This window comes from Nelumbo lutea, chromosome 1 (assembly GCF_056320005.1).
Source record: "Nelumbo lutea isolate HS-2025 chromosome 1, American lotus-T2T, whole genome shotgun sequence".
Taxonomy (NCBI): Eukaryota; Viridiplantae; Streptophyta; class Magnoliopsida; order Proteales; family Nelumbonaceae; genus Nelumbo; species Nelumbo lutea.
The window spans coordinates 135,721,598-135,843,493 of NC_142684.1; the positions used below are offsets into that span (position 1 = coordinate 135,721,598).

General features: G+C 39.4%; 4 protein-coding genes, 1 long non-coding RNA gene and 1 pseudogene across 5 annotated transcripts; 2 read left to right on the plus strand and 4 right to left on the minus strand.

Annotated features, from left to right (window-relative positions):
• The first annotated feature begins 8,907 nt into the window (after positions 1–8,907).
• On the plus strand, positions 8,908–10,946 carry LOC148877769 (uncharacterized). The gene is made up of 2 exons (XR_016099016.1): positions 8,908–9,949; positions 10,400–10,946. It is a non-coding gene; the product is annotated as an uncharacterized LOC148877769 (long non-coding RNA).
• Positions 10,947–14,817: 3,871 nt separating this feature from the next.
• Positions 14,818–16,114, plus strand: LOC148877770 (uncharacterized). The gene has a single exon (XM_088943692.1). The coding sequence runs from the start codon at positions 15,316–15,318 to the stop codon at positions 15,871–15,873; it is 558 nt and encodes a 185-aa protein (XP_088799818.1). The 5' UTR covers positions 14,818–15,315; the 3' UTR covers positions 15,874–16,114.
• A 36,076-nt stretch (positions 16,115–52,190) lies between these two features.
• On the minus strand, positions 52,191–63,065 carry LOC148877771 (putative ubiquitin-conjugating enzyme E2 24). The gene is made up of 9 exons (XM_088943705.1): positions 62,516–63,065; positions 60,645–61,566; positions 58,421–59,907; positions 57,156–57,302; positions 56,557–57,048; positions 56,407–56,470; positions 54,159–54,298; positions 52,829–53,140; positions 52,191–52,718 (listed from the first exon to the last, which is right to left on the minus strand). Exons 3-9 carry the CDS (start codon positions 59,894–59,896, stop codon positions 52,461–52,463), a joined length of 2,889 nt encoding a protein of 962 aa, XP_088799831.1. The 5' UTR covers positions 59,897–59,907; positions 60,645–61,566; positions 62,516–63,065; the 3' UTR covers positions 52,191–52,460.
• Positions 63,066–68,131: 5,066 nt separating this feature from the next.
• LOC148877772 (uncharacterized) lies at positions 68,132–68,527 on the minus strand. The gene has a single exon (XM_088970444.1). It carries the CDS (start codon positions 68,525–68,527, stop codon positions 68,132–68,134), a length of 396 nt encoding a protein of 131 aa, XP_088826570.1.
• Positions 68,528–82,811: 14,284 nt separating this feature from the next.
• Positions 82,812–104,733, minus strand: NFD1 (Ribosomal protein L21). Its single transcript, XM_088943812.1, has 5 exons — positions 104,109–104,733; positions 103,867–103,947; positions 84,667–84,768; positions 83,378–83,452; positions 82,812–83,283 (listed from the first exon to the last, which is right to left on the minus strand). The coding sequence occupies exons 1-5, from the start codon at positions 104,622–104,624 to the stop codon at positions 83,188–83,190; spliced, it is 870 nt and encodes a 289-aa protein (XP_088799938.1). The 5' UTR covers positions 104,625–104,733; the 3' UTR covers positions 82,812–83,187.
• Positions 104,734–109,501: 4,768 nt separating this feature from the next.
• On the minus strand, positions 109,502–114,463 carry LOC148877774 (E3 ubiquitin-protein ligase RGLG1-like; annotated as a pseudogene).
• Positions 114,464–121,896: the final 7,433 nt, after the last annotated feature.

A 121,896-nucleotide genomic window follows, 5' to 3' on the forward strand; every position in this document is an offset into this window, starting at 1 on the left:
CCCCGTTCTGGTGAAAAAAGCTAACGGTAAATGGTGCATGTGCATCGACTACACCGACCTGAACCGAGCTTGCCCAAAGGACTGCTTCTCACTTCCCAGGATCGACCGTTTGGTGGACGCGACCTCGGGGCATGAGTTGCTGAGCTTTCTAGACACCTAGTCGGGCTACAACCAAATCAGGATGGACTCGGCAGATGAAGAAAATACTGCCTTCATAGCCGAGCTTGGCCTGTACTGCTACAAGGTCATGCCTTTTAAGCTAAAAAATGTCAGGGCAACCTTTCAAAGACTTGTAAATAAACTGTTTGAGCCATTGATTGGCCAAAAAGTAGAATGTTATGTAGACGACATGGTCGTCAAAACCCAGTTTTCATGCGACTTAATACAAGACTTGCATTTAGTCTTTGAAATTCTGCTTAGATTTAATATGAAGTTGAACCCGAATAAGTGTGTCTTTGGCATCACCTCGGGTAAATTGCTGGGATACATTGTTAACCAGCGCGGCATTGAGGCCAACCCGGACAAAATAAAGGCCATCCTAGATATGAGACCACCCCGAAAAATGAAGGAAGTTCAGAGGTTGAATGGTAGAATAGCTGCTTTGAGCCGCTTCATGTCCAAGTCGACAGACCGTTGCCTACCCTTCTTTAAGGCAATTAAAAGCAAAGGGATTGAATGGACCCAAGATTGCCAGTTCGCGTTTGACGAGCTCAAAAAGTACCTCGTTAGCCTACCGGTTTGAACCTGACCTGAAGAGGGCAATGTTTTAGAGTTGTACCTCTCGGCAAGTGACGAAGTGGTCAGCTTGGTACTAATAAAAGAAGTAGATCAGGTCCAACGACCTATATACTATGTTAGTAAAGTGTTGCAGGGAGCAGAGACAAGATATCCGAAGATAGAAAAACTGGCCTATGCACTGGTTATTGCAGCCCGAAAGCTCCATCCGTACTTTCAAGCTCATACTGTTATCGCCCTCACCAACAAACCTCTGAGGCAAGTCCTACTCAAACCCGAGGTCTCTGGTCGACTGATGAAGTGGGTCATTGAGCTCAATGAGTACGACCTCTAATACAAGCCACGAACTGCTATTAAAGGCCCAAGCCTTAGTAGACTTCATCGTAGAGTGCACTTTCAGCTCTGAAGTCTCCAGGCCGGTTGAACACTAGGTCTCCAGTTCGGGCGAGCCCAGAGCTCCCGGGCCGGTTGAGTCCGGGCACCGTGAGATAGCAGCCAGTGCGGCATCTCTCCTAATTAGGCCAAGTGCGAACTGGGATGAGGAGCCCTGGATCCTTCGCGTAGATGGCTCCTCGAACCAGCAGGGCAACAGAGCCAGAATAGTTCTGCACGACCCAAGTGGCACAAAACTGGAGTACGCATTGCGCTTCGAGTTCACGGCATCCAACAATGAAGCGGAGTACGAAGCATTGATAGCCGGGCTAGCTCTAGCCAAAGAAATGAAAGGCAAGCACATTATCATCTACAGCGATTCCCAGCTCGTGGTTAATCAGGTCACAGGAGAATACGAAGCTCACGAACCGACTATGGTTGTCTACTTAGCCAAAGTAAGAGAGGCTCTGCTCAACTTTCAGTCACACTTCATCAAGCAAGTCCCGAGGTCGGAGAATGCTGAGGCTGATGCCTTGTCCCGGTTAGCCAACACCAGTGATAACACCATGAGAACCATGTACATAGAGAACCTGCCTCAGCCTAGCATTCTCGAGGGGGGGGGCAGAGGAGCTCGTTCCTGTCAATCAAGCAGAGCCAAGCTGGATTGACCCGCTTGCGAGCTTCCTGCTACACGGGACCTTCCCTTCGGATCGCAATGCCGCCAGAAGGGTAGAGCATCAGGCGGCCAAATACGTCATGATAGACGAACGACTGTACCGAAGATCCTACACGCTCCCCTACCTGCACTGCTTGCGACCTTTCGAAGCCGAGCTCGTAATCCGTGATACTCATGAGGGCCTGTGCGATGAACACTTGGGGGGTAGGGCCCTCACCCAAAAAACGCTACGACAGGGGTACTACTGGCCAACAATGAAAGCAGATGCTATTGAGCTCGTTAGAAAGTGTGACATGTGCCAGAAGCATGCCAATATCCATCATCAGCCCGTTGTCGACCTCAAGTATCTCACCAACCCATGGCCTTTCGCACAATGGGGCATCGATATACTCGAACCGTTTCCACCAGCGTCAGGCCAAAGGAAGTTCCTAGTGGTAGCGGTGGATTATTTCACCAAGTGGGTAGAAGCTGAACCTTTCGTGACGATAAAAGCTCGAAACGTTCAGAACTTCTTTTGGAAGAACATAGTGTGCCGCTTCGGGTTACCTCGGGTACTGATTTCTAATAACGGTAAGTAGTTTGAGGACATTAAATTCCAGAACTGGTGCCAAGACATGGGGATCCAACAGAACTTCACTTCAGTCGCACACCCTCAAGAAAACGGTCAAGCAGAGGTGACAAATAGAACTATCCTCCACGGACTGAAGGCCCGGTTAGACCGAGCCAAAGGACTATGGGCAGACAAGCTACCCAGTGTTCTATGGGCTTACCGAACCACAGAGAAGACCACCACAGGAGAGACTCCCTTCAACCTCACCCACGACACTGAAGCAGTCATCCCAGCTGAGATCGAGGTTCCCTCGCTACGACTGGAAGTGTATGACGACAAGGCAAATGAAGATGAGCTACGTACCAAACTCGACTTACTCGACGAAGTAAGGGACCTATCAAGACCGCAACTTACCAGCAAAGAGTAGCTCGGTACTATAACGCTAGGGTCAAGAAGCGGAACCTCTGCATTGGCAACCTAGTCCTTTGTAAAGTTATGGTACCCAAGCCTGGCATTGGCAAAGCTCGAACCAAATTGGGAAGGACCCTACCGAGTGAAACGGGTGCTCGGGGAAGGAACATACGGGCTCGAAACCATTGAAGGGAAACAAGTACCTCGGACATGGAACATCGTCAACTTAAGGCAGTATTATCCGTAACTACTAAGCGGACCATGAGTCATTCCCAGAGCCTAAGGGCCAAAATGTCGAGCTAACACAACCTTGGCACAATAAGACCCAGTCGCATCTATGGCACGGGCGAACTACTGAGTAGACCACAAGTCACTCTCAAAGCCTAAGGGCCAAAATTCCGAGCTAACACGACTTCGGTGCAATGAGACCCAGTCGCCTCCATGGCATGTGCGAACTCCAAGAGTGGACTATAAGTCACTCCCTCAGCCTAAGGACTAAAACACCGGGCTAACTAAGACCTCGGTGCGATGGAAGACTTAGCTGCTTCACCGAAGTATTAAGTATTAGAGGCATAGGCAGCTCGGGTCTGAACCCTATGAAGCATAGCCCGTCTCAGTATATTGGTTGAACTTGACGAAAATACAGTTCGAGCATACATGGTAATTACTTCGGGGTATACCATAAAAATACCTCAACTAGTAAGGGATAGATCGGGGTAATAATTACCGAAAAATCCTATTTCGGGTATGAAGCTCTAATAATTCGAGTGATGAGATCGCTTTGGCAAAAAATAAAAGAGCACACCATACTTAGCAGAAAAAGGAAAATTTTCATTACTATTTCATAAATAAAAATCGAGCTAAAAAGCTCAGGAAAGTTCAGCAAGAAGTAAAAAAGGGCACAACTTCCTAAGAAGAAGAGTTTTGAAAACTGGGTTCTGGCACCAGGGAACCACCAGAAGTCAATCAGAAGAATAGAAAAACAGAAGAGCCGCTAGCCTCAAGGGTCCACCTCCTCCACCTCGTCCTCGTCCTCCGGGGAGTCAGGCTCCTCCTCCTCCACCTGGTCCGTCGTCTCGGGAGCCAGGCCCTTCATTGTGATGCCGTCGAGGTTGAGCCCAGAGAACTTCTTTCGGACCAACCAGCGGCAGAGCTTGAATCTGGAGTAGTACGAGCTCGAGCCATACTCCACTTGGAGGTCGTGATACTCCTGGGAGTCCTTGAAGTCCCAGACTGCCTTAGCCCGCTCGGCCTCCACCATGGTGTCGAAGTTTCGAGTTCGGTCCAGAAGTGTAGACTCCAAGTCTCAAACCTGCTGGCGAAGGAGATCCCTCTCCGCTGCCACCCTCGACTCCTCCTCCCTATAGCGCGTGCTCTCCTCAGAAATCCTGGCGATCTGTGCCTCCTAGTCACGGGCGAGCAGCTCCTGGGCCTCGCTCGCCTTGCGAGCCTGAAGGATCTCACCTCGAGCTTGGTCGAGCTCGCCCTGGAGCTTTTGGACATTGGCCCTCTGATTGCAAGCGTCACTGGAGTGGATGTTGGTCTAGAGGGCCATGGCGTGGATGGCGGAGTTCACCTGCCAACAAGAGACTAAGGTCAGAAAACAGGAAAAGAAAGGAAAGAATGAGAAGAAAGAGAAAAGACCACTTACCACCATATAGTGAGAAGCGGCGAGTGCGACAAGCGCCTTGGGCTCCATCTCCCCCCACCTAGCGACCTCCTCGTGGCAGATCACCCTTCGGCTCTTCCGCCTAGCTACGAGGTAATCATTGACACCCTCCCAGTTCCCCACCGGGAACTATGGGTAGGGGAATGGGCGGGAAGGCCCAGGAGGAAACAACCCTTGCCTCGGGAGCTCGCCCTCCTCCACGCCACCTTCTCTGGCAACTCCTTCAGATGGGACCGGTGGAACCTCAGGCGGTGGAGAAACAAAGTCTGGCTCAGCAAACTCAAACTCAGTGCCCCAAGAAGTGGAAGCTCGGTCAGGACGCGACCTCTTCGCCTTACGCTTCTGGTTGCTGGAAAGAAGGTGGCACGTGTCAACACCAGACATGATGGCTGCCAAAAAACCACAAGGTATTAGTCTAGTAAATATATATATATATATGTGTGTGTGTGTGTGTGTGTGTGTGTGTGTGTGTGTGTGTGTGTGTGTGTGTATTTACAAGGCACTACGCGACCTAAAAGGCAATCTACTCGGACTCAAGCCAGCCTACGCAAGCTTTTCCTTGGTCAAGTAGTATGAACAAAGAAGGCCTATTGCTACCCAGGACAACAGTGTTTTCCGAGTTTTATGGTCCAACTCAACCCCAGAATCCTGGATGGCAGCCCTCCAAGAAGTTGGGAAGGGCCACCCTCGGGGTTACGGACTACAAAATAGTCTCGCTTCTAGGTCGGAATCCTATTCGGCAGCTCGTGCAAGAGCTTGAAGCTGCGCCAGGGAGAAAAGTAGTAGGAACGCCTTTCTGGATGCGCTCCGGGAGTAGCATTCCTGATGCAGAGAATGGAAGAAAAGATATCAATATCAAGGGGAAGACAATACTCATAGCAGAGAGAAATAGTCCCAACTACATTTCGGATGGCATTGGGATGGAGCTAGTCAATGGTGACGTTGAAATGATTCAACACCTCCACTATTAGAGGGTGTAGAGGAAGACGCAGGCTAGCCTCGAGCTGTTCCTAGAAAATCACTATGTCATTGGGACCATGCTCCCAGGGAAAGTTACCAGAGGTGAGACTATAGATGGGGTCCCTGGGAAGGTTAAAGTAGTGAACTAGAGATCTAAGTCTCTCCATTGTCATAGAGGAGGGACCGAAGGTGTCGGGCTCTCTGCCCTGAGAAGTAGAAGCCACCTTGACGGAGACCTCCCGAGCCTCCAACACCTGCTCCCAAGCTCTCCCTGAGCTCGAGGGGGTGTCGTCCTGGGGATAAATGTGGTATGAATACCCAAACATGATTGACAGAATGATTAGACTCACCAGAAAAGATGAAACGATGTGAACAGGAGAAGAGCTCGGGCAGATTAGATGGATGCGCAACCTCAGAATTTGAAGACAAAGCAAGTTAGCATGAAAGAAAATGATGCCTAGGGGGCCCTCCTATTTATAGCCACTGTGCCCCCAGATCAAAGGCCCAAATTGAGACAGATATGACTGTTCGCAGTCAAGCTAACCACATGTCTTTTGAAACCGAAGTGTGACTGGCTGCACGTCTCCCATGATTGAGGTAATGACGGATGCCCGACATCCAGAGTTAAGAGTCGCTCGACGTGTTTCTCGGCATTCAAAAAATCAGAAATCCCCTGGCTTCTGCGCGCACATTTAATACGAGTAGTCAATCAAGTTTGAACTTTGATCAAATCCACCCGTCACATTTCATGAACTCCTCACGCTAAGGTGGCACTCTTAGCCCGAGGAGTGAGGGGCAATTGATGGAGGGTGATTTGACCAGACCCCTTGAGACAATGACACATGGACATGACTCAGCACGAACAATAGCTCAACACCACAACCTAACTGCGGCTAAGTAACAAGCCCGCAGGGTAGCTCGCTACGCGACAGGATAGCTCGCTACAACGGGAGCTCGAGGACCTCTAATCTACTGAAAGGGAATACTTCAAGTCTATCCCAGCTCGCGAGCTAGGGTAATCAGCTCGCTCAAACACTTAGGCAGAAAAACTGCCCCAAAGGCAACCTTGAGCGGGGTCACCTCGAAGCACCCCTAGGAGTTCGCTATAAAGTAGCTCACGACAGGGTAGCTCGCTATGCAATAGGATAGCAACGCGATGCTTTCAGGAAGCTTCTATCTAACAAGATCGTACCCGTCAGACTACGCCATGTCTCCTGGCTAACGACGTAGTCCCTACCAATTCAACAGACTACACCCACGTCTCTTGACAGATGGTGGCATGCCTGTCCTCCCAGGACGTGTCACTCTCCCGATTGGGTAGTACCCTGCAACGGTTACCTGCGCAGCCCTGGCAGATAACGGCTGCGACAGAAGCGCAGTGGCGGTATGCCCGATTTGACAAGAACGCCCATATAAGAGCCCCTTAGTCGAAGGGGCGGGGATCTGATCTAATTTTGGATCTTGAATCATCTTACCTTACTCAAACTTGCTCTCGAGCTGATCTGGAGCACTTAGTGATCTAGCACGACCTACACTCTTAGCCTCTTTACACTCTTTACTATTTTCCCCAGCATTCTAACTTAAGCATCAGAGTATTCCCACCAGGCAAGTCCCCCGGGAATTCTTCACCGTCTTCTTCTCAGGTGCCATTCGCTGCCAGTTAGGAGCCAATCAGCAGCCAGTTAGGAGTCCCCGGATTGTGCAACATCACTTACCACATGACACTCTTTTATTCATTGAGGAGAGTGATGTGGCAAGAAGTGAGTATATTTCTTTGTTACTAGACTCATCTAGAAAATATAGGTGTTCATTGGATGGTCTAGATCGTTAAACAGACCAAAACAAAATGAAATTGGCAGTTTGGTCTGGTTTGGACTTAAAACCGATCTAGTTCAATTTGGGATGATTTCAAATTTTGGTTTGAAGTTTTGGTTTAGTTTTTTGAATTTAAAAGTTAATCAAATTGCAAACCATAATATATATTAATATTAGGGGTGGCCTCGAGCTCGGCTCGTGAAAAACTCTGTTCGACTTGGTTTCAATTGAGTTTTGAGTCGAGTTTGAGTCTAATTTATAGGCTCATTTAATAATCAAGTCGAGCTTGAATAGCTACATATATAATAATAATAATAATAATAATAATAATTTATATATATATATAATAATAACTAATTATTATAATTTTTATTTTTATAAAACATTTTTCTCAAGTCGAGCTCGAGCTCAAGCCTTATACTATTCGGCTTGGCTCAACTCGAATCCACCCCTAATTAATATATAAGGTTCGATTATTATATGTAAAATATATGATATAAGAAAAATGTCTCACCAATCAACTGAAATCATAAATGAGGTAGTGAATCAGGTGTTATTTATCAAAATTCATGGGTAGGTTTTGATTGGTCAAAACACTTTTGATACCATGTCTTTCCCACATCATAGATTTTCCCTTTTAACATAATAACCTTATATAATATATTATATTTTATATTATATATATGTTTGATAAATTGTAAATGTAATTTATATGAATAATAGATGGCACTCATTAACAATTTAACATTTTAATTTGATATTTGAATTATATTTATTATTTGTGTAAGTATGCATGTTACTTAGGCTTTCTAGTTGAGATAAAAGTCCCAAATTGAATTAAAAATCGAACCAAATTGAGTTAGAAATGATTTGGTTTGATTTAATTTATACTAAATAATTAGATTTGGTCTAAGAATTTTTGGTATAATAATTTATTGATTTGGTTGGGGATCTCTCAAAAGCGAACCATCAGGCAGCCAAACACTGAAAAAGCTTCTAGATTTCTCTGAAACCAGTGGCTATTCATTGTTTCTTTAGCGTTTGGAAATGATGCAAATAAGTGTGAATGCAAATATGTAGGGTGTAAATCAGTCCATATAAATTGCAAAGTTGTGTTAGTTTTGCACCAACAAATTTACATTCTTACCAAACAACTGTAATGGATGCAAGCACGAATTCCAGTAAAGCATATGGCTTTTTTTATCAAAAGTCCACTTAAATGCAAATTTATTTATTTTATTATCAATATAAATATACATTAAAAAATGTATTTTCTATAATTTATTAATGCATAAATGTAATATTACCAAACGTAGACGAAAGTGAATCATATTGCAAATTTATCCTAAACTGGGATTTATACTCCATTTGCATCATTTCCAAATAGAGCCTTAGCAAATGCAAGGCAACAGAGATAACAGATTTTCCATGTAAAAATTAGGATTTTTACTATCCACTCCACCTTAGAATTCATAATTTGATCATACAGTTTGGATAAGTTTAAGGGGGAAAGATTTCCGATTCAGGAAGAGATACTGTTTATAGGGGAGCTGGGAATAAATAGTTAAATAGATTTGGGAAAATAATTTCCCAATTCTGAGATGGAGTAGACTGTAAAAAGCCTAAAAAAAAATGTAAATAATTAAACTAGTAATTAATATTAAATGATCCCTGACCCTGAGCAACTCTCGACTCTTCGCCAATAGGGGAAGAGCACGTTTCTGTGTCTTATTCGTAGGGTTATAACCTTTGTTTTTTATTATGTAACGGCCATGGTTATTGCTTCTTCCTTCCTACATATCTCTCTCTCTCTCTCTCTCTCTCTCTCTCTCTCTCTCTGGGTTTGGAATCGATGGGATCACCGGGTTTCTTTGTGATATGTCTTCTATGGATCTCACCTTTGGAGCTTTGATGATGTTTTACAATGACGAGATCTCTGTGTTTCGACACGGGACTGAGACAGCTAGTAAGCTTTTGGGTTCAACGCCTCATGATCAGCTCCTGATTAAGACAACAACAACAGGCCGTTGGGGATATTGTATTGGCACTTTCCTGAGTTTTCTTCCTTGTTTACTCGTGGGGGGAGAAATATGGTTAACTTGATGTGGGGAATCATGGTTTCCTTCTGCTATCGGCACTTCTGCTGAAATGCATTGCTGAACGAAGATAAATCGATTGCTACCTCTGGTGCTTAATCGTGCTGTAGGAGATGGTGAAATTGGAGTTGGAGTCGAAATGGTGTAGAATTACTGGTTTCCTGAAGTGTGGCTCTCGGATTTGCACTGTAAGATATATCTGGTTGGGAGTTGAATCGTATGTTCTTAAACAAATTAGACACTGAGCAGAGTTCGAGTTTGGGTTAGTATGTTTGCCTGAATTCTGTTCAGAGTTTCGATGTGCTTATTTCCTTTCCCCACTTCGAACATATGTGAGAGGCTGTCTATCATTCTTCCTTGTAAATTTCCTTAGAATTAATAATAATGAAATCATCTTACCTCTTCCTCTTAGCTTTAGGTGATATGGTGCTGACTTGTGTTGTCTCTGGTTCGTGTTTATCGGGTTTTGGTGATCAGTCGAATAATTTCAAATGTTAAATGTATCCAAAAGTAAAGTAAAAGCGATCAGTGGGCTAAGAAGAGGGGAAGAGTACTTTGGAGATGCACAAATGCGGCTGTGGACTATTTGGGAAGAAAGGAATGCAAAGATCTTTTTTGAGAAGGAAAGAAGTGTAGAAATAGCGAAAGGGTGTATAGTGGTAAAGGTAATACATGGGTGAAAACCTTGGACTTATTTTCTCAATTTTCCTTTGATGACATATGGAGGAATTTGGGCCAGGTGGCTGCTAGTTCAACCAGAAGGAATATAACTGCTAGTTCAACTGCTCTTGCCAGGAAGCAAATCAAAACCCCTGGCCAGTTTCTAAATTAGAAATTTTAGGTTCCAACAGTTAGCTTCAACTTGAAAAGGATACATGTTGCAACCTGGAGCCAGTGGTCCGAGAAAGTTAAAATGTAGACAATCTAGATACTTCTCTTTCTAATCGGATTAGCCATGTCACTGAAATAGAATAGTTACTCTAAAAACCAAATAAAGTAACCATTTTATGTCTTTTTGCTTTTGTCTGGGCATGCACTCATCATATCCATAAACTTGAAGCAGATTTACTTGTCAAAAGTAAGCACTCATAACTGTTTCTTGGTTGGTCATTCAGAAAGAGGGACATGATAGGAAAAGAACACAGTTATTTTGGAGGTTGAGGCACACACAACACAACCTGTGCATGCACAAAAACATGCCATTGGGTGTATGCGCATGTAGGAGGGAGATATGTAGCTGGAATTTGAGAAGTAGAGAGCTTGCCTTTTGCATGTATCAGCCAATGTTTGAAAATGCAAAGGTGTGAAATGAGGTGTTCCACTTTCCTAAGAGATGAAATGTAAACCAGAATGCAAGAAGAACAATTCTCCTGAATATGGAATTTTTTCCTTGCAAGTTTGCTTGAGGTATTCCACTATCCTTCATGAGTTTGCTTTGTTGTTCCACTATTTAAAGCACAAGTATATAATGCATTCACTTCCTGTACCAAGTGTTTCAGAAGCATACACTTTATACGAAGTATGCTCTTTTTATACTGCCTCTATAATCTATACAGGAGGTATATGCCCCATGTACACCTGTACTTCTCTTTCGTGCTTCCAAGCATTTTAGCATTGCCTTAGGGCTAGGATTGCAAATACTATCTGTTTCTCCAAATTTGAATATGACTCTGATCTGGTTAAGGGTGATTTGAATTCATTCCATTACAGATTTGTTTTGAATGCTGCATGTTTTCTAAAGAGTTATAGGTTCAAGGCTCATAAAACTTATTTTCAATTCATTCTGTTCATGATATACAATATCAATGTCGTAGTTTGGTTTGTTTTATTAATTATATATAATATCTTGATCAGTTTTCGTTTATAATTTATTTATTTTTATCAGTAACAGAGTTTTAGTTTATAATTTAGGGAGAATGACAGTTCAGCCCAGGGTCAGAATTTGTAGGCCCAAAGTACAGTTGGGGTGGGTGCCAGCTCGGAATTGATGCCAATTCACGGGCGGGCAATTGGTGTGTTGGGTGGGGGTTTTTGACATTTTGAATGTTTATAGCTCTGTAGTGAAAATCAGAAATCTGCATTGGGCCTGTCCGTACTTCTCCGTGTAATTTATTAATAGCATTCAGTATCTGAGTACACTCTGAATTCAATCCAGATCCTATCTATATCCAATGGATAAAATTCAATTTAAATCTGAATATTAAGGAATCAAATTGGATCTAGGTTTATCAGATTCATTTCAATTCATTTGCAGTCCTACTTGGACTCTTGGAGGTATACCTTCAGGCACAGGCACCCCAGACTTTTTAAAACATTAGTTGGTGTTACGCAGAAAATCATCATAGATAATCAATGGTGCTCCATGTTTAATGACATCTATTTGTTCTTCATTGATACTGATTTTACATTTACAATAGAAACAAACCATTGAGTTGTAGCACTCACATGCAAAGAAAGCTTCTTCCATTTTCTGAATGTTATGATGGTAATGGCTATAACTAATTACTTTCATATTTTCTCCATTTTGTGGTGGAATCATTGTAGAAAAACATGGTTATTTATATGAATTTTCCTTTCTAGGTTTCTTTCTTATGCGTCTAACCCTGAGGACCTTATAAAATTCAGCTATGCTGCAATTTGGTACTATTTAGCATTTTGGATGTACTAACTTTCCAGTTTCTTACTCCTAGGCAACAAGTTACTTTGAGGAAACTATGCTTGAAAGTGTTTGGAGACGAATATATTAATTTCTAGGGCATAAATACAGTTTCCCTTGTTGCTTTTTTTGGTACAAATTGCTGCTAACTATCTAGTAGTTACATATATGCATAATTTCTTTTGGTGGTTGGATCTGACTAGATTTGTAGATTTTGGGTAGAAAACATTACCAAGAGGAATATTAATTTCATTCTGGAAGGAAAGATAATTAGTTAAAAGCAGTTTTACTTGTGCTGCACAACAATACCAGTAGACCAATAAAAACTGTGTTTGTAACAGGATTAACTGAAATACTTTAGTTTTGTTTTGGAAGGTTTCCAAATTTTGCCTTTTCTGTTCACATACTATACTTGGGAAGTTCACAAATTTGTTATTCCAGGTGACAATTATAGTAATTCCTTATTGCTGCCGGGTATGGTTGAAAAACCTCATCCGAGTACTTTGCAAGCTTGCAACTTTATTACCGAAACTACTCAGGTAGCCCACTTTATTTGGAGAAACAATCAAACAACCAATCATACTCTGAAGTTCAAACGTTTATAACAAATATCCTCTTTGATTGCATTACTTCATTAATTGTACAAGTGGTGATACTGAAAAATAGGGGTGAAACGCAAGTTGGGATAGACTTCCAAGGATTAGAGAGAAAAATTGGTGACAGAAAACAAGTGTGGTGGGGAGTGGACATGTTGCTAAACATTTGCTGGAGACCATCTTAACACTCTACAGTTTCTGGTAAGTTCAAGATCTATGGTAGCAGCTATGGAATAAAATTTTTCAACAAATCTAAGCTATTCCTTTGTCTTAGCCGCTTAGGTAATTAGTATTAGGCTCTTGGCTGCTATTGAAACTACCTTTTCCTTTGATTGCAATTGTACTGAAGACAACAGGTGAAAGGGGTGAAAATAAATTCTATTTCTCCAGGGCTTAAGTTTCAATCCACACATCTTCAATTAGAGGATTGCCAATGCCAACTGACCCACACCATAATTGATGCAGTTAAATAGAGTAGTTGTCGATGGTTTAATTAGGATGGGTGTATTGTCTTGCTGGAATACAAATACAAGGGACAGCAGCATATAGCTATTACCTATTAGAAGCTGGTACTTGGTACTTGCCACTTTTATTGCTGAATTCAACTCGACAACCCAAGTCTGTCCTTGGCCAGCTTTCAGTAGTAAATTTTTCCTCCCATTATCTGCAGACTGCACCGCTCTCCCATAAACTTAAATAAATAAATCTGGCAATCTCTCTCTCTCTCTCTCTCTCTCTCTCTACCAACCTAATAAACCAAAATAGCACTCGTCACACAACGCGAGACGCTTGGATTGATTTTGATTGTTAATTTGTGGACAGGACTCCTCCACAAAACCCAGAATCTACAAAGCATCTCCACAGGCCACAGCTTCATTCATCTTTTGATAACAGCTGAATTGCTTAACTGAATGACTTATTTCACTATAGACAAAACAATAAGTCATTTTGTTCAGATTTGTATTCATAATTCATATTTTACCCAAAAAAAAAAGTATAAATTTATCTTATGCCATTATCACGCCTTTATCCACTGTTAAACGATACCCAATATTTTTTTTGGGGGGAAAATTTCTTATCAGTACCCTGTATTTTGACTTGAATGACAATTCAGTATTCGAAATTTTAAAATATGACAACTCAGTATTCAAACTTTCAAAATGTGACAATTCAATACCTGTCACTAACCAATCCGTTAATCAGCCATTAAGTGACATTTGAAAAGTAAAAAATGCTCTAAAAATGTCTTCTAATTCTCTTTATCAACCATCTAAAAAATTGACACTAAAATGAAGTCCCAAATTTTAGATTCATCTAAACAATCACCAACTTTTTTGAATAGAAGAGGTTAGGATTTGGGATTGTCACATTTTAACGGTTGATTAACAGACTGGTTAGCGGTAGGTATTGGATTGTCACATTTTAAAGTTTGGATACTGAATTGTCACATTTTGAAAGTTCAGGTATTGAATTGTCACATTTTAAAGTTTGGCGGCCAAATTGTCACTCGAGCCAAAGTATAGTATACTAATAGGAAATTTTCCTTTTTTTGGGGAAATTGTCTAAAACTCACCATGAATTTTCAACATTTCTCTTAAACTCACCACAACTTTTCAAAATGTCTAAAACTCACCATGTTACTAAATTGACGTTAAACAGACTAACGGGTGTTAATATATTACCATTTTAATATTTAGACATGAAAAAAGGAAAAAGTTCAAAAAATATTTTCAGATATAAAATACATAAAAAATAGAAATTACAAAAAAAATAAAAAATTATAGAAATTGCAAACAAAATAAAAAATTATTTTCAAATTATAGAAATCATAGAAATTGAAAAACAATTTCAGAAAATAAAAATTGTAGGAAAAACACAAAAAGTTATAGAAAAACACAAAAATTTTAAATAAATAACAAAAATATAGAAAATTTTATGAATTGTAGAAAATAAAAAAATGTAAAAAATAGAAATTATAAAAAACATTGGAAATTATAACAAAACACTAAAAATGAAAAAAAAACAAGAAAAAAGAAAACTGAAAAGACCATTTTCCTCTAATTCACCATTCAAGGGTAATTTGGTCATAAAAATTGTTATTTATGCTGACATAGACACCTCTGTTCAGAAACGTTAACGTGCAGATGAGTTTTGAAAAATAAAATATGGTTAATTTTAAAAAGTTGTGAATTTAAGAGAAATATTAAAAATTCATGGTCATTTTAGACAATTTCCCTCTCTTTTTCTTTTATCGTGGACTGACCGGTGAGAACGGTGACGGCTGACTGCTGGTGTTGGTCCCGTCCCTACTCCCTACGGGATTCCCGATCCTGAACGCCTCTGACACTTTCATGATTCCATTAGAAAAGAGCGCCCAACCGATGAGAACGCTCTCACTGAGAGTGAGAGTCGCTCATCAACATTCCTATCCTGTATTGGCCAGAACCCAGAAGCCAGATAAATGACTTTAGGGTTGTCGAGTGAGAGCGCTCTCATCCCATCACTATCCAAAACAGAGAGGCCGAGACGAATTAACTACCGAGCTGTCATTTCGAACATAGACAGGGATTTCTTAGGGTAAAGGATGTCAGCAACATCTGATCAAAACCAACCAAAGCTCCTCTCATGACCTCCACCCAAAAAGTTCACTGTTCTGTTCCGACTTCTGAGTGGCCTGGCCTGTTTGAAACAGCAGAACCCCAGTCCCCAGGAAATCCAATCCAATCCAAAACCCTTGTCAGAAAAGAAATCAGAATAAACCAAAGAGCAAATCAACGTAATGAACATAAAAAATCAAGCTTCGGTGGCAGAAGACTCCGAAGGAGAAAAGAAGGAAGAGGAAGAAAGGCAAAGTAGCTCCTCAGACTCAGAGACCTGGGTTTTGTTAAGGAGATTGATGAGCAAGAGAAGAACATGGGCGTGTCTGTTGGTGTTGGTGTACGCTCTTCTTCTGTCTTCGTCATGGAACCTCCTCCGTTCCATTCTATCTTGGTACAATTCCAACGTCTCTTCCACTTCTTCTAATGGAGCTGGAGCTGTTGGGTGGCCGGCTCTTTACGCCTCGGTGCTCTTCGGCGCCTTGTTCGGTCTGCTTTCTATTGTGGCAGCGCTGGCCGTTGCCGTCCCTGCAACCGTGGTGACATGGATTACTGTGCTGGTGCTCCTCACTTTCTGCGGAAAGCCTCGCCGGTCTCTGGTGCTAGAAGGAAGGAAGATCACGGCAGATATTACGGGGTTTGCCATCAAAGTTGTGATCAGGGAAGGGAATATCGTGGCTGCCGTGTGTGCGCTTCTTGGGTACTTGGTGCTTGTCAGGAGGGCTGGTGAAGACGACTGATTTACTCCATTCACTGGTTCTTCCTTCTTCCTTCTTTCTCCTTTCCCTTCGTTCCTTTTCTTTTAGTTTTAGAGTTGGTTAATTAATGTAGTTATTCCCTTCAAGTTCTAGTCTGCTACTGATACGATACAACTAATCTTAGAGCTTTTTCTTTTCTCTCTCTCTCTCTCTCAGCTTGTTCTCCAAAATGAGGCATGTTATTTTACAGATTCAAGAGAAGTTTTTTGGTTAGAATGCTTAATGCTTTCGTTTCTTTTCTTGATACAATTGGCCATTACTCATGATTTTGCTTTTTTGAAATCGAAAACAGTTATGTGATATTTGCATTTTTTTTTGAAAAACAAAATCATACATTCCTTAAATTGTTTATGAGCAAGTCCTACCAATTATAGAATTAAACATTTTTGTTGAGGTTTGGTCAACTACTATATCCTAATTGTCTTCATGAATGGATTTGGATGTAAAGCCCCCGAGGCGCGAATTGGGCGGCTTTTCCCGATCTTAAACAGAGATGGAAAATTATTTTTGCTCTGAACCTGGAATGGATGGGATAAAGACGGGATTTGCATATAATTCCTCGAACCAGCGTTTCAGCGAGAAAAACCGAAAAACCAATTTAAACCAAATCGAAAATCTGGTTAATTGAGTTGGGGGGGGGTATATATAGAAAACTGACCAGTATATATATATTTTTATATATTTTATTTATATTATATATATTTTAAATTAATAAATATGCACTATATATATAAATATATAGTTATAATATATAATATATTATTTATTATTTACAATATAATATTTTATATATTGCTAGTTTTTTATTATTTATATATTTTTTATAATATATTGTAAATATAAAAAACCAAAAAATTAATGAACTAAACCAATGGTTAACTGAATCGGTTAATCAATTAATCGGTTGGCTTCGATTCGGTTTCGATTACTGATTTTTCAGAAACTAGTAATACTAGTTCAATTTGAAAAATAGGCCCATGGTTCGATACCGAACCGTGAGCACCCCTACCTCGAACTCGCTCCACCCATAGTAATTATTAAAAATGTGCTTATGTTTCATATTAATTTCTAAAATATCCTTAAAATTTCCCCTAAATTCTTTAAAACCTTTAGTATTCCATAATCCAAGTTTTAAAATTCCCCAAATTCTCATAATTATATTTCTAAAATATTGCATGTATTTTTCGGTAATTGCCTCAAGGCGAGCAAAACTCAAAGATTCCCTATCGGGGATGGGGAGGTGCCCCACCCCGAACCAACCCCACCCACAGGGATGGGGAGGGGTTGCCCCACCTCGAACCCACCCCATTGCCATTCCTAAAATTCACTCACTCTTTACCATTTTCTATTACTGGTAAGTGTGCACATGCTTTGCGCATGACAATTCTAGATGACGATAATGATATTAATAGTATATCCAAAATTTTCTATAAATTTTATGTATTTTTAATTTTCTATTATTATTTTTATTATTAATCAGATGCAAATTGCAAGGTACAAATCTGATTAGATAAATACCTCATCCAAATATGTGGTAATCAAATCTAATTGTGAAGTTTCAAATATTGGCAGGCTTACCTACTCGGCTAGATTCTTCATTTTGTAATGTTTATCTTTCTAATCTATCATTTTTTTTTTTGTTCATTTATCAAAAAATGCAAGATTTAAATAAAGGGAGTTGAGGTGAAAAGTAATAGTTCAATTTACAATTTAAGACCTTACAATTAAATAGGGACTAAATTAGAAAATGAGTATGTATTTTAGTCAAAAGAAAGTTTCACAATCTTATTCATATATTTAATAGTAGTGTAAATATAGAATTATAGATGTGTTGAATTTTTTTTTATATTTTTGTGTGTAAAAATAATTCTAATATACTTTTTGTTTAATATGATATTATACATGTGCTTAAATGCTTTTTTTTTGCAAAGGTTGATATAAAAATATATATTTCATTTTTATATTTTGTTAATTTTTATTATTTATTTATGACATTAAAGGTTAACACATTTAACCCAAAAGTTGAACTATTTATTACTAATTTTTATATTTCATTTTTGGCTACTTCTAAATTATATATTTCATTTTCATTATCAATAAAAATAATTCTTGTTTATTACACTTATTTTTTTATTGATTAATAAAAATATCATAAATGTGTCTGTTATTTTTACATTTTTGTAATTTCTTTGTTCATTTCTATTTTAAATGTTTTATTACCTAAGTATGACTCTATAAGTTGATCAATTTGATTCAGATGGTTGAATTGCTTAGCCACCACTTGGATAAATAATTGTTTTGTTTTTGAGTCAGTTTTAATATATATATATATATATATATATATATATGGGTTTATATTATTACAAATATTGACATAGATCTAATTAGTAGCATTTATTAGTGAAAATAAATTAAATATAGGATTTAATAAGAGAAAATGAGATTCAATACTTTAAGAATAATACTTAATGAGAGGGGATTAAATGAAGTGGAAAGTAATAATTGAAGTTATATTTTCAACCTTTACAATTAGAGATAGACTAAATATACAAATATGGGCATTTAAGTAGCCACTAAAGCTAGCATTCAAGGTATAATAAAATGACTTTTATACATTTTTTCAAACAAAGAAATAGAGGATAATGTTAGTCCAAAAAAAATTCATATACAATATTTTTTCTTATTCTATTACGATCTTACTCTTAAATTATTCTTTTTTAAACTTAATAAATCATGTCCAACAATCGATTTCTTTGTAAATGATGGTTTTATTGTCTACACTTGTCTAGAAAATTCTTGTGAGAGGGCTCAATTTCAAATGGGTGTGTCAACCAAGCCAATTAATTATGATCTCAACAATTCTCAGACCATACCAAATCGTTTTAGTATAGAAATCAAACCAAACTGTTTTCTTACAGTTTAGCCTGGTTTCTAATACAATTCGAGCCATTCTATTGAGGTGGAATGGTTTGGTTCCATTTTTTTGGCACTACTTTCCCATGTTTGAGCTCATTCTGAAATAAGCCATGGCGACATGCATTCGTTTATGGCTGGTTCTGGAACACAAATTCTCATGCCAGCCCAACCACACTAATATCTCTTGTTCTAAAACGTGCCACACCCCTCATCTATGTTATCTCACACCATTCGGTCAGTGTAATGCCCATTCGAACAGCTTTTACAGCCTTACATTGGGAATATCTCCATATTTATGTGCTTTATTTCATGGGTAGAAATTCCCAATGCAAGTTTGCAAGAGGCTGTTCGAACGGTGTGAGCATTGGTATGTTATCTACGTTATCTCACACCATTCATTCAGTGCAATGCTAGTTCGAACAACTTTTACAACCTTGCATTGGGAATATCTCCATACTTATAAATTTTGTTTGATGGGTATATATTACCAATGCATGGTTGCAAGAGAGTGTTCAAACAGTGTGAGCAATATGGGTTTGGTTGACTGAAGCCAAACTCTGTAAACTTTTGTTACTTAAATTTGATTTATCTTTTATTAAATATAATGGAATTATATTTTTATATGCACTAGTAATTAATCATTGTTTTTATTATGTTCAATTAATTATTAAATTATCTTTCATTATGTTTAATTGACTTTTATTAGATTTAATTAACTTATTTTTATTACCTTCAATAGTTATTTTTTGTTACATTTTACTTACATTATTTTTATCATGTTTAATTACTTTATAATTCTTTATTTGTATTAATTAATTTTAAAATTTCTTTTAATCAATTGTAAAATGTGACTCATGTATAACATGCACACCGAAAATCCATGTGTTGATGCTTGACCATTGATATTGATATCAATTTATGTTGTACACTTGTACATGTGCCAAGATATTTAGGCCACATTGCAAAATATATATTATCATTCGTTTGTCACATCCCAAAACACACCACGCTATTTAGGCCATGGTTCTATAAGACACCTAATTTTTTAGATGATTGATTGATTAATTTAAGGCAAAATTTATGGTGCATGATGTGGTGCAATCCGGCTGCTCTCAGCTAGAGGTCATCTGGCTTCAAGTAGACAATAGACTCAGTTGATCTGCAAAAAGCAAATTAGAGAACCCGGGGTTGCTTACCCGGCAAGGTCACTCTGATGCTTAAGTCAGTACTTGGTTGCGAGCTGATAATAGCTGATGATGGCATATTTGGCCCTCCAATGAAATTGTGACACGTGGCACCTCGTGACAACTAGGCGACACCCAGGCAATAATTTACCAAGCTGGTGTCCCACTCGGGCACCGGCCTGGCTGGCCTGGCGTGCGGCCTGCGCACTGCCTGGCACAGCCTGCGCAACTTGGCCGACCTGGATCAGCCTGGCACATGATTCGACCTAGCCGATCTGGATTAGCCCGGCACATGATCTGACCTGGCCGACCTCGTTGACCTGGATCAGCCTAGCACACGACCCGACCTAGCCAACCTGGCAACCCATAAGGCATGCCCATCGAGCTTGGTAGCTCACCAAGGAGCTCGCCAAGGAGCTCGGTAGCTCGCCAAAGAGTTCGCCAAGGAGCTAGGCAACTCTCCAAGGAGCTTGCCAAGGAGCTCGCCACCAAGGAGCTAGGCAGCTCGGCAGAGCTTGCCACAAGCAGCTCGGCATAGCCCAAGGAGCTCGGCATAGCTCCCCCGGGCAGCTTGCCGCTTGTAGGGTAGCTCGGTACAGAAGAGCAGTTTGGCGTATCGCAGGAAGATCTCCTGCCTGACAATCGTACCTGACAGATCTGGAGACCTGCCCCGACGTCTCTCGTCAGGCGGCGCCTTGCCTAGCAGAGTCGTACTCTACAACAGTTGCCTGCACCCGCCGCTTCAGCTCTGACAGCGACGACTGCGGCAGAGAGACAGAGGCGGTTATGCCTGAATTGACAGAGGCGGTCACGCCTGATTTGATAGGACACCGCTATATAAGGACTCCAACCCCCAAAGGCAAGGGGAGAGAAGGAAAAAACGGAGGTAATCCCTACTCTCTAACTCTCTCATTCCTCTAATATCATCTTCAAGCTCTCGACAATCAGATTGCTAACTTAGGCATCAGAGAGTCCCCGTCAGGTAAATACCCCCTATCCCCCTGGTTCAGTTCTCACAGGTTCTTCAGCTCCCGCCACCTACAAAGAGGAGGAAAAGATGGAGTTCTCGCAGGTCTCTCAGCTCCTGCCGCCTACAAAGGAGAGAAGATCACCTCATGCAGAGGGCAGTTGGGTTGCGCTACACTAGGGAGCTCAACCATCCTCTAAGTTACAAGCCGCCTAGGAGCAGGTCAAATGACGAGTCCACCAAGGTAGCTCACCACCAGGGAGCTCAGCATAGCTCTCCCCGAACAGTTCGCCATCAGGGAGATCTGCATAACTCTCCCAACTCGGCATAGCTCTCCCCCAGGCAGTTAGCCATCAGGGAGCTCGTCACCAGGCAACTCACCACCAGGGAGCTCGTTACCAAGTAGCTTGTCACCAGGGAGCTTGTCACTAAGTAGCTCATCGCCAGGCAGCTCACCACCAGGGAGCTCGTCACCAAGCAACTCACCACCAGGGAGCTCGTCACCAAGTAGCTAATCACCAAGTAGCTCACCACCAGGGAGCTCGTCACCAAGTAGTTCGTCACCAGGGAGCTCGTCACCAAGTAGCTCATCACCAGGGAGCTCGTCACCAAGTAGCTTGTCACCAGGGAGCTCGTCACCAAGTAGCTCACCACTAGGGAGTTCGTCACCAAGTAGCTCACCACCAGGAAATTCACCACCAAGGAGCTCCACCATCCTCTCCTGGGAAAAGGTCAAATGACGAGGCACTTAGCCAAAAAAAAAATTGATACATCACAAAAAAATGATACGTGACCAGAAATGGTTATATCAATTGGCATCGTCTGTGGGAACATGCTACAAAAAGCTAAGTTCTCATCCTACAAAAGCTAAGTTCTCATCCTACGAAAACTAGGTCCTCTTCTCCTAGAAAGCTAAGTCCTCACTTTTTAGAAATTGAAGTTATCGCTTTATAGTTTACATTTTTTATGAACTCAAAGAAAGCTAAGTCCTCACTTTCCAAGGCTCCCGTGTGAGTTGGTGTCCTAAAGTTAGTAGTGCTGCCCCCGAAGGTCGAGCTCCTAGTAGCTTCTTGTAGGAGTGGGTGACCGGCATTATGAGGTTGATTCAGCTCGGCACCTGATCAGTTCGGCACCTTACACGTAGCTCGGCACCTTACAGGTAGCTCGACACCTGGTCAGCTCGGCACCTCACTGGTAACTTAGCGCCTGGTCAATTTGACACCTCACAGGCAAAGCCTATGGGCCACATTACTGCTAAAGACCTAGTCACCTCTTCGGCACGGGAAAAGTAAAAAAATAGTGGACTACGAGTCACTCCCAAAGCCTACGGGCCATATTACTACTTAAGACCCAGTCACCTCTTCGGCATGGGCAAAGTCAAGAAGAGTGGACTACGAGTCACTCCCGAGCCTAAGGGCTACACTACTGAACTGGCGGAGACTTCCTCACCTTATAGACAACTTGCTACTTGTAGGTAGCTCGTCACATACAGACGACTCCCAAGGCCTAAGGAATTGGATCGGCATTTACTAGCTCGTCGACTTATAGGCCAAAAGAAAAATACTCCCTCACTAAGTTACTCTCAGTTCGGGAGTGGGGGGCAAATGATGAGGGCAGATTTGGCCCTCCAATGAAATTGTGGCACATGGCACCTCCTGACAACTAGGAGACACCCAGGCAATAACTTACCAAGTTGGTGCCCCACCCAGGCATCGGCCTAGCTAGCCTGGAGCGGCTCGTGCACGGCCTGGCGCGCGGCCTACACGTGGCCTGTGCACTGCCTAGCACTGCCAGTGCGACCTGGCCGACCTGGATCAGCCTGGCACATGATCCGACCTAGCCGACCTGGATTAGCCAGGCACATGATCCAACTTGGCCGACCTAGCCGACCTGGATTAGCCTGGCACACGACCCGACCTAGCCGACCTGGCAACCCATAAGACATGCCCATCAAGCTTGGTAGCTCACCAAGGAGCTCGGTAGCTCACCAAGGAGCTAGGCAGTTCTCCAAGGAGCTTCCCACCAAGGAGCCAGGCAACTCGGCAGAGCTCGCCACAAGCAGCTCGCCACTTGTAGGGTAGCTCGGTATAGAAGAGCAGTTTGGCGTATCGCAAGAAGATCTCCTGCCTGACAACCGTACCTGACAGATCTGGAGACCTGCGCCCACGTCTCTCGCCAAGCAGCGCCTTGCCTGGTAGAGTCATACTTTGCAACAGTCGCTTGCACCCGCCGCCTCAGCTTTGACAGCAACGATTGTGGTAGAGAGACAGAGGCGGTTATGCCTGACTTGACAGAGGCGGTCACGCCTGATTTGACAAGACACCGCTATATAAGGACTCCAACCCCCAAAGGCAAGGGGAGAGAAGGAAAAAATGGAGGTAATCCCTACTCTCTAGCTCTCTCATTCATCTAATGTCAACTTCAAGCTCTCAACAATCAAAGTGCTAACTTAGGCATCGAAGAGTCCCCGTCGGGTAAATACCCCTGGGCCCCCTGGTTCAGTTCTCGCAGGTTCTTTGGCTCCCGCCACCTACAAAAAGGAGGAAAGGATGGAGTTCTAGCAGGTCCCTCAGCTCCCGCTGCCTACAAAGGAGAGGAGATCACCTCATGCAGAGGGCAGTTGGGTTGCGCTACACCAGGGAGCTCCACCATCCTCTGAGTTACAGACCGCCTAGGAGCAGGTCAAATGACGAGTCCACCAAAGTAGCTCACCACCAGGGAGCTCAGCATAGCTCTCCCCAAGCAGTTTGCCATCAGGGAGATTGGCATAGCTCTCCCCAGCTCGGCATAGCTCTCCCCCAAGCAGTTAGCCATTAGGTAGCTCACCACCAGGGAGCTCGTTACCAAGTAGCTTGTCACCAGGGAGCTCGTCACCAGGCAGCTCACCACCAGGGAGCTCGTCACCAAGTAGCTCGTCACCAGGGAGCTCGTCACCAAGTAGCTCACCACCAGGTAGCTCACCACCAGGGAGCTCTTTACCAGGTAGCTCACCACTAGGGAGTTCGTCACCAAGTAGCTCACCACTAGGGAGCTCCACCATCCTCTCCTGGGAGCAGGGTCAAATGACGCGACACTTAGCTAGAAAAAATTGATACATCATAAAAAAATGATATGTGACCAGAAACGGTTACATCAATAGCTTAAAATGCAAGAGAGCTAGATAGCAGAGATTACGTGTCCCTTTCATCCCCGAGGGGGAGTCTTTATATGGTGGAGCCTTCGTGGGTTTTGCAGAGTGGTTCCGATATAGCTCACCACCAGGGAGCTCGTCACCAAGTAGCTCGTCACCAGGCAGCTCACCACCAAGGAGCTCGTCACCAAGTAGCTCGTCACCAGGGAGCTCGTCACCAAGTAGCTCACCACCAGGTAGCTCACCACCAGGGAGCTCTTTACCAGGTAGCTCACCACTAGGGAGTTCGTCACCAAGTAGCTCACCACTAGGGAGCTCCACCATCCTCTCCTGGGAGCAGGGTCAAATGACGCGACACTTAGCTAGAAAAAATTGATACATCATAAAAAAATGATATGTGACCAGAAACGGTTACATCAATAGCTTAAAATGCAAGAGAGCTAGATAGCAGAGATTACGTGTCCCTTTCATCCACCAGATTCCACGTTAATTGGGGATAACACTGCTAACTTATAAGATTCATCACTTCCGCCCGAATCAATCGGGAAGATAATGCTAGCTGTTATGAGGCGTGATCTTGTAAGGCGTGGAATCTGGTGGCGAGATCTTCGAGATTGCCAAGCAGTGGTCGGTCAATACTACTCGAGCTAGTGCCCTTTGGATCCGACCTGATACGAATACCGAAATGCCTTGGGACCGAGGTGGTCCTGATGCAATTGTGCCCCGAGGTGAACTTGTCCCGAGGTGGACTTGTTATCTGAGCTCAATTCGTTGCTGACTTTGTGCGTCGGACTGAGCTGTCATCCTGGTAGTTAGGTCAGGTCCACGTGTCCCCCTATTACTAGATTGAGCCAAATCGCCCTACATCAATTGCTCCCCACTCCCCGAGCCAGGGGGTCCCAACCCGGTGCGGGGAGTTCATGACAAGCCAAGTGGATTTGGTTCGAAATCCAGGCAGCTAGCCAGATGAATCACGAGTCGGATTTGTTCAACTACCCGACTCAACCAAGAAAACCCAGGTCGCGTCTAGCCTATGCACGAACATCACACGATCTATAAATTCCGTGGACGTCAAAAAAGCACTAAACCGATTTTATCCTCGGGGGTCGTGCAACCGGTTTTCCTAGGAGCTGTTGGATTGCTTCGATGATTGTTAGTCTTCGGACATAGCGGCTATAAATAGGGGGTCCATGACTCATTTTTCTTGCCACAAATTCTGTGATTGAGCTCTCCCGAGGTCACATCGGAGGAGTCTTTTAGCTCGCTTTCCCTTTGTTTTTGTGTTTCCCTTCGTTTGTTTCTCCTTTGTTTTTTAATCATGTCTAGCTCTAGCATAGACAGACTTTTAGGTAGCTCTAGTGAGGTTGAGCGTGTCGTGGTGCAATCCGCGGCCCCTACTGGGGAGGTCAGTTTGCCGTTGGGTGACTCCCATATAGAGGAAACTTTCATGCCCGAAGTTGAGCCATCTCGGCTCGGGGAGACCAAGGTTTGGCAAGAGGGTCCATCCTCTAGAATGGAGGCTCCGTCTTCTTCCCATGGTCGGGATCCAGATGACTTCGGTCCTTCTACTCTGACCTCGGATAGGCTAATGTACCTAGTAGCTCGCTATCGTCTTCCCGATAGCTTGGTCTTTAGTCTTCCTTTAAGTCAATATCCTTGGGTTCATGATCACCATGAGCTCACGGTCTTTGAGGAGCAGCTCGTAGTCGAGCTGTGCTTCCCGCTCCACCCTTTCATTATAGAGGTAGTCAAGTTTTTCAACATCACTATCGACCAACTACACCCGAACTCTATCCGGAATATAGTTGGTACTATCTCCTTGTTCCACACATATAATCGGCCTCTATCCCTAGATACCTTTAGCTCGACCTATGCGATCAAGTGAAATTCTACTTGTTTGCGCGGGGACATCAAACAAAGCTATTATATCTCACCTCGACCTGGGTTCAAAATCCCGTTCGACTGCCCGAACAAGGTTCCAGCCTAGAAGATGAGGTACTTCATTGTCCGAAATCCTGAAGGGTGGTCTTTTCCAACTCACTGGAGGGTGGCTATCAAGGATCCCGGGGTGAGCTTAGATGCAGAAACTAGGGAAGTTATCAACTTGTAAAGGGACATCGGCCTCGAGATGAAAGATTTATTGGCCAAGGAGAAGCTTGTGCGAGCTGGTATGAGCCCTCCTAGTAGGTTTCCACCTTGGTTTTTTACTTTGAGGTTCTTTTCAGTTCGCGGCTAACCTTTTTCTCTTGCAGTTACCATGTCGGAGGTCGATGTCGAGAACCTTCTCAAGAGCTCTCAGAGAAGGAAGAAGAGGAAGGCTTCGAAGAAGCTTCGTCGGGAGGCCGGTCCTTCAGCCCTTGCCCCATCCAAAGTCCTGGCCGTGAAGCCGATCTCTGTCGAGCTCCCTGAGGAGGAGGTTCATCCTCAACCCCCCATAGTGGACCTAGATGACGACTAGGAGGACGATGCTCAACCTCATGAACCAGGGAGCACTTTTGTACCCGAGCAGGAAAGTGTCCAACCTCACAGGCCAGAGAGCGCTTCTACATCGAGGCCCAAGTCCTCCAAGGAGAGCATAAGGACTCTTCGGCTCGGAATGCGCAAGAGCAGGGATGTCGTCTTTCCTGACGAGGTTGCGGAGTGGGCTGACATGTCTATAGTCGTGCTCGAAAGCCGAGTTGTTGGTTATTGCATGGTGGTAAGTATCTTACTTTACATTTTATTTCTTTATCAACTCCAAATGTACTTACCTCGGTTTTATTTGTTAGGTGAACTACACCATTCATTCATTGATGTGTCAGCCTGAGATCCGCCTGAAGCAGGCTCGGGATGCTGAGGAAAAGGCGCGGCAGCTTCATCGCGAACTGGACATGGATCGGGGCGAGATACTTCGGGCCAAGAATGGAGCTCGAAGCTAGCAGAAGCTGATCTTGGTCATGACTGAGGAGAAGAAGAAACAACAGGAACCAATCTCTGCACTGACCAAGGAAAAAATGAAGCAACAGGAACAAATCTCAACATTGACCGAGGAGAAGGCAAAGCTTCAACGAGAGATCGAGAATCTTGAAGTGATGATCCAGGAGAGGACTAAGATCTTCGAGACCGCCATCCAAGAGGTGCGAGCTGAAGAGAGAAGCCACGCCATCAAACGCTTCAAGGGATCCTCGGAGTCCCATAATCTCTAGGTCAAATATGGATCGAGCTCCTATCGTTCCGGGTTCAAACTGTGCAGGTACTTAGTGCCTTACCCCCGAGGTGGCAAAGGTGGCAAACGAAGAGCTCAGCTCATCAGAGGATGAAAGTGACAACAAAGTCAAAGACGTGGAAGAGCATATGGAGACCGACCCGGCTGACAGTCCTCATGAGTGATTCTGGCTTTTTCTTCTTTCTGTGTTTTGGATGTACGCTCTAAGGCCACCGAGCTCGGGTTACACTGATATCTTTGTACCTACACTCTTTTTAATAATGAATTACAAACTTTTCTAAGCAATCCTTGTGCAAAAAATATTCTAAGTGTAAATGACTCCCGATCTAGGCAATAAGTGTATAGGTTACCCAAATTGTCGAGCTACCGAGCTGGATGACAAGCAAGGATAACCAAAGTGAAAATTTATCTAAGCGTTTGTTACCCCAAACTGTCTACTTGAACTATTAGTAGGGGCAACTTTACATAATGTACACCGAGGTGAGCGACATTGCAAGGTATATATGATGAGACTAAAAAGTACCATATTTTTATCCCCTGATATTCACTCTTTTACATTTATTTAGCACTTAAATGGACTCATTACTCTTGTATTTCAATTTAGGGCAAGAAATAAGGCAATTGGAAGAAAACAAGGCAATTCAGATGATTTTGCATAGTTTCGGCAACAGTTAGTAATCTGGGCATAACTCTCAATTCTAGACTCCGAATTGGACAATTCAAGAGGCATCAGAAAGATGAAAGAAAGGCCCACAACTTTTTGTTTTGGGTTTTGACAGATTCGGTCCGCATCGAATACAAAATCGGGCCCAAAGTCAGAGCAAGTTCGCAGCCAGGCCCATTTCACAACTGAAGCCCAACTCGCAGAAGTACCTTGAAGCAGCCCAACTTATCAAGCAGCCCAACTCGAATTCAAGAGACAAGAGCCCCAATTTCGAATGTAACCTCCAGAAAGAGAGTCTTATTAGATTTAAATTCTTGAATGTAATCCTATCAAGATAAGAGGAGTGGATTAGATCACTAGATAAGAGATAGGATAGGATTAGTTCAAAGCAGATCAGGACTTTCTAATTTGAGGTTAATCTCTTAAAAGGAGTTGGAGAGAGAGATAGCAATTCGGCCATTGAGAAGCAGAGCATGGAGAATTCGAAGATCATGAGCAGTTAAGATTTTCATTTCTGGTTCAAAGGGGGAGGTTCGATTGTGCCGTTGTGAGGTTCTGTATTTAATTTAAGATCTTGCTTTTTAATTCAAGTATTCATTGATTCTTATGCATATTTCCATTGGATATTAATGTTAATTAGTCTGACAAACTGAATTAATGTTGATTTTCCTACTGCTATCCATAGTTCGGTGATCCGTAATTGTCACAAATAATGGTACAAGTAGCAATTAGGTTAATATCTTTCTAGGTCAATTGTTCGTGACAGTCTTTGACCAATGTATTGACATGTTTTAACCTAAAGGAAATCGATGGAACGGAATTCGATAATTGCAGTTATCTCAATTATTGTTATTATGGTTTAACTGTTTTCACAAAGCTTAATGCTATCCTTAGTGGATATGGAACGCTATTGTACCCAGTCGATTAGTGATAAGTGTTGATCGAATGCTAGGTTTGGTCAGCTGATTTAGGAAAATACAAGGTTTATTATGACTATCCTAATAAATCTAAGGTTAAATGCTTGAATTGCAAGACCACCAAAGTCTACCTAGGATCGATGCCCAATTGACTAAACAGAACCCTTGAACCAGAATTTGGTAAGACTGATTACTTCTTGTTAATTGAATTTGCTATTGCTTTCTTGTTCTTTTAATTTCAGTTATCTAATTTTCCCACTCAGTGATAATATTCATTCGGCTGAGAGATTACTGTTAGCTCCCTGTGGGATTCGACCTAGTACCACTTTTACTACAAATATTTTATTGTGGGACTAGTACTAATTTTGAGGGCTTCAATAGGCCGTCAAAATTTTGGCGCTGCTACTGGAGAGCAACTTTAATTTCTTAGCTATTGCCTTCTTTTGTTAACCTTCTTGTTTTATGACTCGTGCTTCTCAATGAGGTGAACTCGAGTACAACCCCGAAATTGAGAGGACTACCCGTCCTTTAAGGAAGGAGGCAAAGCAAAGGAATGATCGTTCACCTAAAAGGGTGAACTCAGATTTCGATCTACCAATTTGTGATCAACCCATCTTCGAAGAGGAAGAAAAGATGGCTAATAGAAAGAGAACATTAAGGGAGTTGGCTGCACCGATCATGAACCAATAGCCCCTATGCATAACATATCCCACTCTTGAGGTATCTTTCAAACTGAAATCTGGTTTAATACAATTACTGCCTATTTTTCATGGTTTTCCAGGTGAGGACTCCCATAAGCATCTAAAGGAATTCCATGTCGTTTGTTTGAGCATGAATCCCCAAGGTATGACCGAGGACTAGGTAAAACTTATAGCTTTTCCATTTACTTTACGAGATAAAGCAAAGGATTGGTTATATATTCTTCCTCCCGGTTCAATACGCACATGGGATGAGATGAACAAGATATTTTTGGATAAATACTTTCCTGCATCCCGAGCTGCAAACATAAGAAAAGAAATATGTGGAGTTCGGCAATTTGATAGTGAGACGCTATATGAATATTGGGAAAGGTTTAAACAACTTGTTGTTAGCTGTCCACACCACCAAATACCCGAACAACTGTTAATCGAATACTTCTATGAAGGGCTCCAGCCCATGGATAGAAGTATGGTAGATGCAGCCAGTGGAGGAGCTTTAGTGAACAAAACACTCGAAGCGGCCAGGGAATTAATTTCCAACATGGCCAAAAATTCACAGCAGTTCGATGCAAGGAGAAATGGTACCATTAGACATGTAAATGAGGTAAGCCATACTAATTTGGAAAATCAGATTTCAGATTTAACTGCTTTGGTTAGGCAACTCGCTGCAGGACATTTGCAACCAGCCAGGGTGTGTGGTATCTGTTCGATCCCTGGTCATCCTACAGACATGTGTCCATCACTACAGGATGGATCGATGCAACAAGTAAGTGTCGTAGGAGGATTCCCGGGCCAGCCCTAACGAAAATATGATCTCTACTCCAATTACTACAATTCGGGGTGGAGGGATCATCCAAATCTAAGCTACGGGAACCAAGGAGGACAGCAGAAATACCAGCCCCAATTTTTCAGTCAACAACCCCATTTTTCAGCACCTATCACAATGCAAGGCCAACCCCCAAATTTAGGTATGTCATTAGATGATATAGTTAAGGCTCTAGCTACTAATACTCAGCAATTTCAGCAGGAAACAAGAGCCAGCATTCAGAATTTAGGGAACCAAATCATCCAACTTGCCACTTCCATTAGCAAGTTGGAGGCGCAAGCTCCGGGAAACTACCATCACAAACGGTAGTTAACTCAAAGGAGAATGCTAGTGCAGTAGTGTTGAGAAGTGGAAAGGAGTTGCAGCCCCAACCAAGCTCACCATCGAAGGCAGCCAGGGAAGAGGAAAGACAAGGGTTAAACGACAGCCCCATTGAGGTAATATCCAACCCCCCTCTCCCTAAAGTTACTAATGTTGTTGTATCACCTTTTCTTAGCAGGTTGGGAAAGTCCTAAAAAGAGGAATATGAGCAAGAAGTGCTAGAAACCTTCAGGAAGGTGGAGATCAACATCCCTTTGTTGGATGCAATAAAACAAATCCCAAAATATGCATAATTTTTGAAAGAATTATGCACTAACAAAAGAAGGCTGTGAATCGATGAGAATGTAAGAGTTGGAGAGAACATTTCAGCCATGATCAAGAGGACCTTACTAGAAAAGTGTGCTGATCCAGGTATGTTTACCCTACCTTGTGTGATTGGAAAAAAATGAATCGAGCGTGCCATGCTGGACTTAGGTGCATCTATTAATGTCATGCCATACTCGATTTACTGTGCCTTGAGACTATGTCATTTGAAAGAGACTAGAGTTGTTATTCAATTAGCTGATCATTCTAATGCCTACCCAGAAGGGATTGTTGAGGATGTATTGGTGTAGGTTAACGATCTAATTTTTCCAACTGATTTCTACATCCTGAAGATGGAGGAGGACATAGCCACAAGCTCAGCCCCACCTCTATTAGGCAGACCATTCATAAAAACGACCAAAACCAAAATAGATGTGGACGAGGGTACCCTCTCCGTTGAATTCGATGGAGAGATTCTAAAATTTAATATTTTTGAAGCAATGAAATATCCTACTGAATGTCATTCGATCTGCTCTATTGATACCATTGATTCGATTGTGTAGGAAGTCTTTGGAGAGGAGGACATGGATGATGAACTGGAATATAAGGCGCAATCGGACAAGGAAGAAGAGTTCGATGCATCCTATGATACTCCAGAACCGATGCCGGAACAAGAGGTAAGTAATTCTGATATTCCATCGACAGTTTCTCACACAAAATTGATGTCTTCTGTTTTGCAGGCTCTGGAGTTGGAACTGAAGACCTACCTGATCATCTTAAATATGCATACTTGGGCGATAAAGAGACTCTGCCCGTGATCATTGCAAAAGGGTTGACTGAGGAGCAAAAAGAGAGGCTCATCAAAGTCCTAAAAGACCATAAAATGACGATTGGTTGGACCTTATCCGACATAAAGGGGTTAGCCCCTCAATTTGCATGCATATGATCCTTTTGGAAGATGGTGCCAAACCTGTTAGAGAACCACAACGAAAACTCAACCCGGCAATGAAAGAGGTAGTAATGAAGGAAGTTCTTAAACTGTTAGATGAAGGGATAATTATCCAATTTTAGATAGTAAATGGGTAAGTCCTATTCATGTTGTACCTAAAAAAGCTGGGATTACTGTAGTAAAAAATCAAAATAATGAACTAATTCCCATGAAGGTACAAAGTGGCTAGCGAATGGTAATAGATTTTCAAAAACTTAACATGGCCACTCGAAAAGACCACTTTCCCCTACCCTTCATCGATCAGATGTTAGAGAGATTAGCATGTAAGTCCTTCTTTTGTTTTCTCGATGGGTTCTCAGGATATTATCAGATTGTTATTGCGTAGGAGAACCAAGAGAAAACAACCTTCACTTGCCCATTTGGCACCTTTGCTTATAGGCGAATGCCCTTTGGTTTGTGTAACGCTCCAAACACTTTTCAAAGATGCATGATGAGTATATTTTCTGATTTTATTAAGAAATGCATTGAAGTGCTCATGGATGATTTTACTGTTTATGGTGATTCATTTGATAACTGCCTAAATAGTTTAAGTAAAATTCTGAATCGGTGTGTGAAAACAAATCTTGTCTTAAACTATGAAAAATGCCACTTTATGGTGAAGGAATGCATTGTGTTGGGACATGTCATTTCAGCTAGAGGAATAGAGATCAACAAGGCCAAAATTGATTTGATTGTGAGCTTACCCTACCCTACAAATGTTAGGGAGGTTCGTTCCTTTCTTGGACATGCAGGGTTTTATCACAGGTTCATCAAGGATTTTTCAAAAATTGCCCTACCATTGTCCAATTTGCTGCAAAAGGATGTGCCTTTCGATTTTGGTGATGAGTGCAAGGAAACATTTGACAAGCTTAAGAATTTATTAACAATTGCACCCATTATTCAACCACCCGATTGGAACTTGCCCTTTTAGATCATGACCGATGCAAGCAACTATGCGGTAGAGGCTGTTCTAGGTCAACGAATTGATGGGAAGAGCCATGTCATCTACTATGCTTCCAAAACATTGAATGTTGCACAGAGCAACTACACAACTACTGAAAAGGAGCTACTGGCTATTGTGTTTGCTTTAGACAAATTTCGATCATATTTGTTTGGCTCTAAAGTACTTGTATTTTCTGACCATGTAGCTTTGAAATACCTAATAGCGAAAAAGGAGTCAAACTGAGGTTGATAAGGTGGATACTCTTGCTCCAAGAGTCTGATTTAGAAATTAAGGATCGAAAGGGAACTGAAAACTCGGTTGTGGATCATCTAAGTAGGTTGGTGAAAGATGATGACTCCTCACCCATCTATGAGTTGTTTCCTAATGAGCAGTTGTTTCACATGAAAGGTATAGTTCCATGGTATGTTGGTATTGTGAACTACTTGGTCATCGGATTTTTGCCTAATGACCTTAGCAAATCCTGATGCGAATGTGCCCCGAGGTGAACTTGTTATCCGAGCTCGATTCATTGCAGACTTGGTGCATCGGATTGATCTGTCATCCTGGTAGTTAGGTCGTGTCCACGTGTCCCCCTATTAGGTGGGGCCAAATCACCCTACATCAGTGCATTTTATGAAAATTGTTGCAACATAACTCAAAGTGAATGAACCAATTATAAGGTGATACATCTCAATAACATCTTTAATGTGATTTATCCAAATTTTAATGTAACATGCTCTAAATATTTTAAAATGCACTATAGGTACACTTTTCTTATAATTACTTTTTATATAATTTGTTCAAATTATTTAATTAATCTGAATTGTAATGGTTTAAAAGGGGTATGATTTCACAAACAAGAATGATGATTTTGTACCAAAGCCAACAGGTTTTCAACTATTACCAGATTTAAGGTAAAATGGATTATCAACCCCGGCCCAACCCTAAGCATTGAACTTAAGGTCCAAGCAAACCAAGCTCATACCGAGCTTGAGGTCAAACTTGATCTTCATCTTCCCAATTCATGCTCATTTTGAATTGAAATTCAACATAATAGGGTGAATTCGGATCTCCTTCCAACAAAAAAGTCCCAATACATTCCCACATGATATGTGTTTGCATATCTCCCGATATGGTGGTGCTAATCTTATGATGAGATGTGCAAACAGCCAAACACAGATCATGTTGGAAGTATGCTGGGACAATTTCTGTTGGGAGGAGACTCCAATTCTAATAGGGTAGGGCTGCTTAGGCATAGTATATAAAATATATATAGCAAGACAATTCACCTCACCTTGCTTCTCCTTGCTCCATTACCCCAACCATGCTTTCTCCTTGACTCTCTCCTTTCCACCTTCACATCACTCCCAATTTGTCATCTCAGCAACCTCTCTCTTCATTCTTCTTCCTTCCCCGGTTCTCTCACTTTCTATAACAAACTAACTTCTCTCCTTAATTAGCTCAATATATGTTTTATCCTCACCATGATTTATTAAAATATGGTTTAACAAATCAAACAATATTTATATCTATAGACATGATTTCAATGAAAGAGAGGGGAGCAAGGGGAATTCGATGTTTCCTATATATTCATGGCATCTTCCATTATTGTTAAATAATCTATTATTAAATAATAATATATTTTTAAACAATTCATTAGTTATGAAAGTTATTAAAAATTTCTAGAAAATATTCTACCAAAAATTAGGAAATAATTATTTCAGAAACAATCCATCATTTAACAAATATTAAATAATATAATAACCTACCAAAAATTAATAAATAATCCATTATTTAATAATTTATTGTTATTAATAAATGTTCAAAATTTCAATGCTTAGCATAATTTAGATTAATCATTGTAATTAAATAAATTTTTACAATAATAATTTAATGATAAAAGATATTACTAATTAGCATAATTTACTAATTTCTATAAAATCAATAATTATAGTTAAAAATTATCAAATAATTTAGGGAAACTCTTTAACTAATAATACATAATTATTTTTTAAAAAAGTCATTGAAAATTAGGAAATTAATCTATGAAAATATATTCTCAAAAACTATTTAGATAATAATCCACTATTATTATTAAACTAAATAATTATTAAAAAGTTAGGAAATTTGAATTAGAAAATTAATCTATTAGAAATTATTTCATAATTATTTAAATAACATTCCATTATTGTTATTTTAATAAATAATTATTAAATAATTTAAGAAAACTATTAAATCCATCCACACCGATCTAGACCACTTGGTTGACTTCGATCATACATGGTTTTACATTAATTAACAATAAATGGTTTGCTTTTAATTAAAAATAATGTAATTTACCATAATTACATTAGTTTACTATAATTGCATTTACTTTAATTAATAGTAAATAATTTAGGCTTCAAAATAAATAATTTAAATTAATTTATTGTTATTGTAAATAATCAATTTATTATACATTACTAATAATCAATAGCAATTTCAATAATTTTTTGGAAATTATCATAAAATATTGTAATTGATCGTCATTTAATTTACTGTTAGTTAATTAGTAATAGAAAATTATTATAATTATAGGGATGACAAATTTCCATATAAAACTAGAGCCCTACCTTGCCCCACCCCTAACACGGCAAGTTTTCTCAAATCTTAAATAGGGACAGGGAAGAGACAGGGTGGGGACAGGGAAAATATTTTTGCCCCAAATTAGAGATGGGGTTTGCATATAATTCCCCAAACCCAATAGTAAATTAGTAAAATATCTAAAGATTTAATATTCAATTTTAAAAATATCTCTATGTTTTCCTCATACTTATAATCCTAGGATACAATAATTTCATTTATAAAATATCCCCAAATTGTCATTTTCCAATTTCTAAAATACCCCAAAAGTTCTCATAATCCTAGTTGTAAACTTTCCACAAATTAGATTTTTTTAGGCGATTGTCTCAGGGTGGAAAAATTTGGGGATTCCCTATCCCTAACAGGGAATGGGTGCCTTGCCCCAAACTCGCCCCACCACCGGGATCAGGTAGGGATGGAGTAGAATGTCTTGACTTATGGGGCCAAGTAGACATGTTCATGGGCCGAGCTGGGCCAGGTTTGGGCTGCGCTTTGCCTCTTTATCAACAAAAAATGTCTAGGCCCAAGCCCAAGCCCGACCCGACCTTCGGGCCTAGATCTTGAGCCCGAGCCTAAGCCTGAAGCCTGATCTGTAGATTCTGCACATAAAACATCCTATTTTTTGTATAATTTAATAAATTTGATAATAATTTAATAAATTAATTCATATTTCCTTAATAGTAAATTAATATTTGATAATAACTTTATAATTAAATACATAATATAATAAATAATGTATATTTCTATTATATATAATAGTATCGGGCTATGCCAAGCTTATATGAGAAAGCCTGAGCTTGGCCCGAAAAATAGTCGGACCTGGTATTTAAAACCCAAGCCCGAGCCCATGGGTCTCAGAGTTTGTCCAAGCCCAAAAAATATCGAATCAGGCTAGGTTGGCCCATTGGGCTACCCAGCCCATGAATAGATACGAGGAGGGTGCCTCACATGGGCTCCACTAGTAGTATATAAAATAGTTGCATAAGCCTATTCAATATCAATAATTTAAACCTTTAAATAAGAAATATATTTTACACATGCATTCATGTGTATGAATGCACATATCTATATTATTATAAAGCATATGCTTGATTTTTGTGCATGTGATAGAAATTTAAATTTGATTATATAACATTGATTTTATCTTTACCATTTATTTTGTTCACTTGCCATAACACTAAGTTGTCTATACTCTACATTATTATAAAGTATATACTTGGTTTCGGGGTAGGCGATAAAATTTAAATTTGATTATATAATATTGACTTGTATCTTTACCGTTTACTTGTACAAGTACCTTTACACTAGTATGCATATATTTATCCACATGTATGTTATACAAATATATGGTTGAGCTGGGCTTAGATTGGTATAAGGTCAGGCTAAAGCTACCCAAGGGCAAGGCGTAGGCCCAAAAAAAAAAATAGGAAAACTAAGATATTGGGCCAGGTCCAGTTGGGAGGGCCAGGCCAGTTGGGACTAAAAATCAAAGCCCAATTTGTGTAAATTTGCGGGATGGGTCGAGGTGGGATCTGCTCCTCATACAGGGCGCCTCACATCGACCTTATTGGCACATCCCACTATTCATTGGGAAGATCTCCCATAAACATATGGAGATGTTCTCAATGCACAGTGGGGTGTGTCTATGAGGTCAATGTGAGGCACCATGTGTGAGGAGCAGAGAGGAGCAGATCTGGTCTTGGATGGGTCAGGCTCAGCTTGGGTTGGGCCCGCCCGCCCTAATTGGTCAAAATGCTGATTTTGGGGTCATTGCTAGATCGAGAGAGATGTGTTCATTACTGCAGTGTTCATGTTTCCTGCAATTGATGGAGGCCATGGCAATTCGATTACAAAGAATTGGTGACCATTTTGTTTGAGGTTTGAACAAAGGAGCTGGGGGTTGTGGCTAGATAGGCCAAAGATTTGAACTTCATTGGTATATTTGTGGGACTTCAGAATTCAGATCAAATTAGATATCCAGAGAAGGAAAAAGAATTAGATTTCTGACTGATCCAAGTGACCAACGAATTTTTTCAAAGCCCACCTAAAGTTATGAAAAGAAAAGCTTTACTTTGACATTTATTTCATGCTTTTCGATCCTTATCTACTGTAAAAAATGAGCTTTGTGTCTGATCTACAGAGGTCAGAGGGTCCATTTTCTAATCTGGAGTCTATTATGGCAGAAAATGCTCAAACCGGCCAATTCATTTAATCTCATTTACATCAGCCACCCGCTACTTATTCCAGGTATTCAAACTGTTGTCCAGATTATCAGGATTTGCCCGGCTTTGTTAGATAAAGGGATCATTTAGAAATTAGAAGTTTTGACGATTCTATTCAACCATTCACGCGTCATTTGAAATGCAATAAAACAGAAAATGGAAAGATGGAAAAGGAAATAGAAAGTACAAGAAGAACAATCACCTTGTATGATTCAAAAAGTGCTCAACAAATGAGATGGATACGCGAAACCCAACACGAGAATTGAAAGACAGAGAAACATAGGTAGAGAGAGAAACAGAGCGAGCGAGAACGATTTTCTTTTCTTCTCTTTTGTTGTTGTTGTTGTTATTGACCACATAGCTCATTTCTTTCGTGACTCAAACCCCTCGTCATCGTCTTCGTCTTCATCTTCATCACCATCAAAGTCGTCGAAATCACCATCGTCCATATCCTCGTCGTCAAACTCATCGAATTCTTCGTCATCGTCCTCGTCGGATTCGCTGCTGCTCATAACAGGTCGGCCACGAGCGAACCTACGCGACTGATCTACGCTGAAAGGCGACGGCATGGCAGGACCCCAGGAGACAAGATGATAACATACAGGGTTTATCGAAGCAGCGACGATTTGCCGGCAATAGAGAAGAGACGGTCGGGACGAGGCACCAACCAGCCTCAACACCCTCGATGCGATTGCCGCCGATGACCGCAACATCTGGACGACCTTTTCTATTTCTCTGTACTCTGTAGTGAGTTCAGGTGGCGGCGACCGGCGAGCGCCAACGAAAATACGAAAATGGAAGCAGAGAGACTTGCTACTACGACGGTTTCGAGGTTAGGGCTTTGAGTTTCTAATGTCATTTATAGTGAGAATAAACTGAGACGTGTTCCTTCCTGATATGAACACGTGGCATAGGAATGTGCTAGAAACCTTGAAAGGAAGCCTACCGTTAACAGTAGGGCTATTATTTTTACCAGGTTGCTATAACGTTCATAAAGTTTTTTACCCTTGCAATTGCAATTACATCCCTAATCTGACATAGTTACAAGTAGATAGAATGTTCTACCAAGAGGCACAAAATTAATTGAGATTGAATTTTACAAAAAAAGACAATAAACTATATGCGGTCTCCGACAAAAACCCCTGTACTTTATTATGAGAAAAAACCCCTTTCCGTTAGATTTCCATAAAAAATGACCGTTATAATATTTTTTTAATTCCCATATTACCCCTGTAATAAATATTTGAACCAGAAAAATATTATTATTCATTTTCCCCGACTTCACAATGCATAAATAGCAACAGCGATAATCCCCGTATGGGAATGGGATCGTGAGGCTAGTGAAACAGCTCGCTTGAACAAGAATGTTCAAGTTCGCTTGTGTGCTGTTGAAATGTTCAAGCACACGACTCTTTAGTTCATTTCAACAGAGATCTCTGTTGAACATTTCGCTTGGCAGAGATCTTTGGGACGATAAGCCCATTTCAACAGCAGAGATCTCTGGGACGATGTTGAACAATTCGCAATTCGCTTGGCAGAGATCTCTGAGTTGGAAGTTGTAAGAATGGGTAGTACTGGCTTTCACGGCCAATGCTGCCATGTCAGAAGCCATCAGGCAGTAGTGCATCCGGGTGAGGGGGAGGACGAAGTAGAGCTGTCCAGACTGGAGTTGGTGGGCGGGGTGCAAAGGTGGAGTGAGGGAGTCGTAGAAAAGCTTGTTGGAGTTGCAGATGAAGCACGGCGACATGTACTCGCAAAGCTTGCCGTCGACGAAGATGACTTTGACTGTTGGGGAAGCAGAGGAATTGCTAGATTCGGAGGAAAAGCAAGAGCCCATCTTCGAGACGGTTGGCGTTGTCGTCGGTGTCTGACCAATCTGAAAGGTACCCAGAGCGAGGCGGCCAGCTTTCCCATGATCGCGGCATTGTCGGCAATGGCTATACAGACGAGATTGAAGACGGAGAAGAGAAAAAAGGGAAGATGAGAAATGGGTTTACTCAGTCCTTTCATTTGTAAGAGTTGGGAGAGAGAATGAGAGGCGAGGGTGAGGGAGGGGAAAAGAAGAGAAGAAAGGGAAAACAATAGGTTAAATAAGTTTTAAGAGAAAAAGGAAAAAAAAGAAGAAAAAAAGTTTAGTGGGGTATTTTGATAATTTAATGTATTCTGTTATTTGGCTAAGCGGTCAAGGGAGGCTTTTGTCTCAGGGTTATAGTACAGGGGGTCTTTGTAATTTATCCAAAAAAGAATTTAACTTTATCATTTAGCAATTGATACCAAGGGTAAATTTGAAAATAAATCGATTTCAGAAAAGAGATCGGAAGGGTTTAAGGTAGCGGCTCAAAATGAAAAGAAAATTTGGAAAATAAAAACTTTGGTCAAAAGTAACTCTACATGAGTACATGGGTATTTAGTATATTTTCAAACCTATTGTTAGATGATATTAACATAGGGTCTACTTGCAACTAGACCTGTTCATGGGCCGGGTAGCCTGATGGCCCGACCCGCACCCCGATCAGGCTTGGCCATGTAATTAGGCCCATGAGCCTGACCTCGGGCCTAACACAGAAAGCCCAATTGTGTTTCAGGTCGGGCTCAGGGATTTGTCAAAAAAGCCCGACCTCACTCAGCATTATATATTTTATAAAATATATAATATGTATTTTATATATTATATAAAATATATAAATAATATAATATTTATTAAAATATATATTTATAATTTAATATATACATTTTTTATTCTTTTCTTTATAACTCTCTCTCTCTCTCTCTCTCTCTCTCTCTCTCTCTCTCTCTCTCTCTCTCTCTCTCTCTCTCTCTCTCTCTCTCCTATTCAGTCTCTAACAGTATGGGCTAAATTTCGGGCTTTGGGCTTTTTATGAGGGTTAGGCTTGGGCCCAAGTTATAGGCCCGATGGCCGGCCCGAGCCCGGCCCATGAACAGGTCTACTTGGAACCAAGGTTTTTAAAACCAATCCAGAAACAGAATCGTTTTGGGCACCATTTTCCGGTTTAGCGGTTCAACCATCTAGATCTAACGGTTCAACCTATGATGTCATAAATAAATAAATAACAAAAAATATTTATATATAATAAAAAACACCATAAAATTTTAAATAAAATACAAAAAGTATATAGAAAAATACAGGAAAAAACAACATATAAAAAAATAAAAAATGTCTAAATATAAAAATAATAAAATACAAAAAAAAATCCAAAAAATACAAAAAATTTTCCAAAAAATATAGAAAAATTCAAAAAAATACAGAACCCAACTAATGGTGTGCTACCAATATTAATTTTTTTAGAGACATAGACCTGAACCAAAGCTAATACTAGGTCATCCGTCTAAAGTAGACAAAGAGAGTTATTTTATTGATGCAACCCAACTATAGCTATCTATTCTGCAAATCTCTAAAGTCAACAAGTTTCAAAATATCTTTTTGTTAGGAAAATTTTGAGGTGGGGAGGGTGAATGTGGGATTCAATCCCAGGTTAGTATGAAATACATCTTATCACTTTACCAGATGAGCCAGCCGAGTGCCGCTGCAAGCTCACCGTCCACCGTTGCAAGTCGCTGCTGCAAGTGTTGGTCACCATTGGTTGGTGTGTGTCGCCGTCGGATGCCAGAGATGATGACTGTCGTAGGTGATCGGTCAATAAGGTGTGAGGGTTGAGACTTGAGAGAACTAAGGAGGGAACTTGGGAAGGGTTAGAAATTATAAGCCTAAAGCTAAAGGGATTCGAACTGGGTTGAGATATAATAGGTATTTTATTTTTTTTAAACATTAAAAATAAAAATACTAACCTACGAACCATTGCCCGGGTCAAACGGTTTAGCGGTCCGATCGCCCGGGCAAGCAGTTTTCTGACCTTTTCAACATTTTTTTAGCAATTTCATGTTTTTAGTAAAACTGGACCCGATGGATTGACCGGTTTCCAGTTTTTAACAATTTCCTGTTTTTAACAATCCGCTTTTGAAAACCATGCTTGTAACTGTGTTAGAAAATTCAAGGGAGATAACTGCAATTACCAAACTTTAGGATAGTTTCAGCAATTGCCAGCCGCTTCAATGGAGGTTTTATCAATTGACCCAATAAAATATATGAAAGGTAAACTTTAAATAACCCCCAACAGTTTGGGACTTATCACTTTAACTCCAAAACCTTTTTTTGGTCAAATTCCCCCAAAATTTCACTCGTTATATCACATGAATCACTCAATTAGCATTCCATCAAGGAATGGATGTAATATGTGCATATGACTTGTTAGATATTTTAAAAACCTTAAAATGCCCTTATCTTCATTTATTTGTAAGATGGTTTTAGGGTTCGATTACAGTGCATTTTGAATGTATGTGACATGTTAACCCTTATCTTGGATTGGGTTAAGTTTGAGGTCTTGGGCAACTCAACCCGATCTAGACCCAACATGTCTTCAAATATGTGTATGCATCCATCAATGTTTATATCTATTCACAATGAGCCACATCAAGTTTTTGGCGCCGTTGTTGGGGATTTATGAAAGCAATATTAGGAACTATTGGTCATTCTTAATCTGGTTTTAGCATTGCATTCATAACTGGTTTTTAATTTTTCATGTTACATTTCAGCCTTGGATGCAATGACTACATTGGTGGAGCCATGTTTCTTCTCTTGATACTTGATTGTTCCATCCTTTGTTTCAGTTTTAGTGTAGCTGAAGTAGATCTAATTTCTCTTTTTTTGTGATTCTCTTATCTCCAAAAAGAAAAAAAAATCTCTAAATCTCTAAATGAGTTCTGATCTGAATTGCATTCAACAATCAGACCTACACTCATCCAAAAAGATTTTGGTTGCCTTGTTGTTATCTATTTTAGCTTTCTTCCATTCTAAAAAAAAAAAGAAAAAAAATATAGAAAAGGAAAAGAAAAAAATGAATGAAAGAATGGCATGTGAGCTTTCAGATCTGAAACTCAGATTTGAGCTCAGCTGCTTGCAGGTCTGAATGCATCTAGGTTCAGGTCTGAGTTCAGATGAACTCTGAACTCTGACCTAAATCCACTCAATTCTGATGTGAATTCGGGTAGTAACAGCACCAAATTCACAATTTGATGCATCATACTTGCCTCATTAATGAAAGTATAAGCAATGAATGGTAAAATCAAATCTGAAGTGCATGAGAATCTGAGGCAGTATGAGATCTGAAATCTCGGTGGACTGATGTTTTGTTTTAGATCACTTGCACCCAATCTTAAATTTCTAAAGACCGATGCTTTGATTGGTTGGGGCTGATGTTTGTGAGGCCTAAAAGATCCAAAAAAGGCATCATATTTTGGATTGTAACTTACTGGCATCAGAACTGAATTAAGGTTGCTTACAATATAAAATTGCAGACCTGATTTCAAGTTTCTACAATTACTTTAATATATGAGCTACACAAATATGGACTAATATGGACTAATATGGACTAGTATGAGATATGATACAGAGTATGATCTGAAATATCTGTGGACTGAGTTTTGTTTTGTAAAACTGCTAACATCAGTTCTGAATTGCAGCTGCTAACAATATCAGACATTGCAGACCTAATTACAGGTCTTAGAAATTATTTGATATATATGAGTTATACAGGTTTGGACTTTAATTGCAGAGCTTAAAACCCTTAAACCAAGCCTAACTCAGGTCTAGTTACAGTTTATTTCAAGTCCTCTTCATATATTTTAAGATTTCAGCTCAGATCTAATATCGGCCCTATAGTATAACAGATCTGATCCCAGCCCTATAGTATAACAGATCTGATCCCAACCCTAATTGATGTATCCTTGAGTGCAACATTTTTTTCAGATCCACTGTCCTAGCAATTGGAAGTTGTTGTATATGATTGAATAAATAGATGTGTATTTGATTTCAGCTGCTATAAAAATTCACAATAACCATTGATTTCAGTATCAGTGGCTACTGTAATTTCAGATCTAAACTCAGATCCAAAGGTGGTTGTTCTCAGTAGGTAAGTTTGCAAATCTGATTTCAGGTCTATGCAATTAATTAAGGCATACAAGACATATAAGTTGGGACTTGAAAGAGAAGGATTAAGCTCTTGAGACCAGACTTATTTTAGACCTAATTTCAATAGATTTTAGACCTACTTATTGATATTAGGTTTGGAATTTTTGTAAGTGACTATTCTCAAAAGCTAAAAATTCATATCTAATTTTATAAGGTTAGAACCGAAAGAACAGCCTAAAGATCCTAAATTCAACACTGATTTCATATCTGTTTACAGTAAAGTTTAGATATGTTTACTTCTGTTCATTTTAGTTCAGAGTAGTGTGTAATAAACTCCATTGCTGATCTAGCTAGCTCTCTTTTTTATCTACTTCACACTTGAATGCTGGTCTAGTTTCAGTAATAGAGCTATGTTTTTCTAGTTTGCAAATTTATTAGAAAATTAGTGTGGATCGGATCTGTATACATTCACTTACATTGCTGAAATCCTAATGCAGATATGAGCACACAAGAAATATATATATATATATATATATATATAGTTTGTTATTCTAATTTCAATGGGTTGTTGCATTCTTGCATATTTTATAAAAAAAAATCAAATAACTTTGGTAAGGTGCTGATTTCATAACTCTTAGACTGCTAGGCTAGTTTTAATCTTGTAAATCACTTGTGTATCACTTGCATATCAGATTCCAAGAGATGTTTATATTTGGCTTTTGATCTTGTTCTTGAAATTTTTCTTGTTAGATAAAATTCATACTTCTTGGCCTTGTAAATTTCTGTTGTATATCAGTCTTTACCTTATAAATTGCTGCTAGATTAGGATTAAGATTGGTTAAATTATTCACATTATTTTGAATTGTGTATAGTAGTCTTTTTATTGCTTGGCTTAGATTATTATTAGTTAGAATAATGCTTCTGATTTCTCTCAAGTTTGAATTAATTTCTAACAGAAGAGGCTTCCCACCAAAAGATCCATTATACAATTTAATATCCAGGGAGTTCTCTATACACCCTTCTCTTTACTTGTTATAGCTCTTGTTGAACTTTCTATTATTCCCTAACACTAGGAACATTGAGGACAATGTTCATCTTAAGTGTGGGGGAGTTGGCCTGAGACTAGGGTGTGGGGGCTGGACTATGCACCTCATTCACCCCAACACACATATGCAGGCAAAGGCATGACCAAGTAGACTGGAACTCCCCAAGTCATTGCTATTTATTAGGTGAGTTTTAAGAAGGAATACAAAGAGTTGAGGGAGACCAATGTATGTACCAAGATTTTATTCTTGTGAATGATCCAACTTAGTACATGCATGAGGAAAAGGGGGGCTGAATATGTCTTTCATCATGACTAGCCCTAACTACCTCCATGTATATGAAAGCTCTTGATTTCATCATTAATGGTCAGTCGAGCTAAGTCACACCTGAATTGCTAATGCATGAGATTTAACAAATGCATAAGGGACAAAACCCAAATTGACTCCGTTATTCTAAGCTAAATAATAAAACTAGCAACTTAAAACATGAGTCTTGCTATCTGCCTCAAGCATGTGACCAGTGTGAGATGGAGCATAAAATGCACTCACACCAAAAAAAAAAGAGAGAGAAAAGTGTGAGATGGAGCATAAAATGCATTCACACTAAAAGCGGAAGAAAAGGGTGAGATGGACCATAAAACGCACTCACTCCTAAAAAAAAGTGACAAAGAAAATGTGGTGACGACTGAGGTTCAAAGGGGCATAATGAAATTGAATTCTCAATGAGATGTAGTTATAGATATGAAACTCAGTTCAAAGTGATTATAAATTTTGACAATCAAGGAGCTGATCTATATATCGAATGGGAGTGAAAGCTGGAACTTGAAGAAACTCATATTCTCCTTTCCTTGGCTCTTGTACATGTGTTAAATGGTAGTTTACAAGAATAGGAGTTGAACACTTGCAAAAGTTTCCTGACCACTCAATGCATTTCCCTCCTAAAAATTCACCCGGTAAATGGTGAGAATAAAAGGGGGGAATGTTCAGTTTATGGCTGATGTCTTTGCTTGAGGACAAGCAAAAGCTTAAGTGTGGGGGTATTTGATGAACATACAATTTACCTATAATTTATGAGGTCTTTGCATTGAGTTTTATGCCGGTTTAATTAAATTTCGCCCTATTTTAGCTTGATTGCAAGAAATATTTCAAGGGCAACCAACTCAAGGAAAAGAAGGCTAAAAGCAAGAAAAGAAAGCCAAAATTTTATCAAATTCAGCCCATCCCAGCCATGAGAGAAAGGGAGTATCATTCGGCCCAAGTAGTGCAAGCTAACTCTTTGGAAAAACCCAAGGAAAGAAGCCTAACAAGAAGGAAATTTCGACCCAACAAAGAGGATGCCCATTTTCAGCCCAAAGAATAGCCTAGAGTGCAGCCAACATGTGCTCAAAAGCAAGCTAAGTTGTAGTCCAAATAGCAGCCCAAAGGGAGCTAGGGACGGTAACTCCTAGAAGTTTCTTGAAGAGAATGAGGGAGCACTCTAGAAGGTTCAAGAGGGGTGTAATAGACCCAACTCTAGAGGCTTCAAGAAGAGGTAAGAGCTTCCTTGAAAGCCTGTATAAGGAGGCCTCTAGAGGGGGGAGAGGTGCTCATTTGCCCAAGTTCAAGGCTCTCCAATCCTTTGGGGTTCGAATTCCTCAAAGAGAAGAAGAGAGAAGAAGGAGCTAGGCGTAAGAAGGAGAAGGGCTGAAGACATTCAAGCAAAGAAGAAGAGAAGAAGGTGAGTTCGAAATTGGGGAAAATTTGATTGAGAGATCCTTTATTTTATTCCTACTTAGTTTTTATTTTCTTGAGTTCGAATTCAGCTTCTATCTATGTAATTTTCTCTTCCTCTCTTTCATTATTTCTTGTTGTAATCAATGTTGTAAAATTTCAGATTGAGTAATCAAATTTCTTTATCATTCGAGTAGACCAGATCTCTTCTTGTTGTTTCTTGAATAGAGTGTGAATTCTAGATCAGATTGGTCGATTTTATCTCTCACAAACTCAGATCTGAAATCTCATATCTGAGATTTGTAAGATCTGAATTGCTTGAAAAAGAATTCAGATCTTCAATTTTCAGGTTGGCCGATTTGATCTAATGCTTGGGATTTCTAAAGTGCTTGAGAGAGACTCTAGGAATTCAGAGCTATTATTCAATAACTGAATTGCATGCAAGGTTAGAGATAACTTGCACAATTTAGTTGGTAATCAATTCATATTTGAATTGATGCCCTTGATGTGTTTGAATTAATGCATGCATGAATGATTAAATCCTTGATAGAGATATAAGGACCACCATTCATGCATAGGATGAACATGCTCTTGAAAAAGGTTGTTCGTGACCTTGGGGTTTCACCAAACCAAAGCTAAATCATGGCCTATTCGAATGAATTAAGTAGTTTGTTTGCTGAATCATGAAATTGGATTTTCTTGCTTACTCTTTTAACTTGAATTAAAGGTATTTGACCCAATGCTTTTTAGCTAGATTTTAGCTTAGGATTTTAATTTTTCAATAAAGTTATGATGTTTTGTTAATCAGATAAGAATTGGTCAATTTAATATTAGTAGTTGTTTCCTAAATCCTCGTGCGAACAATACTCTATTCACCTCTTTACTATTTGAACGGCTAGTGCACTTGCTAGTGTCACAATGAGTCACATCAAGTTTTTGGCATTGTTCAAGTAGTAAATAGGTGAATAGAGTATCGTTCCCATGAGGATTTAGGAAACAACTTCTAATATTAAATTGACCAATTCTTATCTGATTAACAAAACATCATAACTTTATTCAAAAATTAAAACCCTAAGCTAAAATCTAACTAAAAAGCATTGGTTCAAATACATTCTATTCAAGTTAAAAGAGTAAGCAAGAAAATCCAATTTCATGATTCAACAAACAAACTACTTAACTCATTCGAATAAGCCATGATTTAGCATTGGTTTGGTGAAACCCCAATGTCATGAACAACATTTTTCAAGAGCATGTTCATCCTATGCATGAATGGTGATCCTTATATCTCTATCAAGGATCTAATCATTCATGCATGCATTATTTTAAACACATCAAGGGCATCAATTCAAATATGAATTGATTACCAACTGAATTGTGCAAGTTATCTCTAACCTTGCATGCAATTCAGTTCTTGAATAATAGTTCTGAATTCCTAGAATCTCTCTCAAGCACTTTAGAAATCCCAAGCATTAGATCAAATCGGCCAACCTGAAAATTGAAGATCTGAATTCTTTCTCAAGCAATTTAGATCTTACAAATCTCAGATCTGAGTTTGTGAGAGATAAAATCGGCCAATTTAATCTAGAATTCACACTCTATTCAATAAACAACAAGAAGAGATCTGGTCTACTCGAATGATAAAGAAATTTGATTACTCAATCTGAAATTTTACAACATTGATTACAACAAGAAATAATGAAAGAGAGGAAGAGAAAATTACATAGATAGAAGCTGAATTCGAACTCAAGAAAATAAAAACTAAGTAGGAATAAAATAAAGGATCTCTCAATCAAATTTTCCCCAATTTTCAACTCACCTTCTTCTCTTCTTCTTTGCTTGAATGTCTTCAGCCCTTCTCCTTCTTACGCCTAGCTCCTTCTTCTCTCTTCTTCTCTTCGAGGAATTTGAACCCCAAAGGATTGGAGAGCCTTGAACTTGGGCAAATGAGCACCTCTCCCCCCTCTAGAGGCCTCCTTATATAGGCTTTCAAGGAAGCTCTTGCCTCTTCTTGAAGCCTCTAGAGTTGGGTCTATTACACCCCTCTTGAACCTTCTAGAGTGCTCCCTCATTCTCTTCAAGAAACTTCTAGGAGTTACCGTCCCTAGCTCCCTTTGGGCTGCTATTTGGACTACAACTTAGCTTGCTTTTGAGCACATGTTGGCTGCACTCTAGGCTATTCTTTGGGCTGAAAATGGGCATCCTCTTTGCTGGGTCGAAATTTCCTTCTTGTTAGGCTTCTTTCCTTGGGTTTTTCCAAAGAGTTAGCTTGCACTACTTGGGTCGAATGATACTCCATTTCTCTCATGGCTGGGCTGGGCTGAATTTGATAAAATTTTGGCTTTCTTTTCTTGCTTTTGGCCTTCTTTTCCTTGAGTTGGTTGCCCCTGAAACCTTTCTTGCAATCAAGCTAAAATAGGGCGAAATTTAATTAAATCGGCATAAAGCTCCATGCAAAGACCTCATAAATTATAGATAAATTGTGTGCTCATCATCTATGTATGAATTAACAATTTAAGTTGACGAGGGCCTTCTTTTTTCGGATTTTGAGAGGGAGGAGTTGGTCAATGAGATTTTGATTCCCATTGACCAAGAATCTCATGTTCTTTTTTCAAATTTATGTGAGGAATAAGGAAAGTTTATTTTCCTGGGTATTACTTACCTGGATAAGTGGCACCCATCTCCTAGGTGGATAAATAAATTTTCCACCTAGAGGGAAAGTTGCTGACACTTGAATGAGACAAAAATATATTTTTTAATAATGATTTTTTATAGCTAAAATGGTAATTGCCTTATTTATATGACAAATAAAAGAAAAAGGGTAAATGCACTTACCCAGGTAAGTGTTTCTCGGGAAAAATTTACCCAAATAACTGCATTTACCCAAATAAATAACTTACCGAAAAGAGAATGGGGCCTAAAAGAAAAAATTTTCTATGCTCCTAAACAACCAGAATTAGCCAAATTCGAAATTAAACTCGAAGCGATTCTGGAAAATGTGCAATCTCATATTTTTGGTCCCATTTGACAGTCGATTTAGCAGGAAAATCAGACATAAATTGCATATTTTTGTATATCAAATCTAAAAACTCTTAAAGTATGCTTTCCAACACCTTAAGTAGAGCTGAATTTTGACTGTGGGATTCCAAAAAAGCATTAATTACAAATCTGTCAAATTTCTCTATGCATGTCTCTACTTTCTAAATCCGTGTTTTCTAGAGCAATTCATAAATCTTGTGATTCATTGTAAATAGTTTTCGTATTATTTACAGAACTTAAGGGGTTATTTCAAGCAAATCTATATAAAGATGTCTTAATTCAATTAAATACAATTTGAGCCTTTGGCTTTTGTTTTATTTATTTATTTTTATTTTTTGATAGGTCAGGGAGTACAAACAAAGAAAACTAAAACGATTCATGACGCTTGGAGAATTGCCCCCAAGCATCAAAGAAGCAAATAAAGGGTAACTTCACATCAGAAATACTTAGAATTGAAAACTGAAATACTGTGTCCTAGGTACACAAGACAATCAGCCGCGAAATTCCCCTCCCTCATGACATGCACGCAAGAAACTTCGAGGTTATGTCTTGTACACATCTCCTGGCATTCTTTGATAAAACTGTTGATGTTCCACAGGGGCTCCATCTAGCCATGCAGACAGTTGATGATGATACTCGAATCTCCTTCAGTAATGCATTTGGACTGAAGAAACTTGGCAGCAACAATGTGGGGCTTCGTGGGCAGCCCAAGCTTCAGCTTCATTAGAAGTGGAGACTCCAATATCACGACACCTAATTCATACCGTCCTTCTCATCTCATCTCTCATGATGACCCCAATCGCACACTTACCATCTCCATCTTTTGAAGCATCAAAAATTACCTTAAGACTATGTTTGGTTTGAAGGAAAATGTAGGGAAAGGTAGGGAAACCTTTACAACCCTTTTATTGGTTTCCTGTCTTTCCCTTCCTTTTCCTACCTTTTCCTTCAAACCAAACATAACCTAAGGGAGCCCTGATCCATATGTTTCCATGGAATTAGAATGTTTTTTTTTTTTCCTGACTAGGGGGTGTAAGGTTTTTTGCTTTCTAACTCAATTGTCATTCTTATCCTATCCAGGAGGATATGATTAGGAGTGGATTTGTTTTGAAGAATTGTCATTCTTATTCTTCCACATACTTTTTTCCATAGGGACTCACCATTAACAGGTTTTATCTTGCTCTTATCTCATTGCTCTTTATCTCTTTTGTAGATTTCTTAGAGTGGCAAGCTTCCCTTTTTGACTTATCCCTTGCATCTCTTTCCTCAGCCCCATTTATGAAAATTTTTCTAGCGTCGAGTTGGTATCCGAGCATTATTATAGTTTTTCCATTATCATATAAATAATGCTAAAGTGAATTAAACTTGATATTAAGTCCAAAAAACAAGAAGATATCAACTAAAAGAGGTGAAGCAATTTGGCCAATCTGATCCCAACCCAGCCCAAAGTCATCAGATTGGATTAGAATTTGGCTTGGGGTTCCAAAACTGGTTGGGTTAAGCTTGATCTCAACCTGACCTAAACCTGGCCTAACTTTCACCTCTAATGCTTTTAGTTAACACACAAAGAATACATACACAAGCGCTACTTATCCCACATTCCTAGTTCCCACCCACTCAAGCTAAATCCTTTGCTACCAGATACGGGTTTAAACAGTCAAGTGACCATAGTTGGGACACATTACACCATGATGACATCTCTCTGATTCCTACAGGTTCCTCCGACACCATAAGGCCGGCCCCATATTCTCAAGGGAGCAGCCATGGACTCATGGCCTCTTATATACTTTTGTAAAGCTAGAGGGTCCTTAGATCCGATACTCTTCTAACACAGAATGTTGACACCAATGTTTTAAAAACTGACCCGGAGGTTAAACCATTTTTGCCTCTGGGTCATGGGTCACTGGTTCAACCATCCAAATTAAATGGGTCAGACCATACCACATCAGCAATACGTATATATAGATTTAATTTATGCCTTCAATTCAGTTTTTAATTTTTTATTTGTACAAAATATTAAAATTTGCAATTTGATTCAATTTGCATACACAAATGTGTAACCCATGACGTGGTCACCAGGTTGAATGGGTTAATGGTCCAACCACTTGGATTGGATTATTTTTTAATGGGTCAATGGTTTTGGACTAAATTTCTAGGTTTTACTAGAACCGGACCAAAAATCTTGACCAGATGATGGTTCAAACGGTTCAACCAACCAAATCAACAATGGGTTGAAAACACTAAGGGACGCATAATTAAGAAGAATTGCTAGAGCCTAGGAGTAGGAGGGGCCGACTTCTGAGGCCATGGTCCCTTGTCATCGCCAAAATCTAAGGCAAGGTGAAGGACTGGGGTTCATCATGGTCCCAGAGGCCAGATGATCAAATTTCCTCTTTCTTCAAAGTTGAAATGTGGTTTCAATGCACCAATATTTCTCAAACATTAGCATTTTATTGTTTCTTACTGTCATTGGAAGCCACAGAAAAACATAAAAACATCCAAAATAATATCATTAATCTACTAACAAGCCATCAAGCAACATAGTTACATCTCCCGTTGAGTTAAATAATCGTCCCTCAACACCCATAAAGTAATCAACAGACCATTATGCAAGACAGTTACATCACCATGTTCTTCTTGGTAATTTACTTAATTAATTCAGCATATGCAAGTATGCAACAAACCTCAGTAATAAAAATGAATACATTTTTCTTTGCTGGTTGAGTGGGCAGAGACATAACAGCTATCTTTATTCTTTGTCAACCATGCATAACTTCTTTTCTCTCTCTTTTTCCAGAATTCTTTTGGAACTAAGGTACACGAGTACAGAAAGTACAACCTTTAGCATCTTAGATATGTCTACGACAAGTACCTTAATGATTACATACTTATTTTTCCACACCATTCCCTGGATCAATGAATTGGCTGCAATCGAATCCCTTGTTTGTAAAACTCTTAACAAGTTGGGGGAAAATCTTTGCTAGCATGATCCTGAAACCTGTGGAACTGCGCCTTTGAGTTTCTTGCTCAGCCACTCCACGTCCAAATGCACAGCCAACTGGGCAACCTTCCATATATTCCTTGCAAGTGAGGAGAATGGAGCGTGAGCGACCTCGGAAGTGCTCTTCCACCAGGGCCTCAAAATGCTGGATCAGATAAAAATTAATAAATAAAACTGATCCTGTTCAACTTTTTTGTGATACTTATGAAGAAAGAGTTATAATACCAAGATTTAAGAATGGATACTTTATCGTACCATGGGTGGGTTTCGTAGAACGTATAGCATGGACTTGCAAGAGAGAAGGAAAGCATTCTCATTATATGTAACAGAATTTTTCTCTCCCTCAGCTCTTCCTATATGTTTATCATATCCCGCCTCATTGAAGTATGGCTTCTCATTAAGTACAAGTGCCTGGAGGGAAAGGAGGACCTGAAGAATGGTGGAGTTTACTGGATTCCATACTTCTGTGCCTGTGCCTGTCCATGTCTTGAGGAGACTGAGACAGATCCTTCCTGACTCATACAGATTTGGGTTGAGACGAAGCCCTCCAGAATTGTAGTGCACCAACTGCACAAAATTTCGTTTAGATTGGACATTCATGTTTGCAAATATACAAATTAAACCTACATGCCTTCACAATACGTGCATACTTAATTGCAAAGAAAGTGTGTAAGTTGCTCGAGAAAATGAGACAAACCAGTATTATCAGTGCTGACTAGTTGCCCAACTAGTCAGTCGATGACTAGACTAATGCTTCACTAACTAGTCGGACAATACGTATACTCATGTTGTAGTCACCTGGGATAACTAGCATTGACTAGGTCGACTAGTTGATCACAGTTTTTTTTAGCTTTATTTGCTTGTGTCTATCTCCAATTACTTAAAATAATATGGTGTATGCTTTTATTTTTGTATGTACCCCATTGCTTCATGTATTTTTTATTGAACATGGTTGGTTGATGGCATATAAAATAGAAAAAGGTAAAAAATTAAGTGGAAAATAGGTTCTTTTTTCTTCTAAGTTCCAACAAATTGTTTGCTGCTAAGCATCAGTTCAAAAATGGAGGCATAGATCAAATCCATAGAAATGCAGACTCTCCGTGGTATTACATATTCCCCACTAATGTGAAATGTGCAATACCACCAAAAAGAAAAACCCTGTGCTTCTATGGAGTAGCCACAAACAAGGGGTTCAACAAAGATTGTAAACTGAATCTTTAATCTATGGAGTAGCCGCAAACAAGGGGTTCAACAAACATGGTTGCATTTTTTTCTTTTAAAAAGAAGGCTATAACTCTCCATCCTAGCATATCCAGCCTAACTTCTATTATGTTTGCAAAACAAAGATTGTAAACTGAATCTTTAATATCATCATTTTAACTTTTTTTCATATTTTCAATCTTTATTTAACTTATTTATGGGTTGCATCAATCTCTTAAATTTAAAATACATCTTTTTTCTGGTCATCTAATCAGCACCTAGGCACTGACAAGTAATTGCTTCAACTAGAGAGGCCAAAGCAAGTAGTCATTGCTTCAATGCAATGATAAAACTGAATGAAAATACTAAAAAATGACACACTTACAGGTGGTTCATGGGGATAATCTGGAGGAAGGAAAAAGTCAAAGAAGAAGAGGCCATCATGATATGGAGTTCCAGGTGCCCCAACAATGGCCGCCCTCAAAAGATCCATCCTTTCTTCATAAATGCGAACATAGATTGTATCTGTTGAGGTTGAAAAGTCATTACTTCTAAGAGAAAAAGAAGTATATTTGCACAAAAAAAAAACCTTTCTCAATATATTCCAATTCAAGAAATGGCAGAGCACAATAGTAAGTAAATACATATATGGCACAAATACAAGTATACAACATAGAAAACGTTTGTGTAATTTCATCTAGAGAAACAGGAATAGTGAAAAGATGTTACTTCTAAGATAAAAAGAAGTATAGTGAAAGTTCAGTCAAAAGATCCGTCCTTTCTTCATAAATGAGAACATAGATTGTATCTGTTGAGGTTGAAAAGTATATTTTCTCAAAAAGCCCTTTCTCAATATATTCCTGTTAGAGAATATCAGCCTATTCAAGGACCTCACCTAATAGCTTAAGCTTTTAGGTTGAATGGTTCTTTGAGATGGTATCAGAGCCATTTAGACCAAGTGGCCTAGTGTTCGATCCACGTCACCCCCATATATGGCACAAATACAACATAGAAAACGTTTGTGTAATTTCATCTAGAGCAAAAAGAGCAGTGAAAATTCAGTCAAATAAAAATGATGAAGTATAAGATCGGCTAAATTTGTTTTGTGTTCAATACAGTTTCATTTAAAGTCATAACAAGCATGAGTATCTCCCCTTGAACCTCGGAAGGAAACAGAAAGTGTTGGTTAAGAGCTTCCGACTCTAGGATATTTCGCCTCACCCCCTTAATCAAATATAGACACACACAATCACTCTTCTCCCATCCAAGATCATCTCCTAATGTTTTAGATGTATAAAATTATAAATGATTTTTTTTTTTCGTTCTTTCATTGTTACTCTCTCTATGAAATGATCAACTACCGTTTCCTAATCAATACCTATCATAGAAAGGTTAAAAAAGCTACCATATTCATAATGGTTTAACGATACGCACATTACTAATATTTAAATTTCTTTAAAAAGTTTACTCTGTTAAATGTCATTGAGATATCTAGAACAGATCCATGGCAAACTATTTGTCATTGCCATAAGTTCTCAAGAGGAAAGTTCAATGAATATCTCTCAGTTGTTATGCCTAAATTGGAGAGTCGTTACAACTGATTACATTAACTTCTTCATTTTTATTATCACATCATCCATGTAAGTAATTGCTTTATATCTGACCACATTTTTGTTCTTCAATTCTTCTTAGTATATGACGATCTTTCATACTATAAAGTAACCCAACTTTAACTAAAATCAAGGTTCAAAGTATCGATACACATGAACTTGCACATTGGGTGTTTAAAAAGTACGTCCCTCTTTTTTTTTTAGTTTTTTCCAAATTTTCATAGGGGGTCAGTCTTAGGCCTGGATACTAGGGGTGTCAATTGGACTGGATTTGGTCCAATCCGATCCAGTCCAATGTAAGTCCATTACAAATGGACCAGGCCCAATCCAGTCCAATTAATATTTTGGACCGGCCCAATTCAATGTCTGGACCGTCCAATCTGTTCAAATTTGTTTTAATTTAGATTCATTCTAACCCAAACCTGGTCCATTGATATTCTTATCTTCTTTCAATGGACCAGATATTGGCTCAATCCAATAGAAATTCATTACGGATGGACCAGGTCCAATCCAATATGTCTTCTTGGTCCATCCAATCTGTCCAAGTTAATTTTGGTTTGGATGGGGTCCAATCCAAAACTGGTCCATTGACACCCCTACTGGTTACCCCCTGAAAATCATCAAACCCCAAAATACCTTGTATTTAGCATATCAGGACACCCCTACTGCCCCAATATGTTACAATTTTTTGTAACTTTTACAAAAATAAGCATGGTATTCTTTCATGTATCTTATGTTGCATGAATGTATCTTGAACGTTTTCAAGGAATAAAGATAATGACAAGAATCTGGACACCAATCAGGGTCAAATACCAGTATCTTTACTCAAAAGAGCCACGGGACCAACACAATAAAGCATCAATTGAGCATCAGCATATCATGTAGCTGTGGTGCTACCACATTACTAGATAACATGATACAGAAAACCAATCTTGACTAGCAATTTAGCAATAATGCAAATAACTTGATAAAATGCTTTTAATGTGATGCAAACTCAAACAGGAGAAAAGGAAAAGGACTGACCAGGAAGATCTTTCTCTAGAATGCTCCACTCTTGCTGTACCTTTCTCAACCAACATTTTTTCATCTGTTAAGGAAAAAAACACAATTTTATCTTGACTGGTTTGAATGACAACCATAACTGGTGTAGCTAAATATATTGATGGATCTTACCTGAGACAATATCAATTCCTTTCCAGAACCATTGACAAAATGGTGGTCTTTGCAATTACTTACAATATCAAATTGCTTAAAAAGTACCAAATTCTCACTGCCTGATTGAATTAACCCTTTTTCCCCTTGATCCTTTTCTATCTTCTGTTTCAAATTTGTCTCTCTAAATTTCAGAAGATCGTCCACAACTGAAGGTCGTCCCTCAATGTTCACATTGCAATATTTAAGCTCTTCTTTCTCATGGAGAGATCCTGATTTGGCCATGTTTTCTAAAGGTGTCCTGTTGAGATCAGGTTTGCATTTCCCAATGAGACCACCAAAATGGCTGGAGCTCATTGAGCCTGAAAGTGAAATGGAACCACAGGAACCAAATAAACTTGCAGCAACATTTGAGAAAAACCCAATAGCAGCTCGCAGAAAAGAAAAGACACTAGTTTCAAATATATCTTTCTTGCATTCTTCACCAACAGCTTCAAAAGCCTTCTCTGGCACCTGCATGAATAGTACTTTTTCATTTTATCAAGTTCATGCATATGGGTGCATAGACATAAGACAAACATTCTGACTTACTGACTGAAAGAATTTTTGTTGGGCCTCACCTTTTCTTTCAATTCCGAAGATTGTTTGCCATGATCAAGCATGCCTTTACTCAAACTATCCTCAATAGCTCCATCATATGGCACATGAGTTGCAGCTGATTCTGATTCCTCAGATTTTTCAATTCCAACAATTTCATAAGGCCCAACCTGAAAACAATTTACCAGATCCTTAACCCACAGTTAAAGGCTCCTTATAAATACATAAAAATCAAAAGAAAAAGAAAATGGCAAGATGGATTAAAAAATGATTTCTAATCTACAACTGCAACCCTGCCAGCTAAAGTGCAAGTCAACAAAGACAATATGGCAGAATATCCATATTCATGGAGATATCCACAAAATGACTGTTGATTATCCTTCTGATTCTATGATCTTTGAAATTGAACTTTTTTACAGGCCTCAAGAATTACCCCCAACGGGCTTCCTAATTGGACTTTCAAGAACAGCTCACCAGTTCCAGATCTTACCTATCAAGATCTATTTTCTTGATTTTCCCTCTTCATTCCTCATATTTGGTCAGGCCCAAAATTTTATCTATATTCATCCATAAACCTTGCTGTAAACGCTAAACCTTAATTTTTCGCCCTAACTCCATGTTAGAACTCCTAAACCCTCTTGATCAACAATAAAACATATTGCCATATTCCATCATCCCTAAGACCTTGTAATAAATCCTAAAACCCTTCTCTACTTGTAACCTGCATGACCATAACCTTTCAGAACTTAACATCTGTTATCCACTCTGTATATATAAAAACAATATTAATACATATAGACGTAATGCACATATAGGGGCCATTGCCTGGTGTAATGGTAAAATCTCGGGCTGGCATGTGTGAGAACACAAGTTTGAGTCTGAGGATTGCCACTTTGTGTGGAAGAAAAATGCAAAAGGTTAGGACATAGCCAGCCTACCCCACCCAAAACCCCAGATTGCTAGGTCCAACATTGGGTAGTGGCCTTTAGGCATGAATGCACATATATACACTTTGTTTTAAGAACCATTATCTCTTGTTTACCATTCCCTATGAAGTCAAGTTATTAATTGCTTATGAGATCCATTCTGCAAAAAAAAGAAAGAAAGAAAGAAAGAAACTCACTAGCAATATACCCAGCAATATTTTTAGAGGAAAACTAATATTACACTGATCTGGCATTCATTCAAAATTAAAAGAAAATGCATCAACCATCTTGCATCACATGAAAATCTAAACTACAAGTAAAGCATACAGTTTTAGAAAGATGACAAGAACTTATTTACATACCTTAGATGTAAGACCATTGGCCCACCTCACTTCAATGCTTCCATTGAAAAACCCAGTAACTATTCCTATGCAGGATAGATAACAATTATTAGTGAAGTGGTCACAATCCTCTATATTGTCCTTACTTTTAAGATGGCTCTCTCCTGACAGCTGAAAAGAACACTTTTCCATGTCAGTTTTCAGGTGATTGTCATGATTTTCATTCATGCCTTCAGCTTGAATATTATTCTTTTTAAATTTGAAAACAACATCCCCGTGGGAATAAGAGCAATCAGGATACTCAATCAGTTCATATGCACTCACAGTCTCCTCAACACACTCTATGCCCAAGTCAATTGCTTGAACAAATGGAGTTCTCCATTTTACATTCACAGTCCGTTCCTTTGCATCCACACTTTTCACAATACCCAATCTTTGGCCACTAGAAACATGTAAATCATCATTGGTGCACTTCTCAAGAACAAGTTGTTCAGGCCAAAATTCATGATCATCAACACTGTTTATTGGGAACAAGGACTGTGAATCTAAGCCAATTGAGTGGCTACCATCCTGCCATAGGACATCAACTTTAGTTTTTATCTTCACGATAACATACATTTCTTGAAAACAGAGATTGAGATCAATTTGTTGTTGTTGTAATCTTTTCCTCCAGTTGGTAAGACTTTGAATATCAAAATTAAGAAAAACCTGCTCCTGAGTACCCCTCTGATCATCAACTGGAAGTAAACACCAATCACCCAGCTGCCAATTAGCATAAGGAAAGCAGGACAATAAAGTTAGGTCCTTCGAATCCTGCTGACAAGGAGGAGCAGGGAGATTCATGTCATAACCGACAATAGCAGATGCAACCCAATCAACATATACCAATCCTGCTTCCACATGACACACAGTACCTTCATACCGGTTTTCCTTCCATACACCAGACAGCCACTTTGCTGTCTTGAAAATAGTGGAAGAGCTAGCACGGACATTTTGACCAGGATAATAAGGATACTGTGCATCATCAAGCAAGTTGGAAGACATAGGTAGGAGAGTTTCTGGACCAGCTGCAGTTAACTCGCATTTTGCCCCATCATCAAATACAATAGTGACCCGATCAACTACTTTGTGAACTCTTCCAAGCCATGGCCCATGAACTACATAGTCTCCCGATGAGAAAGAGCGGATCCTTAGAAGGTTCTTACTGTTTACATTTTTTATAACTTCACCACAAATAGTTTCTAAATCCACAACCATATCCACATCCATCACTCTTCCCATCTGCCCAGACGGATCGGTTGCTGAGCATACAATGTCCCCATGTAAAAATCCTCTTTCAAATGCAAGGAAATCATCAATCTTTTCAATGCTCTCCTCCAGGTTTGATAAAATGCTCTGAGCCTTCCCACCATACATGGATTCAATGTCATCTTGATAATCACTGCCACTACTCTCACTGAAGCTTTCACAATCCGACTCACTAAGGAGAATTTCCATCTTTTAGATGCCTGAAAGAATTTACCAGAGATTAATTTCAAAAATCAATTGTGTATAATTTCTGTGCCTATGCATATACATAAGCGTCTATATAAATATACATATACATATATACATATATATATATATGGAATTACTTTGCTAGTTGAGACATTAGTGAGCTTTCCTAAATGACCTACAGATCTTCCATGTGGCAACTTAGTTTGGACCTCAGTAGGAGTCTCCAAATTCCTCTCTCCACCCTAAAAAAGGTTAGCTAAAATGCCTTGCCAATGTTCCAATACAAGCTCGGGTATAGGCCTGATTTGAATTATGGAGTTGAGCACATGGCCACTCTAATAGGTCCAATATCTGGCAGATGGTGTGGTTCAGCCACAAGATCCCTCCATGGCATTAATAAGTGGAGCTGTGTTTGTTAGCATCAAGTTCTTCACTCACAATCCAATAACAGGATGCTTTCCTTGAATGAATAACTTATGAGAAAGCAGATATATCTAACCAGGAATAAAGGTGACAAACAATTGAAAGAGAATGTTTGTTGAAGGATCATGTAATGTAATTAGAAGAGTAACTTCTGTACAGAGATGAAGCAAAATAAAATGTAGATATCAACCAAATACATCTAGTCTTTTGTAACGTGGAAATATATGAAATGCACTTCAGGAGTTCTAAGGTTAAAACAAAAGCCAAAGTAAAGATAAATAAATGCACATGTGAGAGAGAGAGAGAGAGAGAGAGAGAGGACCACCTTCAAATTTACTGTTGAATAAATTTAAACAGCAACACCTGAAGCCCAATCTTTCAGATATTGTATTGTATAGACTGCAATAGGGATCTGTAGTTGGTATTCAACTTCAACATCAAATGAGAAATAGTAACAGTAGTGCACTACAGAAAACCTTGTTTTGAAAATTCCAAGTGCCAAAGAAGATTTGCCCAGCAACCGGAGATCTCCACAAGGATTAGCTGCAAATGGAGATTCTCCAAACAGCTGCTGTTAAATATTCAAGAAACAACTAGCAAAGGAGATTTTCCACTAGGACAGTTGCGCACGTTTTTCTGAACAACCAGGGATAAAGTTTCCACCAGGTCTAGTTGCCAAAGGAGATTTGCCCAACACCCCTAGCTATGTGGCCATAAGGACTGACTGCTGAAGGATGTTTGTGCAGGTACTGGAATGAAGTACCACAAGAATAAATGCCAAAGGAGATCTGCCCAATAACAGATAAACTTGCTTTAAAAAGTTATCACTTCCAAAGGGGATTTTCCCAACAGATCTGAATCTTTTAAGTTTGTTATCAAATTCCCTGAGAAAAATAATTCCAACTGAAGTCTTAGTGTTCTCAAGTACTCATGTACTGCCAAAGATCTTTCTTGAAAGATCAATAATCTACTGCTCCTGAGATTTATTGCATCAACAGTTAAAGTTCTCTATAGCTTCTCAACATAGGAGATGTGCCCTCAAAAACACCAAAACACTTTAATGCCAAAGGAGATTTGCCCAAAGAAAAGCATTCTCTCAACCAATAGAGAACATATCCAGTTTGATTCGAGCCACGTTACAGCCAAGCCACCAAAATAACTTGAAGGTTCACAAGTGGAAATCTTAACAACCTTGACTAGATAAGAGTTGAAAAAGATGCTGAATTCACTCAACTCTGCTGCCAAACCTGCAATAAAAAAGCATGTTAATTCTATTCACTGAACAGGGAGAGAGAGAACAATCTGGGAATACAGGACTCTAATACTGAATTGTTTTTGGTTTCAGTCTGCATGGTTCCCAGTGTATGAAGAGAGAACAACATCTAAGAAGACAGTTTAGATCAATAGGAAAATAAGGGCCATTACCTAATGATGGTGCTGTTATTGGGGTCTTGTGAGGGTAGACTGGATACAGACCAAACCTTTGAATTTTTTTTTTTTTTGCTTTTTTATAAAATGGTCGTTCTCAGACCCGTGCTCTCAAGCTTGTCAGCAAGAAGACATAAAAAGAATCTCAACCAATTAAAATCTCCTTCCTAAATCCAGTGAAGGAATTGAGCATCAAGTTTTTCTTCATGAAAGATTTAGTTCTTTCCACCTAACATCTAACGTCAACTGTTAAATAGCTTTCCACCTAATGCCTATTTGAATGAATAAAAATAACATCCTTAGGCAACCAATTCCAGAATTTTATCTCCGCGGGAGGAAAAAAAAGGAACTCGACATTAAAAATGCCAGGAAATTCAAATTCATCCCTGCTCCTTTTTCCTCTTGTCGAGTGAAGACATAGTGATCAACTATTATAATTCCAGAATAAACAAATTACGTGAGTTTAATGTTGAAGACATAGACATAGTGATCACTATGTCTTCAAATTTAATTCACCCTTAAGAAGTCTCATGATGAAAAAATATATATAAAAAAAGCTCAAATTTCAGAACTATTTCGTTTAGAGTTGAGTAGAAGAAAAAAGGAAAGGAAGAATCAAGATCACCAAGTAAACCAAAACATGGGATAAACATGGCTGAATCCTTTGGTATCACCAGAAAACTAAATTAGAGTGATTCAGAAAGACCCAGAAAGTAAAGGCAAAAGCAGAGAACGAAGTCAATGTTGCAAAATAAGTAAAAGCAGCACCTGTTCTAATGGTAACCAATCCAACTGTAAATACAGTCGAGCAAACTGCAGACTCAAAGAAGCTTGAATTCCCAGCCTAGAGAACGAAGTGATCAAAGAAGCTCGACCCAGAGCTGGATCAATAGCTTTACGTCGTTCTTTTTCCCTTCTCCCGTCCCGTTTTTTCTTCGCCAAAGAAGCTGATCACAGACAGTGGCCACCCAAGAAAAGGGAAGTATTTGGAATTCAGAGAGGCCAATACCCTCCCCAAATCCCATCCATCATTCCATTTGGAACCAGCCAACCATGGCAGACCTGCAGAGAAGATACTTCTCTGCTAACCTACTGAGCTTTCTTTGTCCTTGCGTTCTCTGTCTCTCTTTTCTAGTTAGTGACTTCAAGCGGAGGTCTCTGAGTGCTTTTACGTCCAACGATACACACAAAGATATAGAGTGGAGACTATCATATTCATAGTGTTAGAAGAGAATATACCAGACCGGTATGATCATTTCTCAGTTGAATAATAAAAACAAGAAAAAGATGGATTTTTTTCACTCTAAATACTACATTTTGTTGAGCCTTTCCTTGTGACAGTGACACAAAAAAAAAAAAAGGTGTTCTCTTAGATTCCAACCCAACGGTTCCCATACGGAACTATATATTATTATATTATATTACCATCTCATACAATTTCACAGACTAACCTGCAAAAATATGAAGAGATATTCGAAAATGCTTGCTGCTTTACACGTAAACAATTAAGTATGGAAATTTCCCAAATAACCCCAGAACAAAGTAAATGACCTGCTTTTGACCTTGGGAGCTGGACACGGGCATGGACTAACATTTAGCATTTTTTTTATTTTTTCTTTGGAAACTCTATGGTTTGATCCCTGTCACAGAGTGGCTGTTCTTACTTTCTCTTCAGTTTGAGATTTTACCATTAAATCAAACAATGACGAGGCCTTCGGTAGAGGTTTAGTTAATTAATGCCATGGCATGTTCTCTTGTATTAACTCAAATTTCAGCTGAAACCAGATCTGCGTACTTAGAAAAGCTTGCCTAGAAACACATTAAGCTGTAATGACATATTTTAAGACAAGCACAAATCAATTTCCTGATGAGTTGGTCAATTTATTAAGTCTCTTAGTGATGGATACTGCTCATAGAATCAGCGCTACTGCACTACAGCTATGGCCACTTGAGTTCCTGATTGATTTCTAATCAAAAAGTGGTTTGCATGTAAGTTAAACAATTGATCATTTGTATTCATAAAATGTTATTATTAGAATAATTTTGTTTCATAATATTTTGTTAATTTTACTTTTGCGGAAAAGTTAGGAGATAAATATTAATATAATGTTACCTTAAATAAGTGGGTCAGTGATATTCACTAACCAGAGCTTATCTGCTTTCTACTTTCGTGTTTTATTCACTAACAATACCCAAATATATACACTCGAGAGTCTCCTACGTATACAAGGATCGGAGACTCCTGATTCAATTACAAGTACAACATAGATTCTGAATCCTAATTGTAATCCATTGAAATCCCATCACCCCCTTTCAAGTTGGAGCATGCAGATTGTGAATGCCCAATTTGCGGAGAAAGTACTTAAATTCTTTGCAACCCAATGCCTTTGTAAAAATGTCAGTCAACTGAACGGTAATCGACATATAAATAGGACATATGCAACCATTTTGAATCTCATCCCGTACAAAATGGCAATCAACTTCAATATGTTTCGTACGCTCATGAAACACTGGGTTTGCGGTAATATGCAAGGCTGCCTGACTGTCACAATATAAACGCATTGGGTTTGAATAAGTAACTCCAAGAGCCAATAACAATCCCTTCAGCCATTTCAATTCACATGTGGTCGTGGCCATAGACCGATACTCTGCTTCCATTGAAGAACAAGCCATAGTGTGTTGTTTCTTAATTTTCCAGAAAATCGGCGATTTCCCAAGCATAACAAACCACCCAGACAGAGAACGTCGGGACAAAGGGCAGCTCGTCCAGTCTGAATCACACCATACATATAACTGCAAGACTGTCTGACTATCACAATATAAACGCATTGGGTTTGAATGCGTAACTCCAAAAGCCAATAACAATCCCTTCAACTATTTCAATTCACATGTGGCCGTGGCCATAGACCGATACTCTGCTTCCAGTGAAGAACAAGCCACAGTGTGTTGTTTCTTAGTTTTCCAGGAAATCGGCGATTTTCCAAGCATAACAAACCACCCAGACAGAGAGATAAATAAGCCTCCCCACCAAGCATCTATATTGCTCAGGATTAGATAAGAGAGCCCCGTCTATCAATGCGAGATTGTGATTCTGCTTCAGAGGAAAAGGAGCAGGTTTTGCACCAAGTAATCCAACTTCAGAGATAATATCCAAAGCATGCTTTCGTTGTGACAGAAAAATTCCTGTTGAGTTTCGGGCAACTTCAATGCCCAAAAAATATTTCAATGATCCCAAGTCTTTCATATGGAAGCAGTCACTCAAATATTTCTTGAAGACTTGAATTGCCATACAATCATTACCTGACACGATAATATCATCCATATATACGAGAACAAGCACATGCACCCTGTCCTAACGAAAGGTGAAGAGGGAGTAATCTGAACATGATTGCTGAAACCCATATGTCTTCAAGGATATGGTTAATTTAGCAAACCAACATCTCGGCGCTTGTTTCAAGCCGTACATAGATTTTCGCAACGGACACACCATACCTGGTTTATCTGACTGAAAACCCGAAGGCATTCGGATGTAGACTTCCTCATGTAGATCACCATGCAAGAATGCGTTATGTACGTCCATTTGATGAAGCTCCCAATTTCTAGTTGTTGCGACTGCAAAGAAGGTACGGACAGTAACCATTTTTGCAATTGGGGCAAAAGTTTCATTATAATCATTTCACTCAACTTGCTTGTTCTCAAAAACCACGAGACGAGCTTTATATCTTTCCACTGTCCCATCAGCGTTATACTTGATTCGATAAACCCATTTGCATCCTATGGCTCGTTTTCCGAATGGCAAAGGCTCCATAGTCCATGTCTGATTCTTTTCAAGTGCTTGTATTTCTTTCTGCATAGCATCTCTCCACTTTTCATCCTTTACGACTTCAACAAAAGAAGTGGGTTCAACTCCTGCAGTGATAGCTGCCAAGAAAGCACGATGTCGACAAGAAAAATTGTTACAGTTCATATAGTTATCTATGGGGTAAAGACTACCTACAGAATGTGATTGGCCGAGTGAGCTTGCAAAAGGACGCGGAGAGGGACTCAAGTGTTGTGTGGTGTGAAGCACATAGTCTCTTAACCTTGTGGACTGCTATTTCTGTCGATACCCACGCCCCAAATGAGTATCAGAGTGTTGTTGTTGCTCAACATTGCCACCCCCCCTAACGTCAGGTCTGTCTTCGCTTGCATTTTCTGTGGTGACGTCAGAAGGATGCATGGGTGCATTGGTATTCGGGTCTACGTGGGTTCCTTCTTCTACACGGACTCCTTCTTCTGTGAGTTCATCTTGCTGGTTAGTCTCCGTCTCGCCATTTGCAAGTCCAGGTGAAGAAGTGGATGGTACCAACACCTTATCTGTCCCACTTATTCTACAATCTTGTGCTTTGTTTGGCCGTGCATCCTCTTTGTATGCATACGGGAATTCATGCTCAAAGAAAGTAACATCTCTGGAAGCAAAGAGCATGCCGGACTCTAAATCATATAAGCTCCATCCTTTCTTCCCAAAAGGATACCCGACAAAAACACACCGTCTGCTTCGACTAACAAATTTATCCCCTCCATGACCAGGATTGTGCGCATAGGCTAAGCAACCAAAGACTCGCACATTATCATAAGAAGGAGGTCGCCCAAATAACATTTCATAATGAGTCTTTCCCTTTAATAGAATGGACGGTGTCCGATCGATCAGATAACATGCGGTCAAGACACATTCCCCCCAAAAATCAATAGGCAAGCTAGCTTGAAAGCGCAAGGTGCGGGCAACATTGAGTATGTGGCGGTGCTTGCATTCAACCCTCCCATTTTGTTGAGAGGTCCCTACACAAGTGGTTTGATGAATAATGCCACTTTCAGCAAAATAACCAGCCAAGCAAACAAACTCAGTCCCATTGTCAGTACAGATCACCTTGACAAGTTTGTTAAATTGCCTTTGAACCATAGCAAAAAAATTTCGAAGGACTCGTCTCACTTCCTTCTTATCAATCAGAAGATAAATCCAAACGCCTCTAGAAAAATCATCCATTATGGTCAACAAATAATGTGCACCACAAGAAGCTGTAGTTCTGTAAGGACCCCACAAATCAGAATGAATTAACTCAAAAATACGGATGCTTTATTATTACTAGGAACAAACTCTTCCCGACATTGTTTAGCTCGGAAGCATACATCACAACCCTTACTACTGTCAGTATGCTTAGTACGAAAAGGTAGCAATTTAATAATTCTATAAGAAGGATGCCCCAACCTTTGATGCCAAATATCTGGCGTTCTGCTCTCTATAGTCTTCATTGCTCATGTTGATGCAATGCTCTAGAAATAATAGAGTCCCTCTCGCTGCTCATCCACTCCAATCAGCATCCTCATAGTGCGGTCCTGTATCACACAGAATTTGTTAGTGAACTGAATGATACAATTCGATTCCTCAATTAATTGTGATACAAAAAGTAAATTGTAATTCAAACTAGGCACATATAAAACACTAGTCAGTTTTAGGTGATCGTCCAGTGCAATTGTGCCTTCTTTTTCTGCTATCGTCGCTTTCCCATCTGGCAGCCCGACAGAGCACGGAATGATATTCTTTATGTCTCTCATCGACTCGAGGTTTCCTATCATATGATGAGAGGCCCCTGTGTCTATTATCCACTCTGACAATTTTTACTTACCACTTAGTCGTTGACTCCCTTCTTTCTGTGTATTCAAAAGGTTGAGTAACATGTTCCACTGCTCACTGCTCAGTCCATTTAATCCGGTCTTGGCTGCATCGATTGATTCTCCTTGAGACGTATTGCCTTGCGCAGAGGCTTTGGCTATATTGGCCTTAGCCTGGCTGTCACGACCTTTTCCTCCTGCCCCTGTTTGTTGTTTCTGTCTACCACGCCCTCGGCCTATCCCACGGGTATTATTTTTCGGCCGATCACCCCACCATTCAGGGTAGCCGATCAGTTGGAAACAAGACTCTACATCGTGGCTTGTCTTGTTGTAGTAAATACATACTGTGTTCTTGTCTCTGCCTTCGCTTTGCCTCTTTCCTGTGTGGGCTGCGAAGGCTACAGCTTCAGCTTTCTCTTCCTTTGCGTGCATCATAGTCTGAACTTGCTCTTCTTAAACCACTATGGCATAGGCTCGATTCAAATTTGGCAAGGGTTCCGTACTCAGTATATGCAAACGCACACCTCCATAGACCGTGTCATCTAGCCCCATCAAAAATTGATGAAGTTTCTCTTCATCTCGATTCTTATCCCACGCCCTGCTTATGTCGCAGCTGCACTTGCCACATTGACAAGTGGGATATTGCTCATAATTTCCCAATTCCTCCCATATCATCTTGAGTTTGCCATAGTAATTCAGAATCGTCATACCTCATTTTTTGCAATTCGCCAGCTCTTATTTGATTTGTTGGACTCGTGGTCCATTAGCAATAGAAAATCGCTCATTTATGCCGTCCCAGAGTGTCTTCGCAATCTCTATGTATGTTACGGTTGAACATAAATTTGGTTCAATTGTATTCAGAATCCATGACACAAGCATGGAATTCACCATCCACCAATCTTCTAATTCCATTGAATCTTCCGAAGGTTGTTTCATCGATCCATCGATGAAGCCGAATTTCTTCTTGGCTTGCAGCGCCGTTCTTATTGCTCGAGCCCATTCATCATAGTTGTCACCTCTAAGCTGGACCTGTGTGATAACGCTCCCTGGATTTTCATTGGTTGATAGAAGATAGGGTGAGATCACGTTCCTTGGACATTGACTGCCGCCCTGATCCTTGTTTTCAGCCATGTCAAGTATAGTGTTAGTGCCGCTGAAGAGAAACTACTGCAGAACGTTGATTCGTCGGAAGAACTCTACGAAAAATCACAGTGGCGCATTGATTTGGTCTGTGCAAAAACACAGCGCGGGACTGAAAAACACAGCTCAGAACGTTGTCGCCGCTGATCACTGATCCGAAGTGCCGCAGCTATTCACCGAAGGAGCCAATGATCACCGAAGAAGATGATGAACAGTGATACTTCAGAAACCAGAAGAAATGTTGTCGTTGTTGTCCGAAGGAGACGATGATCGCTGAAGTGCCACCGCTGGTCCGAAAACACAACGTCAGACTGAAAAAACACAGTGCAATTGATCACTAGTCCGAAACCATAAGAAGTGCTACCGCTGTTCATCGAAGGAGACGACGATCACCGAAGTGTCGCCGCTTGTCCGAAAACACAATGCCGGACTGAAAACCACATGGCAAAATATTGTCGCCGCTGATCGTTGATCCGAAGTCACCGTTGATCACTGGTTCGAAGTCGAAGGAGACAATGATCACCCAAGTGCCGCCGCTGGTCCGAAAACACAACGCCGGACTGAAAAGCACAACGTAGAACGTTGTCGCCACTGATCGTTGATCTGAAGTCACTGATGATCACTGGTTCGAAGTTGCCATTGATCGATCGTTGCAAAGCGTCGGACTGAAAACCACAGCGCAGAATGTTGTCGTCGTTGATCGCTGATCCGAAGTCACTGCTGATCACTAGTTCGAAGTCGAAGGAGACAATGATCACCAAAGTGCCGCCGCTGGTCCGAAAACACAGCGCCGGACCGAAAAGCACAACGTAGAGCGTTGTCGCCGCTGATCGCTGATCCGAAGTTGCCGCTGATCACTGGTTCGAAGCCGCCGCTGATCGATCGTTGTTACCGCCGTTGATCTCCAGAGTGCCCTGGCTCTGATACCATGAAAAACCAGAGGTTCTCTGGTTTCTACTTTCGTGTTTTATTCACTAACAATACCCAAATATATACACTCGAGAGTCTCCTACGTATACGAGGATCGGAGACTCCTGATTCAATTACAAGTACAACATAGACTCTCAATCCTAATTGTAATCCATTGAAATGCTAACATGTGGAAAAGTTGGAAGATAAATATTAATATAATATTACCTTAAATAAGTGGGTCACTGATATTCCTGAAATTAAAACGCAATTTACCGTAGGACTCACGCTTACCAAAACATGGAATCCCTCTCAATTTATAGAAAAACTAACTGGGCCTTTATGGCACATGGGTCCAAACTTTGTGATATAACTTGTTAACTCCAACTTCCTATTCATAATCATTTTTCATAACAATTTAGGCTCCGTTTGGTTGGTGGGAATGGATGTCTGGAATTGGAATCAGAATGGATTAATCTGATTCCAACTGTTTGATTGGGTAGAATCAAAATCCCATTATCATTCTTGCTGAAATGGCATTCCCCCATTTGAGAGACCGATTCCCATTTCTATTCTCATTTCTGTCTGAAGCAAACAGAATATGGGAATGAATCACTCCAATTCCAATTTCAAAGGATTTCGATTCTGGCTGCAAACCAAACAGACCCTTAGATTTATGTGGTAGAAAATGAGATGCTTGAATTAGTCCTCTTGGGTCGAGAAAGGATTAGGGCATTTGTCCATTTCAAAAAGAACTAGTGTGAGTCAGTAACAGAAGAGCTTATTTTTGTTTCTTTTATTTAATCTATCTTTTAGGTAAAATCTTGATCCAACAAGGGTTTCAGTCAATTAGTACTGAAGTGCTCTTGCTAGGAAACTAGTAAACCTACTATTAAAGAATTTAGCAATGATATTGACTGATTCCTAACCACCTTTTCCACTTCGTAAAGAAAGCTCAAATCCGCAGCATGTTTTATATTCAAATTCCAAAAATCCTGAACGCCACATGCTTCTTATAATATTGAATTCAAGTGGGTGAAAGCCTACAGTTGCCAGAGTTTACCAATTACCAAATTAGAAAGATGAACAGATTATTTCTAAACCTAACCAGAGCATTATGTTTACTAACTTTATATTGATCATTCATAATTTGAAACATAACCCAACTGATGAACCACAATCAAAAGAGACCAGTTCAATCCATTAGTGAGTCAGCACATTTCTATTAAGGTACAGTTTTTGAGGGCTGAAATTGGTTTTAAAAAAAGTGTTCAGTTGGTCTGTGGAATAGGGAATGGGGACATTCTTGGAGGAGCTTAACCGTTGAAGCATCGATCAGAATAATTCCTCGGTATATTACTTCCTCCATTGAAAAGGCTCACAAGGAAGTGGGCTTACATGTTCTAGAATTAAAAAGTACGTTTCTCCTAACAAAAACTATTCAAAATGTCGCTCTTCTAATGTCCAGAAAAGAATGAAACATTCTTTTACAAACCCCACTGCAAAACTGATCTGAATAGGTGATCACATGGCCGCTGGATGACTGCTGAAGATTTGTGACCCTTTTTGTTATTTAAAGTCATGGAAGCTGGCTTTACCCACATGGTTTTGTACCTGCACAAATCAGGCATGTCCCCCCAACACATGCTTCTATTTTGAATAATTCAAACAAGTAAAGATTGGTTCTGTGTCTGGGTCCATTACTAATGATGGTCGTCTTGACGAAAGTGATCCAAAGTTGAAGAAAGACCAATCCACGAATCCTATGAGATGATCCACACCATCCATGAATGATTGTCTGTCTGTGCCTATCCGCCTGCTCTAAGGGTACACGAAGTCGAATTGGGACCTGACAAACACTTACTGATTGATGATCCTGAACATCCAATCAGTGTATGTTTTTGTGGATTTTTGCTCACTTTCCAAGGGCTACTCAAAATGGAATTGACTAGACAATCATGGTTGATTTGCATGATATCTTTTGAATGCTAAATTGCCAAGTGAAAAGATATATATATATATATAGAGAGAGAGAGAGAGAGAGTTTATGCAACTCCTTCATGCATCACCCCAAAGACAAAACAAAGTTAAACATGAGTCCCAGTGTGGAGGTATTCAAGAGCTGCATAAACCCATTGTTTATTAGCATTCTTTCATATTCTATGGCTGGTTGATCTGGTTGATGCAGATTATGTTTTCGATGAAACAAACACAATTTAAGGCCAAAACTTAAAAAAAAAACCCTTCTCAATTCTCCTCTCTCTGAGTCAACCCTATTATTCAATGAAGAGGAATAAATTCCAGTAAATAACCAATTTAACTAGACAACTCTTGGTGGGGGAATATATTTTTTCTGTTCAAATTGTTGTTGTCAATAATGAAACAAGCACAATGTAAGGCCTAAACTTTTTCACAATTCTTCTCCCTCTTTTGATGAATGAACCTTATTAGTCAGTTAAGAGGAATCCCAGTACTAAATAACCAATTTAATTAGGCAACTCTTGGTGGAGTATAATTTTTCTGTTCAGAACTTCAGATTGTTGATTAGAAAGAAACACACATAATGTAAGGCCTATACTTTAAGTAAGCCCTTCTCAATTCTCCTTCATCTTTTGATGAGTGAATTCCCTATTATTCATTGAGTATTCCAGTAAACAACCAATTTAGGCAACTCCTAGAAACTTTGCCCCAATTACATGGTGGGATCATGGTCCCACATTGTTTTTAGTGTTAAAATTCAAAGAGTTGCATAAAATAATAATTACTAGCATTTCTCTTCATTTAAAATGAGAGAAAGAAATCCAAAGATTGACTTATTATAGATTTTCCAAATTATTTTATGGTAATTCCAAATTCCTTTGCAAATAGAGTATTTCACAATGTTATCTCTAAGGTTTTAAATATGAACAACCAATTAGCAGGTATCATAAAAATAATAACCAATCAGATGGTATTTATCAAAATTCGCATGGGATTTAATCGTTCAAAGCCCTTCCAATATCATGTCTTTCCAGCAGCATAGATTTTTCCAATACAGGACACATTGTATGGGTTTCCAATATAACTAACGCATGGAATGGGTGGATGCCCATGAGCCCTATCACCTATTTGAGTTCCATAACAGGTAAGAGAAGCCTAACTTTTGGAGAGTTTTCTTGTCATCACACAACTGATGTGGAATGTTTAAGCCCATTTCTAAAAGGTAGGGGAGGTTTCAACCCATTTTGAAAAGTATAGAAGAAATTTAAGCAATTTTCCCAAAAATAAAGAGCAAAGTACACCCCACTAAATATTTTGTAATTCTTTTGGACTTCAGAGTGTGTGTGTATCTGTGTTGTCTGATAACAAAAACATTATGTAACCACATGCTTTTCCATGTCAAATAGAAAGTTGGAATGCACCAACTGTGTTCTTCCATTTTCTCTACTTTAAACCTAACCCATGCTTAAATAATTAAATCCCACTTTAATTAACAACCAACAAAAATTTTACGTTGATTGGAGCGCACATTTTTTTCTACCAAAAAACAAAGATTGACTTGCTTAATATCTAGTAGGTCCAACTAAACTCATAAACTAAAGTGAGTCTTTCTGCCATTAGATACATAATTTAATATCTGTTTCCAAAAACCCTAATCTAGGCAATTTTTCTCACTTGGCTAATGGATTGTGGATATTAAGGGGGCGTTATTTTTTTGAATTTTGAGAGTGGAGAAAATTGGTTAATAGGATTTTGGTTCCCATTGATCAAGAATCTCATGTTCTTTTTTTAGATTAATGTGAGAACCAGGGGAAGTTTATTTTTCTGGGTATCACTTACCCAGGTAAATGGTATCCATCTCCGAGGGTAAATAATTTTCCCACTTGGGGGGAAAGTTTCTAACACTTGAATAGGACAAAAATGCCCCTTTTAATAATGAACTTTTATGGTTAAAATGGTCGTTTCCTTTTTTTTATTTGAGAAATAAAAGAACATGGGTAAATACACTTATTTGGATAAATATTTCTCAGAAAAAATTACCTAAGTAATTGCATTTGCCCGGATAAATAACCTACGGAAGAGCAAATGAGGCCTAAAAAGTAAAGAATGAAATTGGAGGGTAGAAGAATTTGATGTGCGCTTAATTTATGTGATTAATACAAATATACAATCATCAACTTGCAATGCAATTCACACATTTGGAATTTGGAAGGATATTCACACTCTTGACAATCTTACATATACTGTTAATGCAACACTTCCTTGCAACCGCCCAATAAAATACAGACACTACAGTGACCAAAATCAAAAAGCAAATCATTAGGTGTTCTGAATTTAAATTAAAGGAGATTATGTCTGTGTTTTATTCTGTTGCAAGAAAATATTGTGACATGATATAATTTAAGGGCCATAATTTAACGAGAATATGGTATGAATAGGATAGAATGGTGGAAGAGGATTTATGCAACAGATCCCATATAGATTGGGCAATGCTTAGATGATGATGATAATGATGATGATGGTGATAGTTTGAACGAGTTTGAGTTCTACTCCAACTGCCTTCTTTTCCCCTATCCCAATCCTGACCCTTTGAAGGTGGCGTCTGGTGGCACCAAATGGCCCTTCCGACACGAAAAGGTTAACTTTTTTAGGAGACCAAATCAGGCCCCCCCACAATATCCCACAGTACATCTCTACCATGTATTGGGAACATCTTCCGATGATAATCCCAAAAGTAACGATGTCATCATCGAGAGATATTTTCAATACACGGATGAAATGTGCTGGGGGACGTTGTGGGAGACAATCTTGTGGGGGGCTGATTTGAACTCCTTTTTTAGTAGTCTTCAAATTTATGCAGTTTGAAAAATAAGATGGCCTTGGGTGTATTGAGAGAGAGAGAGAGAGAGAGAGAGAGAGGGGTTATGAGAATATTATGTGTTCCAATATTGTGTATGTGAATGTGCACATTCCTGTGTATGGTTGTCGTCCCACTAAAATAACATTAAAAAAAAAGTTAAGTTTTGAGCATTTAGTGTTTAAGCTAGGGTTTGACATGTGGGTGGAATATGGAAAGAAAAGGCATATAATAGAAAGTGGGAAAATCTCACAAAAGCAAGAAAAGAAATGCCCACTATGAATGCAATGAGCAGTTTCTTTGTTTGGTGCAACAATTAAAAAAAAATCATTAGATTAACAAAAAAAGTTGTATAAAATTGAAGTACTATCATACACCACTATTTTCACCTTATATAGTGCGTCTCTTCAGATATTTAACATTAAAAAATGTTGCAGACTGCCACTAGCCATACAATTTAATTTAGAGTTGTAGAAGCATACTTCATTGTGAAGTTGTTAGGTTATTGGTGGGGAAATGGTATGGCATCCTCACTTAATATTCTCAGTGATCTAACTTAAAAAATTCAGTTTCCATTGTCAAAATTGCTTCCATTTAATCTTAGATGCTGATCAAATAGTAGATACAGAAGTACCCAGAATCTTGTTTTGGGTTCCATCTGCAAACGAAGATTACCATTAAGCTCAGAATCTTGCGCTTGTGTGACAAAAATGACTTCTGTGACAAAACTTTGGCTCCAACTTAGGGTTTAAGGGTCTAGGGCTCAGGATTTAAGGTTTAGTATAAAAGTTATAATTTTTGGTTGGACGCACTTTCAGACCATGGTAGCAGCAAAATAAAGCTTCATTAGGGGTTGCACTTGCACTTGACGTGAGCCTTCAAATATAAACTTATTTTCGTTGATCCAGATGATCGGACCATTTGGCCAGGAAATTGGTCAGGCAACCGGTTTCATTTTAGTACTCCTAAATCACCATTTTGTCAAAAAGTGTTGATTTGATCAAACCTGAATAACGATTTTTGACATTCGAACTAGACAGTTAAACCACTGATCTAAAAACTGATAATTAAAACGGTTTCGATTTTAAATCGATTTTTAAAACATTACACAAAACACTACAATTGTACATCGAGAACAGGATAATTGAGACTCGCCACTTTATGTAAAAAAAAAAATACCAAAGATTAGGTTTGTATCTAGTGATGTATATGGTCTAGTCTGAAAGGATTTAGTTAGGTCTAAGTAAGATGTATGTTATATTACGGTGAGTATGAATTCCATTATCTTGATCATAGAAATGGCACTTGGCACCGGCCCAGTGTTCTCCAATTTAAAAAAGTCCCGACTCCTCAGCCATCAATTGTAGGGATCGGAAGAGAATCAGAGATATGCTCGGACACACTAAAAGCAAAATATAAGAAAAACAACAAATGAAAAAGGAAGGTGGGGCACTAGCTATAAAATGGCCTGGAATCAAGCTCCAAGGTTTCATGGACATCATGATCTCCACTCACTATCCGGCCCCCCACCAGAAAATAAATTAAATTAAATATAAAAAAGAAGCTTCAGTTTGAACTTTGAACTGCATTTTCGGATATAAATAATACAAATCAGACCCTCTCCTAGTCTCCTCCCCCATATGATCCACTCCTTTCGTTCTTTTTGCTTGCCATGCAATTTTATTTGCATTCTTTGTTTTAGGTTTTATTTTACTTCATGGGCAACGCAAACAAACAAAAGAAAAATGTGAAATCCTAATAAAAAATAACCTAGAATTCTCACTTGCATTAATACAAATGCAAATTCTGATTCATTTTTTCTTCATCTGTAATGCAAACAGGCAAAACAAAGAAAAAATTTAAATGAAAATAAATCAGATGATTTTGCACTCCAAGGAATCAAAATATAGTGGGTTCTGACTTCTACCAAATCCATCATTTTCACATTTCAAACAACCTTTGTTGTTGTTTAGATTATTTGGGACCCTTCTCCGAAACACAGACGCTAAATGAAACTCTAGTTTCTTCTTTCAGATTGTAAAAGGATTAAGATGGTTGACATCTGGGTGGTAATAAAGTGAACATGATCAGAGAGAGAGAGAGCAACCATGTCACTATTGTGGTGGCGAAAAGCAACAACCTTCATCCTGATCGAGTTTGACCCAAAACCCGTCTGTGCTTTCTCCGTTGAAAGTTGAGGAAAAAAGGTTGTATCACAAATCACAGAAGTTGAGGATATGAGACTCGTAGTCGTAGAGAGTGGGAGTCGGACTATTCGAAACTTCATACCTGGTCTTTGCCCACAGAACCCACTTTCCCACGCACTAGAAAAATTCGTCAATCTGTAAATGAAGACTTGGCGACAAAGATTGGATGCATCCAATTCAAGATCCTGTAAAATAATAACATATGTGAGTGGGATCCGTCCATCGTGATTGGCTCAGTATCTATCTATCTTTCTCTCTCTCTCTATATATATATATATTCTTTAAATTATCTATTTTTTAATTTTTTACATAATTATCCATTAAACCAATAAGAAAATCACATGTGCTTAATTATTTCTAACAACCATAAAGAAAGGGGTTAACTTTGGCTGTTGGGGCCCAACAGCATAGGCGCATAGGCTGTTGAGACATTTTCTACGCTGGGGTAGTTCACTTATTCATGTCCATGTTTTTGTTTTTAGTCAAAATAAATTAAGATGTAATTACTAATTTACCCATTCTCATTGTAATGGGCATTATCTGAAATTCTCTCAACAGCATAGGCTTGGCCCCCAACAGCTAAAGTTTTTCCTACTGGGATTTGTTTTTCTACTGTTTAGCCAAGTGGCACCACTTTCCCCCATTTCCTCCTAAATTGTCTCTAATTCCCATTTATCTACTAAATTATTTCTGACTCCTTTTTATCTCTTAAATTATCTCTAATTCAGTACAGAGATTCTCTCCTAAACTATCTCCAATTTCTATTTATCCTCTCCCCACTTTTTATCAATATGAATCTAAAGAAAGTTTCAATTAAAAAAAATCAAAACTATTTAAGTGTTATAACGAAATTATATACTAAATTTAGAATGTTTATTCAAAACACAAAAAAATAATAGATTTAATAATATTCATATTATTAATAATTCAATTTTTTTTCAAAATTCATCATGACATTATGTAGTAACAATATAAATTATAGTTTTACGAACTATTCAATTTAAATGTTATTAAAATAATAAAAATTTAACATTAAAAATAAAACATTATTTAATTATTTCAATAGCTAAATATATTAAATAAAACATTAAAATAGATAAATAATATAACAAAATATTTAATATTACGTAATAACATTAAAATAAATGAAATTCAAATAATGAAAATTTTTAAATATTTAAATAACAAAATATTTAACATGACAAAATTTTAAATAGTTAAAATAACAAAATTATGTAATAAATTTAAAAAAAATCTTAAAAGTAGAAAAATAATTATAATAGAATTCATAATATTCATATTAATAATAATTTAATATTTTACAAAATTAATAACGAATTATGTAATAATAGTACAATTATAATTTGATGGATTATTAAATTCAATAAATAATTAATATTTTCATAATTTAAATAACAATATTATTTCAATAACTAAGTAATATTGTAAATAATTAATTTCATTTATATCAATTAAAAATTATAGAAAATAATTATCAACAAATTATACTTATTAGTAATAATTTTATAGTAATAGTGTATATTCATTATATACTCATATATACTATAATTAATATTTGTTTTATTTTAACTAATTATTTATTGTTTTCTTATAAATATGCTTTCAATAATTATTTATAAATGTATTTTTATTTTTTTATTTAATAGAAAATAATCAATAATTATTGGATATTAAACAACTACTGTTTAACTTTTGAAATTTATTTTATCGTATTTATTGTATTTTTGTTATAAATTTATTTTTAGTAATTATATATTTTTTATAATTTATAGATTAATACTTATTAGAGAATACACTATTTATTGACTAATTTAGTATATTTTCAGTAATTATTGTATTTTTATTATATATCTATTATATTTTCATTATAAACTTATTTTCAATGATTGTGTATGTTTGCTATAAATTTTCAATAATTATTGGAGATTAAACTATTGTTATTTATTAGAGATTAGACTATAAATTTAGTTGAAATTAATTGTAGGCTATTTCTACAACCAAATTGATCTGGTCAAGTTCGTAGTTTGTCACTCGAAACCGATTGACCATTAGCAAAAACCCACCAACTCAAGTTATATCATTTTGGGCTTATTTTTGGTTTTGTTTGTTTGTTCAAAAGAATTAAACTTAAAAATTTACTTTAAATTTCATAAGTTACAATGATATTATTAAAAAATAAATTACAAAAATTAAATCTATGATATAAAATATTTTAGACTACAAATATGGGAATTTTCCTACTTCCCCATAGTTACACAAATGTAATAAAATTTTCAAAAATTTTCATAAAAACTACATTTTCATAAAAATAACATTTTTGAAATTAAAAGATATAAAGTATTTGAAAGTTTATTTAAAATGAATTAAATCATTATTAAAAATTATTAAAATAATTTGGAAATTTTAGGAAAACTTATTACATTTGGTAGATTTTGGAAAACCATTAAAATTTTATGTAATTTTCATTGCAAATTATTGATCAAAATTAATAAAGATACATGACTATGGGAAATGGAAAACTATAATTTGAACAAATAATTACAAAAATTATTAAGATAAATTAGTATAATATTGGAAAAAGGAAATTATTGGTTAGTTTATATTAGAAATTATAAGATAAATTAGTATAATTCTGTAAGTAAACCATTTAAAAAGAAAATAAATTATTTAATAAAAATTTAAATAAATTTGAATAAATTTTCAAAATTACTCAAGTACAATAAATTTTCCAAAATATTCATAAAATTATATTTTTGAATATTAAAAACAATTTAGTGTACTTTTAGAAATTTACCATGTGGTTGATACTCAATAGATCCTTTTCATCATTTCTAGCATCAAATTAAATATTGGACTGACAAAGACAATGTTTTCAAAACTGGATCAAACTAGATGGTTAGATCGGAAAATTGGGAACCGAAAACTGTTTCACCTCAAAATCGCTTATTGTCCAAAAACCGTTTATTTGGTTATCAAACCACTGACCTAGGCGGTCGAACCGTCAAACCGGACAACAATTTTTGGCCTTATTTTGTTTTTGTATTTTTTTGTCAAAGTGGGTCATCCGTTAAGACCGAACAGTCAGACCGTTCGACCCCAGAACAATTCCCTATCTGGTCCAATTTTAAAAACCTTGGATGGGGAGTGGGTGCATTGCCTTGAGCTTGGCTTGGTGTGCGGCATGGCCTGTCCCAAGGCCCGACCCATGGACCAACCTGACCCACGGCACGGCACAAGCCCGTACAGGCTCGAGCCGTGGGTCATGCTGAACCGAGCCCCTTAGAGGAGGGAGGCACAACCTGGGACGCCTCGTGGGCCAGCACAGCATGACTCGCACTTTGTGCAAGCCATATGCAGGTCATGTCGTGCCGACCCAGCATGACACAATTTACACCTCTACTTGAACCCACCCAATACTAGGGACGGGGTAGGAGAATTCGAAGATTCTCCATCCTTAATGAGGAGTGGGGTGCCTTACCCCTGAACTCGCACGACATTGAGGAGTGATTACCTTGCCCTGAACCCACGTAACCCTGGGGACGGGGCAGGGATGGGGTAGAGTGTCTTGACTATGGGGCAGGGAAAGGGATGGGGTGCCCTGCCCTGAACCCATCACGTCATCATTCCTATATAATTGTTAATCATTAGTGGAATTAATAAAAATGTTAGCTTTTATAATTATTTTTATTTATTTAAAATTAATCAAAATTTCATTTAAAAATAATAAAAGAATAAAAATTATTAAAATTACTATAAATTATTAATAACACTAAATTTATTAAAAAATATTTATTCATATTCAATTAATAATTATTATTTTTTAGAAATCAATATTAAATAAAAAATAAAATTATTAAATCTTTCAGATTTTCTCATGCATCACACAGCTCCCTACTAGTAATTAAATTAAAGCCCGACTTAATCAGGGTGGCAATGCTGTCTTCAACCCATGCACCCACGTGCCCAAATGTCTTCATTGGCCTTCTTTGGCTGGTAGAAAAGTATAGTCGATCGAGCTATAGCCAATATGTGCCCATCCTCTCTCTGGGCCTTCACAGTATTTATTGCAGTGTTTTGATGGAGATATTGATACTAATCTACATTGATGGCATACATTTTGTTTGCATAGCTTTCAAATTAATCCTTGAGTAGAACTGATTCTTTGCCAAAACTCAGGCGATTAATTGACCTCACATGACGCTATCAGGAATTCTTCATTAATGGTGCATGCTATGAGGAATTATTCAGAGGGTGCTTTTCACATGTGTGTATCGAGTCGGGCCGGGCTGGGCCTGGTTGGGTTAGGGTGCAGGTACGTGTCCATGTATGTGCATTCACACTAATACATTCAATAGTCTTCTTTTCTCTGTCATTCTAAGCATCAATTCTTTATAGTTTGCGGAGGTTTGGTAAGTGAATACACGCCTATTAATGGCTTGTGGGATGTTTTATCTTGACGATCGATTTGCGATCACCCGGTTACACCATAGGGGGCAAATGCGGTTTTAAGGAGAGTGACCAAGTGGCACAACTCAGCCCTCCTCTCTGCAATTTCTCTATTCTACAATTCTGCAATATCACACTCCTGCAAGTTTCGATTTAAAAAGCGATTACCGATAAATTTCATTCTACCTTCTTTATTATTTTTTAAAACATCTGCAGCATTTCCATTATTTTTATCAATAATTTCTTCCCAATATAATTAGCACGGTGCTGTAGTGTTTCAAGTTTAAAAGGGTTAGGGGTTAGACCAAAAAGACAGATAAATAATAAAGAGTGATTTAAGCACCAATACTTTAATATTGGATATAGCATTAATTAAAACGAATTGGCAAAAAACCTATATGGTTGTTTCCAAATTTTCTTTGCAAAAATATAACTTCTTATTTATCACTCATTTACATCCCAACACTTGGTTTTGGCTAAATAGGTCTTGCCTTAACCAGATTATAACATTGGAAATATATATTATATTATTTGCATTGAACATATTTGTTTTTACACTCTTCCCAAATGGAGCCTAACGTGTTTTTGACTCATAATAAAATAACATAATGCACAATAATTTAAGGTACATAAGACAACTAAAGTGGAAACGTCCATGTGAGCACAGTTGCACACTGTGCCACATAAAACAACCAAAATGAAATCACACCCCTGTAAGGGAAAGGGAACCAGAAAGACATTTCCCCAACACCCCAAATGGTATTACAAACGTTTGAAGTTATACCTGCCCCACCAAATATGATTTTGGTATAACTCATGTCAAAATGCTTACATGGTACTTATATGGACCATGGTTTTTAAAAACGACCCGGAGAGGGAACTGATTAGGGGTTCAGTTGTCGGGTCAAACGGTTGGCCCGTTTTGACAAAAAATAAAAAAATAAAAAATGATCAAAATTGTTTGAATGGTTCAAACAGTTAACCACCCAGGTTTTAGAGATCTATGCGTTCCAAGGCACCATAGGCGCCTTGCTCTGCTATTTTCACACAAATAAAAAAAACCCCTTTTTGGCCATAAATTTAATATTTTTATAAATAAAAAAATGAATTTAAAAATATAAAGATTACATATAACATATCTAAAACCTAGTTATACATCATTTATTGATAAAATATATATTTATACATGTGTGTATATGATGGCATGAAACGGCTTAAACCATTCGCCCTGGCCGGTTGAACCAATGACCCGCGACCCAGGAGGCAAAAGGAACCGGAAAAAAGGAACAATCAAGTGTATTTTGTATTGTCCTTTTTCCAGTAATGAAAAGGCTCACAGAGGCCAGAGCAACACTAATAGTTCCAACTTCCATCCATACATCTGATCTGATGAAGAGAGAGTCACATGGGGTCCAGAGAGCGATTTTCTTGTCTTTTTTTTTTTTTGATGACTAAGATATCCATTACTTTGAGACCTGATCAAAGTCACCAAACGATATTGGCCTGTTTGCGCCCATGTGACACGGCATAGAGCAAAACAGCAAATATAAATTGGAAAAAAACTCGCTCAACACCTGGAAAACATATAAATCGTCCACCTACATGTTCAATTTCTGATTACCAAAAGAAAAAAAAAAACAAAACCTACACGTTCATTGCACATTCCCCCACTTACTTAGGTGGTATTCACCAATAGGGTTATATTTTATTTCTTAGAAGCAGTTTTCTCAAGAAAACTGGCCCCACATAATGCATTTTCACTATTTCCATAACCCGAACACAGTGAAAACTCACTCTTTGTTATTTGTTATATTTGCAGTAGGTCCCATATCAGCAAGAAGTAAGCAAAACCCACTGAGATAGAAACACGTTTTCAACCTGGTTAGAAGTTGGATTAACCAACAGAAAATCCTTACAAAGAGAAACAGCTTAATTCATCCAAACGAATTTTCTGAAAATTGTTGAAATACACTTGGAAACCATTCCAAAAATCTTCGCTTCTGATTCTACTCACGGTTCTGCTAATTAGAAAATCACAATACATTGACGCATGCTATAAAATGTGCCCTCCTATAAAATCAACCTCGTAGAATGGTAATCCTCTTTCCTGCTGCACATTATCAAGCAAATAAGGAATGCCAGAAGGTACTCGGGGATTCAGCAACCCAGAGTCAAAAAAGAAAGGAACAAGCCATCATTATTGCAGTTCACTGATCATGGGTGAAGAGCTCCTAAGCAGCAACTGCTACTTTTTCTGGCTTCTTAGCCGCTGCCATTTCTGGCTTCTCGATTCCTTGGATATCAGTAATTCTCAGCTTGGTCAGCTCCTGAGAAGAATGTAGATAAGCTACATGGTAAGAACAACAAATCAACCAACTGGATGACAGCAGATTCACTGTGGTGGGTTAATCTTCAACATACCTGGCGGTGCCCCTTAGTTCGTCGGTAGTTCTTCCTTCTCTTTTTCTTAAATATAATAACCTTGGCATCTAATGCCTGAAAGAAAAGCAAGAGATATTTCAGAAGCACGATCAGATATAAAATGTAGAACTTATGCCACAGTTCACACATCAAGGGCTTCCACGTCAAAAATATAAAAGCATGACCAAATATAAAACCAATGACAAATCCAATTCTTGAGGAGAACAGTTTATACAACTTGATACTTCTTACCAGTAACAGTCACGAGGAAGAAGCACGAAAATACAACATTGAATAACTTTGAGCAACCTTATTATAAGGATGATTATTATCTTCAACACAAATGAAACCAAGAACAAGTACAAGTAACTCTATATTTCAAGAATTATTAGATCTTCTACACTATTAGACGAGCCAAATCCTTTAAAGAATTCCGATGTCACAAATACTGGAAGGGGACTCGAGCAATATTACTTTTGATTGTCGTCTGGGATGAGCAAAATTGATGTCTCGATTTTTTTTTTTTTTTGAGCATATGCTTCAAGGCATGACCAATCCAACCGAACTTGAACAGTGTCATCTTGCTTCACTATCAATAGGTGACTCGAAGGATTAAAATTTTGCAACGTATTAGGGTGTACCAGCTGATACGTATTGTATTGGTTACCCTCCAATACTCCCCTACAGTAAGTGTTTCGGGGTCTGACCTGTTTCAGGGGGTAAATGGGCCTTATACTGACCCCCTGAACAGGTTTGGAAGAAAAAAAAAAGTAAAAAACAGTCAAAGAGACAGGTCGGTACGCCCCAATACATTGGGTGGTGCCCGGATATACCATGATCCGGCATAGCAGCCTGTATCGATATTTAGAACCTTGGTTGACTCCTCTAGTTGCATCTCTTTTTCATGATCATGAAATAACCAATTAATTTTATTAAATGAAATATATTTGAAGCACTGTATAATAGACTTCTCTGAATGAGCAACAACAGTCATTTCGTCCTACCACCCTCATATTCTCATATAAGCGCCCATCCAGGAAGGGTAGGAAGACAATACAACTCAAGCTGATTTTCACCTTTCCCAACCAAAAGAATCAGTTAATTATTTGTTGATCCTCTACCCATTTGAATGGGGTCTTCAGTGAGCTAGTTATCAATTCATACTCCCAAGTTGCACATTTAGCCTTAATATTTCACAGGACTTGTCTCTAAGTTCGTCTTGATAAATGACCCAAGCATATAAATCTGCATTACAAGTCATAGGGAAAAAGAAATAGATTGTCGCTTACATGCTCTTCAACAACTGCATGAACAGCCGCATCTGGCAATGTGGGCCTTCCTATGATAGTCTGAGTTTTTGATCCAAGCATGAGAACCCTGTTCAAAATCAACTGCAAGAGAAAATTGTCAGCAAAAAATGAACCACAATCAAGTTTATGGCAAATCTTGAAAGGTGATCAGCAACAGAAGTGAATAAGATGATCTGATGCAATTTCTCCAGACAATACATTTGACAATGTTGCCTTGGAAACCCAGGGCCCTCGGGGGTGGGAGTTGTTAGAAAACATGAGGTCAGTATCATTTTAAGTTTCTCAGGCCCGGTGGGACAAGGAAATTCCTCTAGAGCTGAACTTTTGGCCTTGGTTCAGGGATTAAAGCTGTTAGTTAGGCAAGATCTAAGGAATGTGGAAGTTGAAGGTGACTGTCAAATGGTTATAGGTTGGATGACAAAGCAAAACCAAACTCCTTGGAAGTCCAGATCTTTAGTCAGAATGGCTCAAGCTCTAGGTGCTGGCTTGAACACCTCATTCAAGTGGGTGCCTAGGAATGCCAATTTTTTTGGCTGATTCTCTGGCTAAGGCTGTGGTTGGGAAGTCTAGTTTAGATTAGGGATGCCCAGGACTGGCTACTAATGTATAATTTGTAACCAGTGCTCTTCTTTGTTGTATTTCATTTTCTCTGTTGTCAGATGTGGATGGCCTATTAGGAGGCCCAGCTTTGTATGCTTCTTTGGCTGTACTTTTGTGTGCAGCTTGTTTTTAATGAATTTTCTCCGTGTTGCTTATCAAAAAAAAAAAAAGATGTTGCCATGTATGCCTTCATTAACAAAGGGACTACATCAATAAGGCTTTTTTCTTTAGAAAGTAAAAAATTCATTAACTACAAAGATTGCTTCCTTAAATAAGGCCGAGGAAAATACTTAATGTAACAGTAAAGAAGCCATCATCAGAAGCAGAAAGGGATATGAAAGGTAAGGCCTTTCCAATCAGGAAAACACTTGGAAAATAAAGGACCCATAGAGTTTCTAATTGTGTTATAAACAACTCGGAACAAAGGCTGTCAACAGACTCCAAAAATCTGGTATCTGATTCAACCCTGAATCCAATTATCCTGGATTTGGATGTCAGGAGTTGCATCCAATTAATCATCAGACTGGATGCAGATTTAACCCCATCCGATCCGATTAAAATCCAAGTCCAAGAAAAATGTGGTATAATTAAGTTATATATATGTAATTATGTTTGTATGTGTGTGCATGTACGTGTCTACACACACACAAATATAAGGAGTTTATAACTAATAAATTTTATATTTTATATTTACTTACATTTTTTGTGCAAGTTAAAAATAATTAGTCTTTTTATGAATAACAGAAATTGAATTATTACATTAATAAAGAGAGAGTACAAAGGCGATAAAATAATTAGTATATTTAAAAAAAAAAACTTTTTAATTTTTTTTGTCACTATAAACATAATAAGTCTGATGCAGATTAATTCTTAATCTGATCCAAATCCAACATGTCAAATTTCAGGATGGATTCGAATCCATGGGTTTGCTGATCAGATTGGATACAGATGTAGCTGGATCCAATTCAAATCCGATCTGTCTACAGCACTATTTGTAACTGTCCCTTCAAAAATTTGGCTTGCACACTCAAGATTCATGAGAAGAAATACAACAACAGTGTCAACTTTCCATCCAAAGGTAAGGACAAGGTTCTTGATAAAGCTTTCATAAAATAGGTTCATTTAGGTGGAAGTGGTATTTGTCCCAATGTACCGTCTCATTGGATCAGCTAGCCCAAAATCCATGTTAGCTTTTATTTGGCATATGCAACAAGTAAGTCCTAAATCTGCGGCTACCATCTCTCCTTAGCAACGTAGTAAACTAGTGCCTTGTACACTAATACTAACCTACTTGCCTGCAGCAACAATAACTAAAAGGGAAGATGTATTCTACAGGCATGGCAATCATTATATTTTTTATCAATAACAGAAATCATTATATTAAAGGACAATCATTATACTTTTTGTATAGGTGACTAGGTGTATGGACCTATATACTTCTCTATTCTATACTTAGTTTAAGGAACTCTCACTAAACTGGTTAACAAAACCGATTTTTAGTATTATAATGCATCAATTTACCTTTCAAAAAAATTATCCCTTTACAACCAAAAAACAAAAACTGCAGCCCAGATAAAAGAGGCACCTTTCTTTTGATAAATGGTATAAAATTTGTATTACTGAAAAAAAAAAAAAAAAAGAGGGGCAAGGTACCCCAATAATCATATACAGGCTGCTAAATAGCTGAGAACAAAAAACCATTTCAGCTCTATACATAAATCCACAAAAACTAAAAAAAAAAATGATATTTATACACTGATATAAAAGTGTGGGTGAGGACTCACCACTTCAATGGGAGAGGACTTCACTTCAAAAATCCTACTGCTCCTCTCTTTCCACATAGTCCAGCATAAAGCAAGGGGGAGGGACTTCCAGAAAATTCCTTTAACTGAAAAACAGGCTGATTCCAAGAGGCTAACAAAGATGGCATGTCAGGGGGTGTCACCCAGGATCTCCCAAACAGAACCAAAAAATGAAACCAGATTTGTTGGGACAAAAGCAGAATGAATAGGGAGATGAGACACCGATTCCTGAAGCATGCTACACAAACAGCAAGAATTCTCCACATGCACAAAGAAAGAAGGTGACCATGGTATCTGGTGGGTATAAGTCCCCACATGATGGAAGCCCAAGGAGTAGGCTGAGCTGCTGGACCTGTGAGAGCCATGTAGCCAGGTTTGCAAAAAAACAACCTAAACTGTCACCAATCCATATCCTTCCATTACTAGCTTTGGGGTTGAAATCAAAATTGTGGAATCTATCCAGTAGCAATCCAAGATTATCCATCTCCCGGTCATTCAAATTGCATCTGAAGGTGGGACTCCAAACTATGCTCGAATCCATCCTTTCAAAACAGTCTTGGACCAGGGCGTCCTTCCAGAAGCTCAGTTTGGAAGGAGTACAAATGCAAATATGTAGAGTGCAAAGTCTTGTATTTTCTATTATTTTGTATGTATTTGCACTGTACATATTTGTATTTCTACTCCTTCCAGACTAAGCCAGAAGAGAGTTCTATCACCCTGACCCGGTTTCAGCTTAGTGAAGGTTTCAAAATCTGATTTCACTCTCATGATACCATTCCAAACACTACAACCATAAGATTAGTTTGGGGGAAGAGAAACCAACCAGTGGGAGACAAACCATATGGGCTTGCTATTAACTTCCACCACAAAAAGTTTCTCTCCTCCCCAAACCTCTGCAACCGTTTGCGAAGGAGAGATTTGTTCGTTATGCACAGCTTCCTTAAACCCAGGCTGCCAGTTGATATAGGTTCAAAGACTTTATTCCAAGCCACTAAATGAAATTTCTTCTCACCATTTTGACCTTCCCAAAGGAAGTCCTGCGGAGCTTCTCCAAAATGTTGGCCACCGAGGAGGGGATGCAAAATAAAGGCATGTAATAAATGGGCAGGTTTGAGAACGCACTTTGAATTAGAACAAGTTTTTCACATTTTGAAAGGCTGGAACTTTTCCAGCCTGCTAGCTTCCTGCAGAATCTCTCGATGACAGGACCCCATATAGCAGAGGAATTATATTGTGCACCCAAGGGCAAGCCTAGGCATTTAGTAGGTTGGGAACCAACTTTACAGCCCAGGGCCCTTGCCAATTTGGCTATTTGTGGGACTTCACCAATTGGGATAAGCTGGCTCTTTTGCAAGTTTATCTTCAGCCCCTAAGCAGGTTCAAAGCAAATGAGAACACAACTTAAAAAAAAAAAGTCTTCGTGGCTTGCTCTTGAGAAAACGATAGCATCATCAGCAAATTGCATCAACAGGACTTGAGGTGCTTCCTGGCTTACCTGAAAACCTTCCAAATACCAACCATCCATTATCTTTCTAATCAGCCTTCCAAGAGGTTCAACAATCAAAATAAAAAGGAAGGGAGGCAAAGGTTCTCCTTGCCTTAGACCCTTCATCAAGTCTATATCAAACCAAAATTCATCTTTCTTGCATACTTCAGAATTAGAAGAAACTTCAACATATGTTGATATCACTCTCTTCAATTCAATGCATACAACCTCAAATTTCAGATCCTCTTCATGTCTCTGAAAATCTTTACCTATCGTCTTGCCAATCTCAGCAAGAGGACTGAAGGATGCTGCTCCTTAGACAAAAACAATGCAGAGAACTCAGATCCTGAAGCATGCTTTGGAAATAATGGGTAGCTCCACTGATAGAACATCAGAATCCTTAACTGAATTATGTTCTCCTATATATTCAAGTTTATCATTATAAGAACAAAATATGCGTTTGAGCATAGTTTTCAAGGCGCCAAGGCAAGGCTAGGTGACAGGGGGGCGCCTTGTCGCCTAGTCGCCTAGGCGGGCACCTAGGCGATAGATTTTTTGTAAGTAAAAATCACATATCCTAGGGTAGTTCCCTAGGTTCCATATCCAACTTTCTTTAATAACTGTCCATGATTTTAATAAGAAAATTATAAACTTCATGTTTAAGTCTAGAAAATCAACATATATATGAGAAGAAAAAGAAGAAAGGAAAGAAAATTCAAAAAATAAAGAAAATCCAACTTTCTTTAATAACTATTAATAATTATGTTTCTTACGATGCCCTTTCACCATCCTACTTTACCTACATCTCTGCTATTTCTTCAGTGTCCATTCCTTGTAGTGTTACAGAGGCAATACAATCACCTCAGTGGGAGGATGCCATGAACCAGGAAATGGAAGATCCCATAAAGAACAAGACTCGAGAAATAGTTCCTCTTCCTAAGGACAAAGTTATTGTGGGATGCAAGTGGGTGTACACTATAAAACATAGGGTTGATGGTTCAATTGAGAGATATAAGGCTTGGCTAGTGGCAAAAGGATATACTCAAACTTAGGGCATCAATTATCAGAAGACATTTTCTCTTGTGGCTTCCTTAATACTCAAACTCCATTCAAATAATCTTCTCCTATTTTCTCTTACTTCTCATGGCCTTTGTATCAAATGGATATGAAGAATGTTTTTCTTAATGGTGATCTTCAAGAAGAGGTTTACATGGACTTTCCTCCTAATGTGAGCTTCATTAATAGTGAGGGAAAAGTATGTCGTTTGAAGAAATCTCTCCATGGCCTCAAGCAACCTCCTAGGGTTTGATTTAGTAGAAATTGTTGATTGCAGTTTCAGATGAATTCCTTGTGAAGAGAAAGAAGAAGAAGATGAAAAAGTTTCAGCAGTAGAGAAAAAGAGAGGAGAAGAAAAGGAGTGGGATGTCGCCCAGAATTGAATTAGTTCTGACCGCCAACTCCTCTTTATATTATATACTCAAATTAAAAGAATATGAGATTACAAGAATGCCCTTAGTAGGGCGGCTACTTAAGTAGTTGAACAGTCACAACTTAAAAACATAAACTAATGGGCCTAAAGCCCAATAACTTCCTAACTTAACAACTTAAGAAACTTCTCCAGAAGTCACCCTTTCACTGATGAAATGTCTATCCACTTCAATATGCTTTGTCCGGTCATGCTGAACTGGGTTATGGGCAACGTTAACTGCTGCCTGATTATCACAGTACAGCATCATAGGTTCTTATGCCTTTAAACCAATCTCTCCTAACAAGGAACGGATCCAAAGAAGTTCTGAAACTCCATGTGCCATGGCCCTGTATTCAACTTCTACACTTGATCTTGCCACCACTGTCTGTTTCTTACTTTCCACGAGACTAGGTTACCCCTAACAAGGGTGCAGACTCCTAAGGTAGATCTCTTGTCATCAAGGCATCCTGCCCAATCAGCATCTGTATAAGCCTCTAGCTTCAACTGTCCATGATTAGCAAATAGTATGCCTCTACCTGGGTGTCCCTTTAGATAAGCAAGAATCTTGTCAACAGTCTCCCAATGCTGGACTCATGGGGCATGCATGTATTGACTCACCACACTCACTGCATAGGAAATGTTTGGTCTTGTCATACACAAATATAGCAACCGCCCCACAAGTCTCTAATATCTCCCAATGTCCTTTACCAGCTCACCTTCCAATGCATTAATTATGTGATTTTGATCAATAGGAGTATTAACTAAGCAATGTCCTTTACCAGCTCACCTCCCAATGTCCTTTACTTCCTTTGAGAAATAAAGGTTCCATGTTTTGACCTTGCAACTTCAATGCCTAAGAAGTACCTAAGCACCCCAAGATCCTTAATTTCAAATTCTCTGTGTAGATTCTTCTTCAAACTGTCAATCTCTGACAATAATATCATCCACATAAATAATTAGGACTGACACCCAAGATCCCCTTCGCTTCACAAATAAGTATGATCAGATTGAATATGAGTGTAGCCAAAAGCAACCAAGGCCTTCCTGAACCTATCAAACCATGCTCTGGTACTTTAAACCATAAGGTGATTTCTTAAGTCTGCATATCTTCCCCTTTTCAACATCATTGTAGAAACCAATAGGGAGATCCATATGCACTTCCTCTTGCAAATCTCCATTTAGAAAAGAATTTTCCACATCAAGTTGAAACAGGGGCCAAGAGTATGTGGCAGCAAGAGAAAGAAGTATCCGAACAAAAGTCAACTTTGCAATTGTTGCAAAGGTCTCTAAGTAATCAATGCCATAGGTCTGTATGTACCCTTTTGCAACAAGTCTGGCCTTATACCTTTCTATACTTCCATCTGCCTTATATTTGACTGTGTAAACCCATTTGCATACAATAATCTCCTTGCCCTCTAGTACATCCACGATCTCCCATTTCTGATTCTTAATTAAAACTTCCATCTCTTACTACATAACTATCTTCCACTCATGTTTGGAGAGACCCTCACTAACACCCTTAGGTATAGACATGGGAACTGTAACTGGAAGATGAATAGAATGTTCACTCGCTTCCCCAAAATACTCCCCTTGAGAAAGATTCTTCGAGAAAAAGGATGTGGACTCAAAAAAGGTGACATCCATAGTAACATACCGGCTCCCAGAGACTGAATCATAGCAACAGTACGCTTTCTGATTTTCTGCATATCCAAGGAATACCCACTTCTTTGCCTTTGGATCAAGCTTCGATTGATGAGGACCAAGAATATGTGCAAAACAAACACACCCAAACACTCTAAGAGGAATATGGAATATCTCCCCCTCAGGAAAAATGAGGCTGAATGGGGTGCTGAATCCAAGAATACGAGAGGGCACCTTATTAATCAAAAAGACTACTATAAGATCAGCATCACACCAAAACCGAATTGGAACAGTAGATGTGATCATCATCCTTCTTGCAATCTCAACAATGTATTTGTTCTTCCTCTCTGCAACACCATTCTGCTGTGGACTGTAGGAATAGCTACTCTGATGGACAACACCATATTCTAACAGATACGGTACCTCATCTCAAGATTTCAATAAGTAAATCCAAGAATATCGAGAAAAATCATCCACAAATAAAAGAAAATATCGATAGCCACCCGTAGAAGGAACATGATATGGTCCCCACACATCAAAATGAATAACATCAAAAGGAGATGAACATCTTTTATTACTAGTTTTAAAGAAATGTCTACAATGTTTCCCAAGCTGACAACCTTCACACTCCAAACTGGACACATTAACAGACTCAAAAAGCTTTGGAAATAAGAAATTCAAAGAAGAAAAAGACAAATAACCTAAACGATTATGCCAAAGCATAATCTACCTCACAGGCCCCGACTCACTATCCCTGTTGACATGATGACCCTGACGATGAGGAATCACATCCAAGAGGTAGATTCCATTCACTTCACGACCACTCCCAATCATCCTCTTTGAATCCAGATCCTACAAGACACAATGACCAAGAGAAAAAATTACTGAGAAATTTAGGTTCTTAGTCAAACTACTAACAAATAACAGGTTAGTACTCAATCTGGGAACACAAAGAACAGAGGGAAGGAAAATTGAATCATTAATCTTGACAAACCCCTTCCCAGCAATGGGAACATGAGATCCATCAGTTGTGCATACTCTGTCTCTGCCAGAACAAAGTTGGTAAGAAGAAAAAATAGAAGTATGGGTCATGTGCTTTGAGGCTCCAGAATCTATAACCCAAGGAGATCCCTCCCTATTTGTAATAAAAACATAGTTTGCAGTGGCATGTGAACTACCTGTGCGAGCAAAGTAAGTAGAGTGTGCTCCACCAGAACCACTTGTACCAAGCTGTCCACCTGTTACTGAATTAGGACTGACTATATCCCGTTGATTCAGGAATTGCCCATATTTCTCAAGTTCGGCAGCCCTCACTGCAGCAGCTGCAACAGACTCCAGAGTAGCTATAATAGGGGGGGTCGGTGTGTCACCAATGACTGCCATGTGAGCATTTCCCTTCTTGTTTTTGAGTCTATTTGGCACAAGATGAGGATGAAGCTTTCAGCAGGTATCTCTTGTGTGTTTAGGCTTCTTACAGTAGTCACAAATCAAATCCTTCTTGTCTTCCTTCCTGATTTCACTACCGCCCCGATTTCCACCTTGTTTAGGTTTCACAGTGCTAACCATGGCTGATTAATCAAAACCATAATTTTTCATCATCACATTTCTCCTACTCTCTTCTCCAAATACAAAGGCATATGCCTGGGAGAGAGTAACAATGTCCCTGAAAGAATATGTTATCTTGCAATATCACTTCTGGTACCACCAACACCCTTCTTGTGTCCTAGATGATCCTCTCACAAAATATTCCTTTTCTGCAGAACGGGAGAAAAGAGAGAAGAGACAGTCGTCTCTCCAGAGACCTCCAAAACAGGCAGGACTTGAACCGCCCCCTTCAAAAAACTCTAAGGAACCCTAAAAAATTAGAGTGCCACTTCCTAGGTCAAAATTGATGAGTCCAATAGAAACAAGACTCTCCCCCTTTCTCTAGTTTTTCCTGAATTTAATGGAAAACCCTAGACCAATTACAGGGCAAAACAGATCCACCAAAAAATCCAAAAACTGGGCTTACCTGAGATCTTTGATCAGCCTCCCAAATCACCATGCAATCGGCCGATATAGGGCTGCATGATAGAACAGCTCAAAGAACTTTCGGCATGCTCTAATACCAAGTAGAAATTGTTAATTACAGTTTCAGATGAATTCCTTGTGAAGAGAAAGAAGAAGATGAAAAGTTTCAGCAATAGAAAAGAAGAGAGTAGAAAAAAATGAGTGGGATGTCGCCCAGAATTGAATTAGTTCTAGCCACCAACCCCTCTTTGTATTATATACTCAAATTAAAAGAACAAGAGATTACAAAAATGCCCTTGGTAGGGCGACTACTTAAGTAGTTGAACAATCACAACTTAAAAACATAAACTAATGGGCCTAAAGCCCAATAACTTCCTAACTTGACAACTTAAAAATAAAAGATCAACAACTAGGCCCAATAACTGGAAATTGGGCCAACTCAGTAGGTTTGATAGATTCAGGAAAGTCGTTGTGAAGATTCGCATAATATCAAGCTGATCATACTTTATTCAAAAGAAGAGTTGATAACCGTGTGACTATGCTAATAGTATATGTTGATGACATTGTGGTCGCTAGAGACGACACCTTTGGAATTACTCAATTGAAATCCTTCCTTGCTTCTGAATTTGAGATCAAGAACCTAGGTGATCTCAAGTATTTTCTTGGGATTGATGTTACAAGATCAGAGAAAGGAACATTTATATCATAGAGGAAATATGTTCTTGACTTACTTCAAGTGGGAAAATTGAGGTGTAAGCCAGCTAAAATTCCAATTTATCCCAATTATAAATTAAGTGATGACGATGGAGATATTCTTCCAAACAAAGGTGTTTATCAAAGATTGGTTGGTCGCCTTCTTTATCTATGTTTGACTAGGCTTGATATTTCATATGCAGTAAGTGTGGTGAGCCAATACATGCACAAGCCTAAAACATCTCATATGTTGGTTGTAAATAGGATACTTGCCTATTTAATATGTTGTCCTGGTAAAGGAATGCTATATACTAACCATGAACATCTTAAGGTTGAGGCTTATACTGATGCTAATTGATTAGAGTTTTGAATGATAGGAGATCTAGTTCAAGTTATTGGACATTCGTTGGTGACAATGTATTGCCATGGAGAAGTAAGAAACAACTTATTGTAGCTCGATCTAGTGCTCAAGTTGAATATAGAGCAATGGCTCATGGTGTATCAGAATTGCTATGGTTGAAGAGTTTGTTGGTAGATATTGGAACACAAGTAGAACCTCTAATGCATCTATACAATGACAATCAAGATGCCATAAACATTGCATATAATCCTTTCCAACATGACCGCATAAGGGCGTAGCCAGGAATTTTTTATGAGGGCCAAAACTTATGGATGGGCCATAGGGGGTGCAACCATTGGGTGGAAAGTGGGGAGAGGGAGGAAACATACATAAGAAAATGCATTACATGTGGTGTTTTTGGACCATGGGGGTTGCCATGGCTCCCCCGAGTCCCCCTAGCTCCGCCCTTGTGACTGCACAAAACATATTGAAGTGGACAGACACTTTATTAGAGAGAGAATTGCTAGTGGAGAGATTTTCCTACCTTTTGTAAAGTTAGAAGATCAACTATTTGATTGTTTAACCAAGGGGGTTCCCAAACTGAAACTCGATAACAATCTTGGCAAGCTGGGCATGATAGATATCTATGCTCAGCTTAAGGGGGAGTGTTGAAAATATGTTTTATTTGTAAGGGCTTATTTATCTTTCTTGGTCATTTTTTGTATTTGGGCGTGCTAAGGGCATATGTGTAATTTTCTCATAATTTAAATATTTCTTTGTGGGAGTGAACAGCAACACACCCCACACTTTTGAACATTAGTTTGCATCTACTCATATATTATTATTAGTAAATATATATATATATATATATATTGTAGAGAACACCGATGTGGGCCCCACAGCTATGGTCCCACTGTGTTCGTAGGGTAGAATGTGTTCTAGTCTTCCTAGGGTTAGTTGGTGGTCAGTTGGTTATTTCAGTTGTTATTTATTTCAGTTTTATTTTGTTCTATTTGTTATGTAAATACTAAGGGCAGATCTATCATTTCCAATGTAATGAGCATAACCTATAAATACTAAATAGAAGTGGCGGCGGCAGAACATTCAGATTTTGTCCCTCCTTTCAACCCTCTGTGTTCTATTAGGGTTCAAGGCTGATAGCAGTCTTGAACTTCTACTTGGTATCAGAGCAAGGTTAGGGTTTCTCATGTGAGTCTAGTCCAGCCAACCACATGAGAACCATCTAGGGCTGGAAGCTGAGAAAGTAGAGCTCGTTGACTGATTCTTGGAGATCGCCAAAGGGTTTAGCAACTGTTGAAGACTTTCCACGGTTGCAAAGTGTTGGTGATCAGGAAGAATCAGAGAAGGCTAGGGTTCGGGTAACCTTGGAAGGTAGCGGACAGCTTCTCTTGTAAGTTATTTTATTTTCTAAGAGAAGTACTATCAGAGAAGATAGGTTAGACCTATCTAGAAAGGGCGGCCGAACCATTCTAGGGTTTTCTTCTTTCTATTCTCTAGGACTTGATATTGATCTTGCGGCAAACCCTACTAATCTTGCTGCAAACCCTACTACTGGGCCAAACCTTGTGATCTACCTGTGAAGCTCTTCTTAAGTTTTTTTCTCAGCATTGATCAGTTTTAGGGTTTCATATTAACCCTACTACAAGTCTTATCTGTACGGTACTGCTTGGAATGTGCGGCTGAGAATTTTTTTAAGGACTGATTAAAACCCTAATTCTGGTTCAACATATCAGATCATTCTGGTTCAGCATATCAGATCTTTTAAGGGGTGAAAACTATACAGACTGTTGTTGTTGTGTTTGCTAATTGGTTTCAGATCAGACTTATACTGGTTTCATGCACATATACCGTGAATACAGATTAGTTCTACACTGATTTTTTATTGTGATTGATAGTCCAAGTGCTGTTCTTCGACTGTAATAACCCTAATTTTTTAGACTACTGGTTCTTGAACGAAATGGAGTTTAAAAATCAGGCAGAAGATAGTTTTTACATTACAACCGTAAGATTTGATGCATCAAACTATTTGGAATAGGCCCAATCAGCCATGATGTCTATTGGGGGAAGGGGTAAATTAGGGTATCTCTTGGGAGATGTGAAAGAACCTTCCAATGGAGACCCCATGTATACCAAGTGGGTCCAAGAAAACTACTTGGTTATGAAATGGCTGTGTAATTCTATACAGCCTCATATCGGCCGAAATTACCTGTGGGCAAAGACAGCCAAGGAGATATGGGATGTTATGAAAGAAACTTATTCCCAACCCCTTATTGTTGCCAGAGCTTATGAATTGAAATGTGAAGTGAATACTCATAAACAATGAGAGAAACCGGTTTCGGTCTACTTCCCTACCTTGAAGTCCCTGTGGCATGAGATTGATCACTTAGAGACTCTTGAGTGGGAGAGTCACAAAGATGCACGGACCCATAGAAAGCAAGTCAAGACAAACGGGGTGTTTGAATTTCTAGCAGGTCTGAATTCAGAGTATGATATTGTGCGGCAACAGATATTGACCAGAGATAGTGTGACTCTCTCCCAGGCATACTCCTTAGTGCATAGTGAAGAGACTAGGAGGAAAGTCATGATGCAACCTCAGCCTCTTACACCAGCCCTTGTAGTTGTTAAACCCAAATCAGGAGGTGATTCAAAAAGGGACAGGAAGAAGGAAGATAAAAGAGATGTGGTATGTGAGCATTGCAAGAAACCCAAACACAAAAAAGAAACATGTTGGAAATTGCATCCTCATTTTGTCCCGACAAAGTTGAGAAGCAAGAAGGGTAATGCTCATGTGGCCGTGAACACTGATTCAGCATCCTCGTCTGGCACAAGAGGCACACCTTTAGAGACCTTAGCTATAGTTCGGACTGCTCTAATACAGTTGGAAAAGGAAGTTGGGAACTCAGCTACCATGCCACCGCAGTCACCATCAGCCCCTGCCACATCTGCTTTCGCACATTTAGGTACTCGAGCCTCAGCCTACCATGCCTCAGCTCCAAGTACTACTGCACCCTGTTGGGTAATTGATTCAAGTGCATCTGACCATATGACTAGCTTGCCTTCATTGTTTACTACTTATCATTTGTCTTCTGGTAGGGATAAAGAATCTATTGTTGATGGTTCTCTTGTCCCCATTTCTGGCAAGGGTGACATCAAGCTATTGGATACTATATCCTTGTCCTCTGTCTTGCATGTTCCTAAGCTTGATACTAACCTTCTTTCAGTCAGTAGTATTACCAAACATATGAACTGCTCAGTAACTTTCTTTCCTGACCGATGTGTTTTTCAGGACTTGGAGACGAAAAAGGTGATTGGGACTGGTCGTGAGACGAATGGGATCTATCTACTCGGGAGAGTTCTCGTCGGGAAGAGTCAGTGGATAAGAAGTCACTTGTTTCTCAGATTGTGAGTCCGGTTATGCCAAGCATAACCGATTGGGTCATTTGTCTTTCCGGTCCTTAAAGAGTTTGTTTCCTACTTTGTTTGAGTCTGTTGAGTTGTCCCAATTGAAATGTGAAAGTTGTGAGTTTGCTAAGCATTGTAGAAAATCTTATTCATTGAGTAATAAAATGAGTAATAGTTCTTTTGATATTGTGCATACTGATGTTTGGGGGCCATATCACATCCCTTCTATGGGTGAGTACAGATATTTTTTGTTATTTGTTGATGACCATACTCAGTTTTCTTGGGTTTATCTTATGCGTTCACGAGATGAGGTTCCCGCCCTGACCCAAAACTTCCACCAAATGATCCTAACCTAGTTTGATGCCAAGATCAAAGTTCTTAGATCTGATAATGCAAAGGATACTTTGCTAAGCCATTGGCATCTTACCTTCTTAATCATGGGGTTAAAGAAAGGAAGAATACACATCTTGGAGGTGGCTAGAAGTATTATGTTTACCTCCAATGTCCATATTCGCTTCTGGGGTGATGCTATCCTCATGACAATATATCTTATTAACAGGGTTCCTTCCCACGTTCTTGATATGAAATCTCCTTTTTCCCTTTTATACCCAAATGAGGAGTTGTTTACTGTTCCCCTTAAAACATTTGGTTGTTCCTGTTTTGTTCAGCTTCTCGGACCCCATCACTCCAAGTTCGAACCAAAGGCCTCCAAATGCATCTTCTTTTGTTATGCACAAACTCAAAAGGGTTATTGCTGCTATGATCCTGTCTCAGGGAAAAAGTTTGTCTCCATGGATGTCACTTTCTTTGAGGAGACACCCTAATATTCTTGGGTTTTTCCTCATGGGGAGAGAAGTGAGAGTGGGGATTTGGGTCCTTTTCTTCAGGGGGAGCGCAGTGAGGGTAGGGTTAATACTTTTGGGGTTGTTCCCTTACCTATTCCATTGAGTGATGAGGACTGCAATAGTGAGGGTGGTCAGAGGGATCAGGAGTTGAAAGTCTATCACAGGCGATGCAAACAGGTTGATCCCGGTCATCAGCAGTCCAGGCCAATTCCAACCTCTTCTGCAGCTTCAAGTCCGGGTATTACAGTCACAGGACCCACAGAGACTCCTTCCACTGTTGCCACTTCACCTCCTGCAGACGACCTTGACCTTCCCATTGACATCCGTAAAGGAAAACGGCATTGCACCACATCTACAGCCCACTGCATTTCCCAGTTTTCATCCTATGATCGCCTATCTCCCTCCTACAGGTCCTATCTTACTTTCATTGCCACAGAGACTCCTTCCACTGTTGCCACTTCACCTCCTGCAGACGACCTTGACCTTCCCATTGACATCCGTAAAGGAAAACGGCATTGCACCACATCTACAGCCCACTGCATTTCCCAGTTTTCATCCTATGATCGCCTATCTCCCTCCTACAGGTCCTATCTTACTTTCATTGCCAATGTCCCTATTCCAAGAACAGTGCAAGAAGCCCTATTAGTCTCAAAGTGGAAAGGTGCAATGCAAGTTGAAATGGATGCCCTGTTGAAAAATAATACCTGGGAGCTAGTTGATCTGCCCAAAGGAAAGAAACCAGTTGGATGCAGATGGGTATTTATTGTGAAGCACAATGCGGATGGTTCCATTGAGAGGTACAAAGCTCGGCTAGTTGCAAAAGGGTTCACCCAGACTTATCGTATAGATTACTTGGAGACCTTTGCCCCGGCAGCCAAGATGACCACCATTCGAGTTCTATTATCTCTTGCAGCAAGCCACACTTGGCCTTTGTACCAAATGGATGTTAAAAATGTTTTTCTGAATGGAGACCTGCTGGAAGAGGTTTACATGCGGTTGCCTCCTGGATTCTATGATACAGAGACAGGTAAGAAGGTCTGTCGGCTCAATAAGACATTGTACGGTTTGAAGCAGTCACCTATAGCTTGGTTTGATAGATTCAGACTAGCCCTTGGAAAGTTCGGTTATGTACAGACCCAGTCAGATCATACACTGTTCATCAAGAGGGTGGATTCCTTTCTGACACTACTTGCAGTATATGTTGATGATATTGTGGTGACAGGAAATGAAAGCCATGAGATTGAGTCCCTCAAATAGCTCCTTCATCAGGAGTTTGAAGTGAAAGATCTTGGTGCACTACGGTATTTTTTGGGTATTGAGGTTGTTAGATTTAAACAGGGGATATTTGTCTCTCAGAGGAAATATGTTCTAGATCTGTTGGCGGAAACTAGAAAGTTAGGTGTCAAGCCTACAGATACACACCCATTGAACAGAACCACGGGATTAGTGCAGAGAGTGGGGAGCTGCTTGAAGACAAAGTTATGTTCCAACAATTAGTGGGAAAGCTCCTATATCTCTGCCTCACTCGGCTAGATATCAATCATGCAGTTAGTGTTGTCAGTCAGTACATGCATTCTCCTAAAACCACGCACCTTCTTGCAGCAGAAAGAATATTAGCATACTTGAAGAGATGCCCGGGTAGAGGAATATTGTTCAAGAACAATGACCACATGAAGGTGGAGGCCTATACGGATGCCGATTGGGCTGGGAGTGTTGATGACAGAAGGTCTACCTCTAGATATTGTGCCTTTGTGGGAGGTAACCTTATCTCTTGGAGGAGTAAAAAATAGAGTGTTGTCTCCCGATCTAGTGTTGAAGCTGAATACAGGTCAAAGACTAACGGAGTGGCTGAAATTCTATGGTTGAGATCACTACTTGAAGAGTTGGGTATTGAGTATGGGAAGCCCCTGATGCTGTATTGTAATAATCAAGCGGCTATTAATATAGCACACAATCCGGTGCATCTTGACATTACTAAACATATTGAAGTTGATTGACATTTTGTATGAGAGAGGGTCTCATCACAAGAAGTGTATCTCCCGTACATCACGTCCAACATGCAGCTAGCAGATATCCTCACCAAAGTTGTACCAAGGAAGAAGCTAGAGGCGGATCTATCAAAGTTGGGAATGATAAACATTTATTCCCAACTTGAGGGGGAGTGTAGAGAACATTGATGTGGGCCCCACATCTATGGTCACACTGTGTTCATAGGGTAGAATGTGTTCTAGTCTTCTTAGGGTTAGCTGGTGGTTAGTTGGTTATTTCAGTTGTTATTTATTTCAGTTTTATTTTGTTCTATTTGTTATGTAAATACTAAGGGCAGATCTGTCCTTTCCATGTAATGAGCATAACCTATAAATACTAAATAGAAGTAGCGGCGGCAGAACATTCAGATTTTGTCCCTCCTTTCAACCCTCTGTATTCTACAGTTCTCTCTTCTCTTTCTCTGTCCCTCCTTTCAACCCTCTGTGTTCTACAGTTCTCTCTTCTCTTCTCTACATTTTCCTTCTATTTTCGAACCTGAAATCTATTAGGGTTCAAGGCTGATAGCAATCTTGAACTTCTACTTATATATCAGTAACATATAATAAAATTTGCATGTTCCTATTCATACCAGGCTTTATATAAGGGGTCGGGGTCGGGCTCAAGATCTAGGCCTGATGGTCAAGCCAGGCTCAGGCCCAAGCCTAGACATTTTCTGTTAATAAAGAGGCAAATCCCACCCTGGCATGAACAGATCTAATGCCAAGGAAACGTCCCAGAACCTGCAATCTACAACAACACATCCTCCACACAGTGACTTCTACCCAACCTTTCATGTTATACATATTTCCATGAATGGACAATGGGCTTCTCACAAACCAACTGAATCTTCACCCAAACACCAAAGTTGTAATTTAAACCACTTGGCCTCCTTCCAAGTCCTTGACATGACTAGTTTACTACTTTTATTTTGAAAAGGTAAAGTATTATGTTAACATTGAAAATTTATTTACAGCCCTCTGCACAGTGAGATTCTGTATAAACAACCACAGGGCGCTTAAAAGAACCCAAAAAAAAAAAAACAAAAAACTCACAGCCAAGAAATGTAGGGCTAGTGTTATCCTCAAAAAACTTGTCTCTAACACTATTTATAAAGAATAACCTCTCTCTAACACTATTTCCTGGTAATGCCGCAACATAAGCCTCCATATAAGTTGTATCTTCATAACTACACCTGCTTCTTTCATTCAGCAAACTATTACACAATCCATTGAAGGTACTTCCAAATCCCAGTATCACATGGCCATGAGAGAGCCTTTTGGAGCCTGGAAGTCTATCTACAGTAACAGCCTGCATCTTAATGAGGAGTAAATATGGAAGCTTGAATTAGAAATTCTGACGTGAACACTTGTTATAGGCTACATCAAGCTAACTTTACCAACAAAAGCATTAAAACCTAGACACAATTAGCTCCAAAAGAACCACTTGATGCAATATGGGGTGCTAAATAGGGAAGTTACTTTTTCAGTTGACAATTTGTGGGAAAGCCAAACGAGCGTGTGGAGTATCAATATCCATGGTGTAATAAAAAGATATACATTGAGATTGGCATAAGAAAACATGAGGAATGAAATTTACAGAAAGGCTGCCATAGTTCTGATAATTTGAAATTCAAAAATATTGTGCCTGTAAAACTAAAAGTAAATAAAACCATAAAAAAACAAGAAAGCAAACCCACAGAAAACACGAGATTTAACATGCTCTTAATGTATTTCAGCAATGGTTGCATAAATCCATGGATGAATTCCCGGTGAAAATTCAATATAATCTCAATTACAGTTACAAACCTAACTTCTCGCTCTAGTTCCCAAGAAATATGTTTTTTTTCTCTCACAAACCCTAATTCAACCCTCAATAAGAATATAAAATGCCCCCTTTCTGACCTCATACAGACATTTTCACCTTTGGCTCAGGCCACCTGGACACGGGGTTCCATTCCTAGCTCCAACACTCAGTGCTCCCGAGCTGCAAGTCATCTATAGGATCTGGAGGAGGTCTATGAGCCAGTAACTCCAGACACACTCTCTCTCTCTCCTAAGAGTGTACCTTTGAATCTTAGAAGAAAAGACACCTACATAACAATACCATGTATTCAAAAATTTACAACCAACTTCCTTAAGACTCCATTTTTTCCTCTGTAAAATGGACATAAAACTATTGATCAAGAAATGAGCATAACACTTTTCAGGCTGAACTATTTCGGTTGTCATTTTTGTACAAGTAACAGAAGTAAATTTTATTATTTAATGAACTTAGAACATGTACAAATCATGGGTAGCCTCGGCTACTCCCCCCTGTAAACTCAAGACTGTAAAAAAAAAAAAAAAAAAAAAAAAAAAAAGGCTATATAACCTTGAGTTCTTTAATCCTACAACTGAGCCCAAAAACAATGTGCCTTGTTAACTCCTTCTTTTGCTAACTGGTCTGCTAGACTGTTAGCCAATCTTGGAGTCCACTGAATTACCAAATGCATCTCCCTTGAAAATCTTCTGAACGTTTTAATTTCAGTTGCCATTTCCACCCTTGCCCCTCTAATTTGGTTTCAAGTAAATGGCAACGGAAACAACGTCATCTTTGTATAAGGGATGAATATATAGCTCAAATATTTCAACTAGAAAACTTTTACGCCCACAGTCTAATCAATCAAGTCAAACCACATAAAAGTTTAAGGTTATTGTTCATACGAGTCACTACAATAGCAGGGAAGTTTTTTCAGATGTCAAGCAACCAAAAAAAGTAGTAAGACACACATCAAATGCTAAATTACTAATTTGTGATCTAACTTTTAAAATTAAAACAGAAAAAAAAAATGAGGGAATTTGTACCTTATCATTGACCTCGCAGAATTTCAGCCTCTCGGTATAAATACAATCCCCACTGCTCACTTTGAACTGATGAGAACCAATCTATCCAAATAAAAAATAATAATAATAAATAAATAAATAAATAAAAACAAAGCATCGAGCACATTAATAATGGGTGAATTCCATCATGTACAATATGGATAATCACAGTTATGCTACTGCATAAGTCTAAATCAACCAAATAAATGGAAAATGCACAAAACCTGAACAACGGCAAAAACTGGCTCCCATGGTTTAAAAGGCCTCTCCGAAGGACCAAGAGGCCCGACCACTTTATACCCTATTGCATCTGCTTCCTTCTCTGTCTCCTCTAATGAATAAGATCTGTTCGATACACAATTTGACACCGGAATATGGTCTCCTTCTCCGTCGCCATCACTGCTTTCTCCCATTTCTTCTTCGTTTTCGTCTTCGTCTTCGTCTTCGTCTATATCATCATCTTCCTCGGCCTCGTTGTCATCGTCGTCGTTCTGGGGTTTACTAGAATTTCTCCTTCCAGATGAGTAAGGGCGAACGGTTTGGGACTGAATGCAGGAGGCAGATTCGAATGTATGACCGATACGATAGGTGATTGAGGTGGGATTTTCAAGCAAGAGAGGATCAGATGCAACAAGGGTGCGAAGTTGATGAAGAGCTCTAAGGCTTTGAAACGATGAGTTTAAGGAGGCTAGAGATCGAAGCTGATGAGTGAGAGCGTTGAGGCATCGTCTGCTCGCCATGATTTCTGCTTCAATGCGCGTACTGGCGTTTCAGGCTTTCAGCTGATGGGTAATAGAGAATCGAACGAGCACGAGGGGTTTTAGTTAGGGGTTAACCTACACGGTGCGTAAGATGGGCTATTGGGCTTTGGAATTAGTTATCCAAACTCCAAAGAGTAACGCTAGGCCTAGCCCGCTAGCCGACCACTCAGGGCCCGTTTGAGAGGACTGAAACGCATCGAGTGGCTGAGGGGTGCTCACGGTTCGGTTAGGCAATTTCTATAAACCGAATCGGTCCTACTGGTTTTTGACCGAAATCAAATGGGTGAATGACGGTTCAGCTTAGGGTCAGAATTTGAAGGCTTAAAAGTACATTTGGGATAGGGTCAGCTCGATGCCAATTTATACAGTGGGAATCAAATATCTACATTGGATGCATTCGTACTTCTCTGAAATCAAATTATAACTGGTTTATTAATTTTGAATTTTGACCAGTTTGATTATTTAACTTTCAAATATATTATAAATCAATATATAACTTCTTATAAATCTGTATATTATATTATAAATACTATAAATATATATAATATAATATATGGCACCTATTAAATATATAATATACATACAATTATATAATTGGTCGGCTTAATTAACTACCAATTTTTTTAGGTTAACCAAAAACTGAATTCGTCATTCGGTTTTTCAGAAATATCGAACCAAAAAACTAAATCGATCAATTTGATAACAACTCTTGGCTTTCTATAATGGACCATTGTACCCCATATGGATAGCTTGTAAGTTTATTTGGGTAAAAGTCCAAACACTGACAAGCCAAATCGGATGTCAGTCGGTTATCAAAAGTGTTTTAACAAGAACACTTCAAAGCATCGGAATCTTCAGTTTAACTAATCTAGTTCAGTTGCTTTGAAGAGGCTGCTTTGGTTCAACTACGGTGTTCACGGTCTGGCTCGATACGGTTTAGAGAATATATCAAATCAAACCATTAAATTACGGTTTGAGAATTTCACAAACCAAACCAAATTGTTTTGGCATGGAAACCAAACCAGAACAAACCATTCTATTACGATTGTGTGGTTTTTAATACGGTTTATGAAACTTTGGACCATTCTTTGATTCTATTGGTCATAACCCAATTAGAAAGCCCAAATAGCAACCTTAAAATTAAAACTTAAAACCTTTACTTATTATTTTATTATAAAATGAAAGATTTTGTTATATATTTATAATTTTATACATTCAGTTTAGATATATTGTATATAATATTTATACGATGTAGTTTGTGTGTGTGTGGCTTACGATGTAGTTCAGTTTATAAAGTCCAAGAACCCAAACCGAAACTACAACCGCAATTTAGCAAACTATGAAACTGGATCAAACTGTTTTCACGTACAAACTGAAGCAAAACTATAAACTTAGTTTGATTCAGTTCAATTTCGTAGTTTGAACCAAACAATGAACAGCCTTGATTCAACTATTTCTATGAGGGCTAAACAAAATATTCAATTAAGCTGGTTCAATTGATTTGAAACACTATAGATAAATTATTTAAAATGGCTGAGGTTGCATTTAGCATTCCTTATTTTAAGGACACATCTCCTTTTTTTTGTTTAAAATGCCTTTATGAATACCGAGTTTTTAACTGCAAAAAATGAGATAAGTCCTTAAAATAAGGAATGCCAAATGTTGACTAAGGTGGAAAGCCCTTCTATAATGATTGGTTACTAATCATTTTGAGCTTTCTTCATTTTTCAACTAATATAACTTGCAGATGTAGGTGGTCTGTGTGGGACCCAATTTAAAAACCAAGATGCCATTGTGCTTCAACCCAAGTTAGGATTTCCTTCTAATGAAAAAAAAAATTGTTATTTTGCATTTTCATTTATTACTACTTATTTAATAAATTGACACAAAAAGTACCTTTTTTGTTCTATAGATGAAAAACAAGCTAGTCATTTTACATTTTTTTGTTTAATGCTTATGTATACCATCTTTATCAATGTTGCTGTTAAAAATGCAAAAGAGGTTTAGATTCTGGATTTTTTACTAAAATACCCTTACTCTTTGAACTTGGTTAACCCATATTTATGAGGGTCAAAAACATACCTTGGAACTACTACTTTTATTAAATTCATTATACTCCTCATCATTAAGTCCTATATTTAAGATATTAATTCTTTGTTCCCTTCATTAAATATTATATCTAAGACTCACTAAATAAATGAGTTTTGTGGACTTTTCTTGACTAAAACACCCATATTTATGAATTTAATACCTCTTTAACCATGTTGGACAAAAATGTAATTTAAAGTAATATTACTTTCCACTTCGTTAAATTTCCTCTCATTAAGGTATTAACTATCATTCATTCTCCTTAGATACTTTATTTGAAATATTTTTATTGCCAATAAATTCTACAAAGTAAATATATATCTAATATTTTTAATAATGTAAAACCTATGTCCAAAACCAACATGAAAAATAATTAAATAAACCACCCTTTTAACTGAATGGTAAGTAAATAGATCAACCATTGGCATTAAATGGGTCAACCAATGTTATTATAGTTAAATAATAAAATTTTAAAAATAAATATAAATATAAATTTTACAAAAATTATAAAAAACTATAAAAAATTAGGCACATTTCTAATATTATCTATATATCATATCAAATAACATTAAGCATGCAAAATAAATTTATTTTTATTATATGGAAATTAAATGCAATATTTAAAACTAACCCAAAAATGAAACCATTTCCTGTTCAAGTGGTGGCTCAATGATTCCACCTTTTAGGTCAAATGGATCAACCTAGGATATCATAATAAATAATAAATATTTAAAAAAGATAGACAAAAAATTATTAAAAACATAGAAATTTTGTAAAAAACATTTAGGTGCATCTTTAATATAAGGGCAAATTTCTTAAACTATACTTATTGTTTAGCTAATTGACAAACTGTATCCTTACTGTTTAATTATTGTCTTAAATTACCCCTACTATTTTTGACAATTAACTAGCTATATCCCTATCGTTAGCGTCCATTAATGTTTCATAAGAATCCGTACACATGTAACACCACGTAACAAATATTTTTTTTAAATCCCAATATTACCCTTTATCCCTGCCAAAGCTTTAGCATTTCAAAAGCTACAGCTTCGATCCCAAATCGATTATTTTCAAGCTAAACGCTAATGCTGATTATAGGTCCCACAATTGCAACTGTGATTTGACATCAAAATGGGGTTGGAGCCAGTAAGCAAGCGAAGGCAGGGAGACCGATTATACTGGGGGTGCTTTTATGTTTTTTGTCTGAGTCAAAATACCTCCATTGCTGTAACTTCTAGCAATGGGGTGCTTCTATCTTTTCCCTCGTAGCCTCCCCTCTTTCCCTCTCTCTATATCTCTCACCGTGTCTCCCCTCCTTTTTTCTTCTTCTCTCTCCCCTTCTCTCCACCGCCATAATATACCTCCCATATTCACTTTCTTGAACCACTAAACAAACGGTCTCAAAAATCAAAATGGAGCTTGTTGATTCAAAGAAGAAACCATTGCATCTTCCCTTAGATCAGAACATGGGAAGAAAAGAAGAAACCTTAAAATAACAACCATTGGTGCCATTGGTGGTTTCATGTTCAACAACAACAAACATTGAAGGAGACGCACGAAATCGTTTAGAAAACCTAGCAAAAAAGAATGATGGTGTGCTTCGAGGCATTGAACCCTATTTAAAAAGGCAGCAACATCATCGACTGTTCTGATAATCCACCCAAGCCCAAAACTCTAAATTTGCTATTTTGGTCACACTATAAGAAAAATGACCTTTGGCAACAGTCAAAAATTGTTTCTAATATATGAAAAACTGTTACAACTGAATGAGTTGTTGCTAGCAAAGCCATTATTAAAAGTTTTTTGCAACAATTAAGCGTTGTGGAATATGTTTTTTCACAATAATCAGTCTAATTGCCAGCAAAAATAGTGTTTTGCAACAAACATTTGCAATCGTCGCCAAACAAATTATTTTAGCAACAATGCATAAAAAGTTGTTGCCCATATAGTTTTTTAGCAACAACTGATTACTTGTTGTCTAATGGTACCATCCCAAACAATCATGTTAGCTGTTGCTGATCGTAAATTTGCAACAATTGAAGATTTGTATCTAACAATCATCTTAGGCAACAATTTGTATAAACTGTTGTTAAATGGGAAACAATCAAACAATTGTTGCCCCAAAGTTCCTTATACAATGATTAAGTTAATTGTTGTCAATTATAAATTAGCAACAACTGAACAATTGTTTCTTATAAATATTTATGGAAATAATTTTTACGAATTGATGTTGAATTAATAACAATTAAGCATTTGTTACCTTGAGCTTCCACACACTACAATCAAATCAAACATTGCTAATTGTAAAGTGGCCACAATTGAATAAATGTTTCTCATAAATATTTTAAGCAACAAACCTTGTGAAGTGTTATTAAAATACATTCCAACTATATTTATACACAAATGTGTTAAAAATATATTACAATTTCTAAATTGTTATCATAAATAATAGAATTAATACATAGAAATTTGGTCCAATGTATCCACCTACATATCTAAAGTTCTTGGGCTAACTAACTATAGTAACAAATTGGTTGAAATGATGAATAACTCATGAGAGGTTGATTCCACATCTTAAAGAGCTCCAATTTTATTTTACATGTAATTGTCTTGTGATGGAATACTTGGAGCATGTCTCATTCCTTCAAAAAATAAAATATAATAAGTCAAAAAACAAAACAAAATGAATCAAGCATCAAGTGGCCCTTCTTTTTTCAACTTATTTACAAAATAAAATTACATGTATACAAAAATTAAAGTTACATGAATTAAGCATCAAGCCTCATCATTGTTTTATACTATGAAGGTATTTCCATCAAAGCCACTAGAGCAAACTCTGCCTCTTTTTTATAAGTTGGTACATTCCTCGACACGATTACTATAAAATTTACAAACTGAATAGGGGAAAGCAATCATCCCTAGACAAATAACTTAGAAAACTATTAATTGGAGTATGACAAATTAACAAAGGATGAAAATTTAAATTCCATAAACCATATGTACCACACACCTAGAAATTATCAAAGGCTTGAACAGGGATGTTATCATCAAATTCCATCATTATGTCCCAAGGGCCTTTCCCAACTCTAACTAGGATAATGGACAAGGGTATTTGTAGCAAGAGAAAAAAAAAAAAAAAAAAAAACACAAGGGAATGTAAATTTCCAAAGAAAATGACTAAAGGAAACAAGCTATTACCTTACTTCTACAATTGCTTCTAGGGTCTTCTACTCTTGTGGGCTTAGCTACCTTTCTCCTTTATCGGGCTGAAATATTTAAGACATTTCTTTAGAATATATGATTAAAACATTGTTCTCCTTGTTATTAAAATGAAAAGTATAGTTTTTTTCTGTAAAATAGGTAAAAATAATAACTGAAGTACTTCAAAAAAAAGATCTATGTCCATTTTACTATAAAAAAATTACATGGTTGAACCTTAAAAGAATCACCTGTCCATTAGTAATTGTCATTAGTTAAACATGGTACTAGCCACTTATTTGCTCAACAATGGTCATAGCCATTTCAATTATAGGGGCAAATGATGTTGGTCATGGCTTAAGAAAACAGAAATTCATATTTTATAATAACTATTGTGTCGTTTCAAAACCTTCTCAAATCCGTTGCATGGTCTCTCATCTGGACAGAAGTTGAATACATCTTGATCAAGCGTTAATGCTGCCAATGTATATAAAAGGGACACCATTTTCTCAGTAATCCAAATAGAACGTAATTAAACAATTTGATGAGACACATCTTCATAAGAAATTACCATCTCCAAATCTAAAACATGGAAATCAAGTTATCATTGTCAAATGCACTTAAGGTTCTTCCAATTATTGATATTGCTTTCTCATAGGGATTATGGGTGACTCCAATGTGATGTAGGTTTTGATTGTTGAATGATCTTGTGCCTAGTTTTGAAAGCAGATTAAGCATGTCTCATAATACTTACAATAAGTTGCAAACAAGCATATAGACAAGGGAAAACCTGTCCACTCATTGCTCTTTGTGAAATCAATACCAATAATGAGATTAGCCCATTCCTTGGCAGAATTTCAGAAAGCAGTAACTGTTGCAACAAATTACAACAACTGGGTTGTAGAATTTTGTCTAGCAGTTGTTGTCCTTGGTATAAAGATAGGAGTGAAGCCACAAGATGCTATCTCCAAAGTGAAAATTCTTTCTGATGTCGAGGGATTATGTATGTCATTTTCTAGTAGTTGTGGTTCTTCAAATCCTGTTCTTGTTGTCCTCTATTTCAGCTAGTTGGATTTAGGTCAAATTGGTAGATGTTGCATATAGAAAATATGTAATCAGATTGAATTCATATCTATGTACGTTGGATTTGAATCTGACCTGTTTACAACTATACCTTAGGTTGAGTTGTCATCATATGGGATAATCACATTACAAAGATCATCCACTGATTATTTGTTCATAGAAAATTGGTTAAGACAAAGATGGGCATAAACACCAAACATAAACCTACTTGTAACAAAAATTCCAAATAAATGAGGCCTTTGCAGTCTGCATTAAAAATATCTATAGTAATACAGTGGATAGTTCTGGTCCAATAGTGGCGTATTAACAGCCCTAGATGGATTCACTCTAGCTTTTTAATGGATATTGTCTAGATGAGATCTGAATCTATTTGCACTATGATCTATTTCTCCCTAGTGATGTTGGATGTACTAATCAAACCATCAAATCTCATCTCCGTATCAGTTGGAGACTAACATAAAGAAATTAAAACTCATATTAACAGGGGAGATGCACTATCACAATCATGTTAAGTGTGATCAGTTAGCATTAAGAGTGTGAATGGACCAATTTTGGGTTGAACCTGTTCAAATCAAAATTAAATTGAATGGATTGGACGAACTAATATGACATTGAATTGGATGAAATGGTGCAAAGTATTAATTGGATTGGATTGGACCTAGTCCACCCATAATGGATTTATATCCAATCCATTGACCAGTTTGGATCAAACTGGTCAAAAATATTCATCGGATTGGATTGGATCTGGTCCATCTGCAATGGATACATATTGAACCGGATCGAATTATACCAATACCTGGTTCATTGACAGTCCGACTTAGCATAAAAAACTAAAAAAGTCCAATTATTTGGATAGTGAAAATTGATAGAATGTGAGTTACTTACTCAAATCCCACTGTAGTTCAGTAGTTGTGGTCTTTGCGGTGGGCATTCCAATAGGAATGAGGCCATAGTGTAGGCCCTCAACAGAAAGCAAGATATGAATCTCGTGATGGTGTTTTCATTTGAATTAGTGCAAAAGCATGGCAGGGGTAATCAATTGAATGTAAATTTTGATGTATTTTTGTTGAATTCACTTCTTGCCTTTTTTTTATTAAATGCTAACAAGTGTGAGATCAAAGCCTCTAATCATAAGATGCATTAAATGTCATGGATTTAATGATGTGAATAAAGTTAAATATGAGAAACTTAAAATATGAAACATTTGCATGAATTGCTAGTTAATTTTTCATAAAACTTGATGTAGCACGATCCGGTCACTCCTAGTTGGCACTCATGTGGCTCCTGGAAGGTACCTGAGATGAAGAAGAAGAAGAATCCCCGGGGAGTTTACCCGGTGGGGATACTTCGATGCTTAAGTTAGTACTCTATAGGAGAAGCAAAAAGGAGACGAAGGCTAAGAGTGCAGATAGCGCGTTCTCACTATACTCGAGAGATTAGAGGTCTCAAGAAGAAGTTTCTCTTCTGCCCTAAGGGCTTTTATAGGGGCACTCACGTCAGGTCAGGCATAACCGCCACTAGGCTCCTGCCACAGCCGTTACCTGCCAGGGCTGCGCAGGTGGCCATTGTGGCGTACGTCTCGCCTGGGTGAGTGACACGTCTCCAAAATGGCAAGCATGCCTTTGCCTGCTGAGAGACGTGGATGCAGACTGCCGAAAGGACTGGGACTGCGCCGTTAGTAAGGGATATGGCGTAGTCTGACCGGTACGGTTAGTCAGTTAGAAGCTTCCTGAGGAGCGCTCACGCGGCTCATTCGCGAGCTATTTTGTAGCGAGCTTGGAATACTCCAGGATTATCCTTAGTAGAATTGGTCCTTGGAATGACTTGTCTGCTTGGGAGCTCGGATGAGCTAATAACCTTAGCTCACAAGCTAAAGTTGCCTCGGAGTATCTCTTCGAAGGTAGCTTGGGGAACCTAGAGCTCGCGTTGTGGAGAGCTTCTCCTTTTGTGAGCTACAATGTAGCGAGCTGCTTTATGGGCCCGTCACTTGGTCGCACCAGGCTACAACGCTGAGTTGTCGCTCATGCTGAGTTAGTGTTCATGTGCCATCGTTTCATAGGTTGGGTCAAATCATCCTCCATCAATTGCCCCCCACTCCTCGGGCTGAGAGCACTGTCTTAGCGCGGGGAGTTTATGAAGAGTGATGGACTGATTTGACCAAAATTCAAACTTGATTGACTACTCACATTAAATGCATTTGCAGGAATCAAAAGATTTTCTGACTTTCCTGACTTTTTGGATTCCTAAAACATGCTGAAGTGGCTCTTAAATCTGAACATCGTGCGGCCGCGATTACCTTAATCATGGAAGACGTGCCACCAATCACCTTCAATTTTCAAAAGGCATGCGGCCAGTGCGCCCTCGGGCCATTGGATCTGCTTTGATCTGAGCCGTCAATTTGGAAGAGTGGAGACTATAAATAGGGGGCCTTCTGGGCCTCATTTTCTCCCAAGCCATCTTGTTGTCTTTGGATTCTGAAGTCGCGCACTTCATTTAATCTACCTGAATTCCTCAATTTGCTTCGTTCCGTCTCTTCTAGTGAGTCCCAATCGCTGTCAATCATGTCTGGGTACCCATACCACGCCTACCACTAGGGCGATAATCAGGACGATGATGCTCCCTCGAGCTTGAGGGGAGCCTGGGAGCAGATCTTGGAGGCTCGGGAGGCCTTCGGCGATGTAGCATCTACTTCTAAGGGGAGGGAGCCTGATACTATTGGCCCTTCCTCCATGACAGCGGAGAGACTCAGGTCTCTAATCTGCTACTTTCGCCTCCCTGGGGACCAGGTCTACAACCTCCCTACTGGCAACTTCCCTTGGGAGCATGGTCCCAATGACATAGTAATCTTCCAGGAATAGCTCGAGGTTGGCTTGCATCTCCCCCTGCACCCCTTGATAGTGGAGTTGCTAAATCATTTTAACGTCACCATTGACCAGCTTCATCCCAACGCCATTCGAAACATGGTTAGGACTATATCTTTGTGTTACGAGTACTGTCTTCCCTCGAACCTTGATATTTTTGCCTCTATCCTTTGTATAAAAAATGCTACTTCTGGGGTCCCTCCGGAGAGGCGCTTTTACAACCTCCCTCCCTGTTGCGGCTATAAACTCTTGTATGAGCTACCGAATAAGATTCCCGCTTGGAAGCGGGATTACTTTGTGGTCCGTAACCCTGAGGAGTGGCCCTTCCCAACTTCTTGGAGGGGTGCCATCCAGGACCCCAGGGCCGAGATGGACCCCGAAACTTGGAAAATGATGATGTCCTGGGCATCAGTAGGCTTCCTTTGCTCGGACTACTTGGCCGAGGAGAAGCTCGTGCAGGCCGGCCTGAGCCCAGGCAGGTTGTCTTTTTAGGTCATGTGGTTTCTGTAACGACATCGTACTCACATTCGCATGCATATATTTCATTCTTACTGAACTAACACTGATGTTCTTTTTGGCAGCAATCATGTCTAGTATTAATTTGCATCGCCTTCTCTCGAGCAACCAGAGGCGTCAAGCGAAGAGGACGCGCCCCGAGCGGACTCCCCCCTTGGGAGGTACTGAGTTCGGGTCTGCCGAGCCGGTTTTATCCTCCCCTCTGCTTGAGATTCTGACACCCCCACTCGAGGGAACTAGTGGGGTTGGTTTCGGAGGGGACGAGCTCCCTCAGCAGGGGAGGCTCCCTATAACCCCCTCCAGCCATGCCCTTACCCCCGGTTCCCAGTGGAAAACTGGGAAGGGGTGAACGACTACCTCGTGGCTCGCTCACTGGGGGAATATGGAGCCCGGGGACCTCGCCGCGTTCGCCTCCAGCCAATGGATGGTGTTAAGTGACTCCTTTCCTTTTACTTCTTTCATTTTGCTCCCTTTCACTATCATCTAATCTTCTCTTCTGTTGACAGGTGAATTCCGCCATCCATGCCATGGCTCTCCAGACACGCGTCCACCGCGGCGACGCCCTCGACCAGCGGGCTACTAATAAGAAGCTCCAGGGCAAGATCGACCGGATTCGGGGCGAGCTCCATCACACTCGTAAGGGGAGCGAGTCTCAAGAGCTGCTCGTCCACGACCAGGAGGCTCAAATTGCCCGGCTTCCTGAAGACAGCGTGTGTTACAGGGAGGAGTCATTAAGGGTGGTGGCGGAAATGGAGCTCCTCAAATGGTGGAGGCTAAATGAGAGAAAGCGGCCTGGGGTTTTAGAGACTCCCAGGAATACCACGACCTCCAGGTGGAATATGGTTCGAGTTCATATCGATCTGGGTTTAAGCTCTGCTGGTGGCTGGTTCGGAAAAAGTTCTCCAGGCTCAACCTTGACGGCATCACTATGAAGGGTTTGTCTCCTGAGACGGCAGACCAAGCAGAGGAAGAGGAGCCTGACTCCCCAGAGGAGGAGGAGGATGAGACAGATCCCTGAGGCGGTGTTTCTCTGGACTTCTGGTGGCTTCCGGGTGCCATAAACCCGATCTTTCAAAGGTCTTTGGTTGGGTGGTTGTGCCTTGTGATAGTCAAACTTTCCCGAGCTGTTTAGCTCGGTTATTGCATTGTCATTTTTCTTTCTCTCTCTTTTTTTTTGAATTGATAATGAAAGTTCTCCCTTTTTTCTTCCAAGTATGATGTGCTCTCTTTATCTTTGCTATGGCGATCTCAACACCCAAGCTATTAGAGCTACATACCCAAAGTAGGACTCCTCGATAATCGTTATCTTGAACTGTTCCTTAAATCATTTAAAGCATCTCTATGGTGCACAACAAAGTGATTACCATGTGTGTCCGAACTATATGCTCATCGGTTATTCTCTAGTTCGATCATCATACTAGAACAAGCTATGCTTGGTGGGGTTTAAGCCCGAGCTGCTTACACTCCTCACTTAAAGTTCTTCCATGTCCTGGAGACGACTGGGTCTGACTGGGCCGAGATTGTGTTAGCTTGAAATTTTGGCCCTTAGGCTCTGGGAGTCATTTATAGTCCACTTTTGAAGTTCACCCGTGCCTCAAAGGCGACCGGGTCTTATTGCACCAAGATCGTGTTAGCTCGGCATTTTGGCCCTTAGGCTTTGGGAGTGGCTCGTGGCCTACTCAGTTGTTACAGATAGTATTGTCTTAAGTTCACAATATTTCATGCCCAAGGTACTTGTTTCCCTTCGAGGTTCTCGAGCTCGTATGTTCCTTCCCTGAGTACCCGTTTCACTCGATAAGGTCCTTCCCAATTAGACCCAAGCTTTCCAACGCCGGGCTTAGGCACCATAACCTTTCGAAGAACCAGGTCGCCAACATGGAGGTTCCACTTCTTGACCCTGGCGTTATAGTACCAAGCTACTCTCTGCTGGTAGGCTGCAGTCCTGATATACGTGAGGTCCCTTCGTCAAGTAGATCGAGGTTGGTACGAAGCTCATCTTCATTCGTCCGTTCACTGTATGCTTCTTGTCACAGAGTAGGGACTTCGATCTTTGCGGGGATAACTACTTCGGTACCGTAGGTGAGGTTGAAGGGTATTTCTCCCATGGCAGTCTTGTCCGTGGTCCGGTAGGTCCATAGGACGCTATGTAACTCATCTACCCACAACCCTTTAGCCTGATCCAGCTGTGTCTTCAGCCGTGCCTTGAGAGTGTGCGACTGAAGTAAAATTATGTCGGATTCCCATGTCTTGGCACCAGTCTTGGAATTTGATATACTCGAACTGCTTGCCGTTGTCAAAAATCAATACTCGAGGTAACCCGAAGCGGCACACGATGTTCTTTCAAAAGAAGTTTTGGACATTCCAGGTTGTGATCATTACAAGGGGTTCAGCTTCTACCCACATGGTGAAATAGTCCACTGTTACTACTAAGAACTTCCTCCCACCCGTTGCTGGCGGGAATGGCCTGAGTAGATCGATGCCCCATTGTGCGAAGGGCCACGGGCTTGTGAGATACTTGAGATCGGCGGCAGGTTGGTGGTGAATATTGGCATGCTTCTGGCATTTTTCGCATTTTTTAACAAGCTCAATAGCGTTTGCCTTCAGTGTTGGCTAATAATACCCCTATCGAAGTGCCTTCTGGGCGAGGGCCCTGCCCCCCAAGTGTCCGCCGCACAATCCCTCATGAGTGTCGTGGAGTATGAGCTCGTCTTCGGTAGGTCGCAAGCAACGCAGGTAGGGGAGCGTGTAAGATCTTCGGTATAGTTGTTCGTCTATCATGACATATTTGGTTGCTTGGCACTGCACCCTTCTGGCTGCATTGCGATCTGTAGGGAGGGTCCCATGTAGCAAGAAGCCCGCGAGCGGGTCAATCCAGCTCGACTCTGCTTGAATGACGGGAGCGACCTCCTCTGCCCCCCCCCCCCCGAGAATGCTAGGTCGAGGCAAGTCCTCTATGTACACGGTTCTCAGGGTGATGTCGCTGGCACTGGCTAATCTAGACAGGGCATCGGCCTCAGTGTTCTCCGACCTTGGGATTTGCCTGACAAAGTGTGACTGGAAGTTGAGCAGGGCCTCTCTGACTTTGGCTAAGTAGGCTATCATGGTTGGCCCGCGAGCTTCGTACTCACCCGTGACCTGGTTGACCACGAGCTGGGAGTCACTGTAGATAATGATGTGCTTTGCTTTTACTTCTTTGGCTAGGGCTAGTCCAGCTATCAACACCTCGTACTCCGCTTCATTGTTAGATGCCACAAACTCGAAGCATAGCGCGTACTATAGTTTCATGCCACTTAGGTCGTACATTCTGGCTCCGCTGCCCTGTTGGTTCGAGGAGCCATCTACGTGAAGGATCCAAGGCTCCTCATCCCAGCTCACTCTTAGCCGAACTATGAGAGATGCCACACTGGCTACTACCTCACGAGGTTCAGACTCGACCTTCCTGGGAGCTTCAGGCTCACCCAAGCTGGGAGCCTCGTGCTTAACCGGCCTAGGGACTTCAGAGCTGAATGTGCATTCGGCTATGAAATCTGCTAAGGCTTGGGCCTTAATGGAAGTTCACGGCTTGTATTGGAGGTTGTACTCGCTGAGCTCAACGGCCCACTTTGTCAACCGACCAGAGACCTCGGGCTTAAGTAAGACTTGCCTCAGAGGCTTGTCGGTGAGAACGATAATAGTGTGAGTCTAGAAGTATGGGCGGAGCTTCCGAGCTGCAATTAACAGTGTGTATGCCAGCTTTTCTATCTCTGGGTATTTCATCTCTGCTCCTTGCAATACTTTACTAACATAATAAATGGGTCGTTGAACCCAATCTGCTTCTTTTATTAGTACCGAACTGACTACATCGTCGCTTTCCGAGAGGTACAATTCTAAAATATCACCCTCCTCGGGTCGGGTTAAGATCGACACACTAGCGAGGTATTTCTTGAGCTCGCCAAATGCGAGCTGATAGTCTTGGGTCCATTCGAACATTTTGCTTTTGATTGCCTTAAAGAATAGTAGACAACGGTCCGTCGAATTGGACATGAAGCGGCTCAGGATGGCTATGTGGCCATTCAACCTCTGAACCTCCTTCAACTTCCAGGGTGGTCTCATATCTAAGATGGCCTTATTTATATCCAGGTTGGCCTCAATGCCGCACTGGTTAATGATGTATCCTTCGAATTGCCCGAGGTCACACCGAATACACACTTGTTTGGGTTCAGTCTCATATTAAACTTACGCAAAATTTCAAAAACATAATGCAAGTCTTGTATTAATTCATGTGAAAATTTGAGTTTTGACGATCATGTCATTAGCATAGCATTCTACTTTTCTGCCAATTAGTGGCGCAAACAACTTATTTACAAAGCCTTTCAAAGGTTGCCCCTGCGTTTTTCAACCCGAAGGGCATAACCTTGTAATAGTATAGATCGAACTCCATGATGAAGGCAGTCTTTTCTTCGTCCGCCGAGTCCATCTTGATTTGGTTATAGCCTGAATAGGCGTCCAAGAAACTTAGCAACTCGTGCCCTGAGGTCGCGTCCACCAAGTGGTCAATTCTGGGGAGTGGGAAGCAGTCTTTTGGGCAAGCTCGTTTAGGTCGGTGTAGTCGACGCACATGCGCCACTTACCGTTGACCTTCTTTACCAGGACGGGGTTGGCTACCCAACTAGGGTAGTGGACTTCTCTTATGAAGTCAACTGCGAGAAACTTCTCGACCGCTTTCCACCACTCCGGGGCTAAGTTGCGCTTCTTCTATCTAACGGGTCTAACTACAAGATTAGTATTCAGCTTGTGAGTAATAAGGTTGGGGTGTATACCGGGCATCTCTGCCGCGGACCATGCAAAAATATCTAAATTTTGAATTAAGAAGCTTACTAGTTCGGATCGTAGAGGTTCTTGGACGGAAGCACCAATCCGAAGCATCCGAGTTGGTCAGCTACTAAGGTCAAGATTGCGATTGTTTCTTCCGTGGGCGCGACTCGTTCTTCGCCTTGCTCCATAGGCCGCTCTAGTTCAAGGTCGTTGGCCACCTTGGTCTTTCCCTTCAAGGCGGCAACATAGTACTTGCGGGACTCAAGCTAGTCGCCCCACGCTGCCCCCACACCAAAGTCTGTTGGGAACTTCATAACCAAATGATAGGTGGAAACCACCGCCCGCAGGACATGGGTGATTGGCCGGCCTATTATGGCATTGTATGGGGAGGGGGTCACGACCACCAGGAAGTCGTGTTTGAATCTAACTACGCAAGGCCATGTGCCAAGTTCCACAGGTACTGTTATTTTCCCAAGGGGCCAGACTTCTTCTTCGTTGAAGCCCACCAAAGGAGTGTCCGCAGACTTTAGGTCGCTTCTCTGCAACTGAATCTAGTTGAACGCAGCTTTGAAGAGGATGTCGACAGAGCTACCCAAGTCAACGAGTACGCGCCTGACCTCGAAGTTGTTGATTCTCAGCTTTATTACGAGTGCGTCATTGTGGAGGTAGTGGACCCCTTGTGCATCATCTTCTGTGAAGAAAATTGGCTCTTCTGTCCTCGGCCGCTTTGGAGGATTTTGCTCTTCCCGGGTGGCCTCACAAACTGACGTCTGAGCTGCTGCTAAAGTACAACCCGCGATGATCGAACCTTCTACTACATGTGGATGGTCCCCTGAACCGGTCTCTCTTCTGGGGGCTGCCTTTGTGGCTGTTCGGCCGGCCTACTACTGACTCGGGAGCATCCTTACCGTGCTCCCCTTGCCAACCTGCTTTATTATTACTATTATTATTTTGTACAAAGTTCCTCGAATATCCACGATGGATGAGCTCCTCTATCTCGTCGCAGAGGTTTTTACAACTCTCAGTACTGTGACCGTGATCTCTATGAAAACTACAGTACATATTCTTATTTCTTTCATTGGGATTCCACTCAAACGGGGTGGCTTGTTCACATACGGGGCATCCTTGATCGCCATCAGGATTTTGGCCTGTTTCACGTTCAATGGGGTGTAATCAGTTCAGTCTGCTACAAGAGCTCGGAATGACTGACCCGACTTTGCCCCCTAAGCTGCATCCTTTTTCTTTTCGCTGTCCCCTTGACTGTAAGGCTCTCCTTCCCTCGCCCTCGCCCTTCTGGTTGATCTCCTCTTCGATGGCTATGAATCTGACAGTGAGCTTAAGAAATTTGGTTATGGTCGCTGGTTGGTTGACGACCATGTGCCATTTGAACTCTTTATGCGTCACGCCTTTCTTGGCCGCTACGAGGCGCACAACGGGGTCCAGGCATGGTATCTGCATGCACACATCGTTGAACCGCTTGATATAACTTCGGATGGGTTCTCCCTCTCTCTGCACTATGCTGAGGAGACTCTCTTCGGTTCGTGGACACCGCTTGCTGGTGATGAAATGGGACGTGAAGGCTTGCGCAAATTGCCCAACTTTTTACCGATCTAGGTGCCAGGTTCCGGTACCATGTATGGGATGCTCCTCTAAAAGTGGTGGAGAAGGTCATGCACATGCACGACTCGCTGGCTCTTGCCAAGTGCATCTGCGATTGGAAGGCATCTACGTGATCATTTAGGTCGAACGACCCATCGTACTTGTCAAGAGGGGGGAGCTTAAAGTCTTTAGGCATTGGGACTGCCAGGAGTTCGAGAGATAGAGGAATTGAACTGAAAGGATGGGAGCCTTGACTTCACCCGAGCTTACTTCTTCTTTGCCTTCGAGCTCGGACAGGTCGTGGGTGACAGACCGGCTAGCTCGGCGGTGGCGTCTCTGTTTCTTGGCGGGCTCGGCATTTGTACTGCTCACCTCTGTGCTGTTTGGGATGGTGTGCGCAGAAAGTAGCTCAGGCCGCTGGTGATGACTACGAACAGAGGGATCCTGCTTAGAGCCTGCAGCCAGAATCTCGAACCGGTTCTCTAAGAATGGGGTATCAGGCCTGGAGGGCTGAGACGATGTGGACTTGGCAAGCTGGGGTCCTTCTAACCTGACCGCCCGTGGCGAGGCCGAAGTGGCCGATCTTTCCTGTCTGCTGCGGAGGAGGCCTAGCTCCTTGGAGGGTTCTGAAGGGCCTTTCCTTGGCGAGAAAGGTGCTCCTCTTAACGATGGGACCTAGCCCGCTGTGAGGCTGGGTGCCGAGGAGGGAGTTGCAATTGCTGAAGGTGAGGTTGTGGTAGCTGGGGAAATTGCTGTTGATACTAGTACTAGGAGACCTGGTGTAGCACATGCTGTTGATAGATCTGAAACTATTGAAATTGTTGCATTTGAGCCTGCATGGCCTGCATGCACTGCACCAAATCTTCTAGCTGGTTCGGGCTGGCCGCTAGGGGCACAACCGAGGGTTCAGTAAAGGTTGTTCCGACTATGGTAGGAAGTGGAGCAACGACGGGTGCCCTGCAAGAGGCACATTCAAACTAGGGATCCCGTCCGCTAAGAGGGGGATGGTGAACTGTCCGATGCAGACAGTAGGAAGTTGGGGCTGTTCTCTGGAGTTATCCATATCCATGCTTCGTCCGATGTTGCTAGAGGAAGCCATGAGTATTGAGTTT

What these genes read in the sequence shown, in the direction of transcription:
- LOC148877772 (XM_088970444.1), bottom strand. Translation starts at nt 68,527, where the DNA reads ATGGCTGAAAACAAGGATCAGGGCGGCAGTCAATGTCCAAGGAACGTG.
- LOC148877770 (XM_088943692.1), top strand. Translation starts at nt 15,316, where the DNA reads ATGAACATAAAAAATCAAGCTTCGGTGGCAGAAGACTCCGAAGGAGAA.
- NFD1 (XM_088943812.1), bottom strand. Translation starts at nt 104,624, where the DNA reads ATGGCGAGCAGACGATGCCTCAACGCTCTCACTCATCAGCTTCGATCT. An exon ending in CAGTTTTTGCCGTTGTTCAG is followed by an intron (nt 103,948 to 104,108) that starts GTTTTGTGCATT and finishes TTATTTGGATAG; the next exon opens with ATTGGTTCTCATCAGTTCAA. An exon ending in ATGCAGTTGTTGAAGAGCAT is followed by an intron (nt 83,453 to 84,666) that starts GTAAGCGACAAT and finishes CTTTTCTTTCAG; the next exon opens with GCATTAGATGCCAAGGTTAT.
- LOC148877771 (XM_088943705.1), bottom strand. Translation starts at nt 59,896, where the DNA reads ATGGAAATTCTCCTTAGTGAGTCGGATTGTGAAAGCTTCAGTGAGAGT. An exon ending in TCTAGAGAAAGATCTTCCTG is followed by an intron (nt 54,299 to 56,406) that starts GTCAGTCCTTTT and finishes CAACCTCAACAG; the next exon opens with ATACAATCTATGTTCGCATT. An exon ending in ATTATCCCCATGAACCACCT is followed by an intron (nt 53,141 to 54,158) that starts GTAAGTGTGTCA and finishes AATTTTGTGCAG; the next exon opens with TTGGTGCACTACAATTCTGG.